Consider the following 113,991-nt stretch of genomic DNA (forward strand, 5'->3'; position numbering starts at 1 on the left):
AGGATGTAAAAGCCATCTGAAATGGGCTTCGTTAGTTGAGGAAACCCCACACATAGTGCTCCTGCGACAGAGCCAAGGTCGCTCAGCACTCCAGGCTTGGCCAAGAGCCCCAGTCCCTCTGGTCCCTTGGGAACCTCCGTCCTGAGATGTCACGCCCCATGCCACCTTTCCTGGGGAAGAAGACGTGCCCAGGAAAGGGAGAGGGGCAGCGTCCTTCTGCTGAGGGTGGCTGGGTGAAAGACCTGCCTTCCAGCTGCCTACCTGTCTGCACTGACCACAGACCACCAGTTATCCAGGGTTGCATCCTGGGAGAAGGAAGGGTCTTCAAGAGGCTTTGCAGTGCATACAGTGCCCTTAATTTCAAACAATGCTCATCTCTGGCATCTCTAGTGTCTAGACATGGGGCAATGGGGTGATACAAGGTCAGCAAGAGGGACACATCTCCAGCATCTGGAGATGGGGCAGTGCGGTGATGCAGGGCTACCATCAGGGATGCGTCTCTGGCCTGGCCTCCTCATGCTGCAGAGCACTGCATTTACTCATGGCAGCCTGTGTGCTAAGCATGATGGCACCCACCAGGCTCTCAGCCTGTCACATGGGGACATCTTTCTCACCCAAAGTGGTGGAGAGTGTCTGCCTGGTTTCAGCTGAAAGCGTTTTCGGCACAGGAGTTGTGGCTATTCCCGTGGGTGTCTGATCCTGTCAGGATCCATGCTGAGGGCGTGTGGAAATGCCACAGCAGCTGTGGATCAGAGAGGAGAACAAGACCTCCAGCCTGTGCAGGGATGGGGCAAGATCTCCGTGCCTACCCAGGGCAAGGGGCAGCCCACGACCTGCTTTAACAGGAGCACCTGGTGTGTTGTCACTGCAAGGGCTGTGCCCACCCAAAGCAGCTGGCCAGGGTGTCCCCACAGATGTCCTCTTGTGCCCCGCACTGGGCTGGGGCAAGTTCTTCGTGCCCATGAACACCCCATAGATCCGTGGCCTCCCTACATATGCCCAGGTGAGTGTGGCTTCATCAGAAACTTCCTCTGAGCCTCCACCCCCAAATAACCGCACTGGTGGGTCTGGTTCACAGTGCTGGGCTGCCATGGCTGCTCCCCCATGCCAAACCACAAGAGCCAGCGATTAGGCTCTATCTCAGTTAGGCATTGTTCACACCACCAGCTTGTCCTCAACAACCCAGCTCCAGAGATGCTTCTCACCTTCCTCCGAGGGCTGAAGCAAGCCCTGAGAGACTCCTGGAGCCAACCGATGGTGTCTATGTCTTGATCCATCACTTCCACCAGCCATTCAATTTCCCCCCAGTGATGGAGCAAGCCAGGATGATGCTTTGACCATCCCCTCCCAGAGCAGCCGGGGTCCTGGATGCAATTCGTCTCCCTTACCAAAAGCAAATCCAACCCCTTCCTACCAGCCGCCCCCCCTCCTCCTCTGTCCGTTTGTTGCCTTAATAACCCTCTGATCAATCTCAGAAGGAGCCAGCAACGTGGGAATGGCAGATGGGGAACAGAGCATGAATATTAATTAGCAACGAATTCCAAACAGAGGACTTTAATTACATTAAGAGTGCAGGCTTGGAGGCAGTGACTTACTTCCTTCTGTAGATCTGTTGACAGGTCATTTGCCGCAGCGGTGTTGGTTCTCCTTAATGAATGAATATATACATTTCAAGTGCTGGTGTGTGTGGGGAAATAGGGTCTTGCTTCCAAAAATGCAAAAACAAAAGCTGCCGCACCAGCGAGAGGGCAGGATTCAGGGAAAGAATTATTATTATGATTCCCTGGTAATAATAGGCCCGTTCTGGGAGCCAGGAGCCCTACTCGTGGGGCTGGAAACCTCTCATGCATGAACCAGACCTGACGCTTTGTTATATGTGGTCTGGTCACTGGGGGGAGACCAAGAACTGCAGCGCCTTCGCCAAGGATCGGGTGGGTGCCAGGGTCCCCACCGTGCTGGCACGCGTGGGTGCGCGCCATGTGCCTGCGTAGCTGCCCTCCTCAGATGTAGGCACCCGAGGATTTCCCTTGCTGAGGCGTTTCACGAGATCCCACGGAGCTTGTGGTGGCCTCACGGTGGGATGGGGTCACATCTCGGTCTCCAGGTTGATGGTGGTGCTTTGGCAGCCTGGCAGGAGAAGACCGTGCTGCAAGGGCAGAGGGTTAGCTGGAAAACCCACCTAGCCCGGACCCCGTCTCAGCCCATGAGCAGCAGAAGGTGGGAAAGCACGTTTTCCACAGCATGGTTTAACCCCCTTCCCCAGGAACAAGGCAGCCAAGGCAGGGGACCTCCTGTACCAGCAAAAGGGTCTTTTTGTTCTAAACCCTCAAACTGGCATGGGACAGCGATGCTGCCCAATGGCCCCTTATGGGGACAACTCTATATGCTAAGGGATTTTGCTGGATGTGTTTGGCCTGAGGTTTTCTGCACTGTTAACCAGCTTGAAGGAAGAGGATCACGTGAGTGCCAGCACACTGATATCCCAGCGAGATGAAGCTTTAGCTTTGTCCTCTTTCATCCCAGATGCCTTTAGTCTGTGGAGCAGCACGTTCCTCTGCAGCCCCCTGCAGTGATGCTGGAGACCCGTGCTCTGGGTAGGGGCAGCACCCAGCCACGGATCCCTCTGGTGAGTCTGCTGGGCAGTGGGTGATGCTCAAGGGACTGCTGCATCCTTGGAGCTCCTCCCCTTGGAGCCCAGTGTCCCCAGCCCTATGGTGAGGAGCAGGGTGGGACATGGCGTGTTTCCAGACTCTCCAGGGCCAGGGTAAAGGCAAGGAGGGAAAGGACCACTCTGGGTGATGCTGGTGGAGCTGCGGCATTGGGCGCGGTGGTTTGGGCTGCAGGAAGGAGATAATGCAGGGATCTCCACTGGGTGGGCACGCTGAGCTGCAAGGGACTCTCAAACAGCAGGTTTGGGAGCTGGAGGCTTGCACGGGAAGGGCATGCCAGCAAACACCCTCTCATCTCCATGCTTAATGGGAACAACCTTGCCTGGTGGGTCTGTACCCATCCAAAGTGATCTTACTGACTTTGCTGGCTCACCCCGGACGAGGACTCCCGCTCTTCTCCTGTGCCTCTTGCCACCACAGCGAAGTGCTGCTGGCCAGCTCTGATGGCAGCACGGGAGTGAGCTCAGAGATGGCTCTGCGTAACTCCCGGCACAACCAGGGATCACTCATGCATCTAAGGCTCCAAAAGAAGGCAGAGAAATGGTTGAGGGGAAAAGCTGACCTAGGGATGAAGCTTAGAAGAGCTAATAAGGTCTGGCTGAGCCAAGATAAAGACTACAAGAGCAGGCTACAAAGAGGCAATGGGTTTTAGCAGCCAGGAAGGCATTGATTTGGAAGGGGTAGTCCTTGCCAGCAAGGACCTTGTCCTGGCCAAGGCTTTCATGCCCGTGCTTTGCCCTTCTCTGCTCAACAGCCATGGTGAGTGTGACTGCTCTGGACTGAGGTGGTCTTGAGGTGGCACAGGGTTGGGATCAGGTGGAAAATGCCACAGACATCTCAGGAGCAAAGGTGCCAAACATCCTCAGAAGATGCCTCTGTGCTTTGAGGTGGGCCATGACCATGGTACCATTGCTAAAGGGATGCTGAAGGCTAAGGGCTCAGGAGCACGAAGCCAAAGATTCAAGGGCTTACACGAGCTTCAGCTAAATGGCACAGAAAGCACAGTGTGGCAGGATATGTCCCAGTGCCAGTCCTCCAGCAAATGGAGGTGCCTACTCTGGTTGCAAAGGCTGGAGGAACAGATGCTTTAGGTGTCTCCAGCTCTCACTGCTTGTGTAGAATCACAGGTACCAGGATGCTGCTGGCGTGAGTGTTCGTACGGCTAGGGGTGCACAATGGGGTTGCCATCACCTCCAACAACGCGGGTGCAAAACCAAACTGGTTACAGAGTCATGCGGGCAATGTCCAGCAACCAAACTAAGAAGCAACTGGAAACTTGCTGGATAACGGGTGGTGCCAGAGTTCATCTCTTGGTCTCCTTCCTGGTCCAGTGGAAACCAGGAGTTCTGGGCCCCGCACTTCAAGAAAGATGTTGAGGTGTTGGAGCGAGTCCAGAGGAGGGCGACCAAGCTGGTAAGGGTCTGGAGGGTCTGACCTATGAGGAACGGCTGAGGGAGATGGGGGTGTTTAGCCTGGAGAAGAGGAGGCTCAGAGGTGACCTTATTGCAGTCTACAACTACCTGAAGGGAGGTTGTAGTGAAGTGGGAGTTGGCCTCTTCTCCCGGGCAACTAACGATAGGACAAGAGGACACAGCCTCAAGCTTCGCCAGGGGAGGGTCAGGTTGGACATTAGGAAGCATTTCTTCTCAGCAAGGGTCATTAGCCATTGGAAGGGGCTGCCCAGGGAGGTGGTGGAGTCACCATCTCTGGAGGTGTTTAAGAAAAGACTGGACATGGCACTTAGTGCCATGGTCTAGTTGCCATGGTGGTGTCAGGGCAATGGTTGGACTCGATGATCCCAGAGGGCTCTTCCAACCTGGTTGATTCTGTGATTCTGTGATTCTGTGTGTCTTTTCCCCGGCCTGGGATAACCACTGTTTCCTCTCGCCTGAGAAGAGCGCGTGTGTGCGTGTGCTCATCCTTTCTTCCACCTTTTCACCAGGGCTCCAACCTGCCCCGAGGTGGGACATGAACGAACCGGGTGGTGCAGGTCCACGGTACAGCCGCGGGCTGGAGGCTGTGAGCTGCCTCGGCAGCTGGCACGTGGCATCCTCCCCCTCGCTCCCCTGCTCATGCCCTCCTGGCAAGGCTATTTTTATCTGTCTCTTCTAAAAAGGACCGGGGAGGGCAGAGGAGTTTCCGTGTTGTGATGAGCCTGTCCAAACCCCAAATACTTAAAACCCTTCTGGCCTCTGTGTCTTATCGACTGGCTCTAGCAGGCTCTTCTGCCTGGGCGACGCGTGGAAAGCGTATATAAATGCGAGAGGCAGAGTGAAGGCTGTCTGGAGATGGCGAGGCTCGTTTGTACGAGTAACTGCTCCGACACCCCTGTGAGGACAGTTGTGTTCAACCAGGGAGGAGATGCTATCGTGTGAGCGGCGCATCCAAAGGGGACTAACAAGCAGGTGTTGGCATGGGCACGGGGATGGTGAAAGCACCGCAAGGTCATGAAATTATTCCACCTGGATTTATGGCTGGAGCTGCCACGAGCGTGGTGCTCTCCTGGAGCTCCTGCCAGCACACCTTGGCTCTGCTGGGGTGGGATTTTGGAAGCCTGAGCCGGTCCCTGCTGCGTTTGCACCAATATGCTCCTCTTGCGGGTGTCTGCGGACCTCACGTCCTCCTCCGGGATCCTGCCTCCGCTGCTGGCATGGGAGCCACTTCTCTTTCTCTTCTCTTTGGCAGAGGCTCCTCACCCAGCTGGGATGTGGAGATGCACTTGAACAATCCCGACTTAATGGGGCTGAAACTCCCCAATGACAGTGGCGGAATGGAAGGGAAAGGCTGATTCCTTTTCTCCCTCTGCTTTTTCACGTATGCTTTTCCTCCGTGGCTGCTGGAAGAGCTACGTTATGTAAAGGCAGGTAAGTCCTTGCCTTTTGTGGGCAGTTGGAATAATTTTCAGTATCTAAGACACCCCATCTGGCAAAGGTCACGCTCTGTTCTCTGGACGGTCTTAATTTAGCACCTGCAAGTGCTTGGTGAAGTGCAGAACTCCGGGGTGCAGAAAGACCCCTGGAGGCTATTGTGCAGGGGACGTCTTCCCTACGTGGAGATGTGAGCATGCTGCTGAGCATCTGCATCGTCCTCACCTCCCAACTGGAAGTAAATGGTTTTTACTGGAGGCTTGCAAGAGCCCTTCAAAGCACAGCTCTGCTGCAGCTCGGGGCTATGGTGTGACATCCAAGGCTGCTCTGAAATAGCTGCACCTGATGGTGATACATCCAACCAGCTTCAAAGTGCCTTAGTTGATGTCCCGATGAGTACCTGGCTAGCTGGCTTCCTCCACGGGCTCCTACCACCCCTGCTGCCTTGGGGTTGCCACCCACTGGCTGCTGGCTGCGTGGTTCAGAGCAAAGGTGGGGAGGTGTGAGGATGATGGAGCAGACATATCCTTGGCTGCTTGTTCTTCACTCTTATTTAAAGTTCATTCCTTGGCTCCGTTGCCAAAGGAGTCGAGGTTGTGTACGTGGCTCGTTGAATTCTGGAGGCGGGTATGGCCGAATTCAGCAGAGGGGCTTGGAAAAACTGTTGTCACCAAATTCATGGGATCAAACACTCTGGGGAAACCCTTCTAGATGGGGTGGGGTGGGGTGGGGGAGCCCAACCTTCCTATGAGACCTTGGAGAACCCAGGTGACAGACCCTGTGGGAAGGCTCCTTGGTTGTCCCTTGTCACTTAGGAGATGTGCCCAAGTGCAAGGTACAAACACACGAGAGATGGGGCTCCAGAGGTTTCACTGCTGGATTTTCGGTGCGCGGCTGCGGACGCCTGCTGGCGCTGGCACCAGCGGTGACCACACACCAGGGCTTATCTCCAGACCTACCAGAAGCAGGAAACTCAGCGAGTTCCCAAGCAAACCTCCGGTGCAGGGAGGCCAGCGTCTCTGACCTCCGGGGGTCCTGCGCGTTCTAACAGGCTCCTAATCCGCTTGGGAAGAGCAGGTGACCTCGGGAAGGAGAGGAGGGAGGGCTGGGGCTGTGCCCTGAGCCGGGGGGCTGTCGCTCGCGGCTTTGATTGCTGAGGCTTGCTGTCGGGCTCCTGGGATTTGGCTGTCTGGCCACGAACAAAAAAGCTGGGTTCTCCCGCAGCCTTTATTCCCATGTTGAGATCGCCGGTGGTTTCCCAAGGAGGAGTGGGAGGGAGAGGAAGGCTTTTGTTGATGGCTTTTGACAAGTGTGGGGAAAAGCACGGCTCGGCCTCTGCTCCAGCTAAAATGCTGCTCTTCACCTTCCCCCAGCGTGGGCTGAGCCTGCACTGGGAACCCCAGTGCTGAGGTCGCCCCACACCCCCTTCTCGTTGCCTTGCTTTGACGAGCACATGGGGCTCCCCCCTTGCCCCTGCCTCCTCCAGAGGCTCCTGGCCAGGGGCTCGACATGGGCCCCCTGCTCCTGCCCAGTGCTGGCAGCTGCCTGATACAGCCCCCCCCCCCAAAATAATCCCACCTGGAGAGACCTGCAGCCCAGAGGGTCCAAAGAGCAGGGTCATGCCAGGAAGGATAAGAGGACATAGCCTCAAGCTTCGCCAGGGGAGGTTCAGGCTGGACGTTAGGAAGCATTTCTCCTCAGAAAGGGTCATTAGCCATTGGAAGGGGCTGCCCAGGGAGGTGGTGGATTCACCATCTCTGGAGGGGTTTAAGAAAAGACTGGACATGGCACTCAGTGCCCTGGTCTAGTTGCCATGGTGGTGTCAGGGCAATGGTTGGACTCGATGATCCCAGAGGTCTCTTCCAACCTGATTGATTCTGTGATTCTGTGACAACGTGTGTGGGGAAGGGACGAGGAATATCCAGCCAAACCTGCCCTCTGCCACCACTTTGTCCTCCTCCTGCCTCCCATCCAGCGTCCTTTCTCTCACTCCTGAGCATCTGCAGATTTGAGCTGCAGCTGGACCCTGCCCCTGAGATTAGCATCTCCATCCAGATGTTGCACACAGGGATCCCTGGAAGACGCAAAGCTGTTGCATTCCCCAGCCAAGGCAGCCTGGCTCTGAGCTGGGATCTCTGACAGATGCCCGCCTTGCTTCCCTGAGAGACAGAGCCTTCCTCTGCTCTCGCCCATCTCCCCCACTAAAAAGAGGGCTCCTTGGTGGGCTTTCACTCCTCCTTTACAGCTCCTGCTCTGTACCAGCCCAACAGACAGCAGAGCTATTTGTTTGTGGGTGTCATTTTGTCAAGAGAGCGGCTTAGCCCGGGCCAGAGCCTATATATAGAGGCCTCGCTTGGGTGCATTTTTGGAGGGTTTTATTGCTCCAATGCTGGATTCATCCCAGTCGGGCTGTCCCCGAGGAGGCAGCGCTGCCGAACCTCTCAGATGGCAGCACACGCTGCTCAGGGTCTCGTGGTCTCGCTTCTTTGGAGTACACAGTCTGATGACCGGGTAGGGCAGGGCGTTGTGTGGCGAGATGATTAATAACTGCTTAATAAGGTCACCACCATTCAAAATAAGCCATCCCGTGGGATCTTCTCTTATCAGGCCCTGGTAGACAGGGCTATCAGGAGCTCCGTTCATTCCTGAATGAATACGCACTATAAGCAACGCTTGCTGGCGTTGGCCCCAGGACAACACTCTTGCTGGGCCACCTCACCAGGGCCAAGCGCCAGGCTGGGTTATCTCTGTATCCCCGCCGCCGGCGGACAGGCACCGGTCGGTGCAGGCAGGAGAACCTCAAACCTCTTCTCGCCGCCTCCCCGTGAGCGACGGGCGCTCGTGCTGTGCTCGGATGTGGTTAACACCTCAAAGGTCCTCGGGAGCTGCTCAGGCTCCATCGCATGAGCCATCCCCGCTCCGCCTGGCCTTGTTCACCCTCTGCGTGTCATCCCTTTCTCTCCAGGCACCTCCAGCCCAGCCTTGCCATGCCCTTACATCTCCACGTGCTTACACCTGCCTTCCTCCTTCCCGGGGGTTCGGCGAAGCACCGTGCTCACCCCTCCTAACCCTCCACTTTCTACTGCTGCTATTTTTTTCTATCCCCCCCATTAAAGCACCAGCCCCCCCCCTCACCTCCTCCCCTCACTCTCCCACCAAAAAAACCCACTAGCCCCACGCAGCCAGTTCCTGCTGTTTGTTCTGAAATCCCTTCCCTCCTGCCTCGCTGGTTTGAAAGCCTGTACCCTGGAAGGGGCCTCCCAGCTTTCGCTGGCAACCCTGCTTCAGACTGACCGCCACAGATAGTGTTCGAGAGTGAAAAAAAATTATATATATAATATAATAATAATGAAAAGAAAAAAAAATATCTCGGTGCTGAAGTTTTCTTAGTTTCCTGCGCCGCGTGCTGGTGCGACGGGATCTCGGGAACTAAGAGGAAACTTTGGGGGCTTTTTTTCTCCCCCCTTTGCTGTGAATAGCTCTCCCTCGGCAGCGCCGGTGCTGTACCTTCTGGCAGGGTGGTGGGTGAGATGCGTCTTCCACCGCTGCCCTCTCCCTTGGGGTCTTTTTTTGGCTTTTGGACGTGGCTTTGTCCCTCTTGCCCAGACAAGGTACTTCCAGCCCACCTTTCTGCACGTGTCAAACAGATGGAAATCGTCCGGGGGTGGGAAAAAAATAAAATAAAAGAGAGAAAAAACCAGCAAAATCTCTGGCTGAAGGTGGTGGAGGGACGGGACTCTGGGTCTCTCTGCACACGTTGAGCCCGAGACTATCCCTCCCTTTGCCGGGGGACAAGGGAAAGGCTGATGGGTCAAGCCAAGAGCAGCCCAGGACAGGGTGGGTGCTGTCCCAAAGCCCCCGGGGGCGGGGAGGGGGATGCGGAGGGTCGCCTCCGCATCCCCTCCCCGCCAGCATCCTGGGCAGCACCCGGGAGGGCGGAGGGAAGGGAGGGCGATGCTCCGCTCGGAGTTTATTAGATTGGACATAATCATCTTTAAATAAGGCAGCCCCCCCCTCTCCACACCCCTCCTTGGTGGGGAGGAAGGGGGGGGAGCTGAGCGCCTCGGGGTTTTCTAGATAAGGGCGTCTAACGCATCCCCGGCTCCCGCAGGCAGAGCCGGGCGGAGAGCAGAGAGAACCGCGCAGGGACCGCCGTGTCCCGGGGAACCCCGGCTGCGGGCAGAAAGCGGGGAGGGGGGGGTGGGGGGGTCCCCGCCGCCGTGCTCTCGCCCTCCTTCTCCTCCTCTTCCTCCTCCTCCTCCCGCAGGAGCAAAGGGGAGGAGAGCGGTGCCGGGGAAAAGTTGGGGGCAGCGGCAGCGGCGGGGGCCGGGGGAGGATGCCACCCCCCCTCCCCCGGGGCCGCCCCCCCGCTTCGTCCCTAAGGAGGATGCTGCACCTCGGGGCCCCCCTGGCTGCCCTGCTGCTGGCTCTGCTCAGCCTGGCCCGCGGGGACCCCCGGCCCCTCTCCGCTTGCGGGATGGAGGCTCCGAGCCGCCGCGCCGCCCCCCCGCATCACCCGTACGGGCTGTACCCGCAGGGTCCCGGCGTGCTCGAGCCGAGCTCCGTGCGACCGCGGGGCCGGCGACCGCGGGGAGCCGGGGCAGGAGGTGGAGAAGAGCCGGTCCGGAGGGGCCGGGAGCCGCAGGTGCCGCAGCCCGCCCGGGAGCGGCCGGTGCCCCTGGCCGCGCTGCGGTTCTCGGGCGGGCGGGAGCAGCTGGCGGCGCGGCCCGAGGCGCTGCCCGCCGTGCCGCGGGAGGCCTTCACCCTGGAGGCGTGGGTGCAGGCGGAGGGCGGACAGAGCAACCCGGCCGTCATCGCAGGTAACCCCCGGGGCCCGCCGGGAGGGGTGGGCGCCCCACGGGACCCCCTTCCCCAGACCCCCGGGGGGGCTCTCGCCTGCCTTCTCCGCCGTGGCAGGTGACACCCCGCGCACCCCACCCGTGTCCCCAGCGCCTCCTTCCCTTGAGACCAAACCCTAAACATCCCCTCCCCTCACTTTCCCATCCCCTCCCCTCACTTTCCCATCCCCTCCCCTCTCTCCCCCCCCGCCCCATCCTTCCAGCCCGCCCCCCCCAGCTCCTCTCTAGTTTCTCCCTCTCCTCCCGCTGGAAGGTCACTTCGGGGGACACGCTCCGCCCGACCCCCCCTTACCCCCCCTCCATTCCTCCCCCCGGGGGCTTTGCGGAGCTCCCCGCCGGGCTCAGTGGCCGCGGCTCCCCGCGCTCCCCCCGCAGCCCCGGCCGGGTCCCGGCGGGTCCCCGGGGCCGGTGGCCGCACGGTGGCAGCCGCGCCGCACGCACGGCTCCGGCCCCGGCCCCGGCACCCCTCTCCCTCCCCGGGCTCCCGGCCCCGAGGGCCCTGCAGAGCGGCTCCCGGGACAGGGGGAGGCCCCGGGAGGTTTGTGTACCGGGAATTAGCCGTCACCCCCCGAGCTAAGCAGGTGATGGAGAGCCTGGGGAGGCGGAGGGGACCGGCACACGGAGCGGGGCAGGTGTCACCTCCCGCTTCATGCCAGCACGGGCGTCTGTGGCAGGGTACAAGCGTGGCAGGGCAGCGCAGGGATGCCGGGCAGGGCTGAGAACAGGTGGGGGCACCAAGATGTACCGCTCCCGGGGGATGTCTGGGGTCCCTCTTGGGACAGCGCGGGGGGCTGCTGCATTTCTCTGCCACCCCGGCCAAGCCAACTCGTTGGGGAAACCCTTCCTCTGTCCTAACTCACCCTTCGCTTGCCATCACTCCACTGGACCCCCCTCCACTCACCGCCTGGCCATCGTTAATTTCTCTCCCTGGCTCATCAGGGCGATAGCCGAATCTTTGCTGCAGAAGAGGTAGGAGGGACAGGGTAGAGCCTGGGTGGCTGAGGGGGAAAGCAGCCGTGGACAAGGACAAGCGTCCCCCTCGCTGTCCGCCTTCCCATGGGGGTCCTGGCTGCCTCCCCACCGGCAGGCAGCGGCTGGGGATGCGTGGAGCACACTTCCAGATGTTGTTTGCATCTGGAGGGCTGGCCCGCAGGTGTTGGGTTTTACTTTTCCCAGCTAGCCAGCGAGGTTTGTTTTTTTCTTTTTTAATTTTCTTTCTTTTTTCCTTTCCTTGCGGAGGGTGGGAGGGTTGTTAGCGCAAGAAAACGCAGCCGGTGAGTGCTGGCACTCGCTCGGGTAATATCCCCCGGCCTCCGTGCTCCAGGGCTTGAGTCAGCCCCAGGCACCTCCGGCTCTCTGAGTCACTGTCCGCTTCCCACCCTCTCCCTGCAGCTGGGACCGCGGGGCCGGGTGTGGGTGGCGAAGGGGGGACAGGCCAGCACCCAGGTGATGCAGGCATCTGCCAGCCCTTCTGCAGGTGCCCAGTCTGCTCCCATGCGCTGCTCCTGCCATGTCACTAGAGAGGGGACTGAGCTGTGAGGTGGTGCAAAGCTGTGGAGGAGCTGGAGATGCTCCAGGTGTCCGTGTGCGAGGGAAAGCGGGAGGAAAGCGAGGCAGAGCTGAGCATCTCCCAGTGTCATTGCCTGGGAAATAAGGGCAGGCTGAGGAGCTCTGTGTGGGCAAAACAAGCTGTCCCGGTGGCTGGTGAGACTTCTGCTAGGATTGAAGGCCCAGGAGCTGGGGCTTTCTTCCCATGGATGTCACTTTAGCCTTAGAGCCCCCCTGAATGGTGCTGTTTGTCTCTCTTAGCCCCTCTTGCATGGGGGGATTTCTGCTGGGGTATAACCCCAGCACCCTGCCACGGCCACCACCAGGGAAGGAGAGTGGTCCCTCTTCCACATCCTTCTCATTTTGGGCATCAGATGAGAGTCCTTTGAAGTGATGCCGTTTCTTTTTCCACCTTTTTTTTTTTTTTTTTCTGTCTCACTTCTATCCATGCCTGCTCTGCTTCTGGTAAACCCAAGGGGTTACCCCTGGTGCCAGGCTGAGGTTTGTTTTTACTCAGATCACAGGTGGGTTTGTTGGGTCAGAAGATCGCTCACCAGAGGCAGTCCCAGGTGTCCTCCTCGGGTCCCCGAGCTGCTCACCACTGCACACCCCGAGGGATGACCACCCTCTCAGGCTGGCTGCTCTCATGGCACAGCTGGATGCTCCTGGCCTGTTTCAGGAGCTTTAGCAGCTAATTTGCCCCGTACCTGAATCTCAAGGCATGGCTGAACTCTTCCTTGTGCTGCAAAGCTCCTGACCCCAGCGGGAGAAGACGCTGCTTTGAGTGAGGTCCTTACAAAGTGGTGCACTTCATCTCTTTGGAGGCTTTTTCTCCATCAGACACCTTTCCTGGCAGGCACCTTTCTCTTCTTTTTTTTTTTTTGCACTGTTGCCAACAATTCTTGTTTTAAACCCGAATTTATCACTCTCAGCTCTGATGGATGTCACAAACCAGGTTAGAACTCCCTTTTCCCACCTGACGCATTAGAGGCAGAGTTGCACTTACAGGTCCTGAGGAGATCACTTTGTACCTCCTCCACAAACAGCTCTTTCCCTTCCTGGTAGGTTGTCCCAGGACAAAACAGCAAGTTCTTTGGCAAATCCCAAGGTCTTCCAGGGTCTAGAAACTGGTCCCCTGATGATTTCTTGTGGAGGCCCTCGAGAGATGTCAGGAGCTGGTGCTGGAGGGCTCTGCTTCACCATTCTGCGGTGTCTCCCAGCCATGGGACGTGCTGCTCTGCCTGCATGCTCCGTGCCTGCCACTGCACCAGAGATGGCATCCCTGGCCATGTCTAGGAAGCACCAACGGCTGCCTTAGTGGGTTTCCAGCCCCTGTTGTAGAGCTGACTTGCATCCCTTTCCTCTTACTACAAGAAAGACCTTGAGGTGCTGGAGCGAGTCCAGAGAAGGGCAATGAAGGTGGTGAAGGGTCTGGAGCACAAGTGTGATGAGGAGCAGCTGAGGGACCTGGGGGTGTTTAGCCTGGAGAAAAGGAGGCTGAGGGGAGACCTTATCTCTCTCTACAACTGCCTGAAAGGAGGGTGTAGCGAGGTGGGGGTCGGTCTCTTCTCCCAGGGAAGAAGTGATAGGATGAGAGGAAATGGCCTCAAGTTGTGCCAGGAGAGGTTTAGATTGGAGATCAGGAACAATTTCTTCATGGAAAGGGTTGTCAAGCATTGGCACAGGCTGCCCAGGGCAGTGGTGGAGTCCCCATCCCTGGAGGGATTTAAAAGCCGAGTAGATGTGGTGCTGAGGGACATGGCTTAGTGGTGGGCTTGGCAGGGCTGGGGTAACGGTTGGACTCGATGATCTTAAAGGTCCTTCCCAACCAAACCAATTCTATGATTCTATGATTCTATGAAGTCTCCAGACCTGGTTTTACACTTGCTTAAGGTTCTCTTGTACAGTTTTGAACTTGACAGGCTCCAGCATGGGTTTGTGAGGACGCTAGCTCACACTCACCCCAGAAGGCTGTTCCACGCCTGATGCTGTTTGCCCCAGTTTTGCCTTAGTGTTTATTCAAATTTGGACTCTAAATCATTATAAAGTGAAATGCATGAATTTTCCTAAGAGACGAGGTACCAAGCCCCGTCTCCTCAACCCCAGTGAGGACCAAATACTAGAAGATGGCTTCCAAGCATGCAGATCTAAGCACCTTTCATTCAGCACCCAGCCCAAAAGTGCTCTCCAGCTTTGCCTTCTCACGCCTGCAAGGCTCCCTTGCCTGCCTCCTGCCTTTTGGCCTCTCCCCATCTCAGCTTCCCCCAGTCTTCCTGCTTCCCTTTCACAATCCACCAGAAAACAAGAGTTGGCCAAAGCCCATCCGCCCACGGAGGCTTTGCGCGTGGCTGCCTTTGTAGTGAGCGGTGGCAGGGATCCGTGCCCGGGGTGGTTACGACTGTGGGACGGCCAAGAAGCCACCACCCATCTCGTCCTCGATGAAAGGGATGGATGGAGGGAGGGGTGCTTCTTCCTGGGGCGCGGCGGGGCTTGACGTGACCTTTGCTGGCCACGTTGATGAGGGCTGGCGGGGGAGACATGGGGTCGTGGTAACCTGGCTTCAGCCACATTCCCTGGATGAAAGCCAGGAGGTCTAGATCCTCCTGGAGCTCCTGCTCCTCTACACCCCTGCCTCTCTCTGCTGGCCTCTTTGCAATCCTGGCGGCAGGCACAGGTTCCCCCGAGTGTCATGGTGAGCATCCCCGGGGACGGGCGAGGCAGCGGGACAGGGCAGCAGTGCCTTGTTTTGGCCCGTGGTGCCTTGACACCACGGAGATGGGCAGGCGGTGCGTGTGATGGGAACAGCATCATGAGGGGCAGGAGAACCTGTGCAGTGGGGTGGAGACATGGGGAAAAGCGAGCCGGAGCATAAGAAATATCACAGCAGGAGCATAAAAAAGGCCTTCGGGCATGGCAGCAGGTTTCAGCAGCATCTGGAAGCGATTTGTTGGGTTGGGAAGCAGGAGAGCAAGGAGCTCCCAGAAGATGCCGCTGGTAGGGCTCAGCAGCTTGAGTTTGGGGGAGAGTCAGCAAAGCTCCAGGTCTCGCCCAGCCTAAAGCACAGGTTTGCAACATGCTTGGGTGCACAGGGAGAGGGTGAGCCCAAAGCTCTTCCTGGGGATGGATTTATGCTTGGGAGACCTTGGAGGCTGAGGAGTGCACCCGCCTGGCTGGAGGCAAAGCATCCCTCCCCAACCCTTGCCCTCCTGCGCTGGATGCGTGACTGGGAGGAAGACTGGGATGTAAAGGGGAGCCGTGAATCTGCCTGGAAGCTGTTGGGGTAGCAGTCCCTGGAGGAGGCTGTTTTGCTTTGGGTTGCTGTGCTCTAATTCTTAAAAGCTTTTCCCTGCAGATAAAAAGCTCATCCTCTAATCCCATCCTGCAGGAGAGCAGCTCAGAAACACCTCAATCTTCGGCCTCTCCTCCTGTCCATGCTCTTCCTCCCCTCTCCATCCTACCTCTCCGGCTCTGCCATCCCTCCTGGCTATTCCACCTGCTCATCCAAATGATTTTGGAGGTGGGATGGGGTCCCACCCCTTATTGCAGCACCCGTTGCCCAGCAGTGATGCTCTCCAGTCCTCACCACAGAATCAGAATCACAGAATCCCTCAGGTTGAAAGAGACATCTGGAATCATCGAGTCCAACCATTGCCCTGACACCACCATGGCAACTAGACCATGGCACTAAGTGCCATGTCCAGTCTTTTCTTAAACACATCCAGAGACGGTGACTCCACCACCTCCCTGGGCAGCCCCTTCCAATGGCTGATGACCCTTGCTGAGAAGAAATGCTTCCTAATGTCCAACCTGAACCTCCCCTGGCGAAGCTTGAGGCTGTGTCCTCTTGTCCTATCGCTAGTTGTCTGGGAGAAGAGGCCGACTCCCAAAACGAGCTCTCCTCTCTCTCTCCATCCCTGTCCCCGTCCCCGCTGCAGGCGTCTTCGACAACTGCTCGCACACGGCCAGCGACAAGGGCTGGGCGCTGGGCATCCGCGCCCTGCAGCTCGGCGGCAAGAAGGACGCTCGCTTCTTCTTCTCCCTCCGCACGGACCGGGCAGCCGCAGCCACCGAGGTGACTGCCTACCACCGCTACCGCCCCGAGGCCTGGACCCACCTGGCCGCCAGCTACGACGGGCGCTGGATGGCCCTCTACGTGGATGGGGCACGGGTGGGCCGCGCCGGCGGGCAGGGGGGACCCCTGCACAGCGCCTTCATGGCCTCCTGCCGCACGCTGCTGCTGGGGGGGGACGCCTGGGGCACCACGCACGCTTTCCGGGGACACCTGGCTGGGCTGGCCCTGTGGCGGGGTGCCCTGTCCCAACCCCATCTCCAGCGTCGCTTCCTAGAGGGGGTGGCCGGGGGGGTGGCGGGTCTGGCTCTGGCCGCCGGCTTTGCCACCCCGGAGGAGCACTGGGTGCCTTTTCGGGAGGGTGCCTTCCCCCAGCAGCGGGTGCTGCCGTCCCCGCCGTCCCCCGTCGTGCGGCCGCTGGGCCCCCCCGCCTGCGGGCAGACCGCCTGCGATAACGTGGAGCTGGTCTCCCAGTACAACCGGCACTGGCCGCTGCGGAGCGGGAAGGCGGTGCGGTACCGGGTGGTGAACGTGGCGGAGGATGGCGGCGGGCGGCCGACGGTCAGCCGGGAGCAAATCTGGCGGCAGCACCGGGCGCTGAGCGAAGCTTTCCGACCCTACAACATCTCCTGGCAGCTCAGCTTGCTGGAGGTCCGCAACTCCTCCCTGCGCCGCCGCGCCGTCCTCCTGGGCTGCGAGCCCAGCAAGGTGGGCAACGAGCGCTGCGACCCCGAGTGTGAGCACCCCTTGACCGGCTACGACGGCGGGGACTGCCGCCGGCCCGGCCGCTGCTTCTCCTGGAAGCGCCGCGACGGCGTCTGCCACATGGAGTGCAACAACATGCTGGACGACTTCGACGACGGCGACTGCTGCGACCCGCGGGCCACTGACGTGGCCAGGACCTGCTTTGACCCCGACTCACCCCAGCGGTAGGTGCGGGGATCATGGGGGGGTGGTGCGTCAAGGGATGGGGTGCACCCTCTCCCCAACACCCTCTCCCTGACACTCATCTCATCCTCGATGAAAGGGATGGATGGAGAGAGGGGTGCTGCTTCCTGGGACGCGGTGGGGCTTGACATGACCTTTGCTGGCCACGTTGATGAGGGCTGGTGGGGGAGACATGGGGTCGTGGTAGCCTGGCTTCAGCCACATCCCCTGGATGAAAGCCAGGAGGCCCTGATCCTCCTGGAGCTCCTGCTCCTCTACACCTCTGCCTCTCTCCGCTGGCCTCTTTGCAATCCTGGCGGCAGGTACAGGTTCCTGCACATGGATGTTGCTTCTGACCGGTGGCTTTCTACTGTGGGAAGGTGGAGGGACATTTTCTCATGGGGATGGGTGTGCTGGGCCATGCAGGGCAAGTAAATCCTACATTGTGGGATGACACCCCTCTGTGATGCCCTGACATTATTTCCCCTGCCAAAAACAAGCAAGGGGCGACGGGGACCCCCTCCCCACCCCGGGGTGTTAGCAGTGCAGAGCTGCCGGTCTCCAGCGACACGCCAGCGGGACCGTGGGCATCCCCGGGGTGGGCAGAGCAGCCCCGTGCCAAGGGCGCAGCAACCCCTGAGTCCCCTGGGCAGGAGGCAGCGGTGGGGGTTGCTGCCCCTTCCCCACCTTCCCTGGAAGTGTCTAAAAGCCTGATTTCTTAATTTGTGTTCAGAATGCCTTTGCCTGAGCGCTGGGGTGGGGAGAAGCGGCGATGCTGCTAGATGTGAGCAGCAGGATTGGGAAAGGTGTGGGCTGGCATGTGTGAGCCTCCCTGAACGGGCTGCCCAAGGAGGTGGTGGAGTCACCATCTCTGGAGGTGTTTAAGAAAAGCCTGGACATGGCACTTAGTGCCATGGTCTAGTTGACATGGTGGTGTCAGGGCAACGGTTGGACTTGATGACCTGAGAGGTCTCTTCCAACCTGATTGATTGATTGATTTAATCTCACGCCAGGGAGTGATGCCTGTGGAGAGATGCCCTTGGCTGGGCATGGGCAGGAGCTGATCAAACCCTGCACCTCAAACCCAAATGGTGATTGGGGAGCAAATCCCCCTCGTCAGGCAAAGGCACGGGGTGGTTGGTTGGTGCCGGAGGAGGATGTGTGCCTTCACCATGTGCCGTGGGTGCAAAATGCCCCACAAAACCCATGTTGTTCTGCGGAACATCCATGCACGGTGTTAGGGGACCCCTGCTCTCCCTTTGGAGGCAGCAGCTGGGACGGGGTGGGGAGAGGGACCTCCTCGTGTGATGGGGAACCCCGCAGCAGCAGGGACAGCGGCCTCGGCGCGGCCGGTGGCTCGCGCACGCCTGCCCTCCTCCCCGGAGCCTCTGAAGTGCCGGCAGCCCCACTGCTGGCTTCCAGCGCTCGGGGCTCTGCCAAATGTGCTTTCTGGCTGGAGACAGGGAAGGAAAAAAAAGTCATGGCTTTTCCTTTTTTTTTTTTTTTTTTTTAAAGCTGTTTCTGTCTCGGTGTCAGAGAAAATTGCTCCTTCCCTGCCGCCGCCTCCCAGTGATGGGCAGAGGTGCCCACCGGAGCAGCATGGTGCGGGTGGCAGCATCTGGGGAGAAAGCTACAAGGGAGGGTTTTAGGGACACATCGCTCCTTTGATCTTCTTTCTCCTTCACTTTCTTTCCCCCTGGGCTGTGCAAGCAGGTGGGCTGTGCCCATAACTCCTGTTTTCCCACGCCAGCTTCTTCTTTCTGCTGCTTCCCAGGTAGGACATGCAGGGAGGAGGGAAGCAGGAGTCTGCTTGGGCAGTGGTGATGGGAGAGGAGCAGGGCTTTCCTTCACCCCTTCCTGAGCCTTTCCCACACCTCCTTCAGTCGTCTCAGAAAACACGGGAGGAGGATGAGGAGCCTTTCTCCCAATGCATCGCTCTGGCCACAGAGCCGCACACCCTCCCTCTGCCCGAGCACCCCTCCCAGGAGATGTTTTCCCACCCCTGGAAGTCTCTTTGGTGACAGCCACCATCTCCACCTGCCTGTCCCCTTGTTTCCCATCCCTGAGAGCGAGCACGGGCAGTGCTTTCCTGAGCACGGGGGAGACAAGCAGCTCTCCTACCTGCATGATGGTGGAGTCACCATCCCTGGAGGGATTTAAAAGCCGTGTAGATGTGGTGCTGAGGGACATGGGTTAGTGGTGGGCTTGGCAGTGCTGGGTTAATGGTTGGACTCGATGATCTTAAAGGTCCTTTCCAACCAAAATGATTCTGTGGTTCTATTGCTGTCCTGCCTGCACGATGGCTCTCTGCTCATGGTGGCTATGAGCATCCAACACCGCTCAGCCTTTGCTTCGGTCCTTGCCCTCTGTGGGCAGTTAGAGAAATGTTTTCATCCTCAGACAAGAAAAGCTCCACCTTAAATTAAAAAAAGGCCAAATTTTTGCTGGTATGAATCAGGGCTTCCATTTGTCAGGATTTTCCCCTGAAAGCCGGGAAAGAAAAACAAAACAAAACAAAACAAAACAAAAACTTTGCTTCTGTGGGAAAGGAATGGGAAAATGGGAACACTAGGGAAATAACAAATCTTTTACAGTTTTCTTTCCGCAGACCTCATTGGCCTGCGCAGAGGACAAGATTGATTGTTTGTAGACTCAGCTCTGTAAAACAAAACCTGGTGCACCCGGCATTAGGGAAACGTGGGGGCATGAGCTGAATCCTGCTGCTGCTGAGCTTTTCTGAGCTGCCTTTGGCCAGCTTCTTCAGAGATGCTGGTGGACACCCACCCTCCTTGGACCCATCCCTGCTAGAGGGTCCCCTGGCTCCTGGGGAGGAATATATATGTTTGGGGGAAAACCGCTGGGAAATTGGTAGCGTAGGTTTGGGAAAAACCATGGCAAGCTTGAGCTCGCCCAACGGCATGGCCAGATCGGTGTTGTTCCCCCAAAGTCAGTGGATGGATCCCAAGATAGATGAGCAGGTGACCTTAGACCAAGGGGTTCTGTTCAGGCAAAGCTCCTCTGGGTTTGCTCGTAAGGCATTATACCTAAATGAACATTTATGAGGAGCGGGGCGGCTGCAGGGGGAACTTATGGAAGGATTTTTAGGGTAGAAGCCAAAACGGGAGAAATAACGCGAAATAAAATTTAACAAACTGCGGAAAGGCGGCACGGTAGGAGCCAGGTGCTTCAACGTGAACAGCTTTTGGTCTGTAACTGGAGGAGAGCTGGCTGCTGCTCCGTCGAGACACCTGAGCGTTTTCATACCTGCTGGAGAACCACGTGCCAGAGCCCAGGAGGGAGCTGTGGCTTTGGGAGAGCTGGGGGAGAGGGAAACCCCGCTGCGGGTGGTGATCTCTGAAATCGCCTTTCACATCGGGGTGGCAGGACAAAAATCTTGGGATCTTTTTTTCATGGAGTAAAACAGCTCTGCTGTATTTCATTTCAAGGCTCTCACAAAAAGTGGTTTGGATGTGAGTGTTTCTTAGTATGGCCAAAAATAACCCAAATGAGGAAGTCAGAGTGAGACACTGGACAATTTCTTAGTAGCTTTGTAGACAGATTCAGTCCGTTTCAGTCAAGTGTCTCCATACCTTGCCTTGACTTGCATGACCTTAAGCACTCATGCAAAAGCTTTTCCCATCTTATCACATCCCTCATTTAAAATCTCCTTTCCTCGGGCTGCAGCTTAGAGAAAGGTGAATAGGAGGGAGAAGCCTCAGGAACAGTGGTAGCTCTAGTGTTTCTCAACGGGTGGACATCTCAGTATACTTCCAGGGCCACACTTGTTGCTAGCATATACCCTCGCCCATGCTTAGCAGGGGAGGGAAATGAGGTTTGGGAAGAAGGATTATAAAACTCTGGTGGGGATGGACCCCTCTGTAGCCGAGGTAGGAGCTGCCCCCAGCTCTGGGGCTGGGGATGATGCTGAAGTGATCGCAGCGTTGCTGTGCACAACGCCAGGCCACCAAGCCATGTTGCCGAGTCCTTCCTTCACCTCCTGTAGCAGCGCATGGGACAAGACAAGTCCCTCTGTGCTCTGAGCCAGCTGGGCCACCACCCGTGTGTAAAACCCACCGGTGGGACCGCGTGCTTGTGGCTGGAGGGAGACTTGAGCTAGAGCTCAGGTGAACAGCTGAGTGTGAACATCCCTGCAAGGCACCACAACAGGAGCCATAGGGAGCAAGGCAGGGACTTCTCATTCACCCTGACCCACCATACGAAGAACAAGGGGACAGGCAATGGCAGGAGAGCTGCTTGCTGTCATCCTTCACCCCGTCTCATCCTGATTTAGAGCGTTTTCCAGGAGCTGCTGGCAGTGCAATGCCAGGGTCTGGAGTAAAGTTTGCCTTGATTTGCTGCAGACACTGCATCTTCTTGCAGTGCCTGAGTGCTGTTGTAATTGGTGCTCTTGGAAGGAAAGCAGTAACAGCTCATTAACAGCAATTAACACTCAGTAAGGGTCCCCCTCGGGCAGTTACTCAAGGAGAGTCTGGTGTGTGACGCAGCTAATGTGAAAAGAAAAACGGGAGGGGAGTCTGGAGAGCAAAGCAGATAAGGGCAGAGCTGCTGGGCCTTTCCTCTCACTGCCCAAAGTAAATAACCAAAAAATAACCAAAATAACCAGAAACAACCGAAGTGACAAAAGGAGGTGAAAAATGACAAGGCATCTCCAGGCTCTTGGTGGCCTCCCCTGGGATGACCACAGCTGTGATGTTAAAGTGTACCTGATTAACAGGACGCTTGATGGGTTTTAATGCAAGCTTAGCTGGCCTCGTGTCCTAAGGGAAGGATGCTTAATTGGGTAAGGCTGCTTGGGAGCCTCCGGCAGTTTAAGCACTGCCTTCAAAAACGGATCCAGGTTAACCTCACTGAAAGTCTCTCGTGGACAAGCCCCTGAGGAGGAACGAATCACTCTGAGCTTTTCTCTGGCGCTTGAGCAGCCCACTGTCAGGAGATGTTCAGCTGAATGGGGTTGGACTGATAGCAAAAAAGGTGTGAAATTGAGAGCAGGTGAGGCAAGGATGGCATCTTGGGGCAACAGCTGACCTGCCCAGACAGATGGTAAGACAACCTTTAAATTAGCTGCTCACTTCCCCTCTGCCTTCCCTTACTATAGGAACCCTTAGCAGATCTTTCTCACAGTGAAAGAGGGCAGGTACGTGCAATGTTATTTCAATATTAATTCAAAGTTAATTCAAAATTATAAGCCTTGGGAAGAACCTGAGGTCACCAACACTATTGCAGAGCACAGATTCAGCTGGAGATTGTAGGTGTCTGCAGCCACCTTCATTTGCTGCTTGTGGTGGCCAGTCACTTGAAGCACAGGTGGAGACTGTGTATTATCTGCAAACTATTGAACTTGCTGTCTGTGAAGTGTGGAGTGGGAGAGACTATTTGCTTGCCTGATGTTCCCATGAGGAGAGCATGGTTAGGAAGTACCCCTGCTCAGGACCTGAGCCCTGGCTGCTTTTTAGCTCCCTCTGACACCTCTGGGAGTCCTACTAGCATGCACCCAAATATTGGCCTGGTGTTCCCAAAGGACCACACCTCAAATGCTGGACTCAAGTCTTGGGGCTTGTAAGTGTGGTGGTTAGGAGATGGGTGCTTTGGGGACCCCAAAGGTGGCAGTGGTGGGTTCACTGGCTTCTGAGCTTATTGCTGCTCCTCTGTAGTAGACCTGCTGGGACTGGGGAGGTGCAGTAATAAACAGGGCTTTTTGCTGGAGCATCGTGGTTCTTGGTAGATGCTTTAAAGTTTCATGAGAGTGCCTGGATTTGAGCTCATAAAAAATTTATTCTTTCCTTGTAGGAAAGCCCACTCTCTCTGAGCTTTCCCATTGATTACTGATTTCAAAACTGGGAAAGACAGAAGGGATTGTTCTTGGTAGAACCCATTACATCAGGCAGGCAGGATGTCTACCAAGCTGCTTACTCGTGATCAGACTTGGAGGCTATATCCATGTGAACGTTCCTCTGGGTGACTTAGCTTGCCCAGAGCCCTAGCTTCGGGGCGAAGACCCCAAATTTGCTTTGGACCTTCTCAAAGCACTTTGGAGAGTGTTTGGCGTGTTGCTACTCTGTAGTAAGTATCTGGTGTGTTGTGCCAAAGGTGAGCCCAACAGTGGGGTTTTGCCCCTAGTAGGGAGCACTCGGGGTGGTGAGGTAATGCATGCACTGGGGGCTTGGTGTGACTTAGTGGGCTCTGCAGCGTGTTTACATTTATGCCACTGGGGAACTGCATGCCTTGGCCTCTGGCTGCTGCCTTTGCTGTCCCTGAAAGATGTAGTTTGTTTGCTTATTCTTCCTATTTCTTCTTTCTGGTTCCTTGCTCGCTGCAAAGGCTGCTCCTTTCCTTCCATGTGATGCACTGGTCTGTCCTTGTGTATCTCCCAAACTATATCATAAATGAGGCTACATGTTGGGCACCCCAAAGCTCTCTTTGGGGCTTTTGTTCTCATAAAGATGTGAGAGAGGGAGGTTATAACCTCTCCAGCATGGGCTGATAGAGAAAAGGAAAGGGTAGCTGTGGGCTGTAACCTCAAATGATGAGAGGTCCATGAGGAGAAGGTTGGGAGTGGCAGAGGAGGTGGTGATGGGGGCTCCAGCATGGAGGCACGCTCTCTAAGGCACATGTAGCCAGACTAGGGTCTGACGCAGCCCTTCCAACATGGCATCAGGCCAGTGGGACTGTAGGAGTTACTTCTTTCCAGGGGGGAGGTGGCACCAAGGTGCAGCTGTCCAAGGGACTGTGTGAGGTCTTGGGGACGCTGGTCAAAAGCTGAGGGCTCCATATCACAGTGGCTCCTGGTGGGACCAGAGCTCTGTTGTGTTACCCCAGGGAGCAGAGGAGCACGAGGGTGTAGAGGTGTCCAGGTCCAAGGGCTGGTTCCCCAACCCCTGGCTTCGGCACTAGCCAAAGCAGCACATTGCTGACGTGCCCAAATCTTCTTCCATGCGTTGTGGGGTGCTAAAATTAGGAAATAAGGAGTGCATTAGTGTAGATTTTTCCTTCCCAAGCTGGAAGGCTTGGGGGTTAATTTCCAAAAAGCCTTGGCTGAAGGGCGAGTCTCACTCGCTCCCATGAGCCTTCCTGCGAGCGTGGAGCTGCCAGGCAGCACGTTCCTCGAGGAACCTGCCAGGCCCCCCCCGGGGGTGGCTGTATCCCCACAGGAGGGGGAGAACACGCTCCGCATGTGAGCGAGGGGAGAGGACCCCTGCCCCTGCTGTAGGCAGCCTGGGTGCTTTCGGGGAAAACAGCTGTCCCAGATGTGAGCTATTGTTCTAGCACACACCACTGTCCCAGGGGCTGGCTTACAGGGGGCTGATTGTATCGGGATGGCAATTGTGAAGGAACAGCGTGTGTCTGAGGGCTGGGGGGGGGTGTCACTCTTTGTCCTGATGTTCAGACTTCCCCAGGGCTCCTCCTTGTCTGACTGTACCCTTGCCCATGGACAGAGGACCCCAGCCAAGACCCTGGCCAGGCTAGTGAGACCCCAGGAACCCAAAAGGGCAGGAGCTCAGCAGCCATCCGGTGGGACCCCGTCAGCTCGGCGTTGAAGGGGTTTCTGGGATGATTGATCCCGTGTTCGGGTTGGCAGGCTGAGCCACGGCCATCGGAGTCGTTAAGCGAACATACTGCTTCTGGTTTTCCTTGGAAAACCGTTATTTAGGAACTCAAATTTCCCCTTTGCAAAGGGTGATGGGGCGAGAGGGAGCGGGTCTGGTGGAGCCCAAACCCACCGAGATGGCACGAGGCAGAGGACTTTCATAGAATCACAGACTGGTTTGGGTTAGGAGGAACCTTAAAGACCATCCAGTTCCAACCCCCCTGCCACAGGCAGGGACACCTTCCACCAAACCAGGTTGCTCCAAGCCCCATCCAACCTGGCCTTGAACACTGCCAGGGAGGGGGCAGCCACAGCTTCTCTGATGCTGAGCCTTGGTGACTGTCTCCTGCCAAGGGCTGCGCTGGGGACCAGAGGCAGCCTCGGGTTTTTTTTTTTTTTTGTTTGTGGTTAACATATGATTGTTACATTACAAAACTTCCCCAGTAAATTATCTCCTGTCCTTTTTATATCCACGAGGAAGGCATTTTTAGAATGCTGGCTTGCGTGTGCCGCGCTCCGGCTGGGACACCCAATCGCCTGGACCTAAAAATAAGATGGAGGCTTGGGACTTGGTTTTTCCCTTTAAAACAAAAATAAAAATATATCTATAAAAAGCAGGGGGAGATGTTTGGCTTGAGTAGATGTCTTTTCCTCTTTGTCTCAATCCTTTGCCTGACTAATATCAAGGCTGCAAGTTTTTGCCCTTTGGGGAGAACTTTAGGGTGAATGTAGCCAAGTTTTGGATCTTTTAGTAAGACTGGATGTCACCGTCATGGTGAATAGTGCCTGAGAGGGGTTTATTGACCACAGGGCTGTGTGGTGCCCCTTGCAGAGGAACTAGGAGCTGCTTAGCTTAGTGCCCCTGGGAGCTTCATCCCTGCTCAGCAGATTCATCCACTGTTGTCAGCCCTGTAAAAGGGTCCTTCTGCCAGTACCGGTGAGCTTTCAGTCTGAACAGATGAGGCAGGCTAGAGACTGGAAGGGTGGCACCCTGGTCTTCTGCCACCCTTTCATTGACTCCTGCTACAAGGCCATGCTGCCTCACTGATGGGTGGGCATGTGCATGGCAGCTGCTGTGGGCTCATCTGAGCATCATCAAAAATCTTTCCCCCGCCTTGCAGTGTCTGTGTTCCCTTTTCTGCTGCCCGACTAGTCAGGGAGGCTGGATGAAGAAGAGAGACTGACCCTTGCTTGTCACCTGGTGGTCACCAGAACAGTTTTTGGAGAGCTATGTGCTCTGCTTCCCCCTCCCGTGCAGAAACCAGTTTGAGGTCTGGCCCCTTGGCACCAGCCATGCCTTCTTTCAGGAGGGGACCAAGCTGCCTCCCTGTTAGTCCTTGTTTCTCTCCAGCATTGACTGGTCCTAGCACAGAGCTCCACGCATACTATCTCCTGAGACCTGGTGATGAAGATGCTGCTGGTGGTGAGTCCAGTCTCCTTGGTTGGAGACAGGCTTAAGGCAGTAGTGTGGCACATCCATTCTGGCACGTGTGCTGTAGGGTCATCTTCATCATGCTCATCCAGTCCACAGCCCTCCTTCTTTCCCACCAGCTCTCTGAGATCTACCCTATGGAGGAGGATGCTGTGGGAGGTGGCTGGGAAAGGAGGAGGCAGCTGGTGAAAAGCTGAGCACTTGCTTTCCATTGAAAAGCAGTGGGATGTGGATGCCTGACTTCTCTAAAACCCCACACAGCAAAGATCATGTCTTCTAAGATGTTTGCAAACACCTGCCTGTGCTGTGGGCAAGGGTAATCCCAGCTCTTCAGCTGGGGAAACCGAGGCACGGAAGTCTTAGACCTCTTGCTGGGGGAGACCAGGAGCATTGCACCCACCGGTGTTATCCTCTCTGCCCTCCCTCCGCAGATTGTGAACAGCGCTATAAAAACTGGCAGTGAAATTCAGGCTCCTGGGGACACTGGCTTGTTTGCAGAGACCTTAAGACCTCCCTAAACCTGGAATGTTGCTTTGTATTTTTGCTGCAGGCGAAAAGTAAAAGCTGATTTACAGATTTACTCTTGTGGGTTAGGTGGGACAGGGCTTATCTGTGCAACCTTAGACAAGTAAAAAGTGTTGTAAGTCTTGGTCCTGGCCTGGGATGTTGTTTATTTTTCTTTGGAACAAACAACCCAGGCAGAAAGTAAACCATACCTGGCTTTGTTTAGCTTGGAGCCTGCTCTAGAATAACTTGCCACTGTTGAGTTCCGCCTTGCAAAACCGCAGGGGACTGCAGACGTATTTCTCTGTTTCCCCCAGCACTTCTCTCATGTTCTGTATAACATGTCCCTGCCTGTGGCAGGGGGGTTGGAACTAGATGATCTTTAAGGTCCCTTCCAACCCAAACCATCCTGTGATTCTCGAGGGCCAGGCTTTTGGTCAGCCCTCGCACAGCCCCTGTAGACGTGTGGTAGCTTCCTGACTTGCTAGGTACACTGCTGGGTCCATGCTCTTGCAGGTGGCCAGGCACGTGTTGTGGGGGAAGGATGGTGGGTTTTCAGAGGCCACCATGGTGGTCTGAGCCTCCATCGTGCCTGCTGAGAGTGAGGGGTCAGTGCTGGGTGCAGGTGGACAGCCCAACCCGGAGGGGTCCTATCACTCAGGCGTGCAAGAGCCTTGGGGTTTGCATCCAGAGCCTGCACTTGGCCAGCAGCATTGCTTCTTCCTTGCATGCTTGTGGGGTTCAGGGGGTGGAGGTGAGTGTTGCTGCAAGCTGGTGGGACACTGTGTTATAGAGCTACTTGGGGATGGCACTGAGAGACACTTTACGAGGGTGGAAGCAGGCTGTGACCTGCAATAGTTGTCTCCTTTACTTATTCCACTGATGAAGAGGAGAAGCAACAGGCTGTGGCTCTGAACTCTAATTCCTGCTTCACTGGGTTTTTGAAGGAGAAGGTAAGGGGGAGCAGGAGGACAGATGTCTCTTTGAAATTCAGGAGTTTTCAGGTCCTTGTTTTTTGTCTGACTTATCCTACAGAGGTGACAGATACCCAGCCCTGCTGTTCTGCACGCGCGTGGCTTGGGCTTTGCTCCTTACGTTGGCTGAACCCACAGGCTGGTTTCAAAGCAGATACAAATCTTGGGCATCTGTGTTGCTGCAGGGTCATGGAAACAGGCAGCCAGGAGAGGGGAGCTGCCCCTGTGCTGGGCACAAGGTGCTGAGCCTTTGTAGACCTTGTATCACCCCTCAGTGGGGGTGATAACCCTAAATACATGCCTGAGGGGGTGTGGGAGGCCTTCAGTCAGTGCTGGCAGACACCACTAAATAAATATTGGGGTTTAGTCTTTTTTTTTGCTTCCAGGATTACTTCTTGGTAACTAGTACAGTCCTTTGGAGTTCACTCCTGTTGATATTTTTGGTACCTGTTAACCCCAGATAAACCAAGACCTCTGCCTGGGAATTTCAGTGTAGGATCACCAACTGGGAGCCTCTAGGTTGAGTTTAAACCCAGGGGTCTGAGGCATATGTGGCTTTTCGCCTCCCGGGGGCTCTTGCTGGGAGCAGCAGGGGTGCATGAAGGATGAGAGATGGTCCATGTGTCTTCTGCTCCTACCACGAGAGCAGCTGGGAGCCGAGCCGCTCTGAAAGCCTGACTCAACATCGCCGCCCAGTCTAATGAAAGACGTCGCAGTACCTTGATGGGTCTCAGATGGGTTGCGTGTTTTAGGATGATCTCACCCGTGAGGAAATGGGAAGCCTCTCTGAGGAAGAGATGGCCATGATTCACTCTGGTAGAAATAGAAAGGCCAAACAAGCAAATGGAAACTCCCTATTGACCAGGTCCCTGCAATTTAAAAAGGTTTTTACTACCTATTCCTGTATGCATTTGAAAATCATACGCATTTACTCTTACAAACTACAATCGGATGGTTTTTAAGCTATTAAGGCCCATTGGGTCAATAACCACCATTTTCAAAAATCTATTAAATACCCATTTCCGTGGAAATAGAGCTTCTACAATTGATCACGGCGACCAACACCCATTAAAACAACCCCTAAATGCTATCAACTCCCCCAAGATGTAGAGCACTAAAATGCAGATTGCCAGGACAAATTTATCCCAGGGGAAAGTTGATGGCCCATTATGCTTAAGCAACACAAGAATTGTCACATAAGCCAGGAAGTTTATGGGACTTGCATGGATTTGTGCTCCCTGAGGGGGTAAAAAGGAAGGTTCATGGGGTGGATCAGTAGTGCTAACACAAGCTCAAAGCCAGGTTCCTGTGGGAGCTTTTTGTGAAACATTTGGTTTAATCTTGTATTATCTTCCAAGTGTGCACAGGCTTTGGTTGTTTGGCAGAACCAAATGATGCTTTAGGGCTGAAGTGCTGTAAGAAATGCTGGATTTGTGGGTCTGTTCTTGGTGGCACAGGGTTTTCCATGTTCAGTTATACAGAGGTGTCACACTTCTGAGGTTGTATGAAGAAAGCTGTTGGGAAGACCTTGCAAAGAGGAGGTCCTTGTCTCTCTGCCCTGGGAAGGAAGCCCTTTGGGGCTGCTGGTGTTGTGGTGGACTCTAAAGCAGGCTGTGGGGCTGTGAATGTGGTGGGACTGCAGGGGATCCCTGTGGGTTGCCTCTGGCTGAGAAGTAGCTCAAGAGTTAAAAGGCTGGTGACCAAGGGCTTGACGATGGAGGGGACAAGGGGTGAGAAGAGTGGGCATCCCCTACTGCAGCATTACTGGTGGCTCTTTCCATGCATGGGAGGTGAGAGCTGTGCCAGTCCTAAAACGTACTACGGAGCAGACAGACCCTGCATGTCCCTGCTGAGCGCTGGTGATGGAGGGTGATAGCTCTGGAAGGTCTACCTCAGGACATGACCCAAAGGGCTGACACCCATCAGTGTGGCTGTCGTATCCTCTGAGGACAGCCTCCAGTTTTCAGGGGGGACACTGAGGATGGGGGAAGAGCAGCACAGGAGACAGGGGTCCCAGCCCTGACTTCACCCATCTTGTCTCGGCAGAGAAACACAGGAGGGAGCTTTGCGGTCCAGCTGTCCTTTCCGATTAGGGCTTTGCCGCTTACTGTCTCTGCCAGACAGCAGCAACTCTCAGGATGTGGGCTGGCTGCTGGCGTCAGCCGAAAGCTGCTGTGCCCCCTTGGAGGAGAGGTCAGGTAGTCCCTGCCGAGCCAGAGGCCACACTTCTCTTGTTTGTCTCCCTTCATGCCTCCTTCAATCAGCTTCACCGCAGCCCTGGAAACTGAAATGCAAGTTGGACAAAATGCTGGTGCCTGTGTCCAAATGAGTGGTTCTCAAAACCTCACCTCCCCCTAAGGTGTCCTAGGGCTGGTGGTGGTACCTCAGTTATAGCCAGGAAACCTACACAGGCACGTGGAGGTGCACTGGAATTCCCAGCAGAGCCATCCCAAGAGGCCCTCAAGTAAGCTGTGGTGCCCGTCATGTGTGTGGCAGTTAGCAGCTGAGTGAGGTGCTAAACCAGCCTTGGCCGGAGGGTGTAAACATCATGAAACCAGTGTTTTTCAATGCTCCAAGTATCTGATGCACGTGATTAATCTGTGTTGAAGAAAGAGTGGTGAACATCCCTGTCCCTTCAGAGGAGCAGTGGAGAGAACTCCACAGTCCTGCAGTGCTGGTCAGAAATCCCGGGGACTGAGGCTGATGGTGCAGATGCTTTAGCATCCTCCAAGAGAAGCCTCAAATTTGGCAAAGCCTCCAGCGAGAAGCCACAAGAGGAAGCTGTAGCTGAAGACAGCATTGGAATGGGAGGTCAGAAGATCTGCTAGGGTGAGTTCACCCATTGGCACGAGTATCCTGAGGGTGCCCACCATGCTGCAAGAGCATGGCTTGCATGTCTCCTGAGGTTTATTCTCATGTATTAAACACAAGTTAGTGGGGGACCATCCTCAGTTCAACCCCCAAAACATGAGTACCAGTATGCCACGTGCAAACAGTCTTAAAACTGGTCCCTGGTCCCTGCTCCCTGCACATGAGCTGTCAACGGAGCTGTAACAAGATCCAGAGAGGAAACCAGCTTGCAGCAGAAAAGCAAGGAGTTTCTGGGCAGGCTGGTGGGGAGGAATTGATGTGGGTTTCCCAAAGTCAGGTGCCCTGGTGTGGTGCCAGAGGCAAAGATGAGTCCTTGATGCCCAACTGTTGCTTCCCAAGAGAAAGGTCAGCAAGTGCATCATGCTCTTGCTTGCGTTCACTCTGTCAGGGTCTGGAACCTGTCGGTGCAGGCAGCTGGTTAGAAATTGGGCATCCCTGGCAGTGTATTCAGAGTTCACCCAGAGAGGGCATTGCATGTCCTTCACTGACCTTCAGGTCATCACAGCTACATCAGTCCCTGTGTTTAAGCATTCCTATTATTTTTTTTTGAAGATGGGGTAGAAGGGTGAAAGTAATAATGTGGAGAGCTTTATATCTGAAAGTCTGCTGAAATTTGCAGGTGGATTTAAGGTCTGTCAGAGAGAGGACAACCAGATCAGTCTGTCTCGCTATGATCTTTGTTCGCCCCTGTAGACATCACTGCGTGTGTCGTATTAGTTGTTCTCCGGTCGTACGCCCTGTGGTCAGTCCTTCTGGATTTGGGGTGGCATTTCCCCAGGCTCCTGCTACAAATGTGTTGCATCTGCTGATTTTTTTGTTTATCTGTGAATATTTCTATTTCTGCACTTCCCCTCCTGTTTTTTTCCCTTCATTCTGTATCCCTCCATCCCACCCCTTTCAGAGCTGGGACTTACTGCCACCTCCCCAGCATTTCATCTTCCCTCCCACCCTGCCCAAAGGGCACTTCAGCCCCCATCCAACTGCTGCCACCTTTTTTTTTCCCCTCTGTCTTGAGCTCTGTTCCAGTACCATGACCCTCAATCTTGCTGTACCCCTCTGGAAGTCTAATTCAGCCTCACAATCCTGAATAAAGGTGGAGACCATACATTAATTTTGTCCAGGGATGCATTTCAGTTATGCCGAGCTTCAGCTCCACCTTCCCTGCTTAGTGGATCTGCTCCCTCCTTCTGCTGCTCCTCTTATTTCCAAAAGGGCCGTTTATTTCTTGTTTTCACTGGAGTCAATTTCAGGGAATTCCCGTTTCATCCCACTGTCCCCAGCATCTCAGATGCAGTGGTGTCTGCTGGTCACAGAATCAATGAGGTTGGAAGAGCCCTCTGGGATCATTGAGTCCAACCGTTGCCCTGACACCACCATGTCAACTAGACCATGGCACTAAGTGCCATGTCCAGTCTTTTCTTAAACACATCCAGAGATGGTGACTCTACCACCTCCCTGGGCAGCCCATTCCCATGTCTAATCACCCTCAGTCCTGTTTTTCCATTCTTGGTTCAAGACCTGCCTTTGTCCCTCCATTTAAGTTAATTTGAATCAGCTCATTATTAGTTCAGGCCAAGTTTTCTTTCTCTCTTCCATAATTTCTACACTGCTTACCAAAACCAGGTCTAAAATAGCATTGCCTTTGGCTGGTGCCGTGATGATTTAGTGAATAACTTTTTAGCAAACACTTCCAGGAATAGCTAGGCTGTGCCATTGTTAGCATAAATTATTCTTCAGCCTATCTCAGGGCAAAACGCCCTGCAGGGCTTTCTGGTCTCACAGTAATGTTATTGTCTGTCTTGCCCAAATCTGACCTCAAGAAGTTGCGTACTACTGTCTGATGTAACTGGGAGCTTGCCTGCTGTGTGCTAGTGATCCGCAGCCTTCTTGGTCCCTTTCCCCAGTAAATCTGTGTGGAAGGGTCACAGCCTCGAACCGCAACTTGTCTTTTTCATCCCGTCTGCAGCTTTGCCAGTGCAACTCTCTGACCCTGCAGCATCTGCTACTGCTTCAGTCCCGAAGCCAAATCCACCTCCCACATGGAGATTGAGGGTTACTCCTGAATCCGACAGGAGCTGCTCATGCATAAGGGAAACCCCTCATCCTGAAGGCCTTCGTGTAGGAGTGTGTTGCCCTGTGACCCTCTTTGACATCTTGATACTCAGCCACTCATGCACATTTTAAACTGTCTCTGTTCCTCAGCCTTCCCTTCACCTCTTGTACGTGTTTTGTATCTGGTTGTGTTACCAAAGCCTGTCCAGATGAGAGTTTTTGGAGGTTACTGCCTTGTCAAGATGCTGGCAATGATGTTTGTGGCATACCAGCATAGTGCTGGACTGGAGTCAGAGCTCCCAGACCATGGTCACAGGGATGCAAGTAGTCTTAACAAGTACAAAAGGACTTAAGCTTTTACCTAAAAATACAGCGTCCTCCCAGCTGCGTTAATGCCAGAAATTTCAGGGCAGGTAAACCCAGAGTGTGAGGCAGCTGCAGTTACGACAACCACCATCAGTCTAGTCTGGAGGCAGACCAAGTAACCCATCTTGGCTTGTGGGCTGGTGCTAGTGAGCTTTGTCTGCCCGTGACAGGGCAGAAGGGAGGCAAGGCTGAGCATCAGCTGGTAAATCATATGCTGGGAACAGGGATGAGGGTTCGTGTATGTAAGTAGAGACCACCTAAAGACTCACCATGGAGGAGCCCTTTGACAGGGGTGAATCAGAAGATGTTCACTTCAGCTCGCCATCTGGAGGAGCATCTTTCTTCACTGATGATATAGAGAGTGTAGAGAGTCTGCTCTCCAAAAGTATTCATGCAACTTGATTCAGCACCTGCCTTCACGGACTGAGTTGTGGCTCATGTGTTGTCAGCACACCAGAAATGTTAGTGGCAGGCTGGTGCTTGTGCCTGGGAAGTCTGAGGGATATTCCTCGTTTGTCAAGCAGAGGTTTGGGGAAAAAGGGAGCCTCCCTGCTTGGGGGGAGTAGGAAGAGGAATTTCCTTGTGGTGGGTGAAGGACATGAAAGCAGAGCCAGGAATCCCCTGCGACTTCATTAGGCTGTATGGTTAGCTGGAGCTGGCTGGGTCTCAAGTATTTTCCAGCTGTCCATGGAGGGCACTTGGACAACGTCCACCCAACCCCACTCCCACATCCCCTCTGAAAGGTCTACAGGGAAAAGACTCCTATTTTTGAATTGCAATGGAATTCCTGTGGCATTACACACTGCATCCTTTGCAGTACCCAGAGAATTCAGTTTGATTTATGGTACTGCATGGGGTACGTGCTGGCCTTGCTTTTCATTTGGATGTGCCATCTTTTGCCTTTCAGTGGTAATGACCACTTTTGTGGCCCCAAGACTTCCTGTTATGATATGGCTGTTGCTAGAATGTGCCACTCTTGCTTCTCTTCTCCCACCTTAAACCACATCAGGCTTGTGTTACAGCTTGATTATCCATTCTATTGCCCCATAGATTAGCAGATCCTCTCCTCTCTCCCACCTGTGCACCAGCAGCAGTCCTGTGGTTGCTGTCAGAAATTGCCTGGAAAAGCAGCAACAGCTCTGTCTCTCCAGAGTATGTCAGGCCTTCTCCTTTGACCAAGCCAGCCCAGAGACTGACTCACATCCATGAGTACAAAGATGCTGTCTGCCCTATGGGCTAGGACAAAATAGTCCAAGGAAAAGCATGAGAAAGGGATGTGAGAGCTCCAGGGAGGCCTGTGATCATGGGTTGAGCGTGATTTTTCAACTGATCAGAAAGGAAGCTTTGGGTCTTTAGACCTTAGTGTGATAAGGTCTAGTGCAGTAATAGTTTTCCATGCAAAGCTGTAGTCATTTGATGGCTTTCCTGTTTGATGTGATGGGGTGACACAGAAGATGGAGCAGGACTCTGAGAAGAGATGTCTGACGATAGGATGGGAAGCAATGGACACAAGTTGGAACATGAGAAAGTTGGATTAGACATTAGGAATTATTTTTACCATGAAGACTATTAAATACTGGAATAGGTTGCCAAGAGAAATTGTGAAGCCTCTGTCTTCAGAGCTGTTCAGGTCTCAGCTGGACATGGCCTTGAGCAACCTGACTCAATTAGACCTGTTTTGAACAAGGGAGTCAGACTAGAAGACCTGTGGAGGTCCTCTCCATCTGCAGTTATGAGTCTCTGATTGCACAGTTCTATGGTGACAGAGTCACTGAAGCTGCTGCACTTCATCTTCCTTTCCTTTTTTTGATAGCCTGAAATGTCACACAATGACAGCACATCATTAAGTCTCATACAGAGCCATGTGCTCCTGACCCAGCACCAGGACCTCTCAAGCATCAGTGTGGCTCCACTGTACTGCCATAGAGCAATACAAGGTCCAGGCTTCTTCCCCATCTTGCTTTCTGCCAGCCATGAGTCCCACAAGTAAACCAGTATGCAGTGTGGTACCTAAGCCTGCCTTAGAGTCAGGTTATCAGTTAGTGTCATTCAGCAGAACTTTAAGTCAACAGCATTACAGGTCAGGACCACCATGAGGGAGGCCCTGATATCTGGACTCAAATACCATCATCTCAGATGGTGTTCATGCCCATGCTCATTTCTAATAATGGCAATCCATAGCCATCCCATCCCTAATCACTCTCTACTGTTGTCTATACTCTTCTTGGAAGCTCCACTCTCCCAGGGTTGCAAATACTCACCAGGCCAAGGTGGTATTACCATGCAGCTAGCTGCTCACCAATGAGTTTTGGATGCTCTTGGAGAAATATTTGCTTTGAATCTGGAAAACCTGATGGCCCTCCCCCATCTCTCTTCTATCCTCTGCCCTGTTCTTTGGGGTTGTTTTTTTTTGTTGCTTAGCTGATAGCTGTGCCTTCATGTGTCCTTCTGGCCTTCTTTGTGTCTGTGTGTTGGCTTGCAGTGCCCACCCTGCTGTAAACACCATCTAGTTTGAAACACTCTGGTCTTGCAGGCGTTGAGAAGCTATTTGGGAAGCAGAGGAGAGGGCTGTCATTTAAGCTGTTTGTGGAGACCAAAGGCTTCTCTGCCTTCCCTCTGGGAAAATCACAGAAGTGCCGAAGAAGAGGGAGAGCATGACCTTGGCAGTAAGCAACAGGCAAAGACGCCAGTTACACACTCCTTGTCTAAGCTAAGGATGCCAAGGGGAAATGTGGATTGAGGGGAATCGGAGTTGCCCATTCTAGAGTTGTTTTGGTTTTGATCGTGTCTTTGGGGACGCCACCAGGAGGATATTTGTGCTTTCCATGCCGTAGAGGGTGAAATCAGGGTCCTTTCCTCCATCCATCTGAGCATCTCTCAGTGCTGGAACAGCTCCCCCTACCCCTGACGCAGCCCTAAACCATCCAAATCTTTCAATGGAGGAAATTACAGTTATTTATAATTAAGGGTTGACAAAAAATGTTGCTAGTGTCAAGGGAATGGCAGGCGACAGCCAGAAAAACATCATGTCTCCAGAAGAGGGGCGGCGGGAATATCCCTCTGAATAGAGCTGACGTCAGGTCTCGGAATTTGGACAGCCTGGAAGGGTTTGGGGCTATTTTTCCAAGATATCATAGGTCAGGAATCAACATTATTTTTAAGTCTGTGTTCCCCGAGCAGCGCTGGTGCGTGAAGGAGACTTTCTTTCCCCCTTCCCCCTCCTTTACGCTCTATTTCTATGAAATTGTTTCTTCTCTTCCTTCCGAGTCATGCCACAAATATGTCCTTCAGGTTTGTTTATTCTTCTCCCTATCTATTCCTCCCGGCCTGCTCCTGTCTTGGTTGGGTTGAAGGGATGGCGTCAGCGTGGCGCGTGTCTGGGATGCTCAGGCGAGACATCACAGAAAAGAGATCATGTTCTCCTAATTTGCCGTTTCCGGTTGGGAGAGTTTTCTCTCCGCAAGTTGATGTGGCTGGGGAAAGTGTTCTGGGAATGCTGCTTTGTGGTGGGAGATGTCGGGGCCTGGTGAAGACAGGCTGGTCATCTCATCTCACCATTAAATGCTGCCATGTAGTCCAGCCAAGATTTTCTAAAGCGACTGACGTTTCAGAGCTGCTTTGTTGCTGGGAAGGTGGGTGAGATGTCTCCAGCCCAGGATGGCCTATTGGGGCTGACTGGTAGGGGAGAGGTAGTCAGCAGATCCTGATTATCTGACACCTCCCAAGTCAGCAGTGGCTTCTGGAAGTCTCTGCTCTTTCAGATCCAGGGAAGTGGCTGCACTTGGGTTTACTGAGCTCTGCTCCACAGGCCATCCTGCTCTAGACTACCTCTGGAATCCTATTCCTCTATTTTTTCACTTTTTCCTCCTTCTCTTCCATTTGCTGTAGCAACCTCTCTCTTTCTAAACAGGTCTGTTGGTATAATGACTAGGGATCTTGCCATCTCAAACACATTTATACATCTCTCATTGATTTCCCTTCTCACTTCACATCTCAGACGAGAACACTCCTTTTTCCCCTTAGCCCACCCTCAGCTTTTTGTCCTTCCTTCCATAATGCAATGTGATGAGGAATGCACTAACGGACACCGCTTTTACAGAAGCTGCTCGTTCAAATATAGCTGGTGTGCCTTCATGGCTGGTCCAGCATAAAAAATGATCGCATTCCCTTCATAATTTCTCTGTGCAGCTCGAAGATGCCAATTGCTCCTGGAAGCATGGGAATAAGCGAAATGCTTTCCACCACCTTAATGTTGCTGTTGGCCTTATGCTGCAGGTTTAGTCATTCTTATGACATATTTCCACAATGGTGCATTTCCATCATCATTCCATAGTGATGTATTTGAAGCCTTTCCATAAGTTTTTTCCCTGCTTAGAATCTCTTAAATTAATGGCTTCACAGACCACTGGTCGGGGTCCTCAGATTTTGAAGACTTAGAGACAAGTCTTAGAGACCTAGGGACAATGTCTTCTAGGGCTACCTGTCCTACTGCTGTCTCAGCCCATGAGGTTAATGGCACTGATTCTGGAAATGGTAGTACTTGATTTAAAAGAGTATCTGGCATTTGCAGCACAGGCCAAGGTCCTACAATCTCACTGCTATTATTGGAATTATTATTGCTATTATTCAGTAAGATCCTGATCATTTTACACAGCTGCGGACATAAACTCCCTAAATATCGACGCTGTGACTCTTGGTGCACCAGTGAATGCAATATAGACCTCTGACCTGTGCAGAAACAACCACGCAGAAGGGAGGGTGAAACTTCTATTTCCTGACTGCTGGGTTTTTTTTTCCAAGTGCTGAGAGACATGCCACGTTGTGAGGATCATTTCGTGGACACCCAGACATACTCATGGGTGTTACTGCTCTGCTGCAATGCCTATTGCCTACCCACCTCTCCCAGCCCGTTACCTTCCCGTGCCCTTTAGAAATGGATGTCTTGGATAACCCCTTTCCAGGGTTTTTTCTGCTCCTGCAACTGTTTATTCCCAGCTCTGCAGGTGGGAGGAGAGACAGACAGCAGCGTTGTCAGGAGGCTTTCCCTACTAAACATGCCTGTCAATGGATTTGTCTCCAGAGATGTCCCTCTGTCCCCATTAAGCTTATTTTGGGAGCTCCTGTGCTTCCCTGCCCTGGCTCCTGCAGACATCCCAGACCTCCTGCCAGAGAGGATTCAGGTCATGTGCAGAGAGACAGATTCACGTGAAGGGGGCCCCACTGTTGGCTCAGTGCTGGATGGACCAAGGCAGCACTCTTCTCCAAGGTCCGTTTTGAGCAGAGCTGGAAGAGAGATTTCTTCGAGCAAATTCTGAGATACCTTTTGCTCATGCTCTTCCTCATACAATACACAGGGCTGGGGATGTGAGGTAGGGTGCTTCTTGGTGTGTTATGTGCCTGTGCTCCGCAGGGACCCCTTGTTCTTGCCATGCACTGCCACCTCTGACATACTGGTTGTCCTGAGGAAAAGAATAGTGGAGGGCCATGGTTGTGAGCTTCTCCAGACAGATTAGAGAAGCTGGAGAAGAGGCTTCTTGGCCCCAGCTGGAAAACCCTCTCTGCTCCCCAGAATAAGGTTTGATGTCCCTTCCTACCCTGACCTGTATCAGGGATGACCCCTGCAAACCTTTATTGGAACCACCTGGAGTTCTAGTTTCTTTTGTCTCCTCACATCTTGAGGAAAACTCACTTCCCCCCCTTTTCCCCCCAAATTCCACTTTTCTGATGCCAAATCCCCTTGCTTTTCCCTAGCAGGACTGACCTCTGCATTTCCTTTCTTCTCTCATTTTTTCTCCTCCCATTTTCTCTCATTTTATCCTGTTCTCTGGGATCTCTTCTGTCCTGTTTGTTGGAAAACTTTCTCTAAGAGTAAAACTCATCAACAAAGCTACTGTAATTAGCAAAACTTCTTCAGATTTGCATGACTGCCTCCCAGCCAAACCACTCACTAGCAGAACTTGCACCTTACAGAGCAGAATTAGTAGTGTCACGGGACATCTTGTTGAAACTTGCTGAATTTTGCCATGCTTTGCCAAACACTGTTGGTTTCAGAGAGTTGAGGATGGGGTCTCCAGGTCTGCTGCACCCTTTCCAGGATATCTGTGGGTGGCCCCTGCTTTTCCTCTTTGCTCTGTTGAGGTCTACGCTGACTATCTCCTCTCCCTTGTCCTTTCAGGGCGTACATGAGCGTGAAGGAGCTGAAGGAAGCACTGCAGCTGAATAGCACCCACTTCCTCAATGTTTACTTTGCCAGTTCAGTGAGGGAAGAGTTGGCTGGTGCTGCCACTTGGCCGTGGGACAAGGAAGCCCTTAGCCACCTGGGTAAGTAAGGTACCCCACTCATGGGGTCTCAGGGTTGTTGGTTTTCCTCTTTCTTGGTTGACTTGGCAAAAAGAGGCAGCCATGACTTGGCTCAACATTGAGGATGTTTAGTAAGAAGGTCATGATAATAGACTTTGGGTGTACCAATAGTTGCTGGCGTGAGGAAAGGAGCTGCCTGTTCACCACGTCCATGTGGATAATATGGTGTAGTTACACCCCAGCAAGGGACTTACAGGTTGTTATGAGAAACTTTTAATGGTGGAGACAGTGAGCTTGGGCAGAGTTTCAGGTTCACCATCAGCGCAGGCTCTGGAGAGGCGTTTAGACTCGCATTTGGCTTATCTGGGACCTTCCAGGTCTATCTTCCAGGATTCTGGAAACAGCAAACTTCACTTTGCAGCACATAATTGTAAACAGGTAAACCAGGAGTATGAGGGATTTCAGAGCTGTGACTCCAGACCTGACCAGGCAGGGAGCATAGGCCACTTCCGAATCCAGCTGCAAATGTGAGGTTGACTATCAAATTAAACCATGTTTTTATGACTTGGCTTACTACTTGCTGCAGGCAAGGTTCTCCTTGGCTTCAGTGAATTCAAGGCAGACCCTTAAGGTCAACAGCCCTGGCAGGATACAGAACAGTCAAAACGGCAACTGCTTCACTGGAACATAAATGTATTGTGTGTTTTCTCCTATTTCTGCTCTCTCTTTTTCCTGCCTCTCCCTCCACCTCTTCAGTGTCGAAGTTTTCTGGCAAAGCCCTCTATATTTTGCAGTCAAAACATCTAAAGTGTTTCTCAATAAGTAACTGGAAATAATTACTCCTGACACCTGCACAGCAGACCTAGAACTTCTTTTACAAGTGTGTGATGTTCAACCCTTAAAAGTTTTACGCTGCTGTTAAAGATCTGTTTTAAAGTTCTTTTTTGCCAGTTTCCCTCCCTCAATGAGTTTCAGGAGGCAAATCTCCATGAAATTTATTCCTTCAGCTTCCAGAAATCACTTCCAAGGCTCAGCTTGACAATCATCTTACTACAGCAAGTGCTTCAGCCACACATGTTCTCTTCAGACCCCTCCCAATGGCTAACATGGAGTTGTATGGAGGGGTAAACAGGGTGACTGGTTTCATCAAAAGCTTGCATTTAGCTCCGGTCTCAGAGTTTGTGTCCAGCCAGGGACACAAGAGGTGGCACCATCTGGAAATGTTGGATCAGGGTTTTACCGCAGAGGTTTGGGGGAAAGGGGTGTTGTCTTGGCTCTGGTGCCAGAGCTGTGAAGTATGAAGCTGGATCTGAACTTCTTTGAGGCTCTGGCACAGGTTGAAGACTTTGGTTCAAGACTGTCCTTAGTTTTAGATTTAATGAGCTCGGGAGGGCGGGTGGCGGACTCTGTTCTCTGTAAACAGTGGGCTCCACCACATCATCAAGTGTTTTGTACCATGCGCAATGTGTATTATTGTTCAGCACAGAAGAAATTTAAGACTGAGCAGGTCATGAATATATGGCTTTTGACAAGACCTACTGGAGAATCTGAGTAGATGTGAAGGTAAAAGAGTGAGGAAAGAGCAAGGAAAACCTTGGGAGGAGTGAATAGTAGTTTAAGGGGCAAACAGTGACTATGGGTGGAGACAGGTCTTTACAAAAGAGAGGGGTCTGTTTCCAAGAAGACAGACTCCTTCCCTTGCTCTGAATCTTGCTCATCTCCTGTCTATCCTGAACTTAAAATATTATGGTCAGCACACAGGCCTTGCTCCCTGCTGTGCCACTGTCTGCTTCTATGGAGTAGAAATGCCATGCTGACTTTTCCCTACACACGTACAGACCTTCTCATGCTTTGGTTCTCCTCCTGAATCAAACTGGTTCCTTGAGTTTGAGTTGACTTCTCCAAGAAGCTAACCTGCCTCTTGGCTCCAGAGACTCTTGGTCAGGTTTTGCTCTGTTTGTATCTCTGAACTGGGCTTTCTTGGATGTTTTCAAGAGAAATACCGTGAGACTTTTTCTTTCAAACTGCCTTCCCTTCTTCTATATTAACACTTCCTCTCATCCCAAAGGTCACTAAACATACTGTTTCCAAACTGTTCTCTGTCAGTCCTTCCCTAGATGTTTTTTAATCTGCTGTCTAGACTTTGAACTCCTTAGAAACCATTATTTCATGACCTTTGAATGTGTCTTTCAAGAGGGTCCTCCTCTCCTTCCTGTTGGCATCTTTACCTTCTGGAAGTCTTCAGTGAACTTTGTTTTTCATCCCCTTCTCTTCACCTATGCTTGGTTTTGGGCTACCAGAAATTAAGTGACAATTTCTATGCTGAGATCTATTGCTCTCCTCCAGATTATTTTCGTGAGTAATTTTGAATTTCAGGCAGCCTTCCTTGAAGGTTTAGGGATCATTTACCATCTTAGACCAGTAGTAATACCAACAGCAACTGCATTCATTGAAGGGTAAGAGATAATTACTGACTTGGAGAAAGCAAACTGATCTATGAGACTTCTATAGGCAGTATTTCAGCTGCTGTGGAGCTCCTAGACAGAGACGACTTGCAGCCAACTAGCAGCAGAGGTAGAAGACCTCAGGTCTGTTTGCACCGCTCCCTCTAACCATACTGTCTGTCTCAGTATTTCCACCATAGTCACAGTGAGTTCCTCTCAAATTCAGAGTTCTTGCTTGGAGTCTGGAATGAATTTTCTGAGAACTCCGAAGTAAATCTTTTTAATTACAAAACACAAGGAGCAGAAGAACTCCTGTCATATAAAAACCTTAGCTTTCCACAGTGGAAAGCCTTGCCTCAAAAACCCTAGCAGTGTAATAATGCAGATGCTTTAAACTTCATGTGTAGCTGCATGTGAACTGTATTTGCATAAACATGGTTGAAAGGCAGGGGAATTGTTAATATTTGATGTTATAAATACTTTCTGCAGTTATATAAGCTGAGGCCAGCTCATATATCTGGCTGAGGTCAGTGGATCCTGAAGGAGGGCCAGCCATTCCATCAAAGGTACCTTGAGCAATGGCCGTCTTCCTGTCTGACTAACCGTCATGTGTTTGTTCCATTAATCGCCATGACTCAGTGTTTGGGGAAGACGGGCCCTGTGATACAGGTTCAGCTTTGTGGTTTGCTGTTTAAGGATCCTGTGCTTGCTTGAACACGCGTTCTCTACAACAGCCCTGACCCAGGAACAGGTTGGCTTCTTGAACCAGAGTCCTTCAGCATTGCCGTTGATCGTGGCTAGAAGCAGGGCAATGTCCTGGGACTGGGAGCTTCCAAGGGATGTGTGAGTGAAGATGAAGTGGGGTCCCCATACCAGTGCTAATCATTCACTGTACTGATGGACTGGGCACCTCTTGTTGCTTGTGCAGAGTTGAGGCTTGACCTTGCGGACATTACTAGCTCTGCAGCTGGTAGGTCTGGAGGGAGAGGATGTTGTGAGGCCAGACCTCAAGCTTTCCAGCTGCCTGGTCTCGGTTGGGTGAGCAAGTCCAAAGAAGACTCTGGTTCACCTGCCTTGGAGTACTGGACCCCCTTGATGTCACAGGAACATGACACTGAAGTTTTTAGCTTGGTTGTGTAAATGCTGACCTTGGGGGCCTCCTTGGGCTGGTTCTCAGGCATGAGATGGAGAATTCACTTAAAGTCCAATTTAGCCCATCTCCCAGGGCCAGGGGAAGGCACAGGTGAGAAGGAAAGCCTGATCTGCAGAGGAGAGAGAGGGGAGGCTGATCTTGTTGGGATGTTACGAACACTTCCACATCTTGCCTTCGCAGCCAGGACCCTGCAGAGGGGAAATACAGCTTCATGGTCCAAAGCTGGGAGCTCTCCCAACTCATCAGGGAGCTGTGGGAACAGGGAAAGGAGGGACAGGGACGTTCTGGAAGGAAGCAGAGTTCTCATGCTGTTTCTAATACTTCCATTTAATTAGCTGTAAAAAAAAAAAAGTACTAAAAATATGATTGTCCTTGTAGAGTGTGAGGGAGGAATGGGATAGGGAAGGCAGCAGAGAGGAGGGGGAGGGACAGGGTATCCCAGCCTTGGCATCCCTCCCCTGTGACAGTTTTCCCCCTCCCTCTACTGGAACCCCATTTATTCCACCACATGGGAAGAGTGTTGGGTTTCTGCTGGGAGGAGGGCTGCTTGGTCACAGGGCCTCCCGTGCCCCTGCTGCTCAGCCCCAGTCCTTGTGGTTAGTGCTGCAGGATGCATGCAGAGCTTTCACATCTCATTTCTATTTGTTTATGAACGTTATTTTCTTTCTGCATGCGCATTCCTCCTTTCAGACCTTTGGGCATGCAGCCCCCTGCCTTGTTCAGCTGCAGAGATGCCTTTTATTTCTGTTCCCTCTTCTCTCATGTCCTGTTCTGATTAAAATGAGAAGCAGCTTTTTTTTATGTGCCCACTGGGTTCTCCATCAATGAGATGCCCTTTGCTATCTCTAGTATTTACCAGCCTGGTAACTGAGAGGGGGACGGCTTGCAAAAACCTAATGATTGACAGGACACAATATGAAGGTTCCCCAAAGTATTTTTCAACCTCTGTACCTTCTTGTGCCCCATCTCCAGTCAACTAAAGGGCCAAGAGCTGACTGATAGGATACAAGGTCCCCTGCTCTGGTGTTTTACAGCTGGGGAGAAAGGGAATGCATCTACTTTGTGACCCATCCTTTGCCTCAAGCCAACAAGCTGCCCTGGGTGTAAGATCCACATTGTGGGGAGGAATAGCAACTGACATGAATTTTTAGCTAGGAAGTGGTGCCACTTCACAGGTCAGTGGTGGTGTCTGCCAGACCTTTCATGAGCTACACACGCAGGATGCTCCATAGAAGATGCTACTCCTATTTCTTCACCCTCTTGCAACCCTGTTGGGCTGGAGAGAATTGCTCAGGGCATCTCTGAAGGACCCTTTCCAGCCCCAGCCATGTGTTCATCTAGCATGGCTCCACCAGAGGAGTCACAATCCTACTGGTTTCCTGCCAGGGACACCATGATCTGAAGAAACCCTCTCTTGGAAGGAATGCCCAGTACTTGAGGACATGGGGTGGTTCAGTAGGCATGGAGCTGATCCAGAAGCAGATTTCAAGCAGTCTATGCTGTGACTGGAGACATGATCACATGGTGGGCCTCTGCCAGTTTTAATTCTGCTGGCAGGGGCAGCAATCAGCAGCAAAGAAGCAGTAGCAGAGGCTCTGCTGTGAGGTAGCTGGCACAGTAAATCTTCCAGGGCCCTCCAAAGGAGGAAGCAAGCTGTGCTGGAGCCAACTATTCACTGTGCTGCCATCCCAGGCGTCCAGGTTAAAAGTAGTTGGGTAAAACCAGCCTCCCATGTCATGGAGGTATCGCCTGGAGTCAGCCTGGGCGCATGCTGGGGTCTGCTTTTTGCCACCTCGTCTTGCTGATGTTCCCCAGCACTCGCTCCACTGTAAGGCAGCATGGAAAAGTGGATGGACCAAGGAAGTGAGATGAAGAAAGGGGAGGAAATGGCCACTGAAAAGCCTCAAAACAGGGAGAAAAGATGTAGAGTTTCCAAAGACATTTTCATTTGGGCAAAATAAAAGTAAGCGAGAAAGGAGAGGTAAGTCTTGTTCTTGAGCATTCTCCATGGACTGTTTCCCAGCAGATGTGGTACAGAGTTCTTGGTACAGGGTGTGCATCCCAGGTCAGAAGTCAGAGATGCTGGCAGTGAGCAAAGGGAAGGCTCTGCTCCTCTTGGCTTTCCTCAGCACCATTGCTCCTTGCTCTTCCCATCACAGGTGGGGGGGCAGGAGAGGAAAAGCACCTTCTCCTGCAGCCAAGGGTCCTATCCAGCTCTGTGCTGTTGCTGTCAGTATGAGGTGGCAGTTCTAAACAGTTTCTGGGGGACTTATCTGTACCCATGCTCCAGCATCTTTGACAGTTGAACCTGCACCAAACTGGCTTGGAGATGTGCTGTCCCTTTGTTGCCCCTCTGAGTCAAGGGGCTGGCGTGCCCCAGTGAAGAGGAGTAGGGCTGTGATGGTGGGGGGTTCTCACCTGGTTCACTTGGTGCACGTTGCCCACACAAAGACCCCTCTGAAGGAGAGGAAGGGATCTTCAGGAGCTATGTTTTAGAAAAATCTCACTCTAAAATACACAGTGAATTTGAGTCAGGTTTGTGGTGGAAGCTTAGTGGATTGCAACAGCACCTTGTATAAGTTTAAATTTGCTCCTTAGGGTCTGGTTTGGAGGTGAAGCAGTAGACCATTGATGCTGTCTCAGTAGGGGCCAGAGGCAGTGCATTTGAATCTTCATATGGACTTCTGCTGAAGGTGGCTTCTAGTTGTCACAGCCAAGTGTGTCAGGAATTTGCTAGGCACCTTGTTCTGCTCACCTGCGGGAACTGGTATGCTTTAGCCACCTGTCTAGGCTAGGGAAGGTCTTCTCTCCTCTGGCTTAAAAGATTATTCCTGTAAACCCACAAGCATGTCTCAGTTTGGTGTCTTGTCTACAAACCTCATTTGGAGTTGTAAGTGTGAACCAAAGCAGACACTGAATAATAAACATGCAAAAAGACACAGAAGGAAATGGTAGCTGAAATGATTGAAGACGTTGAGGTGAGTGGTGTGATCAGAAGGGGAAGAAAAACCACCCATCCCATTCCACTCCGAGAGATCAAAGGAGCACTCTTCCCATCCTACAAGAGGGCGAATATGTCCATCTTCAGGTCTCCATCTGGCACCTCATTTGTGACCTGGAAGCACAATGAGAAGAATTTTATCTAGCACAGGTGAGTCACAGCAGCTGCCTGCTATCTCTTTCTCTGGATGATGTTCTCTGTACTTGCAATTCCAGGTGGAGTTGTCCTCAACCCTGCTTATTATGGTATGCAGGGCCACACGAACACCATGATCCACGAAGTGGGACATGTTCTGGGACTGTACCACGTCTTTAAGGGAGTCAGCGAGCGGGAATCTTGTGACGATCCCTGCAGGGAGACAACTCCATCTATGGAGACCGGAGACCTCTGTGCCGACACTGCCCCCACCCCAAAGAGTAAACTCTGTCGGGATCCAGACCCTACCAACGACACCTGCGGCCAGACGCATTTCACAGGAACGCCCTTCAACAACTACATGAGTTACACAGGTAACGAGTGACCGTCATTAGGGGGTCACCGACCCAAGAAACTTGGGTTTCTCTTCCTTCTGCCTCTATCCATAGTGCCTTCCCTTGTTCCCTCACTGATAAGATGAAGGCCAGGTTGGATGGGGTGTCTCTTCCTTCTGCCTCCACCATCAATAGTCCCTTCCATTGTTCTCTCGCTCATGATGATGAAGGCCAGGTTGGATGGGGTGTCTCTTCCTTCTGCCTCCACCATCAATAGTCCCTTCCATTGTTCTCTCGCTCATGATGATGAAGGCCAGGTTGGATGGAGCTTTGCGCAACCTGGTCTAGTGGAAGGTGTCCTGGCCTGTGGCAGAGGGGTTGGAGTCCCTTCCAACCCAAACCAGTTTGTGATTCTATGTGGTCCCCTGCGGTGGTCAGAGATGCGGCAGGCTGCAGCCTGTGCTTGCAGTAGCTTCTTAGCCCCTTTCTTGCTCCACCCCTCCCTCCCTGCCTGTCTGTGGGTCACTGGAGATGCACCGAGGCCATTCTTGTCTGCATGGTGGCGTGCCTTTGTTCTCTAGTCCTGAAATTATTTTTTATTATTATTACTACTACTACTATAATTTTGGACCTTAGAGTTGAGTCCTTTTGGCTTGGTTTCCAAAGGCATGCCGTGGAGGGCCGGCATTCCTCCTGGCAGACCAGGAGGACCACAGCCTGAGGAGCAATTCTGTCACCCACTGAGTCCCGTGCGGGTGGCGGCCCTGCCCGGGCGTTGGAGCGAGTGCAGGGATGTGGAGCTGCTGAGGCAGTGCCATCTCGTGGCTCTGGGGACACACGACACCAGAGAGCCACCACACGCTGGTGTCTCCCAGGTCTCCCCAGAGGTCCCCAAAGCCGAATTTGGAGATCGGGAAAGGGTGCACGTTGCCATGCCCTGCTAGCCGATCCCTGCCACCCTCAACCTGGCCTCTCTTCCCCCAGATGATGACTGCACCAACACCTTCACCCCCAACCAAGTGGCCCGGATGCATTGCTACCTGGACCTGGTGTACCAGCGCTGGGGCCAGAGCAAGAAGCCTGCGCCCATCCCGATCCCTCCCATGGTCACGGGGCAGACTCAGGACTCCCTCAGCATCTACTGGCTGCCTCCCATCAGTGGTGTCATCCACGAGAGGTAATGGATCTGCTGTTGTGACAGTCTGGGGTTTGCACAGGAGCCTGCTAGAAGGGACAAGGGACCCTCTGTGGTGCAGACCCCCCCCTCCCCATCCCTTTTCCCCATTGGTTGTCTCCAGCAGAGCCCTCAGACACAAGAGCCAGGCTGCTGCGATGGCCTCGTTGGCACACGGGCTCTCCTGCAAGCCTTCTGCTGTTGGGGTGCCGGGAGGGGAAGCCAAAGAGCGTCGGGAGGCAATGCCAATTCTTAAACCCCAGAGTGCAATCATGGAATGAAAAATGAGCTTCATTTAGCACTTATTGTATAAAATAGCCATTTACCAGGAGGAAATGCAGCCTTGTGGTTAAGGCAGGGAGCTCGAACCGCAAGAGCTGGGTTTTGTTCCCAGCACTGTCACGAACTCGTGGTGTAACTGACTGGGGGTAAGTCAGGGAACTTGTCAAGCCAGAGAAACGATGCCAAGGCACTAGAGTTGGTTGGCTGGTGAGCAGTGCATGGCCCTGAGCGCCGGGTGGCTGTCTTCCTTCTCCCCAGTACCAAGGAGTCACCAAGACGTGAATATGCCACCAGTGCCTCTATTCAGCAGCCCCCCTTACTAAACCACTTTGGTTTCCACAAGGTTTTAGGTCTATGTTTTTATTATGGGACCAGAAGCACATGCTAAAGGGCTCTTGAATTTGTTTTATAGCTGCTTCACAAAGTTTTATCTTGCAATTAATAGAAAAGTGCTGTTTGAGGGCAGCTGGAACACTCTTGGGTCAGTGTTTGCTGCCTTTTCAAAGAACTTCACCCAGGGATAACAAGAGCATGTGCCTGTCGACCCCCAGGCAGGAGAACCTCTGAGTGGTCTTGAGTCATCCAAACAAACCGCTTTGGTGGGGAGTGGAGTGGTTTGGGAGCAGGAAAACACGGGTCTAGGAGGCAGGCACTGGGTCTTCAGAGCCATCCCCAGCTCTCGCTCATAACTGGCTCAGGAGCTGGTCCAGGGTGGGGGTCCTGCATGAGGAACTGGCCAAGGAAAGGGGCTGAGGCTGACCTTTATCACAGGAAAGTGCCTTTTTCTTTCCTGGACAGCACAGTGGGACCCCCTTCAATTGCCATTATCGTGACCGTTTTGCAGTAGTGCTGAAAGCCAAAACCTGACTCCGGGGTTTAGCAGAGAGAGACTCAAATGCACCCACCCAACTGCAGAGGCATTGCCCTGGGAAGCACGAAGTCCGTCATCCCTGTTTTGGGGGTAGGGAACAGGTGCCTCAATGGCTCATCGAAGACTACCCAGAGAGCACGTAGAAGAGGAGGGATTAAATCCAGCTTGTCCCACGGTCTCTCTTATTCTCCTGTCTCTGACAAAGCTCATTCCAAGCAGGATGATATGCCCAGAGAGCTCAGCTTCTCTGCTTTTCCACCTTCCCACCTGATCCTGCCTGGACAAATGTGGATGAAAAATTAACCGGTCACGATTAGACATGCCAATGCCAATGTCTTCTGCCTGCAGGGAGCCGGACCCGCTCTGTGACGACTGTGCAGAAGATGGCACTTTCCGTCAGTATGTGCATGAGGCCTCTTCCCCTCGGGTCTGCGATTCCTCCGGCTACTGGACCCCAGAAGAAGCAGAAGGTAAACACCTCCTCTCTTCCCCTGGCTGTGAATCCCCCAGACAGAGATAAGATCATCTTGGGAAAAGAAAAAGAAGCTTTTTTTTTTTTTTTTTGAGTGAAATGTCCCCTCTTTGGGGAGGCTCTTCAGTGCAGGAAGGAATTCTAGGTGCCCAGGAGATACCTGGTAACTGCCAGCTGCCTTTGGACAAACAAATTGACACCCTGATATTAACTCAAATCATTGCCCAGGAAGGTGTTAATGAGAGATACTGGTCAAAAGGGAGGGGCATTTCATTGAAATAATTCTTGCAACATAGATCTTGGGACCTCATCCAAAACCTCAGGGGCATTCATAGGCTTTGATGCAGCCTGGTCCAAAGGGAGCAAGAGCAACTCCTTACACAGTCCCACTGAGTCTGTACCACGTCCTGGGCAATCTGAGTTGGATACAATTCCTTGATTCTCCTATGGATACAGGCTGAGAGAGTTGGAGCTCTTCAGCCTGGAGAAGAGAAGGCTCCGGGGAGACCTTCTAGCACCTTCCAGTACCTGAAGGGCCTATAGGAAAGCAGGAGAGTGACTTTTTACAAGGGCATGGAGTGACAGGATGAGGGAGAATGGTTTTAAACTGAAAGAGGGACGTTTAGATTAGATATGAGGAAGAAATTCTTCCCTGTGAGGGTGACGAGACACTGGTCCAGGTTGCCCAGAGAAGCTGTGGCTGCCCCCTCCCTGGCAGTGTTCAAGGCCAGGTTGGATGGGGCTTGGAGAAACCTGGTCTAGTGGAAGGTGTCCCTGCCTGTGGAAGGGTGTTGGAACTGGATGGTCTTTAAGGTCCATTCCAACCCAAACCGTTCTATGATTCCTCACTGGCAAGGTGGAGAGCAGGGTGTCACAACTTCTCTTGTGTTGAGACCCAGATGTTGGCTTAGAGACCCACCTTGTGGGCATGGTGGTGGCTTTCAGGGTCATGAAGCTGCCATAGGAGTTGTTGGGCTTTTCATACTGCCTCAACTTCTCCAAGGGCAAAGCAGAGGAGGCAGAAGACGAGGTGAAATGATCCTGTGAGCTGTATGTAGCCTGCATGCTGCTGTTGAACCACATGGAGCCAGAGAATCTGCTAGTTCTGTGCACCTGAACATTTGAGCCACTGAGGCTGACTGAAAATGTGCCACGGCAACTGCTGGGAAAGTGCAGTTTTGACATTATTACACCTTTGGGATGTAGCCTGTGCTTTGAGATCAGGAGTGTCAGGGTGTAGCTGAGATTCTGTGCCTGAAAACCCTTTAGTTGAAGTATCTCTTGCTAGCATTGCAAGTTAAGGAGTCAACTTAAAGAAATAATCAAATTTGTACTTGTACAGTGATACCAAACCAATCAAAGCTTCGCTCATTTATCGTCAGCGGTTCCTGTTTCCCTGCCTGTCTGACTCACTGACAAATTAAAGCTGCTTCTGGAATTATTGGACGTTGTTTTCTCCTATGCATGACCTGCCATTATCACAAGTGCATGTTTGTTCTCGTGAGAAAGAGACAAGTTTTATGGTTTTTAGAAGACTAACATTAACAGATGCAGGCTTTGAATTGGTGTTGGGTCCTAAGAAATGTTTGCAGTAGTGGCTGAAGACCAGGGTATTTCTACTACAGGGTGATGAATTCCAGCGATGCTTTCTGAGACTGAAAGCCCAACACTACATTTTTCTTGCTGAGTGCTAATCCACCACCAAGGGAGGCAGGCTGAGGATCTGAGGTCAGCCTGGGCACCATCCTGGTGGAGGAATAGCCTTCCAGAGCTCCTTCCCTGCCTTGCTTTGGACCTGGTCCCTTCCTGCATGTGACCTATTCCAGCACGTGCCTGTGGAAAGCTTCAGTCTCTTTGCTCTGCGTAGCCCATGTCCTAACCCGTGGAGCCACAGGAACTGAGTCAGAGGCCCTTAGCAAGCCTTCTTTGCCCCCGAGATTACAGAGCAAGCTTTGTGTCCAGGCTGTCTCTGGAGCTGCTGGTGGCACCGTGACCAGCTGCAGCATTGATACTGTTGTTACTGTTTTAGAGGGCTATGAGGCACAAGGCTTGGGAGATGTGGTTCTGGTATGTGTACCCAGGAGCTGAGAGCACTAGTGGTGCTTATTGCTTTCTATCATGTTAGGGCAGATGCCACCAGCTCTGGCACATGCCTGCAGTGGGTGCAAAACCGCATGGGTGTGCAGCTATAGCACAGAGATGCATAAGCACCTATGGGGTACCTGCAGGGAGGATGGTCCCTCTGGGTCCCCTGTGAGGTCAGCTGTCCCTTGGTTCTCATCAGCTCCCTCCTTGTCCCTCCTGCCTAGGGCCCCCAGATGTGGATCAGCCCTGTGAGCCCAGCCTGCAGGCGTGGAGTCCGGAGCTCCACCTGTACCACATGAACATGACGGTGCCATGCCCCCAGCCGGATGGCTGCATCCTGGAGCTGCGCTTCCTGCACCCCGTCTACCCCCATTCCCTCACTCTCTGGACCACGTACCTCTCCACGGGTTCTCCCAAGGCACTGTCTGACATCGAAGTCTTGACAGAGCAGGGGGAGTCCATCCATCTGGGCCCCCTGGACACCTTCTGTGATGTCCCCTTTACCGTGAAGCTCAACATCCCTAAAAAGGTGTCCGGAGTCAAAATCTACACCTTTGACGAGAGGATGGAGATAGACACGGCCCTGCTGACCTCCATGCCCCACAGCTCGCTCTGCTCTTCCTGCAAGCTGATCCAGTACAGAGTCCTCCGCGACCCCCCGTTTGCAAATGGATCCCCCACCACCCCAGCACAGGCGCACCGCCAGTTCGTCGACACGTGAGTGATGAGGCTGCTCTGTTGCAGGCTGAGTTGGGTGGCTGGGACAATTTTGATGACCTCCTCAGGTCCTGCCTTTGAATCCCTGGATGGTTTTACTTGTGTTTTGTTTTTTTTCCCCTCCCTGGGAATTACCATGCTCAACGCCATGAGTGTATTCCCTATTCAGCATTGAGGAAGCTTGTTGCAGACCCATCATGCTAGCACAACCCTTGCCCAGGAGCCCAAGCTGTCTAGAAGGAGCTTATTAAACCCAGAAACATTTTCCCCATGAACATGACCAGTAAAATCATCGTTTGAGTTAATGCAGCTTCTCCCAGCTCAGATCCCAGGAAAATAAGTGCCAGTCCCCTCTGCATGACCTGGCAGAGACCCTCTTCCCACAGTCTCTGCCTCTGGCAGTTTAGAGTACGAAGACATGTGTCAAACTGATCCTGCCTGGGCACAAACATGTGATTTCTATGACTGTGGTGAGCAAATCTGTTGCAGATGTATGGGCTGTTCCTTCCTGCACTTTGTTCAAGTCCTCTTTGTTCCTGCAGGGAAGTCACGCCTGGGCAGGTGTACCGCTACCAGGTGCAGGCAGTCACTGGGACAACCTCAGGAGAAGCCTCCCCACCACTTGTCCATGTCCATGGAGCACCCTACTGTGGGGATGGGAAGGTGACCACGTAAGTCAAGAAACCCCAGTGTGACAAGTTATATGCCTGAAGCTTTTTTGCTCCTTGTATTTTGGGATACGTAACTCTGTGCACAAAGGAATAGGTATGAATGGAGGCATTTCTGCCAACTTTTCCCATCAGGTCTGTTTTCTGCAATATGAGGACAGAACCTTTTCAAGGAAACTGCATGGGCTTTTTTTCCTCGTGAGATGCCATGCATGTCAGCTGGGGGCTGATTCTTGTCTCCTCTTGGGCTTACCTTCTCTCTCTCCTCTTCTCCAGCTCCCACTGAAACACCAGCCCCACCTCAGAATGTCTTGCCCTCTCCAACACTTGCTTTCTCCAGCAGCAAGTCTTCCTGATGCTTTGTTCTCTACTTCCTCCATTGTATATAGCTTCATTTTCTCCCATAGTTCTTGCCTCAGGTCTTATAAGAAAATCACAGTACAGTCATGCCTTCTCCCATATGCTGTGTTTTCAACATCTCTTTGTCTCCTGGCAAGATACAGTGTTTTCTCTCTTCCACCTGTGGTTCTTCCTCTTCTCCCTGATTCTGTGGAAATGGAACCAAGATAGGGGGTCCTCACTCATGATTGGGCAGAAGCACAGGAGTGTTGAGTCAAGGGTCGTGTTAACATGTCTGGCTGTTGTCCTCTTAGGAGCCTGGAGGAGGAATGTGATGATGGGGACTTGCTGGATGGAGATGGCTGTTCCAGGAAGTGTAAAAAGGAAAAAGGCTTCAACTGTGTTGGTGAGTCTAAATGGATTGAGGCATCCTTTTGAGGCAGGAATCAAAGCTATAAGTTATTCACACTGCTTCTCAGAGCAATGGGTGATGCACCTCATTGCAACAAAACATGGATCTGCAGCTGGAGTGATCCACGGAGCTTGTCAGGCCCTTGTGGTGGGATATCCCAGGGCTAAATGGCCAGCACACCTCCTGGGACAGGAGGAGATACATGTGCGTGTAGCCTGGTTTGTAAACAGGTCATCCCTGATCTCCTTGCAGGGGAACCAAGCCTGTGCTACGTGCACGACGGGGATGGCGTGTGTGAACCGTTTGAGAAGACAAGCAGTGTCCTGGACTGTGGTCCCTACACACCTGGTGGATACGTGGATCTGTGGGCAGCAAAAGCCTACGCTTCCCATCAGGATGCAAAGTCCTGCCCTGCTTCCCTGGTCACTGGAGAGCCTGTTGTGAAGGTGAGCGAAGGCATGGCCAATAGAAGACCTGGGCATTTCTCACACCTCTCTTTCAGTACTCCTTAAGCCCAGGAGCTGCAGTACAGGGAGGGGTGTTTCATCAAGGCAGGGACCACCTCCCCTGACCACGCAGTTTGTTAAACAGGGACCACTCCCATCCCACCAGCTAAATGCACAGATTTGAGCATGTGAGTAGTCCCACTGTCAGTTTGAAAAAATCCTGTAAGTCTAATACCTTATAAGGTCAAGGCCTGAAAGGATAAAATCACACATGCATCAGCATCTGTGCTGCTCTCAAACTCTCTGATCTGAAGCCAAGGCAAAATCAATGGGAGAATTCCCATCTTTCATATGGGCCTTGGAGCAGCGCCTGGAGGTCTAGGACGGGATTTCGCCTGATCGATGTTAACGTGATGTGTGTATGTTCTTTCCTAGCAAGCTGAAGAAGGACAAGAAATATGTAGAGAGGTTATATTTAGCCCTTTATACATGTATTTCTATTGACCTGATATAAGGAACAATCTTCTCGGGAGCTACAGCATGATTAAATTGCCTGGATGTACATGTCTAATGAAATTCCTTGGGCTCAGGTGTCTGCTCCTCTAGAATGACACAAGTGTCTGCCAGGCCTGTGTGGATGTCTGGGATACCATAGGGCATCAAATGGCACAGAGGTCTGGTATTCAGGCAAATGAATCACACCTTCAGTTCTCATCAGCCCAGCCACAATCAGGAGGCTGTGGTCTTACCTACCATCTTACAGCTTGGTTCATTATTTCTTATTCAGCCCCACAGACACCATGGGGTGCTTAAACAGCATATCTACAGCACCTTAAAATGGCAAAGGCCTCCTGTGCACATGTGCAGACAGTGAGATGTCACTCCTGCTTAGGAACCCACATCCTAATTGTCTTCATGCTAGGAACCAGCTTGGGATCCTTCTCAATTTTTGTCGAGTCTTCCTTGAGGTTTTGTAGGTGCTGTTTCTTTCTCTCACTTTCCTTGCTTCTTTCTGGGTTAAAATAAATCTCTCCTTTCAGGTGTGTAAATCCTACCTTCACGATGTGCCAAAGGACCTTTCCCTGACTGCTTGGTTCCCCTGCATTCCCAGTCAAGACAATGCTCAGGATCCAGATGAGGAGAGGATGCCCTTGGGTGATGAGGGAGTTTGGCTCAAGGTAAGTGAGGATGTGTGGTCAGGCACAGAAGGATTTGCTTGTCTTTGCCCCAGCCCTTTGGTGACATAGACTCATCCTTTTCTCTCCTGTAGGAGCTACAGCAGTCTTAAAAACTGCTCAGAAAGGACTTTATATCCTACTGAACTCTTTGCAAATCCCAAATGCCTGTGGCTGGGTCTTATGTAGTTGCCCCATTCCCACTGCGAATAGTAAACCCGTCCTGGGGCAGATTGCCAGGAGAAGGGCTGTGCCCAAAACCAGAAGCCCACAGAAATGTGTTGAGGCTGAGAAACAACTTGCTCCTGACTATTCCCTGTGCTCAAGCTGTGCCGTTACACCCGCAAAGGGTGGGCACAAGCTGTGTTTAAAGTCCTACTTGCCTTTGTTCCCTGGGGCTGTGAAGAGCAACAGAGGGTAACTGGGTATACTCTGTCATCCTGAGGGGTCCTGAGCACTCCAGGTTGCTGCTGAGCACCCTGAGCCCACAGAAATCAGCTGTGGCATGTAGGTCCTCCTCCAAAGGAGGCACTTCTGTGCCCAAGATGTTGGTCCTGCAGCCCAATGGGGGCTCAGGGGCTGCCTCCACAGCTGGGGGCTGCCTTTGAGAGGGCACCCGGAGGGTCCAACCTCTGTTTGAGAGGTTTGACCTCTGTTTGAGGAGCAGGACAGAGGAGAGCTGAGGGTTAGGCCAACGTGATTTTTACAGCGTTGATTTTCTGACCACAGACACAGTTTAGAGGTTTCGTGGCTGTTGCCTGGTGTTACTGGAAAGCTGGGCTCTGGCGTGCTGCTTCCTCAGCAGTTCGAGGGGCACCTTGCCCTGCTTTGCTCCAGGTTGTCTACAGAGGACCTCTTCCCAAGACGCTCAGACAACTTGATGAATCATCAAACCTGAGTCAATAAACACTGCTGTTACCTCTGAGGTCCTCTGTCTCTCCAAAGAACTTCCTTTAACAGCTTTTTTTTCCCCCCCTTTCTTCCTCGTCCGTGTGCTCACAACCTACTTTCCAGCTCCAGTCTCCAGCCATGACAAATGTGCCTCCTTTCTTCCTTTGCTAGCGAGAAAGCAGCGATCTCCTCCTCTGCCCTACCTAGATGAAAGCTTACTTTCCACTTCTCACCAGGGGTTAAAACGTGTTCCAGTTTTATTGGAGCTTGTGGTCAGTTCTCTTCCTCTATAGATGTTTATAGTAAAGACTTTCATTACTGGTTCTCCGTGCTCTCTTTAGGAGTGCTATTATTTTCCACCCATAAAATTATTTATGGACTAGTAATAAATATGCCCTTTTTCTTTTTTCTTTTTTTTTTTTTTTTAATAGAGTTTGCCTGATTGGTAACATATTGGGTTAGGAAAGACAGCTTCTTGTTGACAATCTGCCTGGTACACGCGCCTGCTGGGACACGAACGGTGCTGTTCATGCACATGCGTACCCATGTGTGCATGGTGTTGTTTTGTGGCCACCAGCTCCTGTGGCCATTTTAGAGCTGTTGCACCTGTGTCACCCGGGTTAGAGCCACACCACAAAACTCATCGGGTGGTAGGAATCGCTTCCTACAGCGTTTCTCAAGAGGTGGCACCAACGAGCAAGGGAAAGGCTGGGTCATAGAGTCGTAGAATTGTTTTGGTTGGGAAGGACCTTTAAGATCGAGTCTAACCGTTAACCCAGCACTGCCCAGCCCACCACTAACCCATGTCCCTCAGCACCACATGCTGTAAGTGGGCTGGGGGCGAAAGGTGTGTGTGTCTCTGCCACCTAACGAAGCATCTACCACGCACCGTGGGTCTGTCTGCAGATGGCAATAGTTATGATTTGCAGATCTCTGGCCGTGCTTTGTTCTTAGTTTCTAACACATCTGACGAGGAGAGAAATGAAAATCACTTGTAAGCAAGTCAGGGTGTGTAATATGCAGGAAATTAAACAGATAGGGGGAGAGGGACGGAGAAAAATTTATGAAGATAGCCTCCTGTTGCTGGGCATGTAATACATATTAAAAAATAATAATGGGGATGTTAGTCAAGTCAGCTGCTGTTGGTCTAACTTGGGGCCAGTGTCCTTCACAGTAGATGCACTGTAGGAAGGGGAAGACTAAACCCTCCACCCTAAGCTGTGTAGACCAGGGAAAGCCTTGCCTGACTTCTCCAACCATCTCTCCTCCCCTGAGGAACCACGCTTGGAGGAGCGGGCAGTGGGTGGCTGGGTTCAAGTCAGCCAGCTCCTTGGGGCTTCCCAGCTCTGTCCTGGGGGGCTCCTTGGAGCAGGCTGCAAGCACTGCTGGCTCGTCTTTCCTCCTTTCTTTCTTTCCTTTTTTCCCCTACTTTTCTCACCAGCTTCTGTGCTCAGGTGAGGAGACAGCAGGGATACACCAAACAAAAAAAAAAAAAGGGAGGGCAGCTTCAGCCTCCTGGTTCCCTCCTTGAGAGCAAGCCCTGGCCAAGGGGAGCATGTAGGCAGTGGTGGGGACTTGCTCGTGGGGTGTTTGCTGCTGAGTACCTCCCTGTGGGGTGGAAGCCCCGGGCAGAAGCCCAAGGCTTTCTCCTCCCATGCGTGAGCAATGCCTGGTGTGGCATGAACCGCCCCGAGGCTGGGCTGCCATCACAAATCGGGTGGTTGTCCCCTCCGCTGCAGTGGTCTGCTCCTTGGGCTGTGCCTGTCCAGCCACGACTTGTCCTCCTCCCAGACACACCTTTGCCTTGCATTTCTGGGCTCCCTCAACAAAAACACTCCGTAGGGTGGCTCTTGATCAAAACACATCTCGGCACTGGGTGGGGGGAACCAGGGTGGGGGAGAAAAACATTTCTATCCTCTTACTTCCCAAGAACATCTGCCCTGCCATGACTGATGCTGGGAGTTTCCCGGCTGCCTCCTGTAGCCTTCGGGGATGTAGACAAGTGGGGAGCTGTCGGCTCTCCTAGCAGGCAGGACTCCTTCCCACAAATCTTTCCGCGTGTTGGCTGACAGACAGTTTACAGTCACTCCAGGTACTGGGGCAGTTCTCTGTTTTGTTTTGTTTTAAATGGAAATATTTTGGTGGCAGGGCTGGCAGCTCTGCTATCTGGGTGCCTCGCTTGCCCGGCCGGCACCAGGCAGGGTGGGAGTCGGAGCCTGGTGAAGGGAGGGCAGAAAAGGGGTTATCCAGGTCTCGATCAGGTGATGCTCAATTTTAAGAGCAGCAAATGTGGAAGCTGGGAAGATGCCATAAATTTATGGCAACGTGGGACTGATACATGTGGGGAAGTCTAGTGAAAGTGCGAAGGGAATTAGGAGGGAAAGGACTCTGTTCCTGAACCCTTCCTTCCCTGCTCTCTCTCTTCCCATCCATTTCCTCCCTGCACATCTGCAGTCTCTGACCCCTTACCCTGCTCCTGCTCTCCCTCCACATTCCCTCTTTCTCTTCCTCTTGCATAATGGGATCAGAAAGGCTGTATTTGGTATGCATGCTCTCAGGGTCTCTCTTGCCCTCCTGCCCAGGTATGCTTTGAGAGACCTGCAGTGCCCACCTCCCTCCTGGTCTTCCTGGCCTCCGACGGCACCATCCCAAGCAACCAGCGCAAGTCGAGGGTCACTGTCCAGCTGAGCAACGTAGATGGGCTGAACCACTCTTTAGGTGAGCAACCTATGGGCTGTGGCACCAGTCTGTGCTGTCCCGGCAGGTACACCAGGAGCCCCCACCATTGCTGCTGTCTCTCATTGAGTTGGATGCTGGTGTCCCCTGTTCCCCCTTGAAGCATTTTCTGCTTCCCAAGCTGGTCTGTTGGGATGTGTGGGGGAGCAGAAGAGGTAAATCAAAAGCAGAGACAATATCCCTGGAGCTGAGCTCATGCCCTGTCTTGCAGGGACGTATGAGCTGTCATGCCAGCACAACCCGCTTGTCATCAACGTGACCCATGGCCAGGACAACTCGTCCCACCAGGCTGCTTCGGTGCTGCTCAACTTCTCCTCCCCTCTCGTGGGCATTGCAGCCGTGGCCTTGCGGACCTCAGCTCAGCCTGGCTCCTCCAACCCCACCACTTGCCTCCTGCAACACGAGGAGGGACGTGGCCATCAGCACTACAGGTATGGTCTCCTCGGGGCACTTCCCAACGGGCACCCAGAGTACCTCCCTCATCTGGGGCTTTGTACTTCAGTTCTGGAGTTTTTATCTACTCACTGAGTGTTTTGTGACTGTTCTCGGGTGGCTTTTGAGGTGTTACTGGAAAATGCAGTGTAATGAGTCTTGGTTTGCTTAGCTCACTGTGGGGGAAGGAAGGCAGGAAAATAGATTTTGTGCGTGGCCTGTGCATCTGCACAGAACCGTGTTAAAGGACTGTGCCCTGGTGTGAAAACCAAGCTCCCTCTGCTAAGGAGTTATTGCTGAAGGTTGCTGCTGAAGCTGAAATGTTGGCTGCTTCAGCATGTTCTTCACAGGCTCCATCTCCATCCATTCCAGTCTTCCCCATGCTGCGGGAGGTGGGGACGAAGCTCTCCTCCTCCTCCTCCATCGTCCATCCCAGGCTCCTCACCAAGTCTCAGGCTGCCCCAACATAACGTGGCGATAGCAACAACAGTAGCAGCTGGCCCCTAGCAGCTTTGGCCAGGGTCATGGCATCACTGCTACTGTCATTTGCCTTCTGTTGATGGCCCTGGATGGACGAACATCCCCGATAACGAGTGAGCGTGTATGTGTTTGTCTAAAAGCTTGTGGGATCATGGTACAATTGATTTATGTAGAGTTCTGGAAGCCATGAATATCCTGCAGTTGCTTTTTACTTTTTTTTTTTCTTTAAGAGCACGTGTAATTTATATAGAAACATAAATCTCAGTGAGTGAGCATATAAATATTATCCTCAGCCTTACATTAAAGGATCAGCGTCCACCCGAAATGCAGTCCGTTTCCTCCTGGTAGCCGTTACAGCTATGTACACACATGCTTCTTAAGGCCCTAGCCAACTGATGTGGTTTTTCAATTACATTTTCTCATGCTTTAAAATAATTTTGCACTCTCATTGCTTGAGAGATCTCCCCTCCCCCTTAGAAGTGACTGCAAGGAGGAACAGACTGACCGGACGCAGCTGAGCATCGCCTGTGGATGGGGAGAAGCTCATATAGGGACAAATAGAGAGGAAAAGAGATGTTTTTCTCTTAAAAGTCACGTTATGGCTGAAGCACGAGCCAGTTCCTGTATCGCCAAAGTGCCCAGAGCTGCGTGCTGTCCCCTTTGCGTTGGCATGGCAGGACCCAGCAGGCTCCTCACGTCTCCTCATCCTCTCTCTGCCGTCCCGTGGGCTCCCGGTGGCCTTGGCTTAGCTGCGGTGTGCTGAATTGCAGGTTACACATGTGCCCTGAGCGAACACTCACAGTAAATCAGATCTCCAAAGTTTTCAGAGTAGGAAATGCTATTTTATAGTATTATCATAGAATCATAGAGTGGTTTGGGTTGGAAGGGACCTTAAAGATCATCTAGTATTGCTTTTCTGGACAAAAGGCTTGAATATTTAGAGGGGGGTTAGGCTTACAGCCTCCAGTAGCCTCACTAATAATAAAGGATCTGCCTCTGTTAAGTCAGGAAATATCCAAGTAGCCCCCCCTTATTATATTTTCAAAATCTATTTAATCTCCAAAAGTAATGTACAGCAATATTTCTATTTTTAAGGGCTAATAATCTATTTCATATAAGGCAGGTGGGGTCTGGGGGAAAAAAAATCCCCTATAAAAATCCAGGAATATAAAATCTTAAGAGGTTTAGAGACAGTTGACTGTGAAAGATCACAGAAGATCTGTGTTATTCCTGTGAAGAATTGAAATGACCGTTGCACGCACCCAGCCTCACATAGACAGTACGTGCATGCGAGAGCTCTCCTGAAATCACAAAATCAGTCAGGTTGGAAGAGCCCTCTGGGATCATCGCGTCCAACCATTGCCCTGACACCACCATGTCAACTAGACCATGGCACTAAGTGCCATGTCCAGTCTTTTCTTAAACCCCTCCAGAGATGGGGACTCCACCACCTCCCTGGGCAGCCCCTTCCAATGGCTAATGACCCTTGCTGAGAAGAAATGCTTCCTAATGTCCAACCTGAACCTCCCCTGGCCAAGCTTGAGGCTGTGTCCTCTTGTCCTATTGCTAGTTGCCTGGGAGAAGAGGCCGACTCCCACTTCACTACAACCTCCCTTCAGGTAGTTGTAGACTGCACTAAGGTCATCTCTGAGCCTCCTCTTCTCCAGGCTAAACAATCCCAGCTCCCTCAGCCGTTCCTCATAGGTCAGACCCTCCAGACCCTTCACCAGCTTGGTCGCCAGGGACAGTAACAAAAACAACAGAGAAATGACGTTTCCTGACTTCAGTCTAAAAATGCTTGTTGCCAAAATAATAAATATATGACAGCTTGGTATTTCTGTAGCATCTTTCATCTTGAAGGATCTCAAAGTGCCTTGCAGGCTGGGGAAAGCAAAGAGATCATCTTTTGGCTGATGAAATGCAGCCATCTCCAGGTCAGGATGCAGCGGGAGTTTGACACTAGAAAAGTCCATCCTTGCTTTGAAGAAGAGTTGCCTCCTCCTTTCGGACCCAGTTGAGGCACTGAAGGTTGGAAAAGCACTTGCAGACCAAAGCAGTGTGGTGTCCCCACCTCGCTACCAGCACCAGGAGCCCCTCTCCACCATCTCTGCCAGCAGCTCAGGGCTGGTCTTTGCTTTCTGTACCCAATCACAACCTTACAAGGTCAAGCAGAAATCAGACTTTTAGCAAGTTTCCACCCAGGGAACTCAAACTCTCCAGCTTTCATCCTTTTCTTTGTATTTTAAACCCGAGCCCCAGTCCCTCCTGTTTTCCTTGGTACATGCTATATACTGAAGCAGGGGAACGTTGTTCATTTCCTCTCATGTTTATTTTTAGCTTAGTTTTATTTTTAGTGTTTTATTTTCTGTTAGCATATGCTGGGAAATGCCTTGGCGAGTTAACAGGAAAGGTGCTACAAAACGTGATCTGCATTGTGTGTTTATTTCCTGTGTGAGTGCCCTCTTCTGCTCCCCAAAAAGTGGGTTTAATGCATCAAGGGCAGTCTGGTCTGGATTCCTTTTATGGAAAGGAAAATAGGTGTCAGGGAGAGAAAATCAGATGGAGGGAGAAGGTTGTTTACATATTTTCAATTGTTAAATTTCATTTAGCGACGAGAAGAGGGCCATTTCCCAAGCAGGTTTCATTGGGTTTATTTGCTTTCTTCCAGGTGCTAAATTTATGCAGGGTCAATTTATGAACTGTGTCTGTGCTGGTGTGAAAATTTGTGGGGACCCTGGGTGGAGATGCTGGTGTTTCCTTTCCTTCGCGCTGGCCTTGGGTGCCCCATGGTCAGGAACCACGGACAAGGTGGATGGATGCTTATGTTGGGGTCTCAAGGTCACCCCCGATGGGCTTGAGACATGCTCGGGTCAAGATGTACCTCCATCCCCACTCTGTCCTTCCAGCTAGTGTCTGTTCAGGCTCTGCTTGCATGCGCAGTGCAGCTGGCATTGAGAGTTGTCTGCTGTGAGGACAGCATGCATTGCCTTGATGTCTGCTCCCTGCCTCTCCCAAGTGCAGCGTGAGGCCCATCAGAGCAGGTTGTGTCTGTACTGCACCACGCACAACCTCTCTTCTTGGCCTGGAGGAAAAAAGACTCTTGAGAACCAAGCCTAGGATGCTGATCACCACGTTTCCTAGGGCATGGGCTCACCTCAGCCTTTGGCTCTTCCCTTGAGACCTATCAAGGGGCCTCTTCTCTGGCAGCAAAGCCTGTTGACCTGTGGTGCTTCTCTTGTGGGTCCCTGACTAGCTGATGGGCAGTGGTGGCCAAGGCTGTACTGTAGGACCTGATCATTCACTTCAACCGGTGGCTTTACTGTCCAGCTGGAAGGTGGCAAGGGAAACCCTTGGAGGCACAGGGACCATTTTCTTGGGCTGCCCCATTCCATTTGCTCTCTGCAACCTAGTCACCTTCTTCAATTTAATGCTTTATGTGGGCTTTTTTTTAGGATGATCAAGGTATCTTCTGCATTTCCCTGAGACTAGCCAGTCTCACCTAGAAAAAATATCTACCAACACAATTTTTTCACCAGTTTGATCTTGAGTCAACCACAGCAGCTCAACAGCTTAGAAACAGGGTGCTTGGTGTCACCTCATGGAAAGGGCCACTCAATTTGATAAACTTGCTCTAAGCATGGCCAACCTCTGATGCATCAAGGGAAGGTGAACTTCAACACAAAGCCCATTTCCTTCCTGACCCCAGTACAGCTCCCAGTGAAACCCTGAAGCTTGATCTAGATTCCTTTATTCTCTTACCAGTATGGACATTGTGTCCTTCCATGCCCAGTGAAGAAGGGAACCAGCACTGGGAGGCCCCAAGACCTGCCTGCAGAGCCCTCAGTGTACCACTGTAGCCATCCTGCACCATTCTGCACTTCCTTCCCTAGTGTCACATACAGGCACTAGCATTTTTCGCAGAAACTGGATTAAACATGTCCTTCAGAAGGCTCTCTTATCTCATGTTACAGGCCGCAGGAGGTGATGAGTCCACCATATCCCCTGCTGAGCTATCCTTATATCCCATAACCCTCTCTGCTGAGAAGTTGCCTCTGATTTCAAGATGAAAGTTGCTGCTTTCACTCCATCCTTGTCAGAAAGTTCTAAATGTCTCCTGCCAGCAGATGACTTCTCTGTGTATATGTGTCTGCATAGAGTGATCACATCCTCTCACTATCTCCTCTCTGTCATGATAAATATTTTTTCCTCCTTAAATCTCGTAGCGTAAGTCTTGCAGTCTAGCTATGGCTTCTGCTTTCAGCTCCCTTTTGAAATCCCTCCACTATTTCTACGTCCTTCTTGGCGATGGCTGTGGGTCAGAAGCTAATTCCTCTGGACAAGAGAGGAGGTGGCAGAAATAAGGTGCAGCATGTTGCTGTGGGGGTCAGATGTGGGTAAAGGTGATCTTTGGGATAGCTGAATATGCGTTCCTGAGGAACGCAATAGGTATTTGTTGGCTGAACCTCCAGTTAGGAAATGTGGTGTGCATATGGTGTTTGTCTGGCAGGCAAATGAACGTATATAGTCATGGATGCATGGAGAAATAGATGATGGATGGACAAACAGATGAATTTGTATGGTATTAGATGGACTAATATAAATGATAACGGGTGTCTGGTGCTGTTACTTGGGCCTCAATAACTGCACTGAAGTTGTCACGTCTCCATGGAAGGTCAGAGGCTTCTGGTCAAGTGCAAGTAGATGACGTAGGGTGTCTGCAACAGCTTCCACCCGGGGCAGCCAAGAGTGCAGCGAGCCCCAGACTGCTCTGACAAGGGCAGGCTTTCTCCATTTCCCTGTGCTCGCATAATCGCTGGGAGGGATTTGGGCTCTGGTGCCAGGAAGGCACGCAGCCTGGCAGATAAATCCTACCTGCGTGCTGCCCATCATGGGCAGGTGGGCCATCTGCCTTCAGGAAGGAGTTGGGCAGACTCCTCTCAGGAGTAATGAAGGTATGGTCCGGCCTCAGGTTGGGAAGCTGACTAGACCACACTTGACATCCCCTTCAGCTTCACTTTCTGTGCTTCTATAAATTTATTTTAGTGTAGCAAGCAACAAAAAATGAAGGAAAGGAACTGTCTGGAAATAATTAAGATTGATCCGCTCTTGCTTCTTTTTCTTCCTTTGCCACTATGGCTACAGAGGGGCCAACAGGTCATTTGACATCTTACTGTTGCCTTTTCTCTGTCTGTGAGGTAGATGACAGTGGATGACTCACAGGGATGTTATTTTTTGGCAAGTTTCTTTGGGAGTCACGTACAGAAGCAAACATCTTTTCTTGAGGTGGCAACCTCAATGAAGATCGTAATCAAGAAGCGTCACCACCGTTGGGTCTGTACACGTAGCTTGCTCCCACAAGGATGGTTGCCATCAGATTTACTGGAAAATCGAGACCTTTCCCCTTCACGAGAAACATGCCTGAAGGGAGAAATTCCCAAGTATTTCCAAAACACCTTTTCTCATTTCCTAGCTATTCTCTTTTGCTAGACCACATTGGGGTAAACATCTTTTATCTCACTGATGTTCAGTGTTACAATCCAGACTCCACCAGAGTACGTGCAGTGACTACTTTTAACTTCAAGAGATTTGGCTGAAGCTTTTACCTTTCCATCAACATCTTCTATAACCCCCTCTCCCCAAAAATTTGCACCACGAGATGAACTTCTTATAATAATTTTCCCCTGTTAGAGTTGGAGCTTGATGATAAGGGCTGTTTTAGCAGCAATCTCTGGGTTGAAAGCTTGGATAGATACTACAGCAATTTATGGATGATTTATTAGACTTTAGTCAGCTGCACTGTATTTGGCTTGGCTTAGCTTGACTTGGGTAAATCCATCAGTATTTTCTGGGTTCTGTGAAATAATTGCTGTAAAATGCGAAATTTCAGCTTTTCAGAATTTGGGGTTTGTCACAACAAAACGACTTCTCCCTACCAGCATTGTCACCAGTGGCTCAATGTGCTCCATTGCTGGCAGTTGTCTCCTGCTTTTATTCTAGAAAGATGAAGGATCCCAAAGGAAAAGTTTATAGAATTAGTTCCCTTTCAGAACAAAGCTCTCATCATTCCAGGGCAGTTAGGGCCATCACTAGGCAGAACTTCACAAATTTCCTGTTCTGAAACTTTTTTTGATATATGAGTTATGAGACTCAGTGAGCCGAGAAAATCATGCAGGCTGGTGCTGACGTGGAACAAGTTAGGAGAAAAACCTTAGTATTTTGTAACAATATTGTTGACAAATCATTAGTTCGAGCTTCAAAAGATGCTGGGATAAAAATGGAAATTTTTTTTTTGATGCTTCATGCAGAAAAAAAATAATTATATTGGCTCATCCTACGTCTTGTATGGCCTGAATCAGAAATGGCCAAATGTCAGGAGTTTGCAGCTGCGATACAGGAATTTCATTTATCATCAAAAGGAGAAAGAGCTCCTTCATGCTGAGATCAGAACTGGGCTAACTACTCCATTTCCTCATCCAGCCTTCGTTAGGGTGTTCCAGCAGCTGGGAGCAGTGATTTATTCCATCGTATTACCTGAACCCTGGTAAGGCACGTGGATCACAATTGGGCCAGGCCACATGGCTTTTTTTTTTGTTGTTGTCCTGCACTTGTCCAGCATCACACTCAAGGGTGTCCTGGCCCAGAGTATTGCAGTGGCAGTCATCATGATGCTGATAATGATAAAGGAAGCCACCAAGGCAAAGTTTATAGGTAGAGATGATATACATATATATATATATATTTTTTTTTTTTTAAGCTTACTGATACATTTGAGAAAATCAGACAGCTTCCAGTGACGTGAGCCCCTCTTCAGGGCTGTAATAGCAGCACCAGACTTCAAAGCTACATGTAGGATGAGGACAGCTTCTCAGAACTTGAGTCAGTAGGTCTTGGATCATTTCCAAAATGAAACCTAGTGGGTATTTGTGGGATAGGGATGGTGTTAGTCACAGAGAAAACGGTGATAAGTTAGTCATCTCTTGGGGCAAAGAGAAAGCTAATTATTTCTAAAATATATCTACATGCACATAAAGAATGCGTGCATGAGTATATACATGTGGTGTGTATAAAGAGAAGGATTTTGGTATTATGACCTATAATTATCAATCCCATATGTATAACTAATCTATATAACATTTTGCATATATAATAGTACAGTAAGAAACTTGCTGATATCTCAGTCTATTTTATACCAATGTCTCTGGTTATGTTTCTGAACTGGTGGAAAACCAAAATGCGCCTGGTAGTACTCAAAAGGATCAGTACTTTGTTGCTTGTTATTAAATAACAGTGTTGTCCCAGCTGCCAAGGCTGCCCCAGACAACGTGCCGTCACTCCAGCAGCACCAGCAGAGCTGCTCCAGCCGAGCACTTGGCCTGGCTGGATGTGTGTCCAGAGGTGCCACCACCCTCTCCAAACCAGTGCTGCGATGACTGCACGCTCCGTAACTCAACACAACTTCATGAACAGATAAAGTTAGGTGTCTTGGAGTCCTGATGTGGCCACCTAGCTTCCCTGTAGACTACAGCTGCTTGGTGAACTCCTCACTCATCTCCCAGCCCTGCTTCCCAACATGTGGGCTGTGACTTCTAGTGGAAAGGTGTCCCTGCCTGTGGCAGGGGGCTTGGAACTAGATGATCTTTAAGGTCCCTTCCAACCCAAACCATTCTGTGACTTGGCTGGATAATCTCCATGTGCATGGGGGTAAGGACTTTCTTGCTGTGGTATGTTGATGCAGCATCAAGCACCATGGTAAGAGGGGTGCTGCAGCTCCTCACGTGTCCTTGACTGGTGGGAAGGGGATGGGAGGCAAGAGTAAGGCTGGAAAGAGGAGAAGCTAGCCCATTTCACACGTGCACGAGGAGGTTTAGGTCAGCAGCTCCGTCATGGGGAGGTGGTGTCGGGGACGGGAGCATGTGTGCGTGCGAGGGTACAGGCAGGGAGTAAAGCAACCGCCCAGAGAAGGTGACTGCGGGAGGGGAGGGGAGAGGGCTACAATTGGTACCAGATGCCCTCAGAAGCTAATGACCTGACAAACGCTGTGCTCATAAAACAAATTCTTTAAAAAGGAAGCAAATGGAAATATAAGCTAGTGAAAGAATTTGCAGCAGCTGCCCTGAAACCATTTCTCACTTCATAAACAGGTCTGCGCTGAAAAAACAGCCCCTTTCTTCTTGTTCTCCTTTGTGGGTCCCCTCCTGTGCCCACCGGCTCTTTCAGGGCTGTGGCCCGCAGGTTTCCACTGTGTCTTTGGCTCGGTGGACTTGTCCAGAGTTAACAGCACATTGCGTTCCCTTAACGTCCGTGTCGGCACTGAGTTTTGTGTGTGTCGTCTGTGGGATTTCTAGCCGTGCATCCTTGGCTGGAGAGGTTGAGCGAACGCAAGAGGCAAAGGCTGCCTCTGCCTCCCCGCAGAGGCACAAAAGCTGTCGGCAGCCCCGTGCAAAGCAGGGAGCAGAGGGGATGTGTTTGGGTGCACCTCCTTCCCTTCTCTCCCCAGTTACCACCTGAAGCTGCAGCACCTCTGCCCCTGCTTCAGGAGGGCCACTGTTGGTTTTTTGTACTGATACCACTTGGGAAAAGGTGAAGCCTGACTGCCAGATAACCAGGGCGTATTCTTGTGGGAGCTGTTGTGTCAGCCCTGGGTCTTGGCCCCATTCCACCCCTGGTAATTAATTTGCTGGCTGCATTTCATTGATGGAGACCATAGCCCTCTGGCTGGCGCTCCTCTTCGCTATGGGATTATTTGTGATGCTTAATTACAGAATCACAGAATCAATCAGGTTGGAAGAGACCTCTGAGATCATCGAGTCCAACCATTGCCCTGACACCACCATGGCAACTACACCATGGCACTAAGTGCCATGTCCAGGCTTTCCTTAAACACCTCCAGAGATGGTGACTCCACCACCTCCCTGGGCAGCCCCTTCCAATGGCTAATGACCCTTGCTGAGAAGAAATGCTTCCTAATGTCCAACCTGAACCTCCCCTGGCCAAGCTTGAGGCTGTGTCCTCTTGTCCTATCGCTAGTTGCCTGGGAGAAGAGGCCAACTCCCACTTCACTACAACCTCCCTTCAGGTAGTTGTAGACTGCACTAAGGTCACCTCTGAGCCTCCTCTTCTCCAGGCTAAACAACCCCAGCTCCCTCAGCTGTTCCTTGTAGGTCATACCCTCCAGACCCTTCAGTCAGTACCTAATGGCTGGTCCTTGGTGGGAAGCTGCTGCAGTATCGGGGGGGGGCTGTTTATTTCCAAGGGACAGGTGATACATTGCAAGCTTTTCTGGGACCTCTTGTAACCTGAGGTAGTGCACAGGGGGAGGCTAATTCCTCCTTGTAGCTGCATCTCACCTTGTTGTCCACAAGTGAGTCTCTAGAGGTGGACAGGTGTGTGCTGAGATGGTCTTGATCCCAGAGAGCCTGGTGTCAACATGCACAGGCTTGAAATGCTGCATAAGCCTGTGGGAAGAGCAGAGCTGTTGAAGACCATCAAATCAACCTGGTCTAGTGGAAATGCGTCCTTGCCTGTGGCAGGGGGGTTGGAACTAGATGATCTTTAAGCTTCCTTCGAGCCCAAACCATTCTATGATTCTATGAAAGTGGAATGGGAAGGTGACTAGAGTGGGGTGGAAGAGACAGCTGCAGCATGTTCAGCTTCTCCCTTCCACCACAGGCTGTGTGGACACAAAGCTCAAGCAACTCTACTGCCAGTTCTGGGGGGAACTGCGTGTCATTTGAAGAACATCTCATGGGTGGTTCCCTGGTATCTGCAGAGGTTTCTTCTCCAGCTAAGCCTCAACTCACTGCAGTTGGAGAATCCTCTGTGGATTCTCTGATGCCTAATACAGGGTTTGACATACCTATCACCCTTCTACCAGCAGAGGCTTTAAAAAGGCCTCTTCATCTTTTCTTCCTGACCACCTGTTGCTGCAAATCTTGTCTTATTCTGTGCTAAGGCTGACTGAAATTGAGGTGTGGATTCAAAAATTACCAGGAAGGAGAAACACCCAATGTTATTGTCTGGGCTTTGTTGCCTTTGGAAAGTGCGGATCTCTTGCTGTCCACTGCCTGTCCCCACATGCTTGCGTCTGAGACACGTATGTGAGCAGAGTATATATGGGAGGACACATCAGTGGCTGCAACCACACGTAAGTCTAATGGTACCCCTATGGCACCGCAGAGCACAGTTTCAGGTCCTCTCTTGCCACAAGTTATCTGGTGTCCAGTATGATTTGAGCATGTTGGAGATGAGAAATTGTCATGTGGTAGAGACTGCCTTGCTGCTGGAGAAGCTGCAGCGCTCTCAGGAAGGTGCAATGATGACTGCTGTTTATAGCTTTACTCCTGGCATCATCATCAGGAGACTTCGAGCTTGGAAGAAGGTAGGGCTGAGGGATAGGTGTGCGTCTCTGTAGGCATCTGTGACCCACTGAGCATCCCACACAGGTGCCACCCAGACAAAGGCCCTCCTTGCTGCAGAAGCCCTGGGACCTGCTGGCTGATCCCTTCCCTCTTCTCCTCCATAGTTGTGTCCACGGAGCCTGTGAGGGATCGGGAAGCTGCACGCGGCCGCTGCTTGCTCATGCTGCCACCCTCAACTGCACCTCTAATGGCCCGAGGCACATGACGTGCGCCGTCACTTGTGAAAAGGGCTTCGTCCTCCGCTCTGGCAATGGGAAGAGCCTGGGCTCCACGCAGGTGAGTGGACCTCATGGTGCGGGTGACCTCAAGGCCCGTTGGACCGAGTGCTAGTGAAGAATAGTTTAACCACCCTGAGGTGGTTGGAGTGACCCCAGGACACCTTGTTCCTCTATCCCCAACCTCTTTGCTGCTTTTTCAACGTGCCTCAGCCCAATGGAGGCTCTGGTGCCAGACCTCTGTGCCGGTGGCTGGTGGTCCTGGTCTGGGGACCCCTCTCCTTCCCTCGCTGCAGTCCTTCTAGCTGCCCCAGCCCAGCACTGCCTGCAGACCACAGCTCTGCCAGGTGAAAAGCCGCTGCAGGGGACATCCCAAGCCAAGGTGATGTGCTCGCGCAGAGGGAGAGGTAGACATTTCTGTTCTCTGGATGGGCATTGCTGGGAGGGTTAAACATCCCTGGGATGTTTTCTCTCTCAAAGCTGAAGTTAGTGGCTCAGGAAAAAATGAAGTCACTGCAGAGCGACTATATTTAGAGGCATCCGACAGCGATGAGAGCTTTTCTTCCTCTGTGTTGCATTGCAATAACGCTGCCACCACCAGCGCAGCAGCACAGAGGTCACCATGAAAGAGTTCATCCTGCTTTCCAGAGGGCTGGGAATGCCTCATAAAAGCCACAAGCCAGCACGGCTCTTAGCTGTTGACTGAGGAGACCTGGGACTGATGTGTCCTTGGGAGCTGATCTGCCTCAGGTCTTGGCAGTGACCTTGGCAGGGTCATGGGCACAGCGTGTCCCATCCTTAGGCTGTTCCTGGAGAGGGGAACAGGAATCTCCGGTCCCTGCACCAGCCCGAGAGAGAGCATGAACTCACACAGGGTGGAGACAGATGGAGGTGAGTTAGGCCATGTCAGCAGGGTGGACCTTTCCTCGGAGAGCTGCAAGTGCTTGTGATGCCTGGCAGGCAGGTTTGCTGTGCTGCAGCCATCGGTGCTTGCTGAAGGAGAGGTGGGCGCTGGAAAGTGCAACGGGGCAGCTGGGGATGCACCGCTTGGTGCCTCGTCACCAGAGAGGTTATTAATTACGCAGCCTCATGGTTCCGTAGGCCACGGTATGCCCAAGGAAAATAAAATGTTCCCATTCTCCTCTGAAATGAAACCGCACAAAATAAATCTGCTCCGGGTGACAGTTTTCCTGTGTTTGGCAGTGAGATGGGAAACTTCTGGCTGTCAGAGCAGATGGCAGCTTGCAGGTGCCCTGCCTGCAGCCCCTGAGTGATGTTACTGGTTTGGCTGTGTGACCCTACTCATCGTGAGGTATTTTGGGAAAAAAGCACAGAGCCTGTCCCCTGAGCATCCTCTCCACCTGATCCATCTGCACCATGATCCTGCCATGCACCTGAGAGTACCAGACTCAGATTTAGTGATGTCCTTCAGAGCCATCATGTCCAGGTTCAATCAAAATGTGTTGGCTGGGAGGACAGTTTGACTGTATGTGCAGTGTGGTTGTACTTGGCCAGTGAAGGGACATCAGGAACAGTTGAAAGACACCTCTTTGGTCTGCAGCCCCTGTCTGAGAACTGCTGGGCTGGGGTTAGTGGGCTGGAAGCAGAAATCATAGACTGGTTTGGGTTGGAAGGGACCTTCAAAGATCATGTAGTTCAACTCCCTTGCCATGGGCAGGGACATCTTTTATAAGACCAGGTTGCTCATGGCCCACCGTCATCCACCGCTCTGTTTTGATGAAGTCTGTGGCACATATTGGTCATGTTCAGTGGTGGGATCACTGGGGGTCAGGTTCTCACACAGTCCCCCAGCTGTGTAAGAAGGGCTGCGTAATTAGGATTTGTAAATGAGGTTGTATGAACCTCTGATTTCAGTGAGGTCTGTGGGCTGAGGCATGAGAGATTCAGGGCATTTAGGGAAAAACAATCAACAGGAGAGCTGCCCATCAATGGCTGAAGTAAGACTTGATCTTGTAGGGGAGAAAACTGCAGCTCAGAGAGCTGGGAATAACATGTAGGTCAGCAATGTGTAGTCTGTCTTGAAGGGTTTTTCCTTCTTCCCTTAATGTGCTCTGGCACTGCTCAGACAGCGTGCATGCAGCTAAGGTTTTCTGGAGGCAGACAGTTACAGACCAAGCATTAGAAGGTCTCTTGTGCAGGTGGCTTGTAGGTTACCCCAGGGGCCATTCATGGCTTTCGCACCCCAAATGTCACCCTGTGAACAGGCAGGGGCTTTGTGAGTCGGTGTCCAGAGTGGGGAGCAAGGGCACCTTGGGGGAGGAAAAATGGGGGAAAGCTCTCTTTGTCCTGAGACCTGGGTCAGCCCTTCCTGCTGTGGTGGCAAACCAGTAGGTTAAAGCTCACTCGCAGGGGTCTGACAGAGCCTTGCTTTCTCCACAGCAGGAGCTGGTGATGACGTGCAGCTCAGGGCGGTGGGACAGATCTGTGAGTTGTGACCCTGTTGACTGCGGTGTCCCTGACCAGTCCCACGTGTACTACGCTGACTTCTCCTGCCCCAAGGGGACTACCTACCTGAGGAGATGCTCCTTCTCCTGCATCCACCCAGCCAAGCTTCAAGGTACAGTTTGGAGTGCTGAGGGATTTAAATCCCTTTTTGGTGCCACCTCTACATGCCTGTCCCAAGCTGTTCAAACAGAGCATTGCAAATTTGAATTTCCTGGTTATCTGGGCTTCTGCCAGCCAGGTGGGCTCTTGAGAGACCTTCTGAAATGGTGGGCATCCATTCCCCTTGAATGGGGACACCATACCATGAGAATACTCCCTCTGACTCCCATCCCCTGGCTAGCAGCCCTTCTCTGTCCACCTCAGGGTGTAGGGATGTCTTCTCCTGGTAGCTGGTGAGGTCTGGCAGCCTCCAGCATTATGGGGATGAGAGAGGCAAGAAGTGTGCAGGCGGACAGACAGAGAGGACTTCAGAGAGCCCAAAGTGGCTCGGCGCCTGGTGGCTGTGGGAAAGCCTGTGGTTCAGGCGGCCTGGGGCTCTATAAAGCCGTAGAGACTGATGGCCACAGCTGCAGAGCAGTGTGGGAGATGTTCACCACCCAGACACACAGCAGCCCCTCAGACACGCCATGGCCTGGCTTTCATTCTGCCGACTCCATCAATAGCCGCAGGAATGTTTTTAAGCGAAGTCGGAGAAAGAGAGCTACTGTTCCTGTCTATACGAGGCTGAGCTGGATGGGATTTTGGGGGTAATTGCCTTGACAGCTTCAAGCGTTGAGACTTTATGTGAGTTTCCACCAGCGCCTTTGCTCTGAACAATCACATACAACAAATCATTTTAATGGGTGCCCTATTTTACAGAGACGTTTATAGCTGAAACGTATGAAAATCATTTATTATTTTTTTTAAAGTTACATCTAAGGAGCAAAAACTGAAGGGAATTAAGGTCTCATTTCATGACAGGGAAGACGCCAGCAGATCCCCAGCATGAGCTGATCAAAGTGTAGCGTGCAAAGAACGACTCGACAGCCCAAATTCTGCACAAACCGAGGCCCGTTGCCTTGGGTGGGTCAGCTGAGGGCAGGGCTTTAATCTGATGTTTCACTCACAGCCACCTCTTGTCCCCGCTGAAGTCAACAGGAGGTTTGCCATGGGCTCCCTTGGTGGGAAGGGGTCCCCTGGTGGAGCGCCCTGGGTGACTTGCAGCAGCTGACACGATGGCTGGTGGTGCTCAGCCAAGGCTGCCGAGCCGTGCGGGGGAACTCACAGAAGAACCATCCATCATCCCCACCATGTGGGTGACGCAGCCCCGGACACTTACCGCAGGCACCCAGAGCTGTGCAGTTTCGGCCACCCATTAGCTGGGTCTAACAAACCCCTTTTCTCTAGAGGAACAACAGAGTTGGGCTGTAATACTCAACAAAGGGCTTTAGTAATGGGTGGTTTGAATTCCCAGTCACACCAGTTAAGGTTCCCACGTCTGTCCTCCTAACACCTCCCATCTTGCACTGCACACGTAGCACAGAGTATGACAGCTTGTAAGGGTAGGTAAGGACAAGCTGCAAAAAGCACCTGGGGAGAATGCAGATGGGCTGAGCTAAATACGACAGGTAGGTGTCATACACGAAAGATCCCAGCCCACTGAAGTCTATCCTGAGGCATCACCAGAGAGGGGAAGTTTAAGGGAAGGTTTTGGGGAGATTTGCAGAACCAAGATCCTTTCTCCATGCCCTAGAAGTTGTCCCTTCCCTACTTCTGTCTGCACTCAAGGGATTTCTACCCCAGCCTGACCAAGCATGCAGTGGAGTCCATGGTCTTCGTATTTGTTGTCTCCCTTGGCACCAGCATCCACCCTAACAAGAGGACTTTTGCTGGTTGCTCTGAGCTTCCCTTAGCAGGAATCCATCCCCAGGTCAGCTGTAACCCCAACACACTGCTTCTCTTTTGGGATCAGGAACAAACCAGTGGCTGACCTGCCTGGAGGATGGTCTCTGGTCGCTGCCTGAAGCTTACTGCAAGCTGGAGTGTGACGCGCCTCCCACCGTGGCCAATGCCAAGCTCCTGGTCCCGCGGTGCCTGCAAGGAAACCATGACGTAGGCTCGGTCTGTCGCTACAAGTGCAAGCCTGGATACCACGTGGCTGAGAATGCAGCGGGCAAGCCTAAGAAGTAAGTCTGTGGCAGATCTGTTACCACCATTTCCTTCCTCCTCTTCTCCCAACACGAGCAGGGAGGAGAGGTGGTGGTACGTGGGCAGTCTTGAAGAGCTGATGTGATAGGTACAAGGCAGAGCAGCTTGCTCTGGTCATGCACATTTCTTGAGATACAAGAGGCATTCACCTGGTTTAGGTGAAAGCAGGTGGGAGCAAGAAGCAAGCCGCTGTTGCGTGCACGTGTATGTTAAGTGCCTTAACCTAAAGCACGCAAATTTTCTTGTGCATCTCAATGTACTTGTCAGTTGCTGAAAATTAAGCACATACAGAAGTGTTTGTGGACTCTCAGGTAATTAGATGTAATGAGATGCTGGAAGATTCTTGGAGCTGCTGTCTTTCCTAAAAGTGGTAAAACATAGATCAAGGCACTGGGGCTTGTAAGAATGAATAACTGCCTTTTGTCAGGGTTAACATTTTACCCGCTGCACATCTTGGCTATATTTAATCTCAAGCATTGGCATTTCAATTGGAGAAGATTTTTCCCGATGCTTCAGGGAGAAATTCCTGTCGATTCACTAGCCCTGAGCTCAGCCGTTATGGTGATGCTGGGGGGTAAAGCAGCATTCTGTCTGAGATGCCTCCAGCTGAAGTCCCTGTTGGGTACAGGCACTAAAGATTCCCTGGCACTGGCCAGCTCCTCCCCAGAGTCTTGATGCTAGCCCAAGTCAAGTAATTATGTGCTAATTGTTTAATGCCCCCTTCCAGTTTTAATTGGATGCAGACTTCATCCCTACTTTGCTCTGGGGTAGGGTTGTTGTGCGCTGGGAAGCAGTTGCCAAATTTCTTGCCTTGTAATGAAGGAAGTGGTTTCTGTAAACAGCTTTTCACAGTGTTAGGAGCGTTTCTTGGGCCAAGGGGAGCTAAGCAAATTATGATTATGGCCACGATCACACGGACTGCTTTGCAAACTGCAGAGCAGCTTGCGTGCCTGTGGCATTTCAGGCACTGGACGTGCAATCAGATCAACTCAGCTTGCAAAGTTAGGCCATCTCAGTCATGCTGCAGCAACTGCTGGTAGGAAGGATGGCCCTCTGGGAGCTCCTGAGGCTCCTCTGATGTGTGCGTAACTTCCCTATGGGTCTGAAGAGCCTGTGACACAAGTCATGCAAAGGGATTTATGCTTTCATGGCAATGCACGTTGACATACATTTTCACATTTGGTATTATCATTACTACTAATTCGTCTAACATCTTTGATGGTAGAGTATGATCCTATTACAGTAAGCAAAAAAACATTAACAGAAACAGAAAATTTATTGCTTTCTTATCATGCAAACGAACTGCTATGTGAGTGGCGTGATTCAAAGCAAAAGCCTTTCCTTGGAAGTGTAAATGCTGGTGTATCGTCTCATCTGGAGCTCTGTGTATACACTCAGCACGAGTACAAACCCCTTGGCATGTGTAGTGAGTAGTAGTTACTAACCAGTAAGCGGGCCAGTCAATTGCTGGATTGCTGGAAATCCTTCTGGTGTTTCAGCCCTGGCAGGCAAAGGATGGGAGCTGCCAGAGTGAGAGGTTGCTTTCTTCATTCAGGCCAGTTTTGGAGAAAGCAAGTTGTTGGAGAAGGTGATGGAGAGCTCTGTGAAGGGAGCAGAGTCTCAGTTGATGACTTGGACATGAGGTTTTGGGGTCTTCTGAAGTCTTTCTGGGTTCAGCAAACAGGTTTTGATCTATTGCCTCCCTGTTGTCCATCAACCCAGCAAGCACCAGCCTTGCTGAAGGATTTAGTGCCACACAGGAGTTGATGGGCACAAGAAAGCAAGACTCTCTATGTGTGCTAGTCATTGGAGAAAAGTCATGCATGATCCATGGCTGACACTGAAGACTCCCCATGCCAGCTAACTAGTCCAGCCTTGGAAATATAGTCAGGCTCCCTTTGAATTATTCTTCTAGCTCTAGTGATTATGTCTTTTTAGAGAGCAATGATGGAAGGAGTGTAACCCCTAGCTGGCCTCACCAACAGCTATGGGGCTCAGACTGTTCTCCAGGGCAGCTGTAGAGGCATCTTTGGGTGTCCGTGGCTTCTCAAGGGATCAGCCCGCTCTGCTATGTGAAAGACATGCTCACCTTCTCACAGCGCTGTTATGAGAAGCTTGGTCATTTCCTTCAAAGCTGCTTGTAGGCACCTTCCTTCAGAGATGGCTCTGGATCCCCAGTGGACAGGAACAGTTAAGCTGTAATGTGAGCGACCAGGAACTCAACCCAGACATGGCTCAGCATCACCTCCTGACTAGCTGCTTTTTTGATCAGCCACCTTTAGTGACTTTCTCTCTCACGCACCTTGTAAAATACCAGGGCTGCTACAGCTGCATTAGGGACTCAACCGCTGGGGCTTTGCCCCTGATGTGGTAGGGCTACGGTGCCCACCATATGCAGGCCTGAGCCACGGCTGGGATCCAGCTGTCTCTGTCCAAGCTGGTCCCATGGCAGCACCAACCCACTCACCTGGATCACACATAAGTGTGAACTGCCAAGGAGTAATGTTTGGCATCCTCCAGGGCTGCAGCACTGAAAAGAGACGGCCTGAAAGTCAGAGGTCAGATACTTAGAGGAAAATGGGCATCACCCACGCAGTGGGTCCTGGCTATTGTTTCCACCACGAAGTGTCACCTGAAGCAGCTCTAACAGGAATATCTAGGACATCCTTTAGAGGAGCACTCTAATGCTGAGAGGGTGCTCTCAGTTTGGGGACTGAAAGGATCAGGACCTGCAGAGAGGTTGTTTCACTTGCCCAGCGTGGGATGATTCCTTCAAGAGAAGAGATTTTGGGATATCAAAGCTACCTTTGTGAGGGGTTTAAGCCCCTTCTGCTAGCCTGAGGGAATGAAGCAAAGAAGAACTAGGTACCCAGGTCTTTTCAGGCAGCTTTGAAAGTCTTAGCTTGCATTTTGACCAGAGATCAAGGGAGCACAGCCCAGCCCCATGATGAGCTTCCATGGAGATGCTAGCCCTTCTGCCTCCTCTCCCTCACCAAAGACTACGGTGGGATGACAGAGACCATGAAAGAGGGAGAGGAGGCAGAAGAACGTGGAGGAGAAAATGGACTGGAAGGAATTAGCAGACCGGGGGCTGGAAATGCATCAGAAAGATCACAGCGGGCCAAAGCAGGACAGCCTAACCCGGGAGCATCGGCGTTTAGCAGGGCACCAGGCCACTGTACACTTGTGGTGGGTGCGAAGGCGTGGGGTGCTCGCTGCTTCTGCCCACATCTGGCCCCTTCCAGATTAAAGGCAAACACCCACGCAGCTGAGGGAGCCAAGCAGCCAGGTAAAGAAAACACAGGCTGTCAACCCAACTCCTGTGTCACTTCCACCTCTAAGGTCTCTGATGAAGATTTACAGCCCAGGTTGCCTAGGCTGTTTGGAGCACAGCAGCAGAGTCCTACGAAGCTGATGTTGCTCTCTTCCAATTTACTGGCAAATCTCCCTGCTTCCCCCCTGTTCTTTTGGAAGCCGTCAGTCTCCTGCCATGGGAGATGAGGCTTTAGGCTCATTTATCACCGTTCCCATACAGCAGACCCAGTTCCCCCAAGCTGGCTGCCCCAGTACGTGGCTGGATCCTGGCCAGACTCCTGCGTGCTCAGCTCTCGCTGGCCTCGGACGTCTCCCCTGCCTCCTCTACCCATTAGGCATCCGCTTGCCCAGTTGGAGGGGAAAGCTTTGACTCTGATTTTCCTGGCTTCCTCGTTAATCCTCGAGAAATGCTGCTAACCCAGATCAGAAGAAGTCGTGGGGGTCTGGAAATTTCAAGCTGCTATGAGGTTGTGTGTTTTTTATATATATATATATATATATATATATATATATATATATATATATATATGTATTTTTTAAAAGCCGCTCCCTTCCCTTCTCTGTGCCTTAATATAAACCGCTCACTTCATACGTGCGGCAGTGGTCCACACGCCACCTTCTACCCTGGGGTCAGGCCAGGCCAGCCCTGTTTGAAGTTCCCCAGCACGGATGCTGGCAGTGAGGTGAGCCTTCAGAGCAAGGTGGCTTCTCGCCCCAGGTCTAGGGGGGTGCAGGTCTGGGGAGAGGTGGGAGAGGCCGTGCATGGTGCTGGCACCACTCCAGCACCACATCAAGACAAGAAGCCCCAGTGAAGGTGATGGGGCTGCAAACCACAGTGTGCACCTGTGCAAACTGCAGCTCCTGCAGCGTGTCCTCCCCACGCTCAGCCCTCCTCTCCAGATCTTCCCCGACTCCCTGATAAAGAGCATCTGCCACCATTTGGAGGAGCAACAGGGAGGTGCCATGGCTGCACTGGTTATAGCCCAATGGCTATAGAAGCAGTGTGTGGCTGGGATGCTCCTGCTTTGTAGAGGAGCTTGCTCGGTGCCCGAGACCTCGCTGTCGCAGTGAGACTTTGCTCCTATCGCTGTAATGCCATCGGCTGAACCCCCAGTGATTTACCTCTTGCAAGTCATACAGCTGGATCACACCCTGCGTGCCAGGCGATGCAAGAAGGGGAAAATGCCACTTGAGGACCTGGACGTCCAACACAGATCAGTGCCTCTCAGTGTGCACCTTGGCTCACCTTTAAAGGTGGGCAAAGAAAAGCGTTCAAACAGACACGGGAGGAGGCAAGGTCTGATGGGGACATCTTCGAAAGGCAGTGACCATCATCCCAGTGGAAAGGGCGAGCAACCAAGTTAAATTAGCAGGTGGGATGAAACCACAGATGCCCACAATGGGATCCAGAGCTGTTCCTCCTCACTACCCTTCCAAAATCTTACATAGCTGCAGTTCCCTTCAGTTGATTCAAGGCTACTGCTCTCGGGGTGACTTTGCAGCACCATTTGCTGCTCAGGTGCTCAGGCTGCGGGAGCACACTCTCCTGGAGTGGTCTGGTGGGAAGATATTGTGTGGAAGGATGAGAATGCTTCAAAAAACTCTCAAATTTCCCATCCAGGAGTTCCCAGCAGAAATGTAATGGGGATGGACACCAGCTCCTGCCCCAGGTCTGGCAGTGGGGTGCAGATGGGGTCCTCTTGCTGGTAAGGTGGCACCTGGAGCCCTGCCTGCTGGCACCAGGGGTGGGAGAGGGCAGGGGCAAGCAGCTGGAGCAGACTGTCTGGTAAAGAAGGGCACAAAAAAGTCTTGTTAAGGATGGAGCAATCAGCCCTGGCTCAGGTAAGGCCCATCAGTGCTTTCAAAACTTGTGTGTCAATGTCTGGGGTTGTGGTGACATCTCCTCTTCTGGGAGAGCAGATCCCAGCTGGCCCCATGCCTTGAGGGGTTTTGGTGCCTCTATGTAAAAGACACAGTGTCTCCGTCACTGCTGAGGACAGGAGACTGAAAAGTGGGTGGGCTCCACTCCTGGACTTTTTCCTTCCTTTCTTTTTCGTTGTTTTTTTGGCAAGTGGTTTGCGCCCGGGCTGTTTTAGCAGCCCAGGATGGTATGGGTCTGGTGCGGTACGACTACCCCTCGGCGAGAGCGGGGTTGACAGATCTGGCTGGAGTACAAAGAGGAGCCTCAGGAGCAGCTGGGTGCAGGCCAGCAGGATTTACTGGTGGAGGCTCACTCCATCCAGCAAAGTATGTAACTACTGGTGGTGGGACAAAGCAGCCCAGGACCCGCAGGGGCTGCGGGCCAGAGAGGAATGGTTTAGGGGCACCACGAGAGGTGGGGAGCGATGGGGTGGTGAGCGCAAGGAAAAAATAGCTATTGTTCCTAAATCAGTGTGATCTCCCAGTGAAGGGAAGGAAAGGTCCTGGCTGAGCATGGGCTGTCCCTTCAGGAGGACCTGCCCGCAGTGAGGGATGGGATGGCATGGGGAAACCCCAAACATGGGGCTTGGTTGTGCTGCAGGAGAGATGTCTCCAAGGTGCTCTTGCCTCTGTGGGATGCTTGGTATGGCTGAGGTGGGAGGCATCTGGGGGGCTGCAGCCCAGCCTGGCGTCTGTGTTTCCCCAGGAAGTTCCTGAAGGTCCAGTGCCTGGAGAGTGGGCAGTGGGAAGAGGGGCACTGCGTCCCCGTGGTGTGCGAGCCCCCGCCGCCCGTCTTCGAGGGCATGTACAACTGCACGCGGGGCTTCGAGCTGGACAGCCAGTGTGTCCTCAGCTGTGAGCCCCAGGGACACCAGGTGAGTGACTTGCGGGGGGAGGCAGAGGTCAGCCGAGCGTTGTGCTTCAGAGCACCTGAAAACAGCAGGGATCCCTGTGCCCCACCGTGCAGGAGGACCCTGCAGCAGCTCGGCCGTCCCCAGGGCCAAATGTGTGGGGAACACCGAACAGCAGTTCCGCTGCAAACCCAAAGCTCTTCTTGCGGGATGCCAGCCACAGCACGGGGCGCAGCACTGCCTGGGGATGCTCTCCTGCTCTGGTCCTAGGCAAGTCTGCTTGTCTTGAGTGAAAAGGGGTGGAAAGCAAAAGTAGAGGGTTTCCAGCGTGTTTTGGGAGCTGCTGCGAGTGTATTCACTTGGGATGCTGGGTGACCTTGCTGCAGCAGGCTTGCTAACCAAGGGGCTTGCCTGGGGATGGGGGCTGCTGTCTGCCAGCCTCTGCCACCCAGGTTTCACAGAATAAATCAAGTTGGAAGAGCCCTCTGGGATCACAGAGTCCAACCATTGCCCTGACACCACCATGGCAACTAGACCATGGCACTAAGTGCCATGTCCAGTCTTTTCTTAAACACCTCCAGAGATGGTGACTCCACCACCTCCCTGGGCAGCCCCTGCCAATGGCTAATGGTCCTTTCTGAGAAGAAATACTTCCTAATGTCCAACCTGAACCTCCCCTGGTGAAGCTTGAGGCTGTGTCCTCTTGTCCTATCGCTAGTTGCCTGGGAGAAGAGGCCGACTCCCACTCCACTACAACCTCCCTTCAGGTAGTTGTAGACTGCAATAAGGTCACCTCTGAGCCTACTCTTCTCCAGGCTAAACAACCCCAGCTCCCTCAGCCATTCCTCATAGGTCAGACCCTCCAGACCCTTCACCAGCTTGGTCGCCCTCCTCTGCACTCACTCCAACACCTCAACGCATGTTTCGCATCTGATCTGCTGGAAGGGTCGTGTCGGAAGGAGTACGGTTGATTTCCTCTGGTGGGATCCAGTGGCGGCTGGAAACAATTTGCTTTCTGGGCAGTAACACAAAGCACACACACAGGCTGGACCAGATGGCTGCAACCCAGCTGCCCCAGAGGACTTCCCCCTGGACCTCACTGGCAGGAGGGGGGCCCTTGCATTTTGCTCCCCCCAGAGCTGGGCAGTGGCCAGGCAGGGTGAGCCCTGCCGCTGGCAGTAGTAACACCGGCTGCTCTCCTTCTGCTTTGCAGGTTCCCATCGTCTGCACCAAGGAGGGCCTATGGACAGAGGAGTTCAAACTGTGCGAGAGCTTACGGGGCACCTGCCCACCACCCCCGGAGCTGAATTTCGTGGAGTACAAGTGCGAGCAGGGGCACGGCATAGGTGAGGGCAGGCGAAAACTAAACAGCAAACCAAACCTTATGTTGACTCAGCCCTCCCAGAGGGCTGAAGGTCACGATGACTCTTCTTCTTGTAACTATCCCCACTAAATCTATGGAAAAAAAAAAAAAAAAAAAATCCTGTTTTCTTTTCCATCCTCTTTCTAAACATAGAGCCAGGGTGGCTTTAGCCTTGTGTACACCCTGGTTGTACTCATGGGCAAGACTCAAAGCTGAAGGTGGCTCCAGCTTGAGCATCTCTCTTTTCAGAAGGAGCAAGGACTTGTCTTTAGGGCAAACCCAGCCCTTTGCAGTAATCTTCCTAATCTGTAGCCCTCCATCCCCTGCCCCAAGGCCTCTCCACTTGTTATTACTGCTGGTGTTTGCAGGGTTAACGTGGCAGGTCCTAGATAAAAGCTGCAGTGACAGTTGTGTGTAACAGGGCACTTTCACCAGATGAGGGACCACATCACCCATTTCTTTCTCCTGGATTCGGTCGCTTTGTGCTTTCAGGAGAAGCTGCGATACTCAGTCTCAGTCATTGCATCTTCTCTGTCATCGTGCTGGACAGGACACTGGAGCAAAGCCCACGCCACTCCGAAGCAAACACACTAGTTATCTGGGTCTGATCAAAACAGGCTGAGGCGGGTCTAAGGGCAGGGCCTGCTAAGGCTAAGCTTTGGACAGACCTGATGTAGGGCTGGGGTTAGGGCTGGGATCCACCTGGTTTTCCAAGGTGGTTTTTGCAGCTTTTTTTCTTCCTGGGTCATAGGAAGGTAGTGGTAATTCAGCGTGGTAGAAAAACCTATGAAAGATGCTTCCTAACATGTCAACATTCAACAAACATCCCATAGCATCCAGGCTAGACTTATTTTCATGCTGGATCCCATGTCCTGCCACCAGGGCTTGAATCCATCTCTTAGGGCATGTTCAATATTCCTCTCATCTGGGAGAAGGGAACTCAACACAACTTCTGTCGGGTCTTGCATAATTCTGGGTTTGGGGAAGGAATTGTCATCCCAGGTTGGGAGGGAAAGGGTCTCCCCTACATCCACCTCTACCCTCTGTGAGAAGCCTACACGTTTGGGTCTGGTGCCCTCCTGTAAAACACAGTTGCCTGGTTCCTGATGAAGCCCTCAAGGCTGTCTCTCCTCCCGCAGGTGCTGTGTGCATACCTTCCTGTGTCGTGCCTCCCAGCGACCCCGTCATACTGCCCGAAAATGTAACTGCTGAGACTATGGATCACCGTCTGCAGCCCACCAGAGTCCAGGTAAGCGGGGAGGTGGATTCCTCTAGCAGGGGATTCACTGGCAGCATAGAGGGGAGCTCCCCTCCTTTCTATCTGGTGTTTTTTAACCAAAAGCTCTTTGCCTCGGGTAAAGATGGGTAAGACTTGGGAAGACAAGCAGCATAAGTGATCTCGGGGCTGGCTGGCCCTCTCCAAGGAGCTGCCCAGGCTGTGTGCTCTTGGAGGTCCCTGCTGTTCCCTGTCAGCAGGTTCCAGTGCCGAGGTCCTCCTCCCTCCCACCACTTCTTCCTCCTCTGGGCATGGCACTTAGTGCCATGGTCTAGTTGACATGGTGGTGTCAGGGCAATGGTTGGACTCGATGATCCCAGAGGTCTCTTCCAACCTCATTGATTCTGTGATTTCCTCCCTTGCGGACACTCTTGCACAGCCTCCTGCTCTCCTGTACCAAAGTTCAGCGTAAGTTACCAGCTCCCAAGCCAGCTTTCAAGGACTTGCAGGATACCGCAACGAATGAAGAGAAATGTAGGAATCCTGCTGATTTTTCAGGGTGAGCTGCATGCCTAAACCTGCTAAGCTGCTGTGATTGTCAGCCAGCGTGCTGAGAGAGCAAAAACTGCCCCTGGCGCTGGGCACAGCGTGAGCCCTGGTCCCCGATTACCTGGCAGCAGAGATGCAACCCCAGGCAGGCATCTCCCTGCCAGGGAGGAGGCAGGGCACTGTCAGCTGGAAGGTGTCCCTGGCTGCCAGGACCCTTGGCCGGCCAGTTGCCTCTGCTGCTGGAACAGGGGAGCCTTCCCCTCCCCATCTCTTACTCATTTTGTAGGCAAAACAGCTCAAATAGCTCAAATAGTTTGGATCCTAATGGCACAACTTTCCCAAAAAGCAGCTCCGCCAGGGTAATATTTTCTTAAAATAAAACCGAGATGCATATAAGGAAGGAGGTGGAACAAAGAAAAGCAAACAATCTCCCCAGGAGCCAGCGCTCCTCTCCAAATGCGTTCCCCTCCTCCTGGGAAGCCGCAGGAGGCCCAGCATCGTGCCTGTGGATACTACTGTACCCCAGCGGATCGCTGCCGGGGGGTGAGGACACCCAGGGCGTGTGGGATGGTTAAGCACGAGCCTTGGAAGGAGTCCTGGCCTCTGAGGGATCGGAGGGCTTGGCCCATCGAGGCGGTGGCGTTCGTCTTGCCTCTCGCCGCCACTGCGGGCTCTTGTGCAAGGGAGGAGGAAGAGGAGGAGGGGAGGCGTTATTTTAAGCAGCGGCGCTCCCCCTTGCCAGGAGCTCTCTCCCTGAACTGTCTTGTTTTCCTCTCTGCCTCTGCCCCCCGCTTTGCTCCTCCAAGCCTCCAACAGCTCGCCGTTCCTGGGAGCCACCGTGCTCCCGAGGTGATGGAGAGGATGGGGTGAACCACACAGGGAGCTGCAGAGGCCACTCGGGGAGGGCATGGTCCCGTTTTCATAGAATAACAGACTGGTTTGGGTTGGAAGGGACCTTAAAGATCATCTAGTTCCAACCCCCCTGCCATGGACAGGGTCATTTTGCTTTCAACTGTGATTCATTGCATCCCATAGCTGAGGAGGTTTGTCCCTCTGCCCCTTATTTCCCAGTCTGTGATATGAATATATTAATATGAGTGTACTAAAATGCTATTCAAGTTGTCCACCAGCCACACATAAAACAAGTCAGTGTGGTTAGGATGCAAACAGCCTCTGGGCTGAGCAGGAATTGGCGAGCTCAGCCACCATCCCCAGCCTCTGCCCCATGTGATGGCAGCTCCCTCCACATCTGCCTTCCCTGAGGACAGCCAGGACCTCATCTTGCCCCAGCCCCATCACCATCTCAACCGAACACGCAGCTGAAGGACCTGCAGCAGGTCCTGCGTGGGCAGAGCTGTGCCACCCAGGGATGCTGGAGCTGGGCTGCCTGCTGCTCCGCATGTCAAAGGGGAGGCCAGGAGAAAACATACGTGCCCCTCTGTGCTCCTCCGGCGCTGCGAAGGGCATCCTAGGACACCTTCACAGGCCAGACGTCGTTTTATGGGGCCTCAGATTTCAAAGCCTGCCTGAGATTTACAAGGAGGAAATTGCCTGTGCGGTGGGGCTTTTCTTCCCCCTGTGTAATCACGAGCGCTCCCCACAAACCCCCGCTGAACGAGCGGGACGGCGCGTTCCAGCGCCGTGAAACCAAGCCCTTCATATCTCCCTCTGTGTCCGTTTGGCTGCAACAGCTGAGTTCGTGCCTCGTAAATACCAGCGATAACCTCAGCCCTGCGAGTGAACGTGAGCCTGGTGTGTCTGCTCCAGGCCAGGTCTGGGGAGGTGAGTCCTCCCAGGACCCGGGTCTCGGAGCCTGGGCAGGGGTCAATGAGCTCATTGATGCAGGCACCGAGTGATGACTGGCTGAACCCCCCATTCCGTATGTGCAAGAAGGTGGTGACTCTGGCATCACAGAGAGAGGTGATGGCTGACTCTAGCCTGTTGTGGCCTCAGGTGGTTTCCTCCCAGCAGCGGCTCGTGGCCAAGTCAGCCACTGTGAGGTGGCACTGCCAGCCAAACCCACTTCTCTGGTGGTCCCTGCCATCTCCCTCTGTCCTCTCCCAGTTGTATATCTATGTGCATCTACGTATACACCACATGTGTCTGTCTAACCTCTGCCTTGAACAACGTACCCTGGTTTGTGGGTGAACCAGGTGTAGCTGCCGTGGGTTTGATGGGCTTCAAAGAGTTTCCCATGGGGCAGAGGTGCAGGGAGGGTCCTGGAGGTGCTGCTGCTGTTCTGCACCACAGTGTTGTGGGAGACCCTCCACCTCCAAGGATCACTGGTGGCTATTGCCCTCCCTCTGCTGCCTCACCTAACAGTTCTTTTCTCCTTCCCTCCTCAGCACATTGTGTGCACGGGCAGGTGGCGATGGTACCCAGACCCCTCTGTCATTCACTGCATCCAGTCGTGCGAGGTAAGCCCCCACCACCCCCAGCAGGAGCTGCCTGCTCCTTGCAGGAGAGCTCCTGGCAACAAAGACTCGCTCCAGCACAAAGCCGGATGGCTTTGATCTCACGTTTGCTCCAAGCTCGACCAGGGCTTTCTGGCTGAGTAGAGAGACCAGAGCAAGCACCCTTGGGTACGGTCCCCCGCAGCCAGGGCGATGCTGGGGAACAAGAGCTGCAGAATAACCCGTTTCCCTCCTTGCCTGCTTCTTCTTGGCCAGCCCAGGAAGAATGTTCTAGCAAAAGGATTTCACTGGCAAGGGGTATCCCCAAAAACCTCGTGCTGACTCCAAACCTGGATGTTTCCTTGACCAGAACTGCAGTTCTAGAGTAACACGGATCCAGAAAAGCCCTGCGTGACTCACGCGTCCAACCAAAATAACTAGGATTTCCAGCCTTGTACATGCAAAACAAACCGCTGCTCCTGAAGAATCTGCAGACAAAGAATTCCTTGCAGAAATCGGTTAGCCGCTCATTTCGCATTGAATAATGACCAGGCAGGAGAAAATCACAGGCAGCCTGGAGTCAGTTCGCAAAGGAAATTAAAAATAGGCAGTCTTTGTCCAGCACTAGCTGTTATTATGATTGAGGAAAAGAAGGGGGGGGTATTTTGGAATGTTGTATGCTGAAAATTTGGGATTTTTACCAAAAAGGAAAATGTAAATGAAGTTTGCACACCAAAAATAGCTTGGGTTTTGCTGACTTTTTTTTTTATGTGCTCGTTTCAATGCAAACGATCGCTTTTGCTCACCGATTCTGCCTAGCTCAGCTCTTTGTCGACTGAAGTGTGGGAGAAAGGGCAATGTTGCAAGGGGCACATTCCCAGGAAGGAAATGTTATGGTCAACAGAAGGTGCAGCAGTTATTTCCCAAACTCGACGGCTGTGTGGTGCGTCTCTACTGCAAGACATGGGCTGCAAGCATAGGGGAATGAGGTGCTGTATGCTAGAGAGGTGTTTGACAGTTGAGTACCAGAGCTTAGCGATGGATCCTCTGGTGTTTTGGGAGCTCCAGGTCTTTCTAAACCATATCTTTTAGCTCAGGTTTGGGGCAATGTATTTGAAGTAGGATGGGCTTATGTGGAAGAGCAGTCTAGACGGTTGTGGTGATCCTGTCTGTGGTTCTCCTGCTAGCAAGGGAGAGCCACTCCTTGTGCTCTCTGGGAGTTGGTCCTTCCAAAAAAGAAACAGATGGGCTATGAGGTGCTCCTTCTTCCCTTCCTGTGCAGCTCAGGGGAGAGAAAGCCGAGATAGGTGTGAGGATGTTCCCTCAGGCTCAGGTACACCAGACCCACCCCAGCCTTTCCTTCTCTCTGGTTCCTGCACCTCACCTTAGGTCTGTGTCTTCAGCAAGAGGTATCGTAGGGGATGATGAAAAATGCCAGCTTGTTTGTGTGTGTGAGAGAGAGATAGGGACCGATACCTGAAATCCAGCATCTTGGGGTAACGGTCACTGTCTTTTCATTAGCCACCCAAACGTGGTTACAGCCAATACCTCTTTCTGTTCCTGGATGCTTGTCATCCCTCTTTACTCTTAGAAAGCAATCCTAGACAGCAGTCTTAGCATACAGGAGGAGGGTTAGGCAAGCCAAAATCTTGCAGTGTCCTACCAGAACATGAAGAGTCCATGCTCTTCATCACCCTTGTAGACTTTTGTATGCCTTTTCTGCTTTCAATTAACCTTTCATCAGGAATGACCAAGCAGTACACACTCTTCCAGCTGAGGTCTTACCAAAGCCCTGCACAAAGCTTCCTTGTGCTGGAAATGTCTCTTTTGATAGGACCCAGGACTATATCTGTCATTTCTGCAGTTGCATCAGTCTGGCAGCTCAGAGATCTCCTGAGGTCAGCAAGTACACCCAGATCTTTCTCTACCTCTTTTGTTTCCAACTGATGAGCTCCAAGCTAGCAGCAGATGTTTTACCATCAGTACAAGAGCTTGCCCTTCAGTTTTATACAAGTGAATGTCATCCCGTTTCTCCCTGTAGTCCTTTGGGTCATCTATTTGTCAGATATCCCGATCCTCCTCTGTGGAACAATGCCTTCTTCCTCGTTAGCAATTTCATCAGCACAGGCCTATTTTTAAGGTCACAGTCGCTCACTGTAATACTAATGAAGATTCATCCTCAGATTTTCTTTCACCCTGATGCTCTCTTTTTTGAAACAGCTCACAACTGCCTCCTCCCTGTTCTCCTCCTCCTCACTTCTCACATGTGTATCTTTGATTGTTCTTTTCATTGGGTTTTCTTCTACAATGCTGCAGGTTATTTATTAAGGTTGGACTGATAAGCCAAGTCTTCCTAGATAACTCTTTTTTTCATATTTTTATAGTAGTCATTGTCTTGCCATAAAGAATAACTCTTACCAAACGTTCCCATTCAAAGTATTGCCCTGGGAGCTGCTGCTCAGCACTGGGAAGAAGGGAGGTGTTACCCAGTTCTGTCGTTTGACCACAAAAAATGCTCTGGATGTTGTTTCTACCTCATCTGCACTTGCTTCCACCCTCACTCCTATTCCTCTCCTGCCTCCATCCTTGTGACCAAAAGCACTGCAGTTCTTGGAGGCCATTTCACTTGAGACACAATCTCTTGTGGGATGTGGGGACATCAGCTGGCTAGAGTCAGGTAGAAATGGGATATAACCTCTCATCTGTCCTTGCTGCATGGTGCCTGCCCACCACATCTCCTTTTCTTGTTCTCCACTTCATTTACCTACATGAGAAACGTTCTGCCCCTGCAGAACATTAGTCCCTGCTGGGTCTGATGTGGTTCAGCTTGACTTGCCATGTCCGTGAGACATCTTAGTCCCAGGTTCCTCCTAATTTCACTGTAATCTCTCACTGGAGGCAGATCCTTTAGGAGCCCAGCCCCTGTTCTCCACTGGGCAGTGAAATGCTGATCCAGTGGACTGTCCAGGTCACCTCAGGTCCGAGTCACCCCTCGGAGATGCCATTGTCTCTCTATTGACTGCAGAGCACGTGTTGGATGAGGAAGCTTCCTTGTCTGGATGCCTCAGTAAGGGGAACAACCCTACATAAGAGAAATCCAGGCCACCTGGCTGGTCATACTGTCTCTCCCTGGTGGAGTCACTTCAGGCTGGGGCATGGGAGCAGCAGCCAAGACTCAATCTTCCCAGCCCCAGCTGGAGCCCTGCCTCACGTCGGAAAGTTCAGGTCACTGCACAATGGCATTAGAGGGATTCTCACTCATCTTTATCGTACACTGGCGGCGGATCAGCCTGCCTGCTCATCCCTCTCGCTTCTCTCCCCACCTCCCTTCTCTTTCCATTAATCTGGTCGTCCATCTGCCTCCCGGCCTCTCACTGTGCCTTGCCAAGTTCCCCATCCCCGGAGCAGGGAGGCACGTAGTTCAGCAGGCGAGGGAGGGAGGGATGCAAACCCTTCCAGGAGCCTGTCAGGAATACGAGTTAGCACGGAGCATGCTTCACCTCTTGAAGGCCAGCGGAACATCTCATCCCCTGCCATCAGCAGAAAAACAGATGGCAGCACTGGAGGGGGAGAGGAGGGGGCTTGGGCCTCGGTGGAGAGGGGAGTGGAGGAGGAGAGAAACCCCTCTTCCCTGCCATGGTTTGGGAGGAGGCAGTCGTGGTCCTGGTGGTGTGCTCAGCTGCTGGGAGGGAGGTGTTTGTGGCATCTGGGACAGGTTCTTCTAAGCCATCCTGAGGTGACCAGCTCACAGCCACGCTCCTCTTGTACCCAAGAAGCAAGAGAGGCAGTTGACTTCAGAGGAGGAGACAGCATGTGCAGTGTTCCAGGCTGCTGCCTTGGACTCTTCCTGCCATGGTCCAAAACAGTCCATGCATGTGTGGCCAATATTGGCTGCTATGGAGCATCTCCTAGTCTGTGCAACTCACCAGCTCTGCACCCCCCTATCTCCCACTACAGGGGCTCCTCTCTTTTCACATTGTGAAAAGACGATACGTGCATCACACTGACTGTACCCCCATCTCCAGCTCTGTTTCACCATTGTATGCAGGTAGCAGAGGGTTAACTGCTGGGTATTTAAGGCAGTACGGTTTGGACAGACACCGTGAGGCAGGGCTTCATACTGGTATGGTTGGAGCTAGGCAAGAGCTACTACAGCTGTGGTCTGCCTCGTACGGTTAGCAATTCCTTCCTGATTCGACTCGGTGCCTTCTCTGGTTGAGGTTGGCTTTGCCGTGCAGTGCTGGGGGAACGTGCAGAGACTCTGGCTTGAGGTCTCTGCCTCATGCCCTGGGTGAAGATGGGCTACACCAGAAAGCTGTGGTGAGCGTGAGCTGCTGGGAATTTCTCAGGTCTTCCCCACATCAGGACAGGGTCTCACTGCCCTTGTGCGTGCTGCCGGCTGTGTTATCACAACCATGTAACATTAATCTGTTCCCTGTTTTGCGGTATTCCTGAGGTGTTACAATGGAAATGATGAGATGGGGATTGAAGCGTGTTCGTGGTTGCAAGTTGTTCTTGAGTCTCTCAGTCCAACAGGTAGTCAAGGACCCTGATGGCTCCTTGGCTCTTCCCACCAGCATGCATAAATCCCCTCTCAGAACGTCTGTGGCTTGTGTCCAGCATTTTTCAGCCAGAATTAACACCTTTGAAGGTGTATGCAATAGGGATGGTGGGAGGTCTTATCTAAAATCAGGGTCCTGCTGTGCTTTAACTTGCTCCCTGGGCAAAGTGCTGCAGGCAGCTGCCTCTGTTCCTTACCATCAGTGGGGCTGTGGCCCCTTGATTGTCCTTCCTCCCAGACCTGGGGGGTGCTCTGACTTTCTACTATGGCAAATCTAAGTGCAGGAAACCAGGCAGAAACATGGTGCTGGTGGGATGCTCTGCTCCAGGAAAGAGATCCTCTTCTGCTCTCCTGGGGCTTAAGGCAATGAGCACTACAGGCGCTCCAGCTTCTCCAGGGAGACTCTAGAGCAACTAGGTATTGCAGCATGGACAGAATTTAAAGGTATCCTCTCATGATGCTCACATCATCACTCCCTCAACTCTTGTTCCCGTGGAAGCATTTCAGGACACCCTTATCCAGTCTGCACTCTTCCTCTGTCTTCTGTCTGGCTTTGGAAACACAGAGAAGATCCTACTGGATGTGACTGCTGCTCTTGCGAGACCATGTGACTGCAATTCCTTCTGGAGTCTTGCCAAAGTCTAAAGCCCGTGTGATGCAGGTGACCAAACAGGCCTCGACGAGTTGCCCTGGATTCTGGTACCTTCAGATTTTGTGTAGTATATGACATGTTGGCCTGCACATCTCAAGAGGATGCAGCAGAGTTGGGAAAAGCAATGAAAATTATTAAGGGGATGCCACAGCTGCCCTTCAAGGAGACTAAAACATCTGGGACTCTTCAGTTTGGAAAGCAGAAGACTGCTGGAGGTTGCCAAGTCACAGAGGTGCTGGATAAGATGAACACAGAACTGAGGAGCACCCACTGAGAACGGCAAGGGGGTTGTTTCAAACAGGTGCTTTGGGCGCAGTGAGCACTGGACTCTGAAACTGGCTGCCACGTGAGGCTGCAGGGGTGAGTAGCAGCTTTAAGTTCAAAAAGGGATTAAACAAATTAGTGGACATCAGGGCTACAGATACTGAAAGGACTAGGCAGGGCTGTACCTTCCACCATGCTTAATGCAGCAAGTGGAGGTGGTGGAGGAGTACGAGTAGCATGGACTGCAGGTAGTGGTCACTTCTGGATCAGATCTGGCCCCTGACTGGTGAAGGCAAAGCCCTTCACCCTGGGGAAGTGGAAGATGAGATGGGGAGCTCTCTACGTACCTGCTGGATACATTTTCATGCTGCTCTTGGCATGAGCAGCATGGGCTGCTTAGTGTGGGATACAGCCTTCCAGGGGATGAGCCCAAAGAAATCTACTCCTCTTCCAAAAATCTCAGCTGAGGCATACTTTTCCTAAACTGTGAGAAGATCTCTGTCCCATGCACACATGTAGAGTGTGATTATAGAAACCTCATTTTCTTAGGAGATAAAGCAGAGGGACATAAAATGATCACACGCCAGCATGGTACAAGGACAGGGGACAGGCACAGCTCTACTGTGCTTACAGACCCATGAAAGATGAGAGCCTTTTGGCATGGGTAGGACCACAGCATCCAGGCAAACCACCAGTGGTGGTGGAGACCCAAAGAGGTGGGAGCAGCCTCAGCTCCCCCAAGCCCCGTTGTGCAGGCTGCCTGCACTTGGGATGCCCCAGCCTATGGCTCCTTCTCTGCTCTCCCCATCTCAGGTGCCATCCCTCCATCCCTGTCCACGTCCCGCTTTCCCCTCTTCCTGCAGTCACAGTTGTGCAGCCGGTGACACAGAGGGAGTGGGAAGCCACCGAAAACACCCGCTGAAATAAAAATCAATGAGTCGCTTCTGATAATAAACAAACATCCCCAAGCGTAGCCGAGCCAACGGCTCTTCCAACACGAATATTCATTCCCCTTCAGCTCCTTCATACCTTGTACATTGTTTTTCTTTCTGTTTAAGATCTGTAACAAGAACTTGGCAGAAACCAGATACAAGTGGGTCAGGAGGCCCTTGTGGTTTTCAGGGCTTGTTTTCCATAACCCGTTCTATCCTGCAACATATTTTGCACAAACGGCTTGGCAGGAGATCTAATCCACAGCAGCAGGCGAGCTGCTGAGGGCAGGACTGCAGGCTGGTGCTCATGGCATGGGAAGTCCTGGCTTCTCTCATGTCTGCAGCAGCAGCCCTGGAAATGGTGACTGCTGGGGACACATCTCTGGGAGCCACCATGCTTGCCAGGAGCACTATTGACACACAGCATCTTCCTTTGCTCCTCTTTGCTTGTTCTTTTCTGCTTCTGGTTTTCTTCTCCTGTTAGCACCGAGATCAGGGCATAAAAAGGGTGAGGCTAAGGACCCCACCATGAGTAGATCATGGACAGGGATGTTTTTATGGAAGCAAAGACTTGCTCTGATGTGGTGTTCACCTACACCAGTTTTCCATCCCTTTCTTCACTCTTGTCCCCATGGACTGTGCAAAGCTCTTTCCAGATTGCTGTCTGCTGAGACGTGGGGTCCCTGAGGAGCAAGGCACAGAGCAGGACAGGGAAGAAGAAACGCATCTCCATTCAGTAGCCCAAGGTGCCACGTACTCACTTCTGCAGCAGAAGTGTGTCCAAACCAAACCCTGGCCTGGGAGGCAGAAGCACTTTCAGATACTGTGAAGGCAAGGACCTGCTCTCCTGCTATGACCATCTACAGCAGCATCCAGGCTAGAGACCAAGCAGCAATCTAACTTCTGCACTCTTCATCCCCTTTCAGACAGCGAGTCTGTCCAAACTCAGTCCAGACTGATTCAAATAGGGCCTGGATGTTTGCAGGAGACCCATGTCCAAGGGACTCCCTTTGTCCTGAAGAATGCCTACAGCTGCATACCAAGACCGCTGGGAGCTGGGCTGTTGCTTGCCTTGGACACGGCAGTACAAGTGATGGCACATAGGCTGAACCCAGACAGCGGGATGCCGCCTTCCTGCCCGTCACCTCTTACTTGAAGCATTCCTTTGAGTATATGGTGTACTTTCTCAAGCAACAAGCCTCTGTTTCCTTAGCGAGGCCTGGGGAGAAGGATGTTGGAGCTGGCGCAGATGTTCCTGAAGACCCGAGATGTGATGAAAGCAGCCTGCACACTGAGCTAACGAGTGGCTCAGGGACACCAGCAAGCTCAGAAACAACCACTGTTTCTCCATTTTGCTTTCTAGCCATGTCTGAGGTGATGGGGCAGGTCCATGATGTCTCCTAGCAAGCACTCCTGCAGGCATGTGTCTCCAAGGGACAGTCACCATGGTTCAAAGGGAGCACAGGAAGAGCTCGGGTGACACAAACTGCGAGACATTAAAATGACGGATGAAGTGCTGGGTTTGTAGGAATTTGTTTCTCTTTTTTCTCTTCAGGCCACTTGGTCCTGGGTGCCTCTTGCCAAATTTCTAGAGCTCTCTTCCTCCCTCGCTGCAACGGGCCAGGTAGCACTTGCTCGCTGGTCAGAATGGCTCAGGGCAGCAAGGCATCCCAAAAAGCTTTTTGAGCAGGAGCCAGCTCTGTTCCCTCTCTGTCCCTCTCTGTGTTTTTCAGGGCTGATTTCCTCCCTGCGTGCCGGAGAGCCTCGGGAAGGAGAGAGGGAAAGTGAATGCGCTTGGGGTGTCGAGGGGAGGGAGGAAAAAAAAAATAATAAAATAAAAGACACACTGCAACAGAGAGAGGGCCAAGAAAAATATTTAATCCAAACAATGAACATTGTCGTTTCCTCCCACAGTCTGCATTCCCAGTCAACTTCCCTGGGCAAGCCGGGGGAGCCAAGAATGGCCGGGCTCTCTGCCTCACCAGCGTGAGTGGTGGTGCAAGGAGAGGGACGTGTCCTGGGGACACTGTGCTATAGCATGGCTTTAATGAGCTCCTGCCATGTCTGCGGCTGGAGGGACTGACACCAGCCCCAGTCCTCTGTAGGGAAACACTGGTTTGGAGGGATGTTGGAGGGATGCAGACAGGGATGGGAGGGGGCATTTCCAGGGACCCAAGCTGAGGTGGTGGATGTGTAGGGGCTTTAAGTGAACCAGACTTTTAACAAGGCTTTGGGTCCTCTTCAACTCCTCCCAGGACCTCCCAGAGCTTTCTGAAACATCTTGGCTAGTGGCTGAGGTGGGAAGGAAGGAAAGGCATCCAGGAGGGAGAAGCTGGCCTCTGCCTACCCCTGGCCAAGGGCTCCTGCAGCATCTTCATGCTTTCCCTTCCCCACACACCCCTGCCTGCTCCCCCCTGCCCCATACAGCAGCTTTCGACTGGGATGCTGCTGCTCTTGCATGTCTTAGACCCTGAAGCTACAGCAATCTCCAGCTCTGGGGCAGCTCAAGGCACATGTTCTGTAAGCCCTGGTTTGGGCCGACATCCCTCTGCAGGGGTTTCCAGCCGTGCTAGGTGAGACCCTGGCCTGGGCTACTGCTGCTTCCTCACTTCTGGTGCTGAGCACATGCTGGTGCCTTTGGGGGCTTGTTCTTGGAGACCTTGCAAGGCGGTGGCTCTTGGGAGACCACGAGCACAGTGAAGGGAAACATTTCCCTGGCAGAGGTTTATTGCCCAGCCCTCTCCCTGTCTCCTCTGACTGATCTTCCCACCGCTAATTTCTTCACCACTAATTTTCTTCTCAGCAAGTGTCATTAGATATTGGAATGGGCTGCCCAGGGAGGTGGTGGTGTCACCATCTCTGGATGTGTTTAAGAAAAGACGGGACATGGCACTTAGTGCCATGGTCTAGTTGCCATGGTGGTGTCAGGGCAATGGTTGGACTCGATGATCCCAGAGGGCTCTTCCAACCTGATTGATTCTGTGATTCTGTAATGGCTCATCCATCACAAGAGCAGAGTTAGCAGCAGTGAAGCTGATGCACATGGGTCTGATAGCACGGCAGCTTTTCCAAGGCTGGTCCCTGCCTGTCTCTCCTGCCCAAATGACGGTTTCCCTGTTCCTCTGGGGCTGCTTTGAAAGCTACAGCTGAGAAGGGCGAATAGCTTAGGGGCGGGTGTCAAGATGATGGGGCCAGACTCTTCTCAGTGGTGCCCAGTGACAGGACAAGGGGTAATGGGCACAAGCTGAAGCATGGGAAGTTCCATCTGAATATGAAGAGGAACTTCTTTACTCTGAGGGTGCCAGAGCCCTGGCACAGGCTGCTCAGGGAGCCCTGGCACAGGCTGCTCAGGGAGGGTGGGGAGTCTCCTTCTCTGGAGATATTCGCCTGGACACGACTCTGTGCAACATGCTCTGGGTGACCCTGCTTTGGCAGGGGGTTGGGCTGGATGATCTCCAGAGGACCCTTCGAACCCTTAACCATTCTGTGTGATTCTGCGGTTGCAAAGCCCAGGAGCCGGGCAGCCTCCTGAAGGCTGGGGGGAAACTTTTTGCTTATTAAGGCTGGACTTGATCCCCTGAAACTGGGATCTGGGCTTTCTGTAGCTATGGGCAGATGGAAACGGCAAGCACTCTCCATCCCAGCAGCAGCGCAGGAGAGCCTTTCGGCTCTTCGCTTACACAACTGGCCAGGTGCACGCTGGATTTTTTTTCTCTTTTTTTTTTTTTTCATCTGGAACTGGTCACTGCCCAAAGCAAGGTAGCGGGCCTTCAGGTCTGCTCGACCAGAGCAAAACCTGCATTCCTGGGAAATGATGTTCATCAAGCACCCATGACACAGCACCAAAGTATGTACAGTGTCAATGGCATCTGTGATTTATTCTTCATGCTCCCTGCATGGCACCTCCCAGCAGCCTCCAGAGAAACGGCACCGCCGAGCCCTCGGAGATGCTTTTGCCCGGGATGCAGCGGGATCTAACCAGTCCTTTCTCACATCCCTCCTTTGCCTGCAATATTTTTCCCTCTTTTTTATTTTCTCTTTAATTTTTTCTCTTTTCATTCTTGCCTATTCCCAGCTTTGAGAGCGTGTGTTTTTTTTAGCCTATTTAAATGGCCAAGCACTTGATTTTATGGTTACTATTTTTATGCCAGCAGCACAGGGCTGGGGCCCGGCCGTGCCAGATGCGGCACCTCCACATGCTACCACATGCCCCGCTGAAGCTCCTGGCTGAGCAAACAGGGAAGACGGGTGGTGTGAGGGGGGGAGATTCGCCGACACAGCCCGGCTCCCCGGCGTGCGGCCTAGCCCAGCACCTCCCTATCGCTTACCGTGGCGTGGAGCGGCTGCACCAATTACCTTATTCATTCTTTCCCAGCTTATACAAGCCATTTCAACCATCCCTTTCCCCCTCCCCAGTGCTGGAGGATGCATACTCTGGCGAATGAAATCTAACTGGCCCTTTCCCTGGGTCACATCCATTGCCTGCGTGTGGCACAGTTGGGCGGTGGTGGTTTCTTTTTTCCTGCCAGCATCTTAAAACACAGAATCACAGACTGGTTTGGGTTGGAAGGGACCTTAAAGACCATCCAGTCCCAACCCCCTGCCATGGGCAGGGACACCTTCCACCAGATCAGGTTGCTCCAAGCCGCATCCACAGCCTTGAACACTGCCAGGGAGGGGCAGCCACAGCTTCTCTGGGAAACCTGGGCCAGTGTCTCACCACCCTCACAGCAAAGAATTTCTTCCTAATAACTAATCTAAATCTCCCCTCTTTCAGATTAAAACCATTCCCCCTCATCCTATCACTCCATGCCTTTGTAAAAAGCCCCTCTCCAGCTTTCCTGTAGCCCCTTCAGGTGCTAGAAGGTCTCCCCAGAGCCTTTTCTTCTCCAGGCTGAACAGCCCCAGCTCTCTCAGCCTGTCTCTATAGCAGAGGGTCTCCAGCCCTCTGATCATCTTTGTGGCCTCCTCTGGACTCGCTCCAACAGCTCCATGTCCTTTTTCTGTTGGGGGCCCCAGAGCTGGACGTAGCAGAAACAGCATCGAGTGTTTCTGCAAGTCACCAACGTGGGCAAACCTTCTTTCTCCCACTGCTGGCATCGCTTTCTGTAGAGTCCCATGGCTCAAGCATGGGCTGAACAGAGCCTGCATGGGTTTTCTCTCTCTCATTACCTGTTCTTAGTACATCGTATTGCCCGTGTCCTCCCTTGCCGTGATCTTGCAAGACCAAAATGAGACTGATGCGAGTACAAGGGTGCCTGTGCCCTCAGGGGTGACCTTACTTTGCTTTTTCTGCTTGCAAAGACGGAACCAGCTGGAGAGCCTTGACAAGGCAAAGCAACGGGAGCCGCCGTGTTCTCCAGGCGCTGGGCGAGGAGCGGGGACAGCAGACCCCGAACCCTGCACCTGGGTCTCTTGAGCCTTGAGTCCAGTTAGTCATTTTTTTATTTTCCCCTCATATATTTTTCCAAGGTAATTTGGAGCACGAGTTGTTAAGTTTCCCCAACAAGTGTTGCCATAGGAGCCTGTATTTGTTTAGGGTGGGGTACGGGCTCCAGCGGGTTGAGAGGAGGGGGCAATTAGCCCTAATAGGTGTAGGGAGAAACTGAGAGCCTCTCCTTCCCCATCCTGTCCCTGTCCCTGTCCTCCCCCCACCTTGCACACAAGATCTGGAAACCATTTCAGACCTGCGCAGCCGGGATGGGCAAACCTCCCCATAATCGTATGGAAACTACCAGCGCGGCAGGTGTTGTTTTGCCGGTGAGTCATGACAGATGGAGCAAAGCTCAAGGAAAAACTTCACCGCGTGGAAGGCTGCAAAAGCAAATCACACCCAGACGAGTTCTTCCCTGCCAGCAGCCCTGGCCGGTCCCCTGCCTGCATCCCTGCACCGGCCAGCCCCAGGATCCCTGCCCTGGCCCTCACGGTGCTCAAAGATGCTTCGTGGATCAGAGACCACCTTTGGTCACCATCATTTAAGATGCACTGATGCTTTTCAGTGGAAGAAATGGCACCCTGGTCTTCTCCAGACGTGGTTAGCGACAGCAATGATAGGAGCCAAATCCCATCTTGTTTTTGAGTGAGCTACCTAACCCAGCTGTGCCTCAGTTTCCCAGATGCAGGAAGGTGTGCTCTTTCTTCTTCTCTTGCGAGATCTTCCAGGCAAACACAACCTCTCTGTGAGTGCCTGGATTTGGTCCAGGGCCTGTGGTGCTGATAGCACAGACAGACTCCATGGTTTGCTGTAATCCCTGCTGCTACTTCCTGCAGTGACCTCAACCTGTATTGAGCCCGTTTCTGTTCCTTGTGAGTTGTGATGACAAAAAGTCACATTGGTTCCCTGGTTTTGGCATGGCTTTTTTGGGGTGAATTATTGGCATTATCACCAGTCCTGCACATGGGCTTCGGCGCAGCGGGTGCAGGGCTGTCGTGGTGCGGTGACATTTTTCAGCTGGCTGTCATTAGGTTTAGGGGTGCTATGGGCGTGTGTCCATCAAAGTCTGGGTCTGGCTATGTTCTGAAGCCCAGTTGGCATTTGGGGCCACCAGATCCAGTGAAATGGGCTCGCTGCTTCCATAAGCCAAGGGGTGCCAGGTTTCCACCAAGAGCCCTTTCTGATGTAGAAAGGCACTTCAAGAAAGATGTTGAGGTGTTGGAGCAAGTCCAGAGGAGGGCGACCAAGCTGGTGAAGGGTCTGGAGGGTCTGACCTACGAGGAACGGCTGAGGGAGCTGGGGTTGGTTAGCCTGGAGAAGAGGAGGCTCAGAGGTGACCTTATTGCAGTCTATAACTACCTGAAGGGAGGTGGTAGTGGAGTGGGAGTCGGCCTCTTCTCCCAGGCAGCTAGCGATAGGACAAGAGGACACAGCCTCAAGCTTTGCCAGGGGGGGTTCGGGTTGGACATTAGGAAGCATTTCTTCTCAGCAAGGGTCATTAGCCATTGGAAGGGGCTGCCCAGGGAGGTGGTGGAGTCACCATCTCTGGAGGTGTTTAAGAAAAGCCTGGACATGGCACTTAGTGCCATGGTCTAGTTGCCGTGGTGGTGTCAGGGCAATGGTTGGAGTCGATGATCCCAGAGGTCTCTTCCAACCTGATTAATTCTGTGATGCTGTGATGACAGCAGTCCTCCTGGAGGTTGGCCATGGTTGCTGGGCCAGTAGCTACCATCACAGAGCCTGGAGAGGGAGAAGCATTTCATTACTAATCACTCGGTTAATGAATGGCCTCTCCATTCTGTTAGCACATGTGGTTGTTGCTTGGCAGTGCTGATGTGTCTCTGTGATAAATAAACCTCGGCTGCAGATCGTTCCTGACGGTTCACTGCAAGTGCAGCATCACATGGACGTTGTTTGGTTGCACCAGTCACACGACCTTGTTTCTCAGCCCTAGTTGGCTGCTTCTCAGCCCCAGTCACTTGTTTTTCTTCTCTGATCAGATGACTCATGAAACTAAACAACAATAAAATGGATTTCTGAATGGCTGCTTGTGCCATTAACATTTCTGGATAGAAAGCTATTCTGCTGTGATAGCTTTCTGCTTCCACATCAGAGCGGAAAGTAAAGAAGGCTTGTTAACGACGGAGCATTTATCTGAGCTGCACCAAGGCAGTCTGGGCCCTGCAAATCCCCAGTTGTCCAGGCAGACCCGACGGTGCAGCAAAGGGCACTGGGCTGTGCCGTGCAAAGAGAAGCCACCATAATTTTGGCAATGCAAAATCCCCCACCACTCAACCATACAATTTCCTTATGGAGGGTGGGATTTGGGCCATGAAGAAGAGAAACGAGGCAGAAGATGGGCAAGGACTGAACCTGGAAAGTGGACACGTTGCCAATATTTCTGGTTATCAGTAGGCTGGTGCCCTCTCTGCTCAATCCAGAGCTGGATTTTGACTGCAGTGATCTAGTGCTTAATGAAGATCCCTTCTGTTTGTCCCAGCTGGCCATCAGATAAGTAGTTTTGTAGTCCAACCTGGCAAGGTTTGGTGCAGCCACATGCTGTGGACAGGGCTAAAGTCTCCAGTGAAGAGTCTAGAGGAATTTGAAGACATGTTCCTCTGGGTCAGAGCCAGACCAAGCATGTTCTGTAACAGGCAATAGTCCTTGCAACCAGTGCTTGCCAATGCTTGGCTTGGCTTGAGTGCAAGTACTTCTGGGAGACTCCTGACCTTGCTGAACCTTTCTCATAGGCCAAGGGAGATAAAGCACCTGCCTTGATGAGACTGATCCTCTAGCAGGATGCTCTGTTGATCCTTGTAACAGCCTCTCTGCACATAGCTGCCCAAGCCAGGTCACCAAGCTCAACTTCAGAGCCAAGCTCTTTGGGAGGAGGGGTGTTGGAGAGAAGAGCTGGATCAGCTTCTTACAGAGCCCTGCCCCAGCTTTGTACATGCAGAGAGCTGGATTACAGTGAAGACATGTGAGAAGGTGGACGAGCAGATGGGGTGGTGAACTCACTTCTAGTTGGGTGGCTCTGGACTCTGTGGAGAAGCACTGAGTGGGATGGGGATGGGGACTTGTGACATTTGGGATGGGGCCCTCTCTAGCAATGTGGTTTTGCCTTCTCGCTTCCTGACACAATTCCCTGATCCTCGAGCTACAGCTGCTGCCCTCTGAGCACCCACTCCTCCATACACACCAGCCGGGATACTGGTCTTCTGGTGCCCTTTGGCTTTGAAGAGGGGGTTGTGTAGGGCGGAACTGGGCCTTGGCCCTCATCAGAGGTGCACAGGGGCCTTGCTGAGGGCCTGGGATCTCTGCTTTGGGGGGAACCTTCCGCTTTTGAATAACCCTTTCAGCAATATCTCGTTTCTCTGCCTAGCCCTTCCAAGCAGACGGCTGGTGCGACACCATCAACAACCGGGCATACTGCCAGTACGACGGGGGTGACTGCTGTGCCTCCACACTGTCCTCCAGGAAGGTAAGTGAGCATCTTCTGCGGCGCTGGCCAGGATTTAGGATCAAGTGGTGAATGCTAGCCATGCTCTTTGGCTTTGCTGGCCATGGAACCGAGCCTACAACGCAATTCTCCCACGAAGGGAGAACAAACCCATGATTTTAAACCAAAGCCAGCTGAAGCTGATAGACCTCATCCCACCGATTACAGCAGGGCTTGGACCTGGGCCAGCAGGACTGAAAGCTCAGCCCAGCTCCTGCTGAAGTTCACGGGATTCCCTCTTGTTTTTGGGAAAGGAGTCCCAAAGAAATGACTTCCACAGGATGTAGCGCTGGCCATGGTGAGTCAGAAGTCACCTTGTCGCGTAACTGAGCAATTTCAGGGGATTTTTTTGGTATGGTCCATTGGGCTGTCTTTCCCTCCCAATTCTCCCCGGGGAGGGAAGGAGGGAGAAATAGTGTAGAGGGAGCAACTTGGCGCTGGGGTTGCACAGACCCTTCTTTGTCTCCCCTCACAACCTCCCCTCCCACCTAACTTGCTATCCAGCGCTCACAGCCCATCCTTCCTAAGCATATCCAACAGGAAAACAAATCATAGGGCAGGAGATAATTTCTCACTGCAAAAATATGTGAATTTGGATCTTCTCATCTTTGTTGTGGAGCTTGAATCATTTTTCCTTTCATCACGCATACACACACAGAGAAAAGGAAAATAAAGTCCTGGGAAGATCCAGTTGAGATAGGAGAGAAAAGGCTTTACACCCAAGTGATGAGTGAAACCTCCACAACGATATCATGACATCTCAGAGCAAGGATGGGTTCGCAGTGGAAGGGGGGGGTGGGGATTCAGTCCCATGGCTCTCAGGAGACCCAGCCCCAGCTCACACACCCCACAGGTCCCAGATCTCCCACGGCACAAGCCTCCAGCACTTTGCTGTTAAGGCACATGCAGGAATATGAGGTTCAAACACCAAAGAGGCTCCAGCCTCTCACTGGCCTGTGCTGTGAAAAAATCAAATGTGCTTCTACTGTAAGAAAAACTCCTGTCTCTGAGCCTGGTTTGTATAAAACCTCTGGAAGAAACAGTTTCCTTAACTCCCATGGCCCATGACTGGGCAACTGTCATCCAGGAGCCAGATGCTCTGCTGGTGCCCTCCCACTTTGCTCTGCTGCCACCAGCTAAGGTGACATAAGCTTGGTCGGCCACATAAGGTTGTTGTAGAGAAAGCAATGTGCAAGGAGCCTACCTGCACAGGATGTCTCAAAGCAGCACAGCTTGTGGGTGGCCGTAGACAGACCCACTGCCTGCCCCACTGGAAGCCATTCCTGCTCACACAGCCTTCAGTCTGCCTGGGTTTTCCTGATCCATAATGCACAAGAACTGTGTGCATCTAACCTGGCTCCTACATGGAGTAGTGTGGAGGCCAGCCTTTGCAGTGGGGAGCCTGGTTGAGTTCCTCCAAGAGGCGCAGAAGATGAGGCTAGGCTACCTTCATGCTTTGCTGAGCCAGGAAGAGCCAGGAGTAGCTTGAAGGTCAGGTCCATGGGCTCAGACATGGACAAGGGGGGCTTTGTAACAGGGGACAAGGTGAAACTGAAATCTAGAGGTGCCTGACCACCATGTCTCACACCCACCAAGGGAGACTTCTCCCCAGGGTTTGATATTTGGGGCACAAGACTCAAGCTGACCCTTGGCTGCAAAATTTGAAATGCAAGTTAACAAAAAGAAAAAAAAACACTAAGAATAAAACTCAGCCAGGGACACCCCGTACCAGAGCCCATTTCTCAGCTAGCATGGAGCTTGGCAGTCTCCTCAATGCCAACATCAGGGTGCAGCCCAAGAGTCTCTCGGTCTGTATGGGGGTGGAGAGGGCTTGCAGAAGCGTTGGGGTGCTGGCGGGCCACGGAACCCAAAGCAGAGTCTTACATCTCCCTTGGGCCCCCCCAGGTGATCCCGTTTGCTGCTGACTGTGACCAGGACGAATGCACGTGCCGCGACCCGGCGGCCGAGGAGAACCAGTAGCGGCACCACCAAGGGCCTCTCTCGGTCAGGCGAGCGCCGGAGGAGCAAAGGGGCAGCAACGGGGGGCTGCTGGGGGGCGAGGGGGCAGGAGGCGCGAGGAAGAGCTGGGCAGGGGGATGGCGACTGCGCATGGAGGGGACGGGTCGAGGCCACCGAGGTGCGTGGTGGTCCCCTCCCCATCGCCGCTCCCTCCGGAACCCAGCCGGGACACGGGGCCCGGTGCACGCTGGAGGGGCTCAGCCGGGGGTCCGGTGCCACCTCGGCCCTGTGCCGGGCTGGGCTCCACGCTGAGAGCCCAGGCGTGGCCACGGACGTTCGTCCTGGTCCGGCGTCTGGGGGTCTGTCTTTGCTCTGGATTTTGTCACTATTCACCCCCCCTCTGCTGTACAGGCTTCTTTTAGCAAGGTCGAGGTAGTCGTGATCTCTCTGCAAATATTTAAACTTAATTATATATATATATACATATATATATAATATATATAAAAATATATATTATATTTTCTTTGCTCTTGATGAAGCTGAGAAAGGACATCCTTTGTCACACACCCATGCTGCTGTGAAGTACAAACCATTGGGAAAAGCACAGGTTGGGGCGGGAGGAGCAGGGAATTTCCCCTTCCTCGCTCTGAGGGAGCTGGAAGGAGGACAGAGAGCGAAGCCAAACACCCAGGCCACGCCAGGAGAGAGCTCTCCAGGCAGGCAGCATGGAGGCTGCGACCTCAGGGTGCTCTTGGCACCTTGCAGGCACCAAGTGTTACCCTTGGGATTTGCCGGTGCTTTGCTTTGCTCTGCTTAGGGTCAGGATTTGGGGGTTGAGAAGAAGCGCGGCTGTGCCCTTGCACCACCTCGTCACCTGTTATTTCAGAGCCCTCTGGGAAGGGTTACGTGTCCATGGGGATGGCTGCGTGGTCAGTAGGAGCAAAGACACACAATGGTCCCTCTCTGCCTCGCTCCCTCTGGCCACTGACACCCAACTAGATGAAGGATGTGGTGGGCAACCCAGAGCAGCTGTGTGATGCTCTGAATGATGGACAATGAGGTGCTCCTTCTTTTCTTTCCCCGTGTCTCCTTTCCAAACATGAGCTTCAACAGTGCTGTCAGCAGTTCTTGGAGGAGACCAGACCCTGTAATGCAAGGAGAGACAGGACCCAAACGACCTGTCAGGAGACTTTGAGCATCATCTTTTCCCATTTAAATTTTCCTTATCACTATCTCTGTGGCCAAGCCCACCACTGTAGACATACAGTTGCTGCCTTTCATGAGTCTCTTGCTCTCGTAGGCACTAAATGAAAATCTTCAGATTCACTTCTAGCCCCAAAGAAGCCCAGCTAGAAATTTTGCCCCCCATAGTTGATCCCCAGAAGCTCAACTTGGCAGCCTGGACCCAACCCCCCAGAGGCAGTGGGTAGGGAAGGTGCCTGGCTCCAGCTGGGGTTATCGCTGGTGGTTTTGTGCTGCAAAGAGGCAGGGAAAAGGGATAGAAAGAGGAGAGCAGAGAAGGGACCACAAAATAGGAGCACAGACCCCAGTGTCCCCAGGTGCAGCTGCAGGCTGGGACCAAGAGACCCATGGCTGCCCAGCTTCATCCTCCCCGCATGGCCTGTGCCGGTGGAGCCAGGCTTCCAGCCAGGGTTTGTCCGGCGCAGGAGTGATGGAGAGAGGGTGACACGGTGTGGAGAGACCGGGGATTTTCAAGGCATCCTTTGGCTTTCGCTAGCTCCCCCCAACCATTTTTGTCAGGCAGCTCCTAAAGTTATGTTTGGCTGGAGGACAGGAGTAGGGGCAGAGGCGCCTGGACATCCCACCAGCACCCAGGCAGGAGATACCTTGACCTTCTCCAAGCCCTTTCCCGATCCTGAGTGCTCCCATCACCCCATGGCGGGTTCCCTCCCACCTGCCCTGGCTTAGGCAGGGATGTTCGGGGCAAGGGGACGCTTTAGCAGGGACACACTGACATTTCTGTTCCCATCTTGCACAGGTGGTAACAACTGGGGGGGTTTCACTCAAAGGCTCTGTCCGGAAGAGAGCTGCAACTTCTTGACAGAGATCCATTTTTTCAATCAAAAAAAAACAACACCAACAACAAACCAACCAAAAAAACCAAGGAAACTAAAAAAAAAAAGCCCTTTGAGACTCTCCCAGCCCCAATACCCCCAGAAGATGCAGCTCGGGCAGCCCATCCTGCTCCACCAGCACAGGGAAGGGGAAGTTCAGGGGTCCCAGCACAGTGGGAGCAGGGGCATGGCAGACCCCAGCCAGTGGGGACATCGGATGAGGGTGACACACAGAGTGAGACAGGAGAATTTCAAGAATTTCATCTTGCCATGTCAAACCCTGGTGTCAGCATTACCTGGATGCCTGTGTGTTTAGATGCCAAATTTTTACCCTTTTGGCGTGAAAATCCTGGTCTCAGCAACGGTGGGTGCAGGGAAGGGACCGTGCCCCATGGCCAGGGGAACCGGGGGTGGCCGGAGGTGCTGGCTTCACTGATAGACATCTGTGCTTCTCATGAACAGATAGCTTCTACGTACCCAAATATTGGTCTTCTATAGCGACACTGAGAGGTTTTTGTCCCCTTTAGGGTTTTATTCACAACGGAGGCTGCTGCTATTTTTATTTTTTTGTATTTGATAATTATTTTTTATAAAAATCTATGAAAAAAATAAATAATCTTCTCATCCTCCACCTCTTTTGCCTCCTTGCTTCACCCGAAGGGGGGGCCAGGCTGGGGGAGGGAGGTGGTTTGGCTGCTCCCAGCACCCACATGCTCTCCTCTGCCCCAAACTATGGACTCTCCCAGTGCTGCCCCAGCCCAGTTCGAGAGCTTTTTTGGGTTTTGGGTTGAGGGACATACACACCTCCAATGCTCTCCCTATTCAAGGCTGCCAACCAGGCAGCTTTTGCTGTGCCACCAGCTGTGAGGACACTTTTGCTGATGGTCTTCTACTGGTTATGCCACAAACTGGTCCATTGCCTGTCACGTTTTGTAATTAACAGGCAGGGAAAAAAATGTGTGTGTGTGTTCACATGCCACCTCCCTGGGAGGTGAGCAGAGGGTGGCCCACACTAGAGCCAGGGAGACATGCCAAGTGTCATCCTGGCAATAGAGTTAAAACCAAAGCCAATCAAAAAAGTTGCTTAAAGATTTTGAGGATTTTTTTTTTTAAAGCAACCAGGTAAGTGTTTTACATACGGACTGGGAAATACCAAAAAGCCCTGCACAAGCTGGGTGGAAGCTCACGGTGCCCAGGCAGCCAGCTCCAGCCTCCCCATCGGGTGGTGGTGAGCCCAAGGCATCCATTTCCGCTTCAGTGCACCACCTGCACAAGGCATGGTGGGGACTAGGGCAAGCTGATGCCATAGTACCAGCTGAACCCTTGCTCATGGATGGTCCCAAATCCCACAAACATACTGTGTCACCAAGGCAGGGGACATCCACAGGGCCCTGGTGGGTTAGGACTTTGCTTCGAAGATGCCCACAGCTGCTCTGCTCTACCCTCTTGGCCAAATCAGTGTTTCTGGTGCTTTGGAAAATGATATTTGCAGCACTTAATGAAGCAGCATGTCCTGTGGAGCCTGCTGCAGCCACAGCCCTGTGTGTCCCCAGCCATACCTGGGCATCCCTTCTGGACCAGGGGCACCTGGAGCATCTGGGCCATGTTTGAAAGTCCCACTCCCCCCCAACACTGGAAGGCTGTTGTGTTGGTGGCACAAGGAGGGACACCATGAGGCTGGGGGGGCCAGAAATTCCCCAGGAGGCTTTCCTTGATGCAATTCCTCATTCCTAATGGTTCTCAGTTTGCCAGGCCTCCCGTGGCGCCAGCTACAGAGCCACCAAGCCATGACAGTCCACAGTGGCCACGGCTGATAGCCATATCTCCAACAGGACCAGCCTGCCCTGTGGTTGCTTCCTCAGGTCCACAGGGTGGTTTACGAGGAGGAAATACTGCTTTTTATAGACTTTGGGGAAAGGGGATTACAAGGTTTTTCTTCTTCCCACTGCCACCTTTTCCACCATTCAGGTTTTTTTGGGTTATACTTTATGGGTATTTTTTTTCCCCCCTTTTTTAACACAGTTTCAACCAAGCAAATAAAATGGTCCTGGAAAAAGTCATGTTGGTTTGCAAGAGCAGAATAAGCAAACATGAACGGAGCTAACAAAAACCAGTCTGCATTTCTCATGGACCAGTTCTGGGGACATTTCCAGCCTCTTCCCCCATCCTTGATGGGGGGCAAGATGGTGCCTCAAGGACCCTTCCTGTCACTGGCAATCGGAGCCATACATACCCAGCCCTGACTGAAACAAGCTGAGGTGCCTTGGTGCTGTGTTGCTGCTGGAAGCAAGCGAGGCTCCGGCAAGCCCTCGGTCCTTCTGGCTGCCTGCACCGGAGCGGCTGGGGATGCACAGGCAGGGCTGGCCCTTGCACCATGTCCAGGGGGTCAGGGCTGGGATGGAGATGCCCAAAAGCTGAAGGGGGTGTATTCCTGCTAGGGACAGTCAACTCACACTGAGTCTCCCTCCTCATTATCCTCAATTTCCCTTGTTGTGTCTTTAAACCCCACTCCCTTATGTCTTTAAAACCCGCTCCCTCTTCTTCCAGCCATCTCTGATGACCACACGCCTCCTTTTGCTCTGCACCAGCCTCTCCTTCACTTCTGGTCTTTGCATGGACTCTCTCATCACTCGCTAGAGAAGGAACAGCATCTCCTGGTGACATCAGATGTCCGCTCTGGGGCAAAGCTCCCCAAATCATGCACTTCCACCGGGGCTAGATTTGCTCTCATAGAATCGTTTTGGTTGGAAGGGACCTTTAAGATCGAGTCCAATCATTAAGAGAATCACAGAATCAATCAGGTTGGAAGAGCCCTCTGGGATCATCGAGTCCAACCATTGCCCTGACACCACCATGGCAACTAGACCATGGCACTCAGTGCCATGTCCAGTCTTTTCTTAAACACCTCCAGAGATGGTGACTCCACCACCTCCCTGGGCAGCCCCTTCCAATGGCTAATGACCCTTGCTGAGAAGCAATGCTTCCTAATGTACAACCTGAACCTCCCCTGGTGAAGCTTGAGGCTGTGTCCTCTTGTCCTATCACTGGTTGCCTGGGAGAAGAGGCAACACTTCATGAAGGACAGTGCATTAAGGGGCTCCACAGCCCCAAGCAACCAGGACCCTAGGTGTAGGTCTTGCATTTAAATCAAAAAGGGCAGCTGTCTGTGGCAGTAGCCAAGTGACAAGCTGTTTTCCCATCCCATCCCCTCCTTTCTGCCAAACACCCAGCCTCAAGGCAAGAGACGCCAACCCCTGCGTCCCCAAGACGAGGGGGACATGCAGTTGAGCAGGGTGGTGGCTCTTTCAGCAACAGCAATTGGATCTGAAAAGTTTTGTCAGCAGTTGCAATGCTCAAGGAGGCCACCCAGTCATTAAGAAACGGGGACCGTGGGGACACGGTGCCTCGCGTGAGGGCTCCAGCGGTGCCATGTCATTCATGCACGCGCTGAAATGCAGAAACCCCTGCTGGTACCTGCTTTCTGAGGGTGAACAGGGACCGCTGGCCAACAGCAACCCTTCCAACATGCACACACACTACCAAACCCTCCCTGAAGAGCTGCCATTCTGTGTCAGCTGGTGATGCATCCTTTACAGTCCACTCCCTTTTTGGGGTTGCTTTCTCCAAACCCCATCACTTGCAAGCCAGGTGACCCCCAAGGAGATTTTTTTGCTCTGGCAAAGGTGTGATGAGCCAGCCGTGCCGAGACCTTCTTACACAGCAGCTCAAGCTTGTGCCTCACTGACACATGGCCCCTCTCCTCCTTCCTCCTCCTCCTCCTCATGTCTCGTTCCACAGCCATGGGTTATTGTGCAATGAGCTGGTGAGAGCCACAGCACTTAACTGCATGGAAAATAGCAGAAGGAAAGTACCGGGTGTATTTTTAGCTTATTTTCCTGCAATTTAGCAGTGGGAAGAGAAAAAAAAAAATAAAAATTGAGTTGTTCCATGAGACTTAATGAAGTCTGGTTTCCTATGGATTCGTGCGCTATAGCCCCTGAATTCCCCCTCTCCCGTGTCCTCCCAGGCATCCTGTCTGCCCGCCTGCAGTAATCCCCAGCTCTCCCCAGCTCTCCCACCCGTCTGGCAGGGCGGGTGACAATCCACACCAGGCTTGGCCGAAGTGCCAGCCCCTACTAGTGCTGGTGGCCTGAGCACAGGACACGACACCGCACTGTAAGTGACTTTTAAGGCATCCTTTGCAGCTCTCACCTCCGCTCAGGCACTGATTTGCAGGACATTAATATTTGTGATGCCGCTAGTCCTCTGCCAAATTCTGCCAGATGGACCACGGAGTTCTCAGGGAGTGGTTGACCACCACACAGCACCATCCCGTCCACCTTATACCCTAAAAAAAACAGGCTAAAAGGAGCTTTTTTTGGACTCTGCTTCCAAATTCCCAGCATGGGTGGAGGTTTGCAAAGCAAGGGCTGAGAGCCCCTCACGGAGGGGATGTAAATACAGTTTCCTCCCCAAAAACCCAGAGGTGCAGGCACCCACACCTTCCCATGCCCGGCAGAGCAGGCAGGCGAGGCGAGGTGCAGGACACGTGCGTGTCGAGTGGTTCAGGACTTGGCTAACCCAGTGGGCAGACAGACTAATGCTAAACTGGTGTGAAGACACACCCGAGCTCAAAGGCTGGGAGTGTTTCATCCTCTACCAAAAGATGACATCAACTGGACCAAAACCATAAACAAAGTTTGCCAGAGCCACGGATTACCAACAGCTTCGTTTAATAGTTAAATTATCATCTGGAGTTTTACATAGTGTTACAATGATTTTTTTTTTTTGTTGCTGTTGTTTAAAACCTTTTTTTTTTTTTTTTCCTTTTTAAAGTAATCTGGAAGGGTTTTGTGTTTCTTGCCGTGTGGCTATCTCACCCTAAAGCACCCTACTTTCAATCTACAGTAGTAAAACGTCACATTAGAGTTTTAATAGAACATCAAGGAACATAAATTGTAGCCATCTTTGTAAAGAAAAGGACCAAACCGTCTTTGTATGTTAAATAACTCCACGACAAGTAAAAGGGAGTAATGCTATTACAGGGGTACAGGTGCAGCAAAGAAAAGATAACGACCCAGAAGTTCATCTCAGGTGAATGATTGCTCAGTAATTCAGAAATAAAACAAGAAGACAGGGAGGGGGGGTGAGGGAGGTTGCAGAAATGGATGGAGAACGGTGTCTTCTCCAGCTTTCGTGTGGTTGGCAGCATGGGAAGAACCAGGAGTCCAAGAGAGAAAATACCGTGCAGAGCCAACAGCAGGACCCTGCGGCAGACGTCGTGGTGTCAGATCTGCAGGGAAGGGCTCACCCACCGCTGTTTTGAGTGAGCAAGCCCCATGCAACACATCTCACCGAGGCTGGGTCTGCAGCCATGGTGCAACCCCTCCTGTCCAGTCTGGGCCCCCGTGGCAGGCCGCTGGTGTTTGTCTGAGGTGGGCTCATGTGGGAATTGGGGGATTCCAGCAAGGAAATCCAAGTTTGGGCAAAATTCTGAGTTGCAAAGCCAGAGCGAGGAAACCTTCACAAAGCCAGGGCCATTGTGACAATGGCCTCATGGACGTGCCGCACTGGCAGGACTTGCTGGCACAGCAACGCCATGGTGGTCAACCAAGCGGAGCACAGCCCCAACAGCAGACTGCACGGTCTGTCATGGGTTGGGGATGCCGAGTCCCATCACGGGTTGGGGATGCCGAGTCCCATCACGGGTTGGGGCTGCTGAGTCCCATCACGGGTTGGGGCTGCTGAGTCCCATCATGGATTGGGGATGCTGAGTCCCATCCAGCCTTGCAATGGTGCTGCCGAACGACCCTTGGATGGGTGGCTTTCCTTGGACATTAGGAAGAATTTCTTCTCAGAAAGGGTCATTAGACATTGGAAGGGGCTGCCCAGGGAGGTGGTGGAGTCACCATCTCTGGAGGGGTTTAAGAAAAGACTGGACGTGGCACTTAGTGCCCTGGTCTAGTTGATATGGTGGTGTCAGGGCAATGGTTGGACTCCATGATCCCAGAGGGCTCTTCCAGCCTGACTGATGCTGTGTGATTCTGTGATCCATCTCCCAGCCCACGGGGAATCTGGACAGAGGGAGCAGAGCCGATCCCAGCCGGCTGATGATGCTGCGGGGTTTTGGTTGACCACGCAAGGGCTTTGAAATGCGAGCGCGGATGCAGAATAGAAATATCTGCAGAGCCCTGGAGAAAATCTTGGGGCTGGGCCAAAAAGTAACCTAGGCAGATGTGAACTCATGGGGCATCTGGGGTTTTCCTGGCAGCGTCACGGCGAGTGGCTGGCAGACCGCACCGCTCCCGTCCCTGCTGCTGCACCTAGCAAGCAATGAAAGAGAGGAGCCCGCTACCCAAAGGGAAACAGTCTGCGTTTCACATAAAGGCCACGTAAGCGGTATTACTTGGCGAGCAACCAGCTTGCACCTGGGCCAGAGCAGCTGTCATCCAAGCATCCCTCTGAGGCGCTGAGCGGAGGTGCCCTTTGCCCACCCCTGGACGGCTGCCCAGCTGGAAGGTAAGAGCTGTCTCAGCATCCGCTGGGAGAAGCAAGAGGATAAACCAAAGCGCCTTGGCCAAGACTGCCGGTGGCTGAAAGGAAAAGGAGCAACGGCTCAGTACGGATCACCTGCCTGCGCATACCTGCGCTGGTCCTGCTCTGAGCCCCAACCCCTTGGCAGCACCAGGCACGTCAAAATATAAAAAGAAACACGTGAGAAAAAGCCAAAAGCATCCTCTAGACGTCCTTGCAAAGAGCATTTTCCCGAAGACCGCTGCCAGACACATTAATTATAGTAATGACACTGGGATGCCCAGGTAATACTGATGATGGTGGCTGCTCCCAGCAGCTCCCCGGTCCAGCCCAGATGCCCCTGGAGAAGAGGTCTGCCCACGAGAAGGGAAGAGCAAAGCATGGTGTGGTCCTGCAGGAAGATACTGAACTGCTGTTGAGCAGATACCATGATGCAGCGCTGTCGGCTGTGGACCGCAGCCGCCTCCCCCTCAGCACCGCACAAATACTTGAGCCGTGTCCTTGGCAGTTAGCAGGAGGAGTGAGGCAGAAAATCATAAGAGACAGGCTGAAGATTGCTCCTGCCAAGACTGGAAAAAAATGAAAAGGAAATTTCTCTCTGAAGAGGCATCGTAAAAATCCCACTGTAGGGCTGCTGGCTTGTCCAGATCAAAGGTGCACGGCTGTGAGGCCAGAGATGCCTCCTCTGCAAACCAGGCTGCAAGCTGGAGCTAAAAGGAAGCCGTTATCTGCCTCCAACACCAGCAGTGATAACAGGGTTTTGGAGAACAGTTTCCTCGAGTCCAGTGTCCCAGGACAACCCCAGTTCTCTGGTATATAAAAAAATAAAGTTGCACCAGAGAAAGCTGTAGATGTGAGCCTGAACATGGGCAAGCAAGACCCCCAGAAGCCTGCCTGTCCCACCGTCTCACCGAGCCCTCTCTGGGACCAGGGTGTCCATGACCATCCTACACCACCACGTCAGGGTACGCTACGCCCCGCTCCTCTTGCCACGCAGAGCCTGGACTACGCCACAGCTACAGGGCGGCTAGTGCAGAAGGTGGCTGTGCCATCTGGGTGCTGCTGTCTTGGCTGGAGCTCTCCTGAGCAGTGCTTTGACATTGCTTCAAAGTCTTTATTACGGTGGGTAAGAAAAAATAATAATGGAAGGGATTTTTAAGTGGATTTCCTAGGAATTTGGTCCCCCAAGAAGAAAGATCACGCTGTCCAGCTGACCCTGAGGCCAAGCTGCCTTTGCTCTGCAGGGGTCTGTATCTTGGAGCAAATGTGGGCTTTGACCATCACAGAAGAACCTGAGGAGATGGGGTCACCAACGCCCCTCTCTCCTTGCCCCAGCTGGTGATGTCCCAGCCCTGCCCTGCAACGGCACCATCGCTTGGCCAGGTTTCACCCAGACCTTATGCTTTACAATCGCCAAAAAAAAAACCCCCAACCCCTCTTGGCTGTTTTGCTCAGCCATAACCATTAGCATCTCGACCTGACCTGCATGCCCTGCCTCCCTCTTCCCAACCCTGCATCACCTGCTCTCCTTTCATGGCTGTGTCACCGTGTTTCTCCCGTGACCAGTGTTCACCCGCAGCGATGGTCCCCACAACCAGGGCAAGCAGAGAGGGCTGTGCCTCCCCAACCTGCCCTCTCCACTGATTCACCCACGTCCGTGAGCTGAGGAACCTCTTGGCAAAATGAATAAAACAAAACCAAGAAAACTGGGTCCCACAAGACTTCTAACTAGAAAGGCTTTTGGCCAAGTTGAAGAAGAAACTAATACTGAGTCAGTCCTGCACAGAGCAGCTGGTTTCGCTCCCCAGTCCAAAGAAACGTCAGTGACACCCTCCCCGCCCCCGTGGGTCCGTGTATAAAACCCCCACAAATGCCCATGGGAAGGCCAGCGTGAGA

The 113,991-nt window shown here is 52.4% G+C and overlaps 1 protein-coding gene across 1 annotated transcript; it reads left to right on the top strand.

Annotated features, from left to right (window-relative positions):
- Positions 1 to 9,923: 9,923 nt before the first annotated feature.
- Positions 9,924 to 103,507, top strand: PAPPA2 (pappalysin 2). The gene is made up of 22 exons (XM_068416771.1): positions 9,924 to 10,356; positions 15,879 to 16,941; positions 38,920 to 39,065; positions 45,858 to 46,151; positions 47,097 to 47,289; positions 48,788 to 48,909; positions 51,221 to 51,713; positions 52,256 to 52,384; positions 53,035 to 53,126; positions 53,385 to 53,578; positions 54,619 to 54,756; positions 58,227 to 58,362; positions 58,592 to 58,811; positions 69,815 to 69,986; positions 72,326 to 72,503; positions 74,343 to 74,556; positions 80,520 to 80,688; positions 81,878 to 82,010; positions 83,167 to 83,276; positions 86,138 to 86,209; positions 101,411 to 101,509; positions 103,433 to 103,507. Exons 1-22 carry the CDS (start codon positions 9,924 to 9,926, stop codon positions 103,505 to 103,507), a joined length of 4,875 nt encoding a protein of 1,624 aa, XP_068272872.1.
- The last annotated feature ends 10,484 nt before the right edge of the window (positions 103,508 to 113,991 follow it).

This window comes from Nyctibius grandis, chromosome 21, assembly GCF_013368605.1.
Source record: "Nyctibius grandis isolate bNycGra1 chromosome 21, bNycGra1.pri, whole genome shotgun sequence".
In the NCBI taxonomy this organism is placed as follows: Eukaryota; Metazoa; Chordata; class Aves; order Nyctibiiformes; family Nyctibiidae; genus Nyctibius; species Nyctibius grandis.

Bases quoted from the DNA above. Each gene is read 5' to 3' on its own strand.
- PAPPA2 (XM_068416771.1), top strand. From the start codon at position 9,924: ATGCTGCACCTCGGGGCCCCCCTGGCTGCCCTGCTGCTGGCTCTGCTC. The intron at 16,942-38,919 runs GTAGGTGCGGGG...TTGTCCTTTCAG, and splicing joins GACCCCGACTCACCCCAGCG to GGCGTACATGAGCGTGAAGG. The intron at 39,066-45,857 runs GTAAGTAAGGTA...TTGCAATTCCAG, and splicing joins GGAAGCCCTTAGCCACCTGG to GTGGAGTTGTCCTCAACCCT.